Source organism: Numenius arquata, chromosome 11 (assembly GCF_964106895.1).
Source record: "Numenius arquata chromosome 11, bNumArq3.hap1.1, whole genome shotgun sequence".
NCBI classification, from domain to species: Eukaryota; Metazoa; Chordata; class Aves; order Charadriiformes; family Scolopacidae; genus Numenius; species Numenius arquata.
Window position 1 is genome coordinate 9,762,514 of NC_133586.1, and position 144,179 is coordinate 9,906,692.

General features: G+C 41.8%; 3 protein-coding genes across 3 annotated transcripts; 2 read left to right on the forward strand and 1 right to left on the reverse strand.

The window, feature by feature from the left end:
• Nucleotides 1-3,126: 3,126 nt before the first annotated feature.
• CEMIP (cell migration inducing hyaluronidase 1) lies at nucleotides 3,127-55,491 on the forward strand. The gene is made up of 28 exons (XM_074155492.1): nucleotides 3,127-3,202; nucleotides 6,051-6,203; nucleotides 6,889-7,027; nucleotides 7,810-8,046; nucleotides 8,430-8,609; nucleotides 12,664-12,734; nucleotides 13,470-13,565; nucleotides 14,194-14,315; nucleotides 16,495-16,636; nucleotides 17,460-17,651; nucleotides 26,477-26,652; nucleotides 27,204-27,413; nucleotides 32,949-33,154; nucleotides 36,450-36,519; nucleotides 37,388-37,516; nucleotides 38,233-38,318; nucleotides 41,050-41,181; nucleotides 43,191-43,226; nucleotides 43,318-43,473; nucleotides 44,978-45,158; nucleotides 46,880-47,095; nucleotides 48,012-48,223; nucleotides 48,695-48,880; nucleotides 49,565-49,769; nucleotides 50,589-50,675; nucleotides 50,999-51,156; nucleotides 54,224-54,324; nucleotides 55,242-55,491. Exons 1-28 carry the CDS (start codon nucleotides 3,127-3,129, stop codon nucleotides 55,367-55,369), a joined length of 4,083 nt encoding a protein of 1,360 aa, XP_074011593.1. The 3' UTR covers nucleotides 55,370-55,491.
• A 9,389-nt stretch (nucleotides 55,492-64,880) lies between these two features.
• MESD (mesoderm development LRP chaperone) lies at nucleotides 64,881-73,678 on the reverse strand. The gene is made up of 3 exons (XM_074156176.1): nucleotides 73,472-73,678; nucleotides 69,040-69,272; nucleotides 64,881-68,309 (listed from the first exon to the last, which is right to left on the reverse strand). Exons 1-3 carry the CDS (start codon nucleotides 73,634-73,636, stop codon nucleotides 68,045-68,047), a joined length of 663 nt encoding a protein of 220 aa, XP_074012277.1. The 5' UTR covers nucleotides 73,637-73,678; the 3' UTR covers nucleotides 64,881-68,044.
• Nucleotides 73,679-84,561: 10,883 nt separating this feature from the next.
• Nucleotides 84,562-86,420, forward strand: TLNRD1 (talin rod domain containing 1). Its single transcript, XM_074156329.1, has one exon. The coding sequence runs from the start codon at nucleotides 84,562-84,564 to the stop codon at nucleotides 85,627-85,629; it is 1,068 nt and encodes a 355-aa protein (XP_074012430.1). The 3' UTR covers nucleotides 85,630-86,420.
• The last annotated feature ends 57,759 nt before the right edge of the window (nucleotides 86,421-144,179 follow it).

Below are 144,179 nucleotides of genomic sequence, written 5' to 3' on the forward strand. Positions count from 1 at the left end.
GGGGATTCCTGTCCATGCAGTGCGCTTTCTAGTACAGTACCGCTGCTGACACCTGCGGTAGCAGCCAGCTGAGCACTAATGGCTTCCTGCATCTACTTTTAGCATTGTCTGCTGCTATTGTTCACTTTTTGGAAAGATCCAGCAGCTGGGAATCATTTCAGAAAGCCTGCCTTGCCAGATCCACGGATATGAGTCCCCCTTGCTATCGCCAGGCAGCTTTTAATGGCTGGATGAAAAAGCTTTTCTCACCCAAGAGAGGAATCACAGATGGTATTTGAGAAACGTTGGAGATGATAGACTTAGGAAGACACTCGTATGGCCCTTGCGCTCTCAGAGTGCCCAAATCTGCAGGGAGATTTGTTGACATTGCTGGTTACATCAGGGCTGAACTCAGCCAAGTGGCGCCGGTTCAAGTGAGATGTGGTGTATTCCTCTATCCCCACGTGGCTGAGCCCTGAGCTAATGACATGGCTGGCTGGCAGGAGATAACTGCTCCCGAGTCCTCTCCAGCAGGAGACAGTAATGAAAAGAGTCAGTATCTCTTCGTCATCTTATCAGAAAAATCAAACATGTCACTGTTTGTGTCTAATATTTGGGAAAGATGCTTAATTGAGAGCCTTTGAAGGAAAATCCCTGAGATTATCCTCCGAGCAGCATTTTTCCAGCAGTTAGTCAGAGCTGAATCAGAGGAGTCGGATCCTCTTGGCCCTCTCAGCTCTCAGCCTTTCCAGCCCAAGTGCCAGTTAATACTAACACTGCAATGAACTCGGGCTTGCTGCGAGCTGAACCAAACACCCTACCTCAGCCACAAAATAAGCAGGATATTCTTTGGACTGTGGCAGGTCAGACACTACAAAAACATTGGAGCCTGGCACACAGCTGACGCCTCCAAAAATGACCTGACTTTCCAGTGTCTGATTGCTTGTTTTGATCTCTGCTGATGAAGATGGACGTAATCAGGGACGCAGGGGATTATATCCCCGGGGATATAATAGCAGAAGCCATTTTGCACAGCCTGACGGTAAGTACCGTGCAGTTCTTGGCTTTAAAGAAAGCAAAGACTGTGAAATTTCTTGCGTTATTTTCCTCCCAGTTTGCTCCAGGTTACTGTCAGAAATAAGGTCATGAGCAGGAGGGAGCAGAAATACTCCTCTGAGTTTTTAATGGGCCAGAACAAAGACATTTCTTTGCTACCTATGAAGCAACAGGAAAGCAAACGTCTGCTATCACAGTCAAAAACTCAGTCTCTTCTTGTTACTTCTTTGAACTCTTGTATCATCTGACTGTATTTTATGACCAGTACCTTACCAGTTGGAATCCGGCTTTATCCAACACTAACATACAGCTGTGTCCACACTATCAGAACCGCTGTTTATCTGTAATGACCATCCTGAGGTATTACCACTTGTTTAGTTTTTCCTCTACCGTTAAAGCAGAATCTAGTGATGGGGTTTGCAGATTAGACTGTGGAATAATCGCTAATAAATCTTGACGTTTTAATGGTGACTGCTGCACTTTGGGCATACCTTTAATAATGTTCATTTACAAGAGCCCTGGCCAATCAAATGTTGATGGTTGATGTTGTTAAAATGTCAGGCACGTGCAGCCTGGTTCTGGCACAAATTCCATGGCGACGGTATTGCTCTCTGATAATGTATAACATTCGAAGTTATAGCATTACTAAGTGCATTCCTCTCTTCTGCTGTTCTGTAACAGCATTTCAGCACCTGATAGACTGTACCCAGCCCTGAGTCTATGCTGTTTCCAGAGCTCACGGCTGTCAAATACACTATACCAAAACAAGCAAACATTTTCCTGCTGGAATGTTTCCTGACAAATCTGGTTCTAATGCTATTTTTAATACAATCATTGGATTACATGAGGTTTGAACAGATCATTGCATCTTGAGCTATATCACCTTTATGAACAGTACAGATATGTGTTTTGCATACATACACTGTTAAATTTGCTCCAGACTAAAATCCTGGTTTCTTGCATATCTTTTTCTCATGTTTTTTGTTTGGTTTATATTAACAAGTGACATGAAAAATAAAATGTGGGTTTTGTCCTAAAGAAATTGGGGCACACTGGAGATTTTTCAGTTGCTTTTTTTTTTGGCGTCTAACTAAGCAGTGCGATGCATACGTTTACCCTATTTCATCATTGTGATATGACATGACAGCTACAAATAAATTTCTTCGATATTCCTCAGATACTGGCTTACATAATAAAACCTAATGGCTCCAAGGACTACATGTGAATTTTAAACAGTGCCTTATGAATACAGAGTATTGACACCTATCGAAGTGGGTGTCCCTACCTCAGTGTGAATATGCGTGTCAATAAATGGTCACAAGCACCAGGCAGAGCTACAGAATCAATCACTGCAGAGAATCACATTAATTCTAACTTTGACTTTCATGACACTGCTTGTTTGTTTTTCCTGGGGGTTGGCTACTGAGGAAACGAAAACAACCTTAGGTAGACTGGTTTCAAAAGCAGCTTTTGGTTTTGCAAGAAAATTCTGGGCTGGCACATTAAATAGACAATGTTTTCTTGGATCTGAAATCTAAGAAACTGCGTGCTTCAGATTGGAAGTGTGAGTACGGTTTATCTTGGGGGTGCACAAAACACCATTGCTGGAAATGTGTGGGTAGTACGAGGAGAGAGAGGTGCCATTGAAAGGTTACTTCATGAAAATTTGTCACTCTGCAAACGCCTTCTCTGTTGTGTTTCATTACTTTTTTGCACATGTGAACATTCAGCTCTAGAGAGTCTTGACACTGGATGTGTTTATACTGCATTCCTAAGGCGTTTTTGGTTACATCTGGTGGTTGCTTTCTAAGTGTCTATTTGGATTCCCAAGTGGGTTTATCCTAAACCAAACAAAGGGTGAGGAGCTACCCTTGGTCTCTTGCTCTGTTCGGGTTGGTGTCAAAGCAGCGTGAAGGTATTCTCAGCCATGGAGCTGAATGGGAGTGGATGTGGGTTGCCATAAAGCTGGATATAACCTTTTTTGTGCAGTGAGTGGTTTTTGCACGAACTGGAAAAAAAGAAAAAAAAATGACATCTGCTTGATATTCTTTCTTCACAGGTGTCCATCTAGAGAATTAAAAATCCTGAAGAATGGCTCTACCTACCTCCAAGTATCTAGCTGAAAACTTCATTTTCCTTCTGTTTGTAATCTCTTCTGTAAGCACAGGTAAGTTTTCCTGCCATGGAGAAAAGGGTACTGTTTGTAACACTATTTTTAAATAAAGACATTGCTGCTTTAGACTGAGCAGCTTTTCACTCTTCTTCATATAAGAAGAGTCAAGGACAGAGTGCAAAAACTCAGGAGAAAAGCAGTTTTCTGGTGTGCCAATACTCCCGATCGAGGGCAGCCAGAGAGGCAAAGGCTGAAATTTCTGAGCAGGTGAAAGCACCCTCAGGAATCCCTCAGACTCTGCCGCTCGTTCTTAAACCCAGATCCAACAAACTGCCACAGAGAAATAACAAAGGAAACCTCAGGTCCTCATAGCTGTGGCTGCAGGAGGTGAAGTCGAGCATTTTGTTGCATTGCCCAAGCCCAGATGTGGAGAGCAACAAGCTCTGGGGTGGGACATCCCTGGCCTTTGGGTTTTGTCTTTTCCAAGCAGCCCTTTTCCTAAGCAGTTAGGGAAAGAGGAAAAGGAAAGCTGGATATACATATTCTAAATAGAGCTAATTTGAGGGCTTGTATTTCTTTAAAGCAAGGAGACCATATGTCTTGTCACAAATGCTGCAGCTGCATGAAGCAACCTTTCATTGCTGTGCTCAGGCCCTTTTGGTCAAGAAGCAAAACATTCAGTTAATTCCTTGTGCTGGGTATAAGTTGCACATTTTAAGAAATGACAATGAGAGTAATAATCCAAGCTGGCAAGGTAGCTGGACCAGCTGGCAGAAGATGCTCAGTCCTTCAGTGTCCTTGGCGCAGCGGATGCGGGTGCTGTACATGGCTCCTGCTCTCTGGTACGAATTGGTTAATGAAATTGGGAATTTGGGTCCGTTGTTCTGGTCTGTGTTGGCTTTTGCTGATTGTCATCCCAATCATCAGTGTAAATTCCTCTTGATTTCCCCTTAGGCTTCACGGTCTACCTCTCTGTTATGAAATAATGAATTTTGGGGGCACAAGTCGTCTTTTGGGACCGCAGGAAGGCCTTTTGGACACTAGCATAGCCAAGTAAATAGAAAAATGAACAAGCTTGTATCCTGTCCACTTAATCTAGTTGATAAATTATACCTCTACATTTGAATCGATTCTTTTTGGTTTTATTTAGCTTCTCATTATGAGCAAATTTTTCTATTATCCTTATTCCTATGGGAATAACAGCTCATTTTTTTAAATTTGTTGCCAGTGTGTATTACAGTGTGTATTACAGCGTATATATTTGAACATCTATTTAAAATGCAAGTCCTATTTCCTGCCTGAAACATTGATCTTTTCCAAATCTTATTAATTCTGTGTGTCTTCTGGTAGGAACCCAGAAACTCCTTCTTATTTTCCTCAATTACTGTAAATCAGAAAAGGTGCCTCTGACCTAACTGATATACTTTCAGTTTCCAGCTGGCGCAAGCGGTATCAAAATCAGGTCCTGGATGTTTATCGGTATTTGACTTGCTACCTGGCAGATTATTGGTCCTGTCTGATTTGATCACTTCTCATGTATGGAAAAGTTTGCAGAGAGCCAAGGCCTATGTTGCCCACACGAAATGTCCCTTGCTTACCCTGACTAGCTGGTATTTAATGTGTCTCTGGAGATATTAAGGCAGTGGCTGGTCCAATTCTGTTGTTTTCTTAAGACATGAAACTGGTAGAGGAATCTGAGAGACAACTGAATGGTTTTGTGTCTGTTGTGGAATTGCAGACATCCCTCAAGTTTCACAGTGGCAGCACACAACAGCTCGCTGTCAGCTACACCAGCACCGGGACATGTTTCTTTGCATGGATTCACATCATTGTTCTTTCCATTAACTGAATGCATTAGTATCAAAACCCACCCAGCTTTACTATAGTAAGTGCCAGAGACACAACCCTGCTGAAGTCAAGGTGTTTATCCCATGTCTATTATCATTGATTTGTGGATCCTGCGGTTTTCTAATGCTGTTTTTGTTTTAGAGGATACAAATTGGAGAGCTGCTGAGAACTCCCAACCCTTTCTGATGGCAAAGGGGTCATTGTTCAAACTCCCACTGACCTCAGCTTCCTAGGATTAGAAAGGTTCTACCCTCAGAAAGTATGCATCACACATGGGAGTCTCACACTCGCAGTTCTGTTGATTAGAGTAAGATGTGAGGCTCACATATCGAGTGAGATTATATCAGGGAAATATTTTATCTTAAGTAAATACTTACAACATGAGACTCTTGGGTTTGGTATGAGAGCCGTTTAGACTAACACGTCATGGCAGTCTGAAATCAAATTTGTGTGTGGAGACTGGTGATGTGTGAAGCCAAAGCGAACGAATCCTTATTGCTTCTGCCTGAAAAACCTCACAAACCCAGACTCTCTCTCGTGAGATTCCTATTGCTCTTTGTACTGGGTGGACTGGCAATTCCTTGGTGCTTGGTGTCTTCATATTAATTTGAGCATTTTTACTTTTCATTTCCATTGAAAACACAGTATGCAAACATATTTTAAGATCTTTACATTAAACCAAGCTTTTCAAACCTCACAGGTATTGTGGGGGAATTTTTGAAGGTAGTAATTTTATCCTTTCACCAACACCTTCCCTGGGCTTGTGAATGGCTTTGTATGGTATGAGCAGAGCTGAATGTCGCTGCAGGAACAGCTCAGTTACAGCCTCTTCTCGGTCATTTTCTGGAAACTGCATCCCTTGCTAGGATCCTTTGCATCAGGTAGTGGGTTTTTCCATGCTCCCAGAAAAGAGAAAACCATACATCTTAAGCTGTTGTTTGTTTTCTTTTGGTCATGACCCACTGAGAATGATACTGTAAAGATGCCCAGATATGGAGCTTTCTGTCTTGCACTGAACAAACAGTAATTGCCTTCACTCTCCGTCTCTACCCAGCAGAAGCAGCTGTGACGTGTCCTGATAAAGATCCTGAGCTAGAAATCTGGAACCCAGGTCACAACGAAGAAAACCATGTTGAAATCAGTAATGGCAAGAAGCTCCTTCTCTCTTCTTCTGCGACTGTTCACTCCATCCACATCACTGACGGAGGTAAAACCTGCTGGTGGCAAGGCTGGCTGAAGCGTGCTTTCCCCTGTGGCTATTTAAATCACTCTGTCTCACAGTGGGAGAGCTTCCTGCTTCTTGCTGAGAACTGGGTGGCTACTGAATAAACCCAGCTTTAAGTCAGTGCAAGGGTGGGTGGTAGCTGAGACGCTATCAGTCCCTCAGCCATTATAATCAACCTATTTGCAGTCCTTTCTGGAGAATTTACAAAAGTACCTCAGTAGACTCATTAGTTCTACTTCTATGATTTCCTTCAAAAACATTTTTTTACTAAATCGTTGTCCCGATAACATCATACTGCAATTGTTGTGTTCCCGGGGTCTCGGGACAGGGCAGATACATATAAGCCTCTTTGTCTCTAAGGACAGAGTCATAGTGTTGCTGGCGACTGTTAGCATGAATAGCTTTTATTCATCTTAACTCTGAATTTCTGTCTCAGTTTTGAATGAGTCCTCTTTCCCGCAAATCTTAATTGCATTTTTCAAGAATTGGACTGAATGAAAAACATGCAATATCTTCAGGATTCGTATTGAGAGCTGTTTTGGGGACGATGGGAAGATTTTTTTCAAAAATTGAGATGAGAGCCCAGCACTGGGTTTTGCACAATGGTATCACAACTTCTGATGAGCTGCTGTGTGTTAAAGCAAATGTCATAACTTTTTCTACTTAGGAAAACTGGTCATTAAAGACGATGTGCAGCCTATCATTTTGCGCACTAGACACATACTCATTGAAAATGATGGAGAGTTACATATCGGCAGTGAGATGTGCCCTTACCAAAGCAACATGGTTATCATCTTGTATGGGCGGTACGTATGCATGATAAAATATTATCTTAGAACTTTCTAGGACCTTTCTTTCACAACAGGGAACAAAGTGTTCCTTAAAATTACATTTTCGCAGATATATTTATCATCAGTGCTCCCTGGAAAGTTCAGTAGCTTCTTAAACAATTTAGGTGTCCTGTAAAAAATCGATGCAATTTTGGTTCTGGTTTCAAATACTACTGGGAGATGAACATTGGGATATTTGGGCATGCCAGAAAATCAACAAGCACCTTGCAACCACTCCAAATGATTTTCCAGAATAGGCTTAAAGCCTAAAGAGTTATTTTATTCTGAAAATTCTCCCTAACCATCCTTTCTTTCCGCATGAAAGTGATGGGCCAGAGGATAATACATGTATGTCTCGTAGATTGCTGCAGGATCTCTTCGATTTTCAAGGATGCCCAACTCATATTTAACAACCACTAGATCTCCTAGCTCCTGGCTAGGGTCCTAGCCTCCTCCAGAATTTGAAAACACGAACACATTCAGTCTGGGCTTCTGGCCTCTTCTGGCCTGGATATAATGAATATAACATATATAACCTGAGTTCCAGACTGCTGCTGGTTTTCAGCAGTTGCTAGTATTATTTAAAATAATTTGTTTTCTGTACAACGTGAGCAGTTGCTGATTCTTGGAGTAGTTGGAAGAAATATATTGCAAATCATGACACTTCTCTCCTTGGGCCATAGCAGAACAACGGGAGATACTCCTTGGCTGTCAGATACAAACCCAAAACTGGTTCCTTTCCTCTCTTCCTACTGCAGAGCGGATGACGGCAGCCAGCCGAATCCCTACTTTGGGCGGAAGTATCTAGGAGTAAGTAAGGGTGGCACTCTTGAGATCCACGGAAAGAAAAAGCTGTCCTGGACTTTCTTAAACAAAACTCTTCATCCTGGTGGCATGGAAGAAGGTGGATACTACTTTGAAAGGAGCTGGGGCCATCGGGGTGTCATTGTCCATGTTATTGACCCAAAGACGGGGGCAGTTGTCCACTCAGATCGGTGAGTGACCTTTCAACTGTCTAGAGGGGAGGATCTTTGGGAACAGGCTGGGGACAGCACCTCAGCAAGCTCAGAAACACGCATTTCAGCATCTTGTTCAAATGGGTGTTATTGCATGTATATACAATTCTTTCTAGAACAGTGTAATCTCCAAAACTAGAGTGCGTAGTGCTACTACCTTGCTATTCTGTCAACTAGAATTTAGTCAATTCAGCTTAACAGAAACCCCTAATATACCCTGTTACACAAGTGCTTTTGCAATGGTATAATAACATTACTGTAAACAATACAAAATAGTTATTTCTTTAAAGTATTTACTTTTCAGAACATAAAGCTGCAATGTTCACCGAAGTAAATGTTTTTGGGTGGTTTTATCTCTTTAGGTTTGATACCTACAGAGCAAAAGAGGAAAGCATTCGTCTTGCCCAGTATTTGGGCAGAGTTGTGAATGGCATGATCCTGTCGGTTGCAGTGAACGATGAAGGATCTAGAAATTTGGACGACTCGGCCAGGAAAGCAATGACCAAACTGGGCAGCAAGCATTTCCTCCACCTTGGGTTTAGGTATGTGCCAGTCCTGCCAGTTCTCCCAGCACAGAGGCTTTATTATGCTCCTGAGATGTCCAAATAATTCCACTCTTTCAAAGGCACAAAGTTCTTTCACATGGAAAAAAAAGAAAAAAAAAAAAAAAAAAGGGAAACCTCAATGTGAAGTCTTAGCAGTTAATTAGATAGTTTAAGATGCATTCAAAGTCTATATTGGGTATTTTTATTAGCAGATTGAGGAATAGCATATGATTCACATTAAAAAAGATGTTTTTCCAAGATATTGTTCCCACAAGTAACTTATTCCAATTTATTTTCAAGCCATCCCCCAAAGATTTAAGAAACATTTCTACATACACACAGTGAATTGTATGGGCTGAACATTAAGGAGGGTAGAATAATAGCCATGTAATCCTGACAAAATAGGTATAGACATAAATGCAACATATTCTTCAGCTTGTCCAATACATATCTGGGGACGCGTACAGCACAGAAATCTAGCATGCAGTAATTTATGCTGTGGACTGTAAATAATTCTGTGGCCAATACAGTGTCTATTTTGGCACACACACTGTTGAGAATATTTGCTATTTACCCAACTGTAGCCATTATATTTTTTGTGTTTATCTGAATTTATGTAGGCTTTTTTCTTTTAAGAGGCACTAAGAGGGTCACTGCAGAACATGAAAAAAAAATCTGCCTTTGCAGGGAGAAGTGATTCAATACCACAGTCTGTGGGAAGAGACAAGTGTCAGCTGGGCACATGCAGATGGAGTAAGATTTGGGGTGGTTGATGACGAGGTTGTGTCAAACATTACAGGGAATCTTGTGCGTCAGATAATGCATTTCTAAGAATCAGCCAAAGCTGCAGAAATAGTCTCCAAAACCAGGCTACGTCCATCAGTGCAATGCTTGCTCTCAAATACCCACAACCTATATTAAAGCCCAGTAGCCTGCTGGGTATTTTCTCAAAGACTGAAATTAGGGAAACAGAGAAAGATTTTTTTTGAACATTATACTTTTTTTTTTTCCAATTGTGCAACAGGAAGAAATTGATGGGTTTCGCATATGTTTATAAAAGTAAATTGCACTTGACGTTTTTAGGCTGCTGTGGTGTTTTAATGCTACTTTCTCACTTCTTTGCCATAAATGCTTATAATGGAAATACCATAGAAGTTCATCCATGGAAGTGTGATTTTCAACATTGCTATTGTTTGCAGTCAAAAAGCTAATCCTTGCCATGCTGTTATCTGAAATACCACAATATTTCCTTCTATAAATAACACGGGCGTTGTGGGTACCATAATGTGGTAGGAGTTGGTAAATATTGTCTCCCACCTGCATACTGGTATGTAGAAAAATACCTGTGTTTTGGTGCATTACTCAAAATATTGCATTTTTAGGAGTGTTCTCAGCATTTAAGTTCATCAACTTTCAAAAAAAAACATTGTCTGGATGGCAGCTGGATCCAAATTTTCAAAGGCAGTTAGATGGAAAATGGAAGACGGGTGACTTTGTCAGATGCGTCCAAGCTTTTCTCCTTACACAAATTGAACTTCCACTTCACTTTAGTGTAGCAAGATTTAGACATACTGGTTTATGTTTCAGACACATCTGTAACTACAAATAAGGATGTATATACCTGACAGGTGTTTTTCAGAAATTTTTGGAAGATCTTAAAAAAAAAAAGTTCAGCATGAGAAAATTACACACACACGCACATACTTTAACACATATGGCAAAGGGAGGCTCTGAAAGAGCAGAGTGGATGGATTTTTCTTTTTAGCATGCCCATGTACACGCTCTCACCACTCCCTGCCTGGCACCCAGGGTTTTTTGACAAGTCCTGTGGAATACTGGCTGTCAGATCTTCTCAGCTCTCTGCTGGTGGCTGGGGCTGATCATGGCATCACCAAGACAATCACGGAGTAAGCCCCAAGCAGTAATTTGGCTTAGGAATTTTCTATTTCCCATTTTGTGGGGTGCCACTTGAGTCAGGCTACTCAGCCATAGACTGGGTTGTTTTCTCACTGGGGTGTGGTGGGGGTTTTATGGACAAATTCCTGTCTATCTCTAGTTGCTCCATATTCAGCCAGATTGTAAAGTTGTGCAACTCTCCCTTGCTGGCAGAAGAGCCAATGATCAATGCTGATTTAACCAAAAATATTTCTGTCCTCCTGGCATCTCTTTCTGTTGCCTATTTGCTGAGTCCAGAACATTAGGAATGAAAGGAAAATCTTGTATTCCTCCTCTATTGTCCTTTTGAAAAGTGAGTTTTCTCTTTTAAGCATGAGCTTGCCTCCTCCCCCTGCCCCCTTTACTAATAAATTAAAAGAAAGCCTTTCAGCGCTTGACGACACAGTTGTTCTCTTTGGAATCCCACCCAAATATCACTGGTTTGGCTCTAGATTTGCTGGTCCTTTCATTTCAAATAGCCCAAACAGATTGCATGTGTCCTTATGTGTCAGGGTTGAATGACTTTAAAATTATTTTTAGTGATAAAATAACTGGGAGAAACAAGTATTTTAACATATGAAATCGGGCCAAACCTTGAATTGCAGAACTAGCTAGCTTCTTATTATTTAGAATATTTTCCAGATTATTTTGGGGCCATCATGTTTTTTGTCATTTGTTTCAAATTTGATGACCAAAGTAATAATGCTAATAAAATAAAAAAAAAAAAGTACCTTGCCTGCTGAGTGATAACGTGTCCTTCCTGCCCCCATCTCCCTTCTCCCCCTGGATGGAGATCACAGCTCGGCAGTGCCTTTGGCAGTTGGCGCACAGGCAAGTTTTCCAGTAGGAGCATCTGGCTCGCTGGCAGGCTCCCGAGGCAGTTGTGTTGGCAGCTCCTGCTGAGTCTGTCCTGTGCTGGGGCTGGGACACGCTGCGGGGACAGCCTCCCCTTGAGGAGCCATGTCCGGTGCGTGCATGGGGCCTCGGCACGGCATGGGGTGCATTGGTGCTCCCCAGAGCCTGCTACCGCCAACCCCAAAGACCAGGGCTGCGAATCCCAGCAAAGCCCAGCTCACACCAGTGGCAATTTGGGTGTGTTTTAATGGCTATCTGTCAATGTCTGTACATGTTTTCTTCTGAAGTCCCAGAGAAGTTTATAACTTCGTTTATACCATCAGATGGTAAATGTAAGGTGACCTGCAAGACTCAAGGGTGAATCTTGATGCAATTGAAATCCCTGAGTATTTATACCTATAGAGACATGATTTAATCTGTGGGACTGTTTCCTAAATTCAGGGTAAGGGTGACAGTATCCCTACAACCCTAAAAGCATATTTGTTATTCTGTTAGTCATTAAGAGCAGATATGCCTGAACTTCTTTTTCGAAGATAAAACTCCCTCCTGACCCCCACTAATTGGGTTCACCTCCAAGGCTGGGAGGCTCTTTAGTCTCCATCTCCATTGCTTACTCATCCATGTTGTCATTCTCCAGTGTTGCTGATAGCTATTGAACCTACCCATCCAATAACCGTCAGGCGATAATGAACTTACTTCTGACATAGGGTCAGATTTGAACAGACAGTTCAGACTCATAAAATTTTATCCCCGTTCAATGTTCAAAACAAGGAAACTAGATATCCAGGGACTATCTAGGTAATTTTTACTGCCCTTTGCCAACCAGTCTGTCTATTGGAAATCCTCACGGGTCATTCCAAAGACAATTGTGATATACAAGGTTTCAGCAGGAGCTAAATGTACTTAAGCAGAAGTGGCCTCTTTTCATATTCTGAAAAGAAAGATTTTCAGGCTCCCCAAGGAATTGCCAATGTCCCTTGGATCTGTCACACACAGCCTCTTTAAACACTCATTTAAAAGAGAAACACACTCTTTATAGGAGTGTATTAAGCAGGGATTTGTCTTCGAACTTCCTTCTCTTTTGATATATTTACTGAAGAAATATAGTGTTAAGATATTTTTAAAATGAACTAAGCTGCCTATCACATTAATCAGACTGTTTTGAATATGATGCCCCTGAGAAATGTAAGAACATTGTGCTATAAAAAATATGCACTTCATACACGACATAACTTGATCATTTCTCATTTTCATTTTTTAGGCACCCATGGAGTTTTATTACCATTAAAGGAAATCCCTCCTCTTCTGTTGAAGACCATATTGAATATCAAGGTAATTCATGCAAAAAATGCTGGCTTGACATTATCCCTGGAAGTTATTAGAATTATGGCTGAGATTAATTTGGTCAATGGTGTTTTCACTTGACACTGCATTACATCGAAGCTGTGAGCAAATTGATGGTTGGACATATTTAATTGAATGCTTTCTGTATATATTACTTCCTCCTATTAATGCAGCTGAAGCAGCTGAGTGGCGTATAACCTAGGTTATCCAAACCCTGAGATAAAAGGTGAGATCCTGCACCAGTGTTAATCCATGTAACTCTGCGGAGCTCAGACTCTGCCTCTCTTTGACACAAAGCTATGGAACAAACCTAGTTCACACCAGCTGAAAATTTAATCAGTGTATCCTGTATTGGTAACCTCAAATACTCCTGCAAAACCATATTCTTGCAAGCTGAAGACATTTGAGGCTGTGTCTTTTCATGACATTTTCAAGAGCAGCTAACAACATGGATTCCTACAACATCAAATAAAAATAGCAATATATTACAAATCAATTTTTTTTATCCTCCCTTGATTTTTGAAGATTTTTCCTCCTGCTTACCCAAGCAGTTATAAAAGTGTCTGAAGCCTCATTCCAAGATCAGTAAATTTTTCTGGAAGCTGTGCAGGGTTTATTCTGGATAATGGGGCCAAAATATGCAATACACGTGGACCATAACCTTTTCAATTCTGACTGTTATCGATTGCATTCAGAGATTTTACCAATGTTTGTTTTTTACAGGTCACAAAGGGTCGGCTGTGGCCAAAGTATTCAAGCTATTCAAAGCTGAGAATGGAGAACATTTTAACGTCTCTTCAACTAGTGAGTGGGTTCAAGGTAAGAGGTCTGTGTGTCTTTTAACTCAGCGGTAGACAGTTGAGAAATGGGGTGGATCGTCCTTTTTATTGCAATACTTTTCCATTTGGGAAGAGTGGACTTGCTAGCTGCTGTTTATGCCCCCACTAACCTAAGTGAAGAACATGCACCGATTCTTTCCCCAATTGTCTGCAGGACTCTGAATAGCTGGGATCCTTTTTCCTTTACTGGACTGGATATGAAATTCCATCTCTTATGATCTAAGAGATCACACATAACCTCTTACTTCTTTTGACTGCATAGTCATCATGTCCATGTTTCAGACAACATACAGTAACTGGTTGTAACTTGATCTGAAGACCAGAAAAGGCAGCTAAGGAGGACACAGATCCAAAATCCATACCTATTAATAATGCTCATTCTGCATACTCCAATTATGTTGCTTTTAATAACTCTGCTCTCCCTTGGCTGGTTACACTTCACAGCATCATTAAAGGCGGCTGGCAGACTGGCAGGAAGAGGCAGGAATCAGCTCATCAGTGAAGAAATTTGTGAATGATATCTGAGATCATATTATGCTTCACGCATTTTTGCTGCATTCATTAAGCTTGACTTTCAAATGACTTCTCTTGTTTGCACTTGTCTCCAGATGTAGAATGGACAGAGTGGTTCCAGAAGCCTGATAAAGCAAGATCTAAGGACATGGAGAAGCTTTCTGACTTCAAAGCTGCTCATCCTGATAAAATCTGTAGGCAACCCGTTGACATCCAGGTAGGCTAGCTTCAGACTGACACTGAACCTCAAAATAATTGTGCTTGTCAGTAATTTTTGTTTCTAAGTAAAAGACACCAATTATTTTACTGCTCCAATACATAATCAACAAGATCTGGTATCTAGTCTTGTATCATTCTGAGACAAAATTTTATAGAATTGAGCTCCTTTCAGTAAATTCTGGCTTCTGGCTGGAAGAGGAGTACAGATGGGATCATGGACAGCACAGATGCTATCATGAAATATGGGGTTCCCTGCTGGAAGATTAAAAGGAAAAAACACATGAAAATTTCAATGTTTTTAAATGGTCCTGGAATGGACACTACCTAAAAAATTAATCACAAAAAGTAATGAGATGGTAAAGCTACCAGCTGTAGTGGATTGCAAAAAATACCGGTGAGCTTGCAGCCATTTCCTGGAGTAAATTGTTTTTTCTCTGTGGAAAGAAATATGAATTATGTTTGGGGCTAAACATTATAATTATGCCATCAGGCCAGCATGCTGAGAAATCATATAGCTTTTCTGAGACTGCAAAAGCCTCCTTAAGGACAAGAGAAAAAAAAAAAAAAAAAGCAAAAAACCAAGGTTTATTTTTGCAAATGTTCACCATGTACTTTATATGTCTGCCTGGTAAAACAACTACAGCAGAAACATTGCCTAGCAAAAGGCAATAAAGTACTTCATATCTGTGGGAGGCTGAACCTAAGGTTCCCGAGTGCTCTGAACCAGTGCAGTTGTCCTTATTCACAAGAATGTGGTTATTGAAGTAAACGGGAATGCTGACAGTATGAGTGAAAGTTTCCAGGGCTAGATGTTATAAAGAATCTCCTCTTGAACAGAAAGGAAAAAACTGCCCTATAATTTTCTGCCAGGCCTTAGCAAATCCACATTCATTTCTGCTTCCATATACATATATTAGAAGTGACAACTTAGTTCAAAACAGGGGTCAGATGTTTGTTATGATACAGCCCCTTCTAGCATGCATATTAAAAGAGAAACAAGAAAGATATTCTGTTCGAGGAACAAACCTTTTTTCCTCTTCTGTTAAATGACAGTTACTTTTTTTTCCGTGTATAATAAAAGCAAGACAGCATTTTTCAGTTTATCCTGCAGATTTTAGGGCAAATCCTCAGGTAGTGTAATCTGGTGTTGCTCATTGCTTTCATAAAGTTACACTGATTTATAGCAGCTGGCCTGCTCCAGCTATGCTACCGACAAGAAAATTGAAGATATGATGATAATAACAGAAGCACAGCACAGCCAGAGGCACATTCCTTCAGCTGACGGTGCTAATCCTATATATGGCAGCGGGGTGTATGCATTAATAACGAAGGCCTGCATGAGTGAGAGAATCAGGATCAGACCCTTCATTGAAAGCTGGATTATCTCCTGGTGCTTTGTTAAAATGCGCGTGATATTTGGATTGCTCAGTGCAATGCATCACATTTTCGTGAAAGAGAATTGCAAGCTATAGAGCCAGACTGTGAAATTTAACATGAGCCTGAGGGGTGACATTGCCCCAGCAGGAACACAGGAGAGGCTACATATCACACTGCTTCTTGGTATGATACAGCCTTTTTCCTCAAGGCAGCTCTACAGGCTGGTACTTGTATGTGAGAAAAGCTACCTCTTTTTGTTCCTTTTGGAGCAACGGGTACTGGAGCGGCTTTGTTTTTTTCTTAGAGAGACACTGATCCATGCAAAGAAGAAATAAGACCCCCACCTCTTTCTTCTGCAAGGCCCAGACATAGCCTAGCCACGAGCAATGGCATGAGTGCAGTGAAGAGGCTTGAAACCATGGGTTCATTTGGGTACAAGCATCTGTGTTCAGTGTTTTTATCTGCCCTCAAACCAACTGCGGGAGAAAATCTAGGGCACCAAGGCAGATGACAGTGAAGCTCAGAATACTCCTCCCAAAAAAGCATGTGGTCTTAATATAGATACAGGAGAAATGCATGCACCTAGCAATAATCTGTGCAGCTTGCGGATAAAATAGCTGTGTCTGAGCACCAGCTGGAGTGCTGGCTGGATAGTACACATAACAGTCTCCCTCTTTCGTTATACAACTGTTGTGCAGCTCCCAAAAGAAAGCAAAAGCCTTTTCTGATGGCATCGATGTTTTGGTGAAATCTCTTCACCTAAAGGTCTCACCTGTTTCATATTTCTGTTCTCATTCCAGGCAATGACGCTTGATGGAGCTAATTTAACAACGGAGGTTTTCTACAAGAGTGGCCACGATTACAGGTTCCTGTGCCACGGCAAGGACCAGACGGGCGAGGGCTGTCAGAACTACAGAGTACGGTTCCTGTGTGGCAGATCTGGTATGTGCCCCATGCTTGAAATCCAGACCAGGGAAAAGCAGAAATACTGTCTACCAATGACTGGCTCTTGTTCGGTGTAAGAACAACTTGAGTAATTCCCCAAGCTAAAACCTCGGCTGGGCTATTGACACAAACACAGATAAAACTGCTGAAGATTTATCTCCGGAAAAATTCCTGAGCGCTAACAGAGGGAACAGGGTGGTGGCTCAAAAACCCAGTAAGGCTATGGCAAATACTTGGCAAGTCCCTTCCTGCAAATATCTTGTCTTTTGCTAAAGCGTTTTGGGATGAGGTAGGATTAGTCAATCAGAGTGTGCAAAGACAAGAGGTTTTCAAAGTAATACTTTTAGTTATTAATTCCAACACCACTGTTCCTAACCTGGTCATTAGGCAGGTCATTAGGATTCCTTGGCGCTCGGCTGGCGGGAAAAGGAGGGTGGAAGATGGGTGTTTTGCTGGAAAAAACAGTCATTACGTTAAAGACCACTTGGCTGCTGTAAATAACAGTGCCCAGCGCCCACAAGTGCTGCTGCTAAGTGGGTGTGGTGAAAATGAGCCACTAAGAGCTACATTTAAATTTAGTTGTGGGGTAGTGGAAAATCCACCTGCCTGCAACTGAAGGAAAACACTTTCTTGTTTGCTTGCGTTCCAAGCCAAAGCCAGTAAAAAGCACGTTTGGAAGAGTTAACTATTTTTGTTGCATGAGGAAATCATCATTTTGGGTGGTGTTCCAGGCAAAAAAAAAAAAAAAAAAGAAAAAATAGGGCAAGCATTTTCTGATAAGATTAACTGAATTCTCCACCCTTCCATTTTGGCTTTTCAGTGAAACCAAAGCTTACGGTAACCATTGACACCAATGTGAACAGCACGGTCCTGAATCTGGTAGATGACGTGAGCTCATGGCAACCCGGAGACAGGCTGGTGGTTGCAAGCACTGACTACTCCATGTACCAGGCGGAGGAGTTCCAAGTACTGCCCTGCAAAGCCTGCAGACCCACCCAGGTCAAGGTAGCAGGTAAGAGGCTTCATCTTGTCCTGCTGGTGTTGCAGTACCCAAATTCCGTCTTTTGCACTGAGGTAACTCCATTAAGAACTGCAAAGATTTGAAAAATGCCTGAATTTGATGGCTAGTTTTTAGATGCTTTTGGGAAACGTGCCTTTGATGTTTGAAAGCCATCTAACTTGAATCTGGTTCCTTTCTGTGTTCCCTTTTCATAGCTGACTCCATTTTTTGTCCCCAATCACACTATTGAATGGATGTGTTTATTTAAGAGAAACAAATACAGGTCATGTGTTTGAAATGCCGAATTTTACATGATTTTATTTGAAAATGTATCACTTCCTAGAAAGCAGGAGATGAGCACGGCTGATCTGAAGAGTGAGTTAGGGCAGGAGCAGACCATGAGAGATTGTAAGGCTATGAAGTAATGTGCAGCTGGCTATCTTCCTAAGAAAGTTATATTTAACAAGAACTGTGATCTTACGTTTTAGAAATACTGTTTTGTACTACCGAAGCTACTGTTTCTCTGTTACTGTGTCTCTAGACAGCATTGCTTAGAGGTGATGTATTAACCAAACATTCCTGGCGTCAGTGTGGCCAGCGGTTTGTCCTGAGCCCCAGCTCTGGGGGAGATGGAGTTGGTAGGGTCCTGCCTGGGTTAGTCTGAGCAGCTTTGCGGGGACACAGCATTTTTCTCTTGAAGGTGACTAGCTTAAATCCAGAACAAATTGCTTTTGATGAAAGGAGACTGCAGACTAATGATTGTAAAGTGGCCTTCACATACTAAGTCCAATTAAGTAGTATAACCATGATGAAGCACATACTGTTACCGATATGAGCATAAAAGTGAAATCCAGGATGGGAGATTTGTATCTCCACTTGAGACTGTGAAGTGGTCTTTTCCTTCTAGAACTAGATTTTGGCACAATGATAAACAGAGCATGGAAATACCACATGAAGTGCCTCATCTGTGAATAGATCAAGAACTTTTAATTGCTATAATTTACAAAAGCAAAACTTATTTTACAATATAAAGTCTGTAACAGCTGAGGCTGTATTTCAAAGGCAGCATCTGCCTGGTGGCAAATCATGCACTTTAGGTTACCTTTTGCTTATGCAGTGGCAATTGCTCTAGGCAGAGGTTTTGTCTGCATTTACAGTAAGATCTTTTTGAGAAACCATGAGGGCTCTTGGAACATCCAATGCACTGGGGATTTTGCTCAGTTCTGTGAAATGAACTACTTCACCATTATCTCTGATGCAACATCTTCTGGAAGGTACGAATGTACTTCCTTTGGCAACTGCCTCCCCACAAATCTCTAGCCATTCATTGTTGGATGGCCTGAAAGAGATGTTCATCAAGCCAAGAAAAATGTTATTCACAGTTTGAATGTATCATAGACTTATGACTTAAAATGACTAGTACTTTCAAAGAAGACACATGTCCAAGTTGAATATTTTTCTTGAGCAACTTTTGAGCTTTTGGAAAAACTGCACCAGACTAGAGTGATACAAGTCACATCATGAAGACGATCTTGGAAGATTGTCAGTATAAATAGAGATGACATAGGAATATTTCTCTTAGGCTGCCCATAATCTAATGGATCTGTGAAATTCATGTAATTACATTTATCTTCTACAACAATGGCAACTAAGTTAGTTTAAGGAAATGAATAAAGGGTTAAAACCAACAAAAAAGTTCATGTGAATTTCAAGTAAAGAAGCAGTGGAAACACTTGTTAAAGTAATTGTGCTCTTGGTCTCCGATTACTCTCTAGGAGAATTAGGACATTCCTTTTATTACCACAAATGACATGAACACCAGGGCCAAAGTCTGCCCTTACTTATATCCAGGCAACTCCATTGACGTCAATGGGATTTCACTGATTATATAAATCAAGGCAAAATCTGGTCCAGTAATAAAAATCACATCCAACTTTCTTGTAACAACAGCACATTCACACTAGAAAATAAAATAATCTGCCTGATTCTAAATTCAGTCTAGATGAAATAAAACCCAGGCAAGGCTGAGATCTCCCCTGTCTTTAGGAGCAGGAGGTCCCTGAGCTGCTCTGTGCCCAGGCATGGTGTAACTTCATCCATTGCCCTGTGCCATGACATGCAATTAGGCAGAATAAGGAGCACTAATGAGCCAGGGGGTGGGTTATCTCCATGCCTCCTCCCCTCTGTGATCCCTGCAGCCTGCACAGCTCTGCCGGGGCTCCCTCTGCCCTGCCAGGTGAGTGGCAGTACCACGGTGGTGGGTTCTGAGGTGTGTTCATCACTGGAGGAGGCAAACACCACCACGCTGAGCTCTTGGCTCAGGCTGAAACCTATCTGCATGAATGTGCATGTATGAACCTCCCATGATCAAGCACTGACTTTGATGAAACTTGTTGGGATTCAATTAATTACCCCACTGTTAAATAGGGCTTTATTTGTACCAGTGGCTCAGACATTGTGGCAAGCAGTGGGCTGGCCTCCAGCCTTGGCACAGGTGAGCAGCCCCTGCCCAGCCTGCACTCATGCGGCTCCATTCGCTTCTCATTTGTGTGCAGAAAGCATTTGTGGTAAATGTCTGCCTGCCTTTCCCTGTGTGAGATATAGTCAAGATTGCTTTGCTCCTGAAAAAAACCGACTTCCACGCAGATGCGTCTATATACAGCATCTCGGAGGGATGTCAGTTGTAGTAAGTGGAATGGCCTAATTTTCCTAAGAGGTTTAGTTTAGCAGCTGAAAACTCCAAAAGTCTGCCCTTTGAAAGACAAATGATAAAACCATTTCTACCCATGAGGGTTTATTTCCCTTTTTATCATTATTTTTTCCTTTCCTTTCCTTTTTTTTTTTTTTTAAACAAAACCTAAATGTCATGTCTGAACTACTTAAGAGTCTCTTTGTTTAAAAAAAAGCAGAAAACCTCCGCTTTGTGGACAGACAATTTGGTGGGGCAGCCACTTGGCATACCAAGGTTTAATTATAATTGATGCTCTCATCGTTTAATAATATTTTAATAGACATGGTTTAGTGCATTGTGCCAAATAAGTCAAACTCATTAGTTAGCTCATGTCCTATTTATATTTGATACTTCCTGCTGAAAACTCTTACTTGCTTTACTTGCTAGAAATGGATTGACTAGAGGCTGGTCTTTTCAAAACAGCTTAAGAGAGTTAATACTAAATTCCCATCAGGTTTTAGTAAGATTTAGATGTCTGACTGTGGACTTCTGCAAATCTCAGTGCAGAAAGTGAGGGAGGGCTCCCAGGTACTCATCTCGTGCACTCCTTTATTGGAGTAATTACACTAATGTCAAAACTTCTGCTCCCATGAGTAAGCGCCGTTTGCATGAGGACCCAGCTCTGCAGGTCCTGCTCCCCATCAAACGGTCGCTCATTTAAATGGAACTTTTTTCTCCACTCGCCTCCTTTGTTTAACTTTTTTTCACTTGCCATTTTTGTGCCTAGATTATTTTCTCTGTGGGAACAGATTAAAATTGTTTGATCTTCCAACTTCACAAGGCCTGGGGAGGGACGACTGTACAGGGCAGAGGGAGGGAGGAGGAAGGAAGGAAGGAAGGGTTGTGTTGTTATGATAGAACCGGATAGTAGGAAAGATCAAGTATTTTGTCTAGTTTCCCTGGGAAACAAGTCTTATCTGCATCTTGGTTGCTCTGTATGAAGTTACTACCAATGCTGATAAGTTTCACCATGGAACAAAAATGATGAAATGCTCTTTTGTGCTCCTATATGCTCTTGATACAGTATGAAAAAACTATCTGTGCCTGGCATAATTACTCCAATTATCCCAATTATACTGGTGCATCTATGATTACAAGTACACATATCTTAAATCCTGCTTGTTGGATTGTGAATACTATAGAGATACGGAATTTACTGAGATCTTGTTCATGCAGAGAACTTTGAATTTAAAATGTAAGTACTTGGTTGTCTAACAACTTCACAGCCTGTGTCAGCATTCATCTTGTGCTGTAAGGATGGGAGAAGTTACTCCACTATCAAAATTCAGATACTCTTAGAGATTTAGGAGGTTCTATTCAGAAGTTGGCATCATTTTGGCTGGAATGTGCCAGAAGCTCTTTTTTTAAGGCAACCCCATTGCTTGAGGGCTGGGCAGGAAACGTCATGAAATAGCCCTTTCAAACAATCTTTCAGAGTTCACTCTTCTACCTTTGGGCACTCCCTAGAAGCAGAGTTGAAAGAAACATAATTTCACACAGCGGTTTGGAAGGGTTGAGTTTGAGTCTGATTTTAAAAAGGATTTGATCTGCTTGTCCACCAGACCTGCCTAATCTTCCCATCCCAGCTGCAAGAACTTATATTTCAGGATAAGGAGAGGAAGAACTGGAAGGTCAGCGGGGGAAAACCTAGCTTTTACAGAAGTATGTCAGTAGATTGCCGAGTAGCTGCTGCAGAAAGAGGGCATGAGGTGGGACAGGAGTGGGTTTAGGAAAGAGTGTGACACTGTCATTGGGATAAAACACTAACAGACCTTGCAGCGACCTCTCAGTGCTCAGTTAAAGCCAGCATGAGCAGATGCACTGCCCTTAGTTCACATCAGTCCTGCTGTTGCACCTATCGGCAGTAGTAAGATCCACTCATTTCAGCCTTGAAACCAAATAGCTACAGAGGCTTTGATCCAACACAGCATTTCAGCATAGACCATAATATCCGCATGAACTCAAGGCCCTTCACACTCCTACAACCGATGGTGTATTTCCAACCTTTGTGGGACACTGTGCAGGATCTTGAAGGAGAAAAGGGATGAAGGGTATAATAGGATGTTACCCAGCAGGAAACTGGAACTCCGTATAGAGTTGCATCATTTCTGCTTTATGTCTGGAAACTTAATTTTCCATGTAAAAGTTGTGAATTCGAGGAGTATTTGATCATTAAGGCACCAGGTTGTACTGCATGACTCAAGAAGCTGGTCAGCTCACCCAAACCATGCTGCATTGCATTACAGGCTTGTGGCTTAGGGATGCAATAGCAAACCTCATCAAGATAATTCAGAATAATGAGGATTTGACAGGATGCCTGTGTGAACATTTGTTGGTTATTAAATATAAGCAATAGGGGCATTACCACCAGTGATGACAAATGTTGGGCAAAAATGCTAAATCTGACAGAGGGCTGGGCTGGCATCTACAATGAGTTGCAGTGATTTTAAAGATGCCCTGAAGGATTCACTGTCACTGGATTACATGATTTGAACAGACAAGTTTGTGTTTAACATTTCTTTAAAAACTCTTGGTTGGGAAAGACCATGAGAGAGAAGGTCTTAGCCTTAGAGAGCTCAAAGGAGAACAAAAGACTCTTTAGAGGAAAAACAAAAATAATCCAGAAGCATCTTAGCTCCACTTTATCTTCACCAAACCCAGAACTTCAAGTACCCGTTTCACTTCTGAAAGGGAGATTTAGCAGTTTGTGTCATTTAGAGCCAAGGCATTTATGAATGCATGAGTGTACGTGAGAGGGTTTTCAGAGACATCTGTGTAACTTGCCAGAGCTGAGCACCCTTCCACATCTGTAGCAGCTGAAATAGTTTTAAAATTCCACCCTTCCTACGTTTGATAAGGCCTGCAATGCCGGTTTCATAGCTAGGTTCAAGTACAGCAGGTTTTCCTGGAGCTTTGTAGAGTTTGGAGAGACTCTGCTTTAAATTGCTATGTTGACATAAGTGTGCCCTTGATTAGTGGATCACCAATGTTTATCTTAATGCATATTTTCTTTTAATAATTACCTTGTCCTTACCAAAAACTGGTGACTTAATAGTCACTGTCTTGAGTAAGCATGGAAATGTGTTCATATTTTGCTGAATCAAGACTTCTACCAGGCAAGCCCACGCATTAAAGAAGTTGTTCCCTGTGAATTTACATTTTGCTAACTGGAGGCACCAGTATGACAAATAGAGTGGCAAACCCAGGGTGTTTTTCCCAGTCCGTCACACAGGCCTGTTGTGGGAAGACGTAATACGTGTCATTGCAAGGCTTTGTTTGGTTGAGATTATAACACGGCACAAGCCTGGCTTTCTGGCGAGGCAACATCTGTCCATGAGGGATGCAGCAAAGGAGGAGATGGTGAATCAGTGACCCCTGGGTTTGTTAGTGGTTGGGCAATCACAGGCATTGGCTTTGATGCTAAAGCAGCAGACACATTCCTCCCACGTTCAAAGCACAGCATTGCCTTTTTAGTATCAAACCACTTCAGGGCCAGTTTGCAAACCCTTGGCTTGGGTTTGCCCATGGTCAGTGCCCAGGGTCTCAGATATTGTGGCTGCTCCCTGGGAAGGCTCCACGTGCTGGCTGTGAGCAGCAGCCTAACTTCAGCTCCCATCCCCATGTGAGCTCCCTGAACTTGCCACAAAGCAGCCTCTTTTGTTATTTTTTTTTCTTGCCCATCACTAAATATGCCCCAGTGGCTCCCTTCAAAATGCCACATGTCTATCGTTATTCTCCCAGCCCTGTGGGAAATGCCCAGTGCTGGGGTGCTGGTTTCCAGTGGCATTTACAGCACCTGAGGGCTCCCGTGCCAGGGTTTGTCTCCTGTCAGCATGGCCCCATTGCCATGGGGAGCTTGAATTTCTGTCTGTCTTGAGGAGAGGTTTGGTTTTCAAAACTCTGTTAAAGGAGTTATTATTCAAAATCCACTTTTACATTAGAAGGGAATTGCTTTCCATCTCTCCTTTTATCTCCAAACAAGTCAAGTCAGCAAAAGCACAAAGTGAAAAACATGCACCCAAGAAGTTATATTTAGAAACTGGTTAGTCCGATTTAACATTCCTGTCAGTGCTTACACTATTTTGCATGTCTGGACTGGTGTTAAATTAAATTAAATACATGCAAGCATGACATTTATTATTCTAGAGCTCAGCGCATGAATAACAAAACTGCCTATCTAATTTCACTACTACAAATCCTGGAGATGTGGCTTGAAATAGGATGTTCTTATGATTATCTGAACTTCTTCCTGCATTTCAGTAAATCAAGGAAAGGTCAGCTCTGGGGGAAACTGAAAAATAACAGCTTAAAAACAGTTTCATAATGAGAGGCTGTGTTGCTTAGCAGACTCGCTCAAGAGTCCAGCACAGAGTATCCTTGTATGGAGGATGCTCACTGCAGCAGCTTTTTTAATGTATGTGAATAAGGGAAGCGAAGCTGCTTCTTGGATGGACTGGGTCTGGTTTTGGCCACACACCTGATGAGGCTCGCTGGCTTCAGAGCAACAACCCAGGAAAGCCCAAGGTCTTTCTAGGGAGGCAATTGCAAATGTGGGTGAGGTGCAAACCCCTGACCCCTTGCAGCCCATCGTTTCTGGGGCTGAGCATGGAGCTCAGAGGAGCCTCATCTTCCCACCACAGCCCCAGGTAAAAGCATCCGCCTGTCCTGCCATCACCACTCCTCTCGTTAACAGTGTTTTTTCATGTGATCACATTATTTTCAACACAGAGGTGCCAAGACAGAGGGCAGATGTAGCGGAATGAACACAGCAGTCTTGGAGCAAGGTGGGGCACTCACCCTTCCCAAATCCTGGTATCTCCATCAAACTGCACTGCTCCCAGCGCCAGGAGAGAGAGGGAGTGAATGGTGTTTGCTTGTCTTTGTTATAAAAAGTCAAAGCATCGTGGTTTGGTTAAAAACAAGACTGTTTCAATGTTCAAAATCCTCCCCTCTACTTGGCGCCTCTGCTTAAGCATGAAGTGCTTCACAGCGATAGCCAGGCTTCAGGCTTGCCATTTGTTTCTAATTACTGCTTTGAACGATTCCACTGAAATTAAATACATGCAAGTGTAGCATTCCTTAAAGTTCAGTGTTTACTTAAAGAGTTTATTACTTATTTTTACTGGAATAATACAGAACGTAGTCAGTAAGATGAACCTTTTCCCAACTGCATTCTCCGCAGAAAGCCGCGGAAGGAAGGAGGGAGTATGAATATGTTTGAATGACATTATAGCAAAGAGATTATTTTGCTTTCTAGACATCCGCACTGCCTGGACTTCACCCCTTTCTGGTCAGGCCAGGGAAGGCTTTCTGTGCTTTTAACCCCTCCATGGAGCCAGGTGTGTCAGTGGAGCAGGTTCTGAGCAACCTGGCTTGGCAAAAGGAGATGTGGAATGGGGTGGATGGAAGATCCCATCAACTCCGACTGCACCAGGGCAGAGGGAAGCCTTGAGAGCAAGTTGGAGGTGTGCGGGCGGATCTAAAATTGAGAGGTTTGGGAGGGCAGGCAGCAGGAGGTTTTGCAGCCCACAAGCTGGATGAGGGGTTGCAATTGTCCCAAGCCACAATTTCCACAAGGATTTCTGCCCAGTCCTCTCTTGCTTAGATTAACTGCTGTGGCGTTAGCAGGATCAGACTGATGCTCGCCTGTGAGCAGTGCTGTAGGATCTGAGCAGCTCCTGGTGTCTCACTATAGGAAGTGCTGTGCTAACCTTGGGGATTTAGATGCCTCAGTAGCTACATCATCATTTTTCTTTGTATTGGATGTTCATACACAGCTGATTGTTATCCAAAGTAAAAAGTTCTTGAGTGATCTCAGTCCCTTGTCAAGGTAGGAAATGTGTTTTGTTTAGCAGACTGTCGGTTTAACTCCCTGGCTAGATGACACAACCTAAAGACCAAAAATCCCTCTTCCTCTGTTGCAAATATCTCAGCAAGACCTTGGGTGGCACCTGTGCTCCAGCCTTCCCTCCTTTGAGGAGTCGGCCAACAGTTTTTGCTGACTCAGTTGCTCCTTTCATTATCAAGCCGACTCCACCAGAGGAAGCACAAGGGGAAACCAGCAGCGTTGGCAGAGTAACCCTGAAACTGGATCTTGTTCTTTTAGGGAAAGCAACATACCTCCACATTGGCGAAGTCGTTGATGGCGTTGACATGCGGGCAGAAGTGGGGCTGCTGAGCCGCAACATCGTGGTGATGGGCGAGATGGAGGGGCAGTGCTATGAGTACAGCAGCAAGTTATGCTCCTTCTTTGATTTCGACACCTTTGGGGGACACATCAAGGTAAGGCTGGAGCCTTCTTCTTTCGCCCAGCCACACCTTCACATACCAAGGAAGCCAGGAAAGGAAAAATCCCTCATGTCAGCTGCTGAGCAAACAGCCTCTCCCCACAGTGCAGCAGATCCACCTCACTGCTGCTGCCTGTCCCTTGGCTTTAAAGTGCACCTCACACCCCTGGTGACCAGGGGCTTGCTCAGCCAGGCAGACTGGTGCTTAGCCCATCAGAGATACAGTCTCCACATCCCAATCCCAGTTTTCCCCAGATTCTGGTGGTGCTCAGTCCAGGAGTTTGATTTGAGCCTAGCTGACCGAAACTCACAGAAAACATTAAATGCAAATGGTTTTCCTTGTAAAACTAAGTCAAACGTAGCCATGGCAGCAGTGGTGGGATCACAGAGCAACTATGGTCCCCTTAGCCACGATGACCCTTTTTTCCTTACCCTGCAGCCAAACCCTCCCTTCCACACAGTAAATCTCTCTAACCCTGTGTTCCCCCTCCTTCTTGCCCTCAACAGTCTTTGATGATTCTTGACTGATGTTCTGTTGTTCTTCAGATTGGTCTTGATTTTAAGGCTACCCATATTGAAGGTCTAGAATTGAAATACATGGGCCAGCAGACAATGGGACATTACCCAATTCACTTCCATATGGCTGGAGATGTGGATGAGAAAGGAGGCTACAACCCTCCAACATACGTGAAGGATGTCTCCATCCACCATACCTTCTCCCGCTGTGTCACAGTCCATGGATCCAATGGTTTACTGGTAAGAAGCCTTAACGTCTACCTTAGAAACCAGTCAAAATATTTCCTCGTAGCATGAATACAGCTTAAATATTGCAGGATGATGTGGTTTTTTGTTAGAGCTAGTCTCTGACTCTTCCCCCCATCCTGATTATGTGGCTACATATTCCAGGCATATTTCAACCTCCATTAAAAAGGAGGCCACTGTGGCACTGTAGGCTCTGTGTGACTCAGAGCAGGCAGAGCTTTTGTCTGTGTGCAGCAACGTCTGCAGACCAGCCCATCCCTAACGAGTAGTTGGATCTATCCGTAGACAGACAGCTTGCTATTTAAAGAGGATAATCAGAAGGTTTAAGTGTGCTTCATCTTTCCCGTCATAAAAGTTTGTGTTTGTGATGCTGTTCACAACATTAAGCACTCACAGATCATTTGTCAGAGTTGCTCTCCAAAACAAGATATTCTTTAGGATAAATTTATAAAATTACCCGTGCTTATGAGACAAGTTGCAGCACACCAGAGATGGCAAGAACACGGTCAGATTCTTCCCAGATGTAGCGGTGCCGCCTTCTTTTGGGTAAGGATGCAGTGGGAAAACAACGCTACCTTAGTGAACATCCTGGAGACTGGCACCCACCTCTGATGGGTTCCCATATTCAGGAAATGCGCAGAAATCTATCCCAAAAGCAGAGCTGCTAAAGGTGTGAAATAAACATCAGGTTAGACAACTTTTCCAGTTGTCTGTATCAGTTCAAATACGAAGTCTTAAAATGGCAAGATTTCTGTGAGCAAAGGACTCTCACCCATCCGGTGAGATCGCAGTGTATTCCAAAACAAAGAAAGAAGTGTATCAGAGCCCTGAAGAGGAGCATTTGTATAGTCAAGAGCCCTGCTACCATATATAACAGAATTTTAAGAGAGGACAGAGGCAGTTGTAACCTGAATGGTCACTGTGCATTAGAAATTCATACCACTGTTTCAAAGTTGCTGTACCATCTCATAGTAGGAGCCTGGAAGAATCTCTTTTCATTGAACTTATTTGGGGAATAGCATTTGCTTTCAACACCTCGCTAAGATATGATTTTTGCCCTTTACTTGCTGATGAATTCTTCCTCCTTTACTGACTCTAGTGCACGGAGGGCTTCATTGTACAGTCTTCCTTTTGGCAAGGACTGCAGGCTACAACCTCTAAAACCAGCAACATTGGAAGGGGAATTCACAGGCATAATTAAAATGCACAGAAGTTGAAGAGAGGACATTGAAATTGCAGCTCCAGAAGCACAGCAGCTTTTATCTGCTATTTATGAATCTGAGGTTTTGGTTCTGATGTCTGTCCTTCTAAGTTTATAACACGATCCTAAAAACCTACCAAGTGAACATGGCTTCTGAAGAAAAAAGACACTCTACTATATAAATTATATAAGGCATTCAGGGTCATATGGCATCTTCCCAATTCAAAGTCTCCAGTACAGGGGCTCAGTATACGATTAATGTGCAGAGCAGAAGGGCAGCGTTGCAGGATTCATTTGTCACACCACCATGGGCTGTTACCAGTGGCACCATAAACACATTCTCTGGCTGCACAGAGGTTACACAGCTGTTGATGAGCTGCAGACCAGCTAAAGCCCTGCTTCTGGATTTAATGTGAGATCTTCATTCCCTATTGATTAATCCTTGCCAAACCAAATACCCACAGCCTGGCGTTTCTTATCGGTCAGATGGATGGGTTCATATAGAACATTTGGAAATAGTTCTGTCCCTTGTGCTTTCTCCAAGTGACGACTGTGCCGTAGGGGATCTATGGCATAGGGGTCCATGTGCTCAGGCTTTTCCAGCCAAGATGGCATGCTGAAATCTAGACAGGCTGATGTAGCTGATGAAAGCAGCCTGATTCTCTTGCTGTTACTCAACAGCCACAAATCCCTAAATGACCGTGTTTTGCCTCCATGACAAGGCACCCAAGAGAAATCTTAGAATTTAGGATTTATAATTTGAAATGTTAGTCAAGAATTTAATCCTCGTTGATTAGAGCTTATCAAAATGTATGAATACTAAACTCTACTCATAATACTTCACCTGATTTTTATTTTAACTGTATAATTATTACTGACAGCTGAAAAGAAAGCCCCAGTGAAATAAAGCAATCTGACCAAGTTTGTTCAGTTGCATCACAGAAGATGTGCTCCAAAGGTTGCATCACTTAAATGTTGTTTCATTGCTCTGTGATAGACATCTGCAGTCAGCAGCTCCATGCCTTGATTCATCAGGTGATCCCACCACAATCTCCTCATCTGCTTTCTGACTCTATTTTCCTACCTTTCCTCTTCCTTATGTCCCAGATATATTCCCAGACACCCACATGGGTCTCTGATGATTACAATAGTTGTTCTATACATTTCCTAGTTGCCTATTATCTTCTTACTTGGGCAACATTGCCTGTTTCTACATGCATGGATACCATTTGTGCAAACAGCAATGAGCTCCGTCTTTCCGCAAGTAACACGCATTCCCTCTGAGATCAGGTAGATCCAAAGCATACTTTACTGAGGCAAAATTTGCCTTGATGATGGGCACAAGCCACACTTTGGAAATAGCCATACAAAAAATCTAGCTGGGCTATTAAACCTCAGCATGGCACAACACTTAATGATGTCCTTAACATTAATCCATTAGAGGGGCTTCTTGCATGACTGTGGTTGAGTACCTGTGCAAATGCTTCAACAAATGGGAGAGGGGCATTAGTTATTTTTAACTGTCATTAAAGCAGGGTGGTAATTTACATACAGGCTTCCCTGCTTGCTTTGCTGTCACTTTTCTCATGTCACTTCAGAAATACTCATAATGAAAACACTAGGAGAAAAAAGTGTCCAGTTTTTCCTGATGACAGAAATGTTTTTCTGTGGGTCTGTACAGTGTGCTAAAAGTCACTATCTCAACATTATCTCACTTCTATTGATGGGCTATTCTGCACTTGTCTGCAAATTCATCTTCACTGGAAGGCACAGAGGGTCCTTCTGGAAACAAATCTGTAGGAATTATTTTCTCACCATAATTATAGTTTGAAAATGCAATAATTACCCAATGTTTTCTTTAATATACTGGCCATAAAACCACCTAGTTGCGCCACTGCAATCCCAGGGATGAAACTTTGCTCTGATTCCCACTCTCTCCACTGTATCCCAGGGTGCAAGCTAAAATAGAGACAGCCATTGGGGAGGGAAATTAAATGGAGGTCAATAAACAGTCTGGCAGAATTCAGGGGAGAGCTGTACTTCATGGAATAAGAGGTTGGTATCTAACTGCTTCAGTGGTATCTGCTTTCAGTAATCCAGCTATAATACACAGCAGTTATTGTACCATGAAGGGCATTATCTGGCCATATATTACTCATGGTTAAAGCAAGATTATGGACTATCAGGAAGGTTTTAATCAAATAAAAAATTAAATCCATTGGAAAAAATATTTTGGAACAAGCATCTCAGTTGCTATCCAAGCATTTCAGTACTGGGCTAGTGCATGAGAACACACACAGGAAACTAAGTCAGAGCTGACCAAGAGATGAGATATGGGGAAAGTAATTAATCAAACGGAGGATGACAAATACATTAGGGACCAGGTCCCTGGCTGATAACTCCATGTTGTTCTGTGGGCTTGCAAGGATGAGTTAGGAGAACAACGGGCATTTGCTGGCTCTGAGCCCCTCTGCCAGTGCACACTCCTCTCTCTGCTTCACTCCTCTCTCGCCATACTGGGAGATGCCTTCCCCTGCAATGTTACTCCTCATGCACAGCGGTGGGCTTTGCCTCAGCTATGATCTGCTCACTACAAGTTTTCATATCTCAGTCTTGGTGCAGTGCTGTGCTGGCTGGAAAGAGAAATGGTCATACAAAGTGGCTAACATTTCTCTAAGGAAACCTTCTCTGTCATCTAAATGTCACAGCACCATTACTTATGTGTCTTTCCAATATTACCATGTGTAATACATTTTGGTGGCAGTTTCTGTGCAATTCTCACATCTCTCTGATTAAGACTTCCTCTACATGTTGGAAAACTTCTGAAGCTAGGTCACTCTCCTGAAATGTTCTCCCATCCTGTAAACTTTTGCAGTCACAAGGCTGGGACAGCTCATGCTTCTAAGGAGTACGTACATAGTTTTACACCTAAATAAAGAAGCCTCGACCTTGCAAAAGCTTTCAACTAATTAGATGGGGGAAGTTAGCAGTAAACTTTGGTGTGGTAGTTTAAAGGAATGCACCAATTTTCAGGTCATTTTAGCCGTGTTTAATTTACTGTGATGACTCGTGTTCGGAGATTTGAGTATTTACACTGGAACATGGATGATACATAATGGATGTGTGTGCAGATGTAAGCTTGTAATAGACTTGGCAAGCAAAGTGTTCTTTCTTATATGAAAACATATTTGTAATCATTTCAACACTAGTCCTGGGTTTTTTTTTTAAAATTGGTTCCTCTTGCCTTGAGAATGACACATGAAGATGACAGAGGAGTCTCAGGCCTGTTTACAAAAGTAATTCAGGTGCTTGAGTACACAGATCTCTCAAAGACACCGTAAAGAGTAGGTCTTCTATCCAGTTTAATATTGTCTTTTGCCCATTGGCAATTACTGTTTCATCAGAAGCATTTGTAGGAACACATCGGTGTCAGGCTAAGCTTTGGCAGAAAGGTTTCCCAAGTCCAAGGTGGTTGATAGGTGATGGCTGATGGGAAAAGCAAGGAGAGCGCTCAGGAGACCCAGCACTTCACCTGGACAGTGGAGACCTGAAATTAATTTTCCATATCCCAGACATATCCACTAACAACTGATTTGCTGGACATGGTGTGCCTGAGGGCTGTTGTTTCCCAGCCAGTCCTAGCCTTAGGCTTCAAATTCATGTATCTGCTCCTGAAATTGTTTTCTCAGAGCTTTCAGTGGGGTGATGGGTATTGTTCTGTCCAACACAACAGTGTCCCAATGTTAACAACATTCAAACCAAAACCAGAACAGCCCTGATTAACACCAGCTGATTTGTCTCAGGGTCAAGTAAAGCTTCTGTCAACAACTTGGAAAAAAGGATCAGGTCAAACCTAAAACAAGCCAGCCTGTCTGGAAAACAACTTGCCGCCTCTCTGATAGCCTGAAAAAATATTTTTTCAGCTCAGCTGCATTTTTCAGATGCATTTTATGTAGCTGCTCATTTAACTCCACGTGAAGATGAATGAGCCCAGATGTGATTTGAACATCTAACATCCTCCATTCATCCCCCACCCCGTGTATTTTCCAACCTCATGCTAAGACAGTCTCTGATTTCACAGGCAGGCAAAAGAATGGAATGAGCATTTCCTAGGTGATGACAAAGTCTAATTAAATTTAAGTGTTGGAGTTATTGCTTAGACTATAAGCTCTTAAGAGCAGAGAGTGATCTTGCTTTTGTTTTTGCTTATATACCCTGAGTTCAAAAGGGTACTGAGCTTCCTACGTGACATTGCTGTAAAGTTTCTTCTTATTATGCAGTGGCTGAAGCATGAAACCTGAACACTGACCTTTGTTTTCTACATGCAGGTGAAGGATGTTGTGGGTTATGATGCCCTGGGCCATTGCTTCTTTACGGAGGATGGACCAGAAGAGCGCAACACATTTGATCACTGCCTTGGACTGCTTGTTAAGCCTAGCACTCTGCTCCCCTCCGACCGAGACAGCAGGATGTGCAAGCTGATCACGGAGGGTGCTTACCCAGGGTACATCCCTAAACCCAGGCAGGACTGTAGGTGAGTGGGAGCCTTCCTTTTCTTCTTTCTTTTCTTTGTAGGACTTAGCCATAGAAGATAGAATTACATGTACATGATTATGTAGTCCTCTGCAGAAGTCTGGGTTGCATACCCCAAAGGTTGGGAAAGCAGTCTCCTTGGGATCTTTTATACTTGTCCTATTCCGATGCCTGCACACGTAGAGTGTAATTTTCATTTTTAGCATAAAGTCAGTTGAGATGGTTGTTACCTCAGATATTGAAAAATCTCTCTTTCAAAGTACATAGTGATGCCTTCTGCCTTATGGAGTCTTGATCCCAATGGCTCAGCAAAAAGTTGCTGAGTTCAGAATGGGCTGGGTCCTGACATCCATGCTCATGTAAAATGGTAGCTAATTTTGAAAATACTCCCATTAATTCAGAAGTCATTATTTGCAAAGAATGGATACTGTTTAATGGTACGGCATTGGCGTTATGCACTCGTTTGTCAGTCTGCCCGAATTATGGAGTGAAACCAAAGTGATATAATAAATGCAGTTTAGTTCAGAATTGGAACTTGCCGATAAAAGACCAAAGACTGTAGACACCCATTGGATCTCTAATAGTCTGTCTATACATGAAAATGTTTCCATGAGAACTTCTCCAAATTTCTATTTGCCACAAAGACTGTATTAAACATGAAAAACGCTGAATGCCTTTCATCTCCCTTTTCTCAAGATCCTTTTGTCTAAGTGTCCTTGCAGATCTGCCAGCTGAGGTTTAGATGAGGATTATAGAAGCAGAAGGGATTTTTACAAGTTCTTTTTTGCATTTCTGTTGCCTTGTAGGAAAAAATTCAGGTGAAGTATAGAAGAAACACAACCAGCTTGGCCACGCAATTAAGCATTAGAATTTTTTTTTAGAGGAATTCATGGGTTCTTCATTAGCAGTAATTTTTAAGCACAGGTTAGAGAAATGCCGCTCACAAATACTGTGGTTTTAGTTGACTCTGTCATAAGGCAGGGCATGGACTCACTGAACTCCTGAAGGCCATTCTAGCCCTTCTTTCCATGAATTTCTAGCTCTTTTGCTGCCCCAAAATCAAGGTGGAGAATGTAGGAATATGATTTCATTTCTAATTACTGGCTGTTCAGGGAAACTACTCATTTTTATGCATATCAGGCAGCTAAATATCTTTCTTTTTCTTCCCCTATCCCCCCAGCTCTTCTTGAGAGGGTACTAAATTTTTAAAGTAAAACCTGTGTGCTTAGCGGCTAGGCAAGCAGATCCCCAGCTGTAGTCCAGGGAGCATAGCAAGTGGTTTGGAGCAGATCTGTGGAACCACATTGTTTTCAGAGTGTTTTTCATTAAAAGCTGGAAGTCAAGCTTGCCTTTAAGAGTTTAAAATTGATGGTGGATCATCTTGAGGACAAGACCCCTGTGCAACAGAATGGGAGGTCTTCCACAGTGAAGATTTGTCCTAAGACCATGGAGCGTTGGTGCTGCATTGAAGTTTCTGGTAGACAGGAACACTTCTGCCCATGGTTCATATTTTTCTCCATGATTTTATTCTGCTGTAGTTGGAGAGGAGGAAGGAATCTACAGTAAAAAAAAAGCTACATTTCTGACCCACAAAAAGTCAATGAGGAAGTCTCTGGAGCCAGACTTCCATCCTGAAAATAAGACAGTTAGAAGCTGATTGATGCCTAGCAGCTAAAAATCTTCAGGGGTTTTCTTTTATTTGGAAATACTCTCAATCTGCTGAGGCTGTATCAGTATCACCCATTCTGTCCTCAGAACAAACTGGGGTTTTGTCCAAAGAAACATATTTTTAGCTTTTTAGTTTGGCAAGGGAAAGAGTTGAATTCATACAAGGCTCTTTTTCACATCTGTGTTTGTTTATAAATTACACTTAATGTACCCATTCATAAAATAAGAGTTAATCAGCCATTGTCCTAATTTTCCACTGATAATCCATTTAATAGTCAGAGGGACATATTTTGTGTCATTTTGAAGATTGTTATATGAAAAACCACTAGGAACGGTAGGCGGAGGTCTAATGAACAGGTCCTACTGTACTTTCATCTGCCATGTCTTCTTTTATAAAAGAATTCAAGCTCTGATGAGAAAAATAGCTTTGTTTTTCACCGGGCTCACCCAGCCTGCAAGTGCTTGAGCACGCTAACATTACCCCTGGAGCTGGGGCCAAGGCCCCCAGCACAGGGACGAGGGACGAGCACCAGCTGCGGCTCCGTCGGCTTGGAAGAGGCAGGCAGGCAGGCAGACTCCGCCAGAAATTAGGACAATAGGATTGTGCCAAATGACACAGTAACCTGCCCAAGCCACGTGGCTCTGAGGAACGGGATCGGGCTGAGAGGCAGGTCACTGTGGAAATACAATGTCCTTGCCCTTGCCCGCGCAGCAGGAGGTAGTCTATAAATAATCTCAAATTGTTTCTTTCTAGGCTAGTCCTATGCCTAAAATAGAAAAATTTTGGTGTGTTTTCATGATAAAGTCACACAAATAGAACTTCATCTTAGGCTAGCAAAATCAGTTGGCCTAAAGCCCCCGTGAAGTCCTTCATAGCAAGATTAAAACAGACATAAGGGTTCCGTAGGTTCATCCTCTGCAGGAGGGTGGATCTCACCCAGCAAATTTAGGGAGCCCGTCTGCTGATTGTAAGCGCTGGATGTTTTCCTCCCAAAGTTCATGTGCCTGTTGGTTAATGAATGCTGTATGTCACAGGAAGGACAGTGATGGATTGGTCTTTCCTCCTTGATGGGAATCTTTCAATTAAGAGTCTTTTATGTGCATTAGACAGATGGAGTCCTTTTGTCCCAAAATAAATGCATAGGAGGGTGGGAGCAAATAAAGTTAATGAATCACAGCAGCTCTTAGAAAAGGCAGGTACCAGGGTACACTTGGAAAGCCCTTAAGAGGCAATTCCTTGGGTCCCTTGATTAAACGAGTCTCTAATGAACCTGAGGGCTTATTTGGGGGCAAAGTTCTTTTCTGTGACTTGTGCAACAACATATTTACCTTATCATAAAACATGACTGACATCTGACAGCTTCATAGCAGGCTTGGAATTGCGGTCGAAATTCCTCATTTAATACTTGGGGTTTTAAAAGATAAGGGCATGCTCTCTGTCAAACTGCAGAGGACACGTGGTATGAGAAGAGAAAGGAAAAAAAAACACGCATTCCCTTTGCCCCCTAGGCAGGACCCCTTATCTGGGGAGTTATCAGCCCTGCCTGTTCTGGGGGGAGTTGATGGGTGACTCTGGTGTGTGCTTGAAGTGTCATTTTCATGTTATTCTTTGTTTTCCTGACCTGCAGCGCTGTGTCCACCTTCTGGATAGCCAACCCCCACAACAACCTTATAAACTGTGCAGCTGCGGGATCTGAAGTGAGTGCAGAAGTTTCTTATTTGGTAACAACTCAGACCGGTTACAGCCCTGCAAGGCTGAGGCTCTTGCTGGAATAAAACCTGCTTCTGTTACTCAGGCATTTTTCGAAACTGCTAGATCGAGACATACATTAATATGGCTAGTGCCGCCAATAAAATATAATGCTTTTCCTTTTGCTCCACACTCTTGTCACTTGCTGTTTCTAGAGCTGGATGGCTTTAACAAAAATTCCCAGCCTTTGCACAGTGTGCAGCCTGAATTAATTAAATAAATGTGACTGTGGAGTCCCAGTGAAGTCTTTGGCACTGGTTCTGTTGATTGCAGTACAGTAACGGTGCTCTGAAATTTCAATCAGCACTGATGCTAATTCCACAGGAATTCTTGGTCACATCAGGAGCTTTTATTTTCCTACTGAGACAAATAAACAAGAAAATCAAGCCTTAAACAAAGAGATGTGGTCTTCCCAAAGCTTCCAAATCGCAGTACCTAGATTCGGGCTCCTAGGTACATTTTTAGGCATCTAAATAAAAACGATCTGATTTTTAAGACCTGCGCATGCAGTGATAGGAGGACATCAGTGTATGTGTGTGTGTGTGATGGAATTCTAAAGTCTCACTTACTGCTTCAATCTAGATGTCAGACCTTAACTTAAGGCACCTTGAAGATGCTAGTTTGGGAGCGTGAGTGTGAACGTCTGTGTGTGTTAAACTCTTTGCTGCATATAGTTATACAGGTCAACGCTGCTAGCTGTGATTTGTCCTGAAATCTTCTGGCTTACATCTTGTGGCTTTTCTGATAAATTCTTGGGCTAATGTAGACCAGCAAAGAAGTTCAAGCAAAGGCTCAGTTGTCCATTCTTTTTCTCAGGAAACAGGCTTTTGGTTTGTTCTGCACCACGTGCCGACGGGGCCCTCAGCGGGCATGTATTCCCCTGGCTACTCCGAGCACATGCCGATGGGGAAATTCTCCAACAACCGCGCGCATTCCAACTACCGGGTGAGTCTGCACGCAACGGGAACGCTGCCCTCGGAAAAAACACCGTCTTCTCGCTCCAGCTCTTTGGGTCTGCAAGCTATTAACGCCTGTGCTTTCTGTTTCACTCGGAGTTGCTGCAAGCTTGTTTGTGTCTGCAGATAAAGCAGCTTGTGTGCTGGCGTGGGAGCTCTCCGAGTCAGCCAGCACCCGCTACACTTGGCTCTTGGGCATTCGCAGAGGCTCTTCCCTCTGCTCAGCCTGCTTCTCTGCTTCTGCACTCCTAAAATAGTGCCTCCAGGAGCATCTATTGGCAGCTTGGCTAATTATAGAGCTCAACTGCCAATGTTAGCAATTAACTGAGCAGCTTCTAGAGGGATAAATACAGGCCACTGTGTCTAATCGCCTTCTCTTTACTTATTTACCCTTAGCATGCCATGTGGTAGGGCTGTGTGTTACTGTCACTGAGGGCTTTAGGCTGCAGCAGGGTGTTTGTGTGTATGGGGACACATGCAGTTACAAGAGTTTCTTGTAGTTTCTGGAAATTTGCAGCAATTTGGGGGGTATATGCAAGTTCAGATAGTCCTGGCAGCCCTCTGTTTCACAAACTACTAAAAGAAGCAGTTGTTAGGATCACGCAACTGACTTGGGTTTAGAACAACTGGAGGCAGAGCCTGGAGATGGAAAGACCTGTAGATTATATAAATATACTATAATATTGCATTTCTCTTTTCTTTTAGGCTGGAATGATCATTGATAACGGCGTCAAAACCACTCCAGCCTCAGCCAAGGACAAAAGGCCTATCCTAACACTGATTTCTGGGAGGTAAAGTGTTTTGCACAGTTTGGTTTGGAAAAGACTTCTCTATAGCACTGACTGAAAGCTCTGAAATTGCCCCCAAGGAAGCTGACAAGAATCATTGCTATCCCTTTGGGGTGGCTGTTATTGAGGAAAGGTCTTCACTTAGATTTACAACTTTCTAACTTCATCTTCTCTATTCCCCTTCCTAAGGGATGCCCAGCACCCACACCCTTCTGCTGTTGATTCATTCACTTAGGACCTGCTTGAACAGGGAGACCTTATGCGATGGATTTCACACTTTGATTTCAAATTTCTGACTAGTTCTAAATCTGACACTGCAATAACAATTAACAATTAAATACACAGAGTGACCCTTCATCCCTGCTGCAGCGCACCACCTCCGTGTGGCATAATGGAGTCATTTAGAAATACTGGAAACCTCTCCAGACAGCGCATCATATCGACAGACCTACCATGAGCTGGTGGCTTCTGAGAATCCCCACTCTTTCCCCAAAGCTGACCCCACTGAGGAGGCTGATATAAGCAGAGGGCTTCTTGGGCACCCAAGTGTAATAGCGTAAAGACCGCATGTGTACCCTTTTATCTCATTAGAGGTTGAGTCTAACAAGGCCAGGCTGGATGGGGCTTTGAGCAACCTGCTCTAGTGAGAGGTGTCCCTGCCCATGGCAGGGGGGTTGGAACTAGATGATCTTTAAGGTCCTTTCCAACTCTAGCCATTCTATGATTCTATGATTCTATGAGTCTGGCTGTTAACTTAGTTACCAACCCCAGGGAGAGAAAAGAACTTAAATATTCCTAAGGTTCATAGTTTCCTTTCTTGACAGACCAGCTGCCTCCAGTTGCACCCAACCTGCGTTCCCCCGTGACTGGTTTTCTTGATGGAAGAAACCATGTAGGGAGGAGGAACCTGCTGAAAACCTTTGCTCAGCAGGGAAAAATGACCATTTTTTTTTTTTCTCCTTTCCATCTCTGGGGTGTGGGTTACCAAGATGGCTGTAGTCACACACTGGGCCAACACTGCACGGGTGAGATCGGCTCCTCCCCAGGAGAACCCAGCCAGCAGCTCGGCTATTGGTTATCTGTGATCCACATCACCCCAGTGCCCTGCTAGCAGCTGATGCTAAAAGATGTTAAGAAGTGAATATTATTTACATTATTTATTCAATGATAAAAGTAACTGCTAAAAAATAATTTATTAAAACCAGCCTGCTCTGCAAGTACTTCCATATTCTCTTGGGAGCCTGATGCTGCCATATAGCAGCATATGGAAAACCATATATCTGAACACGTGTCTTGGGAAATTGCCTGCTGCCACAGGCACAGTAAGTGATTACAAAAGGCAATTTGTCCCTTGCCATACAAGGGCAGGAATGACCCCTGGAAGCCAAGCAGTTCATAATGCAGTCATGTTTATGCTTGGGGATTACCCACCAGCGCAGGCTGCGGCTCAGATTATTTATACCGTTTTCCACTTTTCGTGTGTCAAGACTGAATAAATGATTAGGGCTGGGCTGGCTGGGGCAAACTTTGAGGTAGGCTGGGCAGTTACAGAGTTGGAGAGATTATTCTGCATCCTGTTACAGCATTAAGTATCTCTGCCAAATTCTGTACTCTGTAGTGTTTCTTTAGTTACACACGGATGTGAATGAAACTGGAATCTATCTCAAAATATCTGTATTTAAGAATGTCTGGGGAATTCACAAGGGCTGATACTAAATCTCTCTCTGAAAGCAAATGCACAGTGATGAAGCTGCCAAAGCAATATTCATTTACTGGAACCCTATCAGTCTGATGCTCAGTTTTAGGTTGATATGATGGCTTATTAAGCAAAGCAAAGCGCTATTGAATATCTGTTAGCGATTTGACAGCTTGGCCTTGCTACCCATTGTTGAGGCATGAATTTTAATCTCTGTACCATCCGTTGCTGGCACTGAGTTGGGTACTCATCTGTCAGCTTTTCTAAGCTGCGTAGTATGATGGAAGATGCTCCTTCAGTAGCAAAAGGGAGAGCTGTGCCTCAGGACCGGGTAAATGACAGCCGAGCTCAGCACCACCCTGGCGAGCCAGAGCCTTGCTTGGATCCTGTGGCAATAGCGGTGGCTGACAGGCAGCAGCTGAGGGCACACATTGCTGCAGATCCCACTTGTGTCTGCTTTTTCCCTGCATCGGGTCAGTATTTCATCATACTTGAGAACTTCAGAGTTAATAAAACTTGTACATGTGTCCTGGGTAGTGCAGAGTGGGAATAGTAAAGGCCATACTCTCAGCCCCTCTCCAAGATGTTTTCATTCCTTTCCACAGCAAGGAAAAATTGGCAGTGGTACTCATTGCCACAGTATAGCCAAGGTTAGGAGATAAGAATGCTCAAAAGGGAAAACAAAAGGATATTTATCTAAATAACAGGAATATGCTAAAGGATAACAGTAAGGGATTAAAAAATATCTCAGACTTTTGGGAGCAATAATAAACTTTCCGTGCTTTCAGCAGTGTATCAGCAATACAATAATGGAAAGGTGAAAGGAAACTTGGAGTGGGTCTTTACAACTGCCTCGCCTGGACCGTCCTTCCCTTGGCAGTTGGGTCTGGCCATCACTGCTTGACGAGACACGCTACTTGGACGGGCTGTTGTCCCAAAGCTGTTCCCAAGTTAGGAGAAACCAGATGTTTAGCAGGGCTGTGCACCGAGCAAGGCTACCTTCCTTCCCCAACCTTTCTTCTCTCCTTCTGGTTGCAGATACAGCCCACACAAAGATGCCGATCCTTTGAAGCCCAGGGAACCTGCAATAATTGAGCGCTTTATTGCCTACAAGAATCAGGATCACGGGGCCTGGCTGCGGGGTGGAGATGTGTGGCTGGACAACTGCCAGTGAGTTTTGCCTTATTTCAACTCTCAGAGTTCAGCCTGGTGTTTATGGCGAGCATAGCTGTGGTTCAGACTATTTATATTGCTTTGCACCTTCTGTATGGCCAAGATTGAAATAAAGATGAAACGTTAAGTAAACACAGGCATTATTTTACGCAAACAAAACCTGCTTTGTCTGAACTGAAGATCCCTCCGATTGTCTCTCTGTGTGATGCTAACGAGCGTTCAAAAATGGTCACATACACAGAGACATAGATGCAGATGCAAAAAATTAAAAATAAAAACTAAATTTTTTTTACATGAAAAACAAGGTGCTTTGAAAAGAAAGCAGCAAAATCCACCACCTTCCCTGACTAAGCCTGGTCACAGATCGGTTTTATGTGGTTCACTGTTATGCTGAATAAGCGAGTACCGACAAAGCAGACATAAAACTATGCATCATACCAGCAAGGGAGAGAGACTGGACAAGTGTGTGTTGTGCTCTTTGAAGGCTGTTTCCTGCACTGGTCAGAACAGATATTTGCTTTACACTTGAAAACAGATGATCTTCTACAGTTTCTTTTGCTGAGCCAGGCTCTTGATACCAACCTCAATGAAGAAAGAGGAAAAACAGCAAAAAGCTACTTTACGAGACATATTGTGATAACTCCAATAGGAATAGCTGTCACACCGTTATCTGGTGTCCAATTCCTGACCAGAGCTGCCTTACCTTTGAGTGACCCAAACGTCTTAAAGCTCCTGGTGGTATAAGCGTCTGTAGTGACAAGTCAGGTTGGCAAGAGTGAGACTGTAGAACAACGGTCAGAAATGTAATATTAAGTAATATGATTTGTACTTCTTATGAACTTATGAACCAGAAGTATCTAGTGCACTTCATGGCCCGCAAGAGTTGTCTTCGCAGATCACATTCACGTCATTGAGACGTTTATATTGCTTATGGAGCATATGCAGCGTATGGAGGTTGCTGGAAGACCGAGTACTTATATCTGTTTCCAGCAGCCAACCTATGAGCGTATGTGAATTCGAGGAAGCAGTCATCAAACTGTAATCGTCTTTATAGCCACAGTAATTTCCTTTTCTATTGCTATAGAAAGACTTATGTATTACATTAACAAAACAAATGTTAATGTGGCATGCAGTATGTAAACTGCAGAGTGCGTTCATGGGGCTGGAGAAAGGCAAGGGGAGGCGATAGCGTGTAAAGGGCTGCCACCTACAGACACAAACAGGACAAAGCCGGGTTTCGTTCTGCTGCGGTCCCTCCACTCCGGCTTTTGCTGAGATCAGTGGCAGACGTGTTTAAGAGTGACACCGACGTGGAGATACCATCAAGACTTACTCATGCTATCATATTAATTGTAGTCTTCCTATAAGCAGGAGTCATGGACCGACAGTTGTGATTATTTATCTCATCTAAAAGCTTTGGAATTTCAGCAAAATGGAAAGACATTTTAATCTTTTTTTTTTTTTTTTTAATTTTTAATAAGGAAGATCTCATCTCTATCTTTCTGTTGATGAAAGAGAAGCCAGGCTTCCCTGTTTTAATAACAGTTCCTCTTGTAAAGTTATTTCATGGAAGCAGTATGTGATACATGAACATGGAGGAGCACAGAGGTGCACATTAAGGCAAAGCACTATTAAATAATAAAAGCTAGTTAGAGATAAGCTTGATCTTTCTACCTAACAGTGAAAAGAGCATGGTCATTAGACACAGGGAAAAAAGCTTTATCAGACAAGTAAACTATGCCCAATGATCACACTGGCTTAACCTCAGCTCGGAGCAATCAGGTGCATGTCTGCTGCTTCATATGATCTGCATATACTGCAAGATGTGCCAAAAAATCTTCCAAAACTAGACAGGGAACAAACCCGGACAAGGCTGAGCCTCCCCATGGGCACTGTTCAGTAATTAAGCCCTGCTGCCCTCCACCTCATTGGTTTGGTTACTTTAGTTGAACGACATGAGAAAGAAACCCCAAACCTCTTCTGAAGCATCCCCCTTCTCTTTGCAGGTTTGCTGACAATGGCATTGGCCTGACCTTGGCGAGGTAAGTGTGGGGCAGGCTGTGCTGCAGCCTGGGGCACAGCTGGTGGGGGTAGCTGTGAGCAGCCCCTTCACCTCCAGCCCTTCCTTCCCAGTGGCGGGACTTTCCCTCATGATGACGGCTCAAAGCAAGAAATCAAGAACAGCCTGTTTGTTGGCGAGAGTGGAAACCTGGGCACCGAGACGATGGACAACGAGATCTGGGGACCTGGAGGCCTGGATCACAGAGGAAGGACCCTGCCCATCGGCCCGTAAGTTCGGCTCAGCACATCAAAGCACTCTCTGTTCCCACTCTCGGTGCAATCTCCAGCCCAGTGTGGTTTCTTCAACGCTGTTCAGTTTAATAACCATTACACAGAAAGGATTTGGTTTCACGTCTCCCAATCCCAAAGTCCTCACTGTGCAGCTAGCTGCTGCTGGCAGGTACATACTTGCAGGCTGCCAAGACAGCATCAAACTCCTCTTTCCTTCCCCTCCCCTTTGCAAACAGAGTTGAGAAGGCAGCACAAGGACTGTGTGCTACCTGGGCACTTCTCTGTACGTGGTTGAGCAATGTAGCAGTCTCTGTCCAGATCAGCTGCCAGGAAAACTCATAGAAGCCCTTTCCTGGGCTTGGGCTGGCCCAGATGTGGTCATAGATGTCCTCAGAGCTGCTGTTACTATTGCTGCTGTGCTACAGGAATTTGATGCCTTTGTTAAATAGTTTTGAAATGGCCAGTAAACTTCATGTGTGGCCTCTTCCTAGACCTTAGTCCTACGGATTGATTTGCAAGGGCAATAATATTTTGTTGTTATTCCTAAAAACATAGTTATCCTAACAGTAGCTCTACAGTGAACAAAAAGATCAGCTGATTTTTTCCTGCCATATTATGCACCTCAACTTTGCTTGTCATTAGCAATATAGGAGGCTTATTATTAACTATAGTAATACTGAAAAGCCAGTCTGCTATGACTCTCTAATATCCTTTAAGTATATACTTGTGGGCACATCTCATCTTGGGTGTTGGGTGCAGAAGCTCAGAGGGACAGAAAAAATGCACATTTCATATGAAGAAGGAGGGATCAAATTTATTTATCATAAGTGAAATTTGAACTATCTTATCTTAGCCTCTTAAAGAGTTTAAGTATCTCGTTCACTTAATCAGTGTTAAAAATGGTGTCTTCTTTACCTTGCAGATGATACCAGGAAAGGCTGATAATAAAGGTTCATTAGTCTGCCCCATCACCTCTTTTCAGCCCTTTAGATTCTAAGACCTTTCCTTGTTTTCAAATCCATTTTTTATTGCAGTTGCGTTGCACTGTTTATTTCCAAGTTCCTTTGAAAGATGTGGTGGGACTTCTTTTAGCCCTGCCATTACTCGGCCCAAGGAATCTGCACAGTTCTGATGAGTTTCAGGTTTTGCTGCTGCAGAACTCGTTTCTGATGGCAAACATGGATTTATTCAGTTTTAGCTCAATGCTTTGGCATTGCTGTAAGTTCCTTCCCTTGAGGAGCACAGACGAAATAAAGATGATCTGTTCAGACACGAAAGAACTTGAGCTGAACTTGCAAGGATAAGAGGACTTCACAGACCTAAAAAGGAGGGAAATCCCTTCTCTTCCAAAACATGAGCTCAGGAGTCATCTTAAGGGCTGTGAAAAATGGAAGCAGCTGAGAAACAAGTGCTGCGGGACTATACATGTCTAGAATACATTCTCATCCTCATGCTAATGTGTCATGACCAAGTCTCTCTGTTTCCTCCAAATGTGTTTTAGGGATTTTCCCATTCGAGGGATTCAGTTCTACGATGGACCGATCAACGTCCAGAACTGCACCTTCCGCAAATTCGCTGCCCTGGACGGCCGGCACACGAGTGCCCTGGCCTTCCGGCTCAACAACGCCTGGCAGAGCTGCCCCAACAACAATGTCACCGACATTCATTTTGAAGACGTTCCTGTGAGTTATTCTTCTCAGAAAGGCCTTTTCCAGTTGGCTGGGAAATGGGGTTGTGGGTAAAAAAGGTGTAGCAGCTTTTAGAAGAAAACACGAGATCTTCAGGAGGTTGCCCAGTGTCTTTGCCAGAAGTTTAACAAGGAGGGTAGCAGCTAAGAAAGGGAAAATTGGATGAGAGAAATAACAAGAAAGTCTAATTCTCTGACAGGTTTGCAGCAAACCAGAAGCAGGCACCAGTTTCAAAAAAATAGTGACATTCAAGTGGAAATCATTTCCACTTCCGTGTGTCTCAGAAACCGTTGAAATAGGGAGAAGTATCTGGCCCCTTATTTTCAACAGTAGTATAATATTAAAGAAACAACAGAGGGAAGTCTGTTGTGGAAGGTCTAACTTACCTAGAAGCAGAAAATACTGATTTTGGGAAACAGCCAGTGAAACTGAGCCGATGCAGGGTAATTCTGCAGCCCTGCACACCAGGGTAATTCCATGGGCTCCAGTTCTGCAGACATAAATGAGAGCAGAGCCCAGCCAAAAAGGGTCTGCCAAGCTTTGAATTACAGTATGAACTTCTGGGTGCTGGTCTGAACCTGTCCTGGGGTCTGTGCTTTTGAGTTATTTTTGTATTTGCTTGCACACATATGTGCTAACTGGTTTGCTGAGGTTCACCTCTAGCAGCTGTTCAATCCAACTGCCAAACATTACAAACAAATAAATAAATAAAGTGGTTGGGAATGAAATGGTTTGAGTTGCTTAACTTTCAAAAAATTAGCAGACTTGCTTGCATGTCAGGAAAAATGCTGACTAGCAATCCTTGTGCCAAATGGGATGAGAAAGGCAAAATTCCCCTAAGAGTGTTAGTCGGTCACTCTCTCGTATTGCACCAGGCAGGCTGGTGACATGACATTTATTTATTCTGGATAAAAATATCAGTCTGAAGTTGCCCGAGCAGTCATTTCCCAGGGGAGGTCCCTGATTGTTCCCAGCACCAGCGTGACTTTATGTGGCTTTGGAACCTTAAAAATATATTAGCAGACAACGAGTGAGGTGGCTCTAGTGAAATTGCCCCGTCTCCTGAACCTTCCTCCAGAATTTTAAAACAGACCTTCTCACAGCTGAGGCTGAAATTCTGGTTGTTTTAGCCTTTCCCCCATGGTCAGCAGGGAAATCTGTGTCTGCTCTGTCTGACAAATCAAACACACCTTTTCAGTGTGTGACCCAGCCCTACCCTGACTTCAGGCTTAACAAAGAGGGAGTGTGCAGGCAGAGACAATCCTGATATGGCTGTACCGAGTGGCAGTGATGTTCCTGCCAGCTAACAAGACCGGCTCAGTTGAAAATTATTTTGGTGCTTTCATCTTTGGATGGTCAGTTTCAGAAGCTCATAGCTTTATTGCCACATAACTGTTATCTCAGAGGACCTGCAACCCCAGAATCATCTGGAGTCATGGGGCCTCAGAGCCATTGAACATCAAGCCTACCATGTCTCAAGCTGAGCAGCCAAAATCTGTGCCCATGTAAAGAATGGTGCTGTTGATGCATACACAGATTTCTTCATGCACAAACTGACCCACAAACCCGAACTATTTATTGTCCAAGCTACTTTCCAATGCCAAATAAAGTCAGAAAATGGGTCCTTTGAGCCACTCTAGTGACTGTAGCCACTCCGTACTCTGAGTGATTAATTCCTTTCTGGACATGTAAATGTATTTCACTGTTTTGTTTAGATTACCTCAAGGGTCTTTTTTGGAGAACCTGGACCCTGGTTCAATGATCTGGATATGGACGGCGATAAGACATCGGTTTTTCATGATGTAGATGGTTCTGTGTCAGAATATCCAGGCTCATACCTGATAAAAGAAGATAACTGGTTAATCAAGCACCCTGACTGCATCGATGTGCCTGACTGGAGAGGTTCCGTCTGCAGCGGACACTTTGCACAGGTAGAGCTGCTAATCTTGCGGTATCATTATCGCTTTATTTTATTTTAAATTTCTTGGCACTGTAAAGCTTGACCTTTAGAAATGGACTTTCTTCAGAGTGCTCAGGGTTTATTTATCTGCGTGTCTGCGCAGGTGGTTTTGAACATGAGGATACTGTGGTACATTTTCAGATACTTTGGCCTTGACTGTTAACAGCTCTAACAACTTCTGCCTGAAGTCCCCTAAGAGTTCCACGAGCATTAACAGATTAATATTCATAAATCTATGGGCTGTCGGCTAGGTATTTTTCCTTGATTTATGGAAGGAAGTGTTGCCCACAGTGTTATGGGAAATGTGCTGAGGAGTCAAAATTAGACTTCAGCTCTCATGATCTTTCATCCTGTTGTGTAACCACCAGACCATTCTTCCTACCACACGAGCTCAGAGTGTTGCCACCTTCAGAGAGCCCTCACTTTCCTCTGATGAGTATCGCCTGTTTTTGTTTTAGGTGTTGCAACTGTTGTTTTTCTCCGTGTAGTGCTACTAAAGCCAATTTGTAACCACTGAGCTGGTTTTCCTGCTTCTGAAATCTAGACAGAAGGGTCCTTGTTCAGGAGGAGTCAGATGTCTGAGGTAGATACTGTCCCACTGCTGAGGGTTGCCACTAACACTGTGAAATACCCTCATTCAGGCCTCTTTGAAGCCTTGACTGACACATAGTCTTGAACTCAACCAATAAGGAAATGATCCGTCTTTTTTTCTGAGAACAGTTTACTTTGTTGAAAAGGAAGCCTAAGAAATTGAACATAAGTGTACGGCGAACAGGTCACTGCTGGTATCACAGGCCTGGCACCAGTTCACGTCTATTGAGTAGCTGTGCCTTTAATGTTTTTTACTGTCGTTCATTAAACCCTTGGTGATCTTTTTTTTTATCTAGATGTACATCCAAGCCTACAAGCCAGCCAACCTGAAAATGAAAATAATAAAAAATGACTACCACAATCACCCACTCTACTTGGAAGGGGCGTTAAGCAAGAGCACTCATTACCAGCAGTATCAGCCAGTCATAACTCTGAGGAAAGGCTACACCATCCATTGGGACAAGACAGCCCCTGAAGAGCTGGCCATATGGCTCATCAACTTCAACAAGTGAGTGATCCGACCAAATTCCAACATTCCAGCCCAATAACAGCCCTGCACATTTTTAATGGATGAGGTCATCAACTTATGAGCTCTTCCAGAATGAACATGTTTGTTCCAGGAAGTCCATTGAGTTCACCGTCTTTCCATTTGACCTCTGAGATTCCTGTTTCCTCTCCTGGGAAGCCCTGCAAGATAACGTGGTTCATTTTTAGAAGCCTAGAGCTAATTCATTCCTGGTGCATGGAAGTCACAGGTGTAGAAGTCAGGAGCAGATCTGACCCACATTGCTTGACTAACCCATGGTTGTTATGTCTAATTTACGTTGCATTTATTCATCCCACACCATTAAAATTTTAACTGGCCAGGAAAAAATTAAGTTACATTTCAGAGTGAATTATTTAGTTTGGCTTCTAGCATGCCCAGGAAAATAATAGTCATGTGTTGACTTGTTATAATGTGGGTCTTTGCTATTTTTAGGAACGACTGGATCCAAGTAGGATTTTGCTATCCTAAAGGGACAACATTTTCCATTCTCTCAGACATCCACAATCGTCTCTTGAAGAAAACGTACAAAACTGGAACCTTCTATAGAACCTCTCAGATGGAGAAACTGGAGCACAGATATCCTAGCAAAGGATACTACTACTGGGATGAGGACACTGGGTAAGGAAACTGGTCTTGCCTATTTGGACACTGTTTTGAGAAAGCTGCTGGAATCATGAGGCGTTTGGCTAATGCCATTAGCAGGGATCACAACAAAACCAGAAAGTCGTTCTGGGAGTGTGACCAGCGTTTAATTTTCCTGGGACTCCCACAGCTACCAGTCGTTCACAGCCTCTGCTGCTCTGCCAGTTACTCTGGGAAATGCTTTGCCAAGTGAATATAAACTAGAAAAAAAGAAAAAAGCAAAGTGCAGACCATGAAACTGAACTGGAGACACACCCAACCCTTTTTGTTTTGAACAGCAACCACTTGTAAACACCATGACAGGGACGCACGGGAACTAAGCATATAAAGCCTGTTATCTTCTTTTAAAGAATTAAAATAATGGGAGAGAAAGAGAGACACAAATGTATCATTATAAAATAGAGCTCAAAGGGAGTTCAGATGTCATCTAATTTCTCTGTCTTAAGTTCCTTGACCTCCCCAAACCATTTCTGAGATGTGTGTCCCCTTTTATTTGCATGTGGTACGTTGAGCACTCTAAAAGGCAGACATCGGCACTGAGGGTTTGCAACGCACATAATTGCAAAGCATTAGGAAGGAGTACACCAAAACTGGGAGTTAGTCATTTTTTGCACAGAAGTCTCAAGGATGCTGTTCATTCTTCTCCTCCCCTCCCTGCAGGCTGCTGTTTCTGAAACTCAAAGCTCAAAATGAGAAGGAGAAATTTGCTTTCTGCTCTGTGAAAGGCTGTGAACGAATAAGGATCAAAGCTGTGATCCCCAAGATGGCTGGTGTCAGTGACTGTGAAGCCATGGCCTATCCCAAATACATTGAGACTCCAATAGTAGAGGTGCCAATGCCCAAGAAGCTTTCTAGTGCACAACTGGTAAAGTAGTTTTCTTATCACAGAATTATTGCCGGTGTAAATCTGTAGTTCTGGCACATACTGTGCCCATAGACATAGAAAGACTTTGTACCAGGTTCAGTATATCCTGCGCCTGATTTTCTGGAACAGTTCAGGTATGGAAAACGTTATGAAACAGATTCTTGCACGTGTAGAGAGCACAGGTCCTGGAAGGACAGAGCCACCCAGGACTTGATTTGAAGTTGGATACTTAGTCTTTTGGGGCTCGGTTGTGAAGTTCTGTGTTTCAAATCACAGGGTGAAAAGTGATGAGCTGGGAGACAGGTTGGCCCAGGGAGTGAGATTCTGGAGAGACAGAAGGTTTCTTGCCTGGCCTCCAGCTCCTGCAGACTATAAGAACAGCAGTGTCAGAGAAGGGACTGCATAGCTGAGTGTCTCATTCATATGAAGGGTCTCATACAACACTGTCTCCTATATCCAATTCAGTGTGGTTATGGGGGAGGAAGGGGGGTATTTATCTGTTTTTTGGGGTTTTTCACTCATCACCCTTGAAACAGGAATGCACAGCAAAGCCTCAGAGAATTGTGTGTCAACTCTGCAAAGTGAGAGTCACTTATGCTCTGCCGTTTGGTGGAATAATTTAAATGCTGACAGGATGAGCAGAGAGGTTACCATTGTGCCCCGGTCTCATTAGCAATGTAACTTGGCAAGTCAGTACTTATTATGTAGCTTTCTTGTTGATTGAATTTCAAGGTTTAAAATGCTTTCTGGAAATGCAGCATTCAGGTAATGGACATCCTCACTACAAAAACTTTTTTTTTTTTTTTTTTTTGGAAACAGAAGACTAAGGACCACCTACTAGAAGTGAAAATAGAAACTTATAAGAAACAGTACTTCCACCTAAAGGATGACTTTGCATACATTGAGGTGAGCAGGTCCTCTCAGTCAACTTTATGGGGCAAAATTCTAGGACACTTGATTCCTTTTTGTGGAAAACTTGCTTCTGAAGTTACCGTAGATAGTTAGATTCAGGTCACTTTTGCTTTGCATTTTGTTAAAAAAAAAAAAAAAAAAAAAAGCTGTAACTTTCCCATATTAGCAAAAATGCAGGACATCTTGACCTCAGAGATCTGGAATTCTGCCCTTCGATAGAAAGAGCAGTCTTGTGATTTAATGCTACCAGTGCTTACAGGTGGTTGGTTGCAGTTGTGTAACTGTGATAGATAAAGAATGTTTTTCCCCCCACGCAGGTTGACAGTGTCAGGTTCTTCCTCACTGATGAGGGCATCCAGCTGGTTGTGATTGATGGACATCATGGAAAAGTTGTTGATCGAGTAACATTCAAAAACTCAATTCTACAAGGAATCCCAGCACAGATAGAAAATTATGTCCACAACATCAAAGATCAGTGAGTAAATAATCTGGTGTTACTAAAGTGCAATGTATAAGAACGTTGTACAACACTCATCTTTTTCCTGGTTTTTGTCACCCAACATGGGCCAGACGGACCCGGCTAACAGTGTGCTTTTGTACCCCCCAACTCCCATAGACTCCAAACGTGAGCGGGATGTGCAGGCAGCAGGAGGACGTAGACTGTGATTTAGGAACTGATGGAGCCTCAGATAAACTGCAGAGCTACATTTGGTTAATAAACTGCAGATCTACATTTACGTCGTGGGTTACAGACAAACTGCAGACTTAAATTCACAAATAAACTCTCAGCATTTATTGGTCCAGATGTGCCCAGTTTACATTTTTCTATTGCCTGCATACTCTCTCAAATAGCAGAAAATTCCACTAATAAAATACGTTCCTCTCTGCACATGTTCCCTGCCCAGGCCTAAGGACTGGTTGCTTTTATTTTTTAAGTATGGGCAGCCAGAAAAGCAGAGTTTTGCAAGCGGGTGGTAAGTAGCCAACACGTGTTCCTGTATCCTGGAGGGCACTGGGTTCATCTGCTGGAGTAGGACTGGGAACAGCATCAGAAACCCTTTAACCAAAGGGGTTGTTCTCATATTAGTTTGTGGAGTGCTATTGGGAAATGAATATATTTCATTGTTATTAAGTCTGTTTTGATTTGAAATCTGGTATGTAACATTGCATGCAAATACGATTGCTTTGTTGATGAATCATTCAAAATAACTGTGGGCAGATCAACAGGATATTGTTCTGGCATTTGTTCTAGAGACTTGGGGGAAGTGTCAGCAGGTGCCATGCAAGTTCATACAGATGTATTTCTGCTGTCTTAAATAGTTCTGAAGGTTGCAAAATATACATCAAGTAGTTACTGCAGAGAAGCATGGTAGTTGCTCACTTTTCTTTCATAAAATAAAATAAAGTAAGAGAACTTTTCAGACACGCCCCCATCCTCCTTTGAAAAAAATCCAATTTCAATCTTGGCTAAATCCGGCTCCTGGATTCTTTCTTACCTTAGAGGATTGAATCGTAATTAGACTTGTAGGTGTACTTAAGTCTTTCTGAGCCTCATTGTCTTCTTTGGATTAGTATTGGGACCGGATTAGAATTAGCATTAAGACTGGAAGTTGACCGAACATGGTCAGCACCTTGGCAGGTCTTGCTCAGATGTGCCTTGGCAAGGATTGAACCCCCAAATTATTGTCTTTCATTCACCAAAAGTTTTCCCAGCCCATCCCTTGCAAGTTTTTCCAATCTGATAAGGCAAGAGCTTCAGTTACAGTCATGAGACATCTTTCGTCCATTTACTGGATGAAAGTGTTGTTCAGAGTCAGGTGACACCATGCAGATGGTGGGACTGCACAGCCAGCAGCTTCTTGTCCCTTCTCCCGAAGCGATGCAGAGCACGGACTGTACAGAGAGATGGTGCTAAGGGAGGGGAAGAGGCCCCCCTCAGCCTCCCCCAGCCTCTCGTGAAGGGACTGCTAGGACAACGTTTAGGTTTGTGGATTTGGGGATACAAGAAGAGGTGTTCCTAGCAAGGGCAAACCTCTTTGTTCATTTCAGCAACTCTCTGCAGGCCAAATTCCTTTTTCTTTTAATAAATCCAGTTTTCTGATGAGTTTCCCAGGGATAAGAAAACAAAACATCTGGTGAATTTATTTTAAACTTCCATAGCAGATAAGGCCTAATAGAAAGTAATGATTTTAGTGAACTGAAGGAAGAAAAAAGAGGTGATTCAGCATTTCCAGAGTACTCAAACCCAGCCTGCCAGCTCAATCCACTCTCGTAAGCACCCGAGAGTTTTAACACCTCAGGTTTATTCTAGGAAAAGTCCTGATGACTCTTCAACTCTTTTGTTTCTCTTGTTCCTCTGCCACCACCCGTTGCTATTTTCCCCTGAACAGTTCCAGTTCCAGCTGAGGTGTTAAGATGTGGGCGCTGCACTCAGTAGCTCAGGGCTGGAGCTCTGCAGGAGCTGTTGCCTAATTAATTTTGGCGACTTGTGTCCACCGTGCTGCAGGGAAGCCAGCCCAGCAAGGCTCTCATTCTGCAAGACAGCAAATGCCCTTCGAGTCAGGGAAGTTTCATTCATGGAAACCCTGCAAGGTGGAATGAAATAATTTCATCTGTTTGCTCAATTACTCTGTGATGCAGCTTTAATTAGGAGCTGAACAAGAGTGATATCCCAGCCCCACTGAGCTTAATAACAAGACTTCCCCTGAACTCACTGGAGCAGAGCTTGTCTTCCATATGCTTTGAGATAACCATTGGAGGTGTTTGTGCATCTGTGAGGAAGTAAGGAGGTTAACGTGCTTCTCTATCGACAATTTTCACTATAAGATTATCCCCTCATGTTTAATTTGGGTTTTTATTCTAGTCTTTTAGACTTAAGCTGAGGCAGTTACCAACTTTTACCCAAGCATTTACGGATTTGTATAAGCTTAATGCATTTACCTAATCTCTTTTGTTTATCAATTGCCATTTGTGGAAGACCCTGAGAATTTTGAGATGAAATACAGTACATGCAAGTAAGGTGGTAATAATAATAATTATTATTATTAATAATAACAATAATAACAGCAACAGTAATACACTTTTTAAAGTGTAAAATGCAGTGTTTAAGTGCACAATGAAAATGAAAAGCATCAGGCCAGCAAAGATCTCAAGGAAGTGAATTGCTTCAGGCTTTGTCCTGCTAATGATGTAAGAACAGTAAATTATTTGAGACTTGCTCAGAGCATCCCAGGGAGAGCATGTTTCATTCTGAGAAAAGCAGGATGGAACTGCTGGTTGGAAACATTTAAATCATTCTAGAAAACAGTGTTTAAAAAAAAAAAAAGTGACTTGTCAGTTTCCTAGTGGGTTTTACATGACTGGAAAAGTGAATATATGACTAAGCTGTTGGAAAGCATTGACAAAAGCCATTAAAGCAGAAAGCACTGTAGTTCATGGGTGTCTTTGAGTCACACGGGCGGGAGTTACCACTGCTCAAGACAGACAAGTGAGGAACATGTTCTGAGTCTTCATCTGTTTATAAACGGCTTTGTTTCCTTCAGCTCCATAGTACTGATGACATCTAAAGGAAGACTCATTTCAAGAGGACCATGGACTAAAGTTCTGGAGAAACTCGGAGCAGAAGAGGGTTTTAGGTTAAAAGGTAACCACTTTTTAAAAATGCAATTCAAAGCCCCTTTGATCTATTTTCCTCCCATGGCTGCAGTAAAGGGACCTTTTTTCCTTCTTCTAAACTTTGCCTTGCTTGTTTCTATCAGCATGTGCTCAGATGTCCTGGGACCGGTCGTTAATTTATTCAGTGAGGTTGTATCCACTGCAGCTTTGGATAACAGCACTCGGTTTAATACTGTAGATGGAAAAAGTGTTCTGGCAGTTGTTCTTAGAAGTAAAGAATTCGGGGGGCTTGGTTTTCCAGATTCATTTTAAATAAAAAGACAACCTAGCAGTAGGAATATTGGAATTTTTTTCCCACTAAATGCCCCCAAACAGGATTTTTTACTTGTCTGAACTTATTTTTATCTGGTTTTCTCTTGAAACAAAATTCCAACTTGATGGCACAAAGCATATCAATTTCAAAGCATCACCTATTACACTAGAATATTGCTCCATTGTGCACCTTGCTCTGATCAGCTCTGTGAGCTTTTGGCACACTTTCCTCTTTTCTGAGTGTGTTACACTCGCTAATGTAGGTCTTGTCTGTTGGCCTGTCCCTCGTCATCCCCCCACCTTCCCCAAGCAGGAAAGGGATTTGAGTATAAGCACCATGCAAATAATGATAGCTTCAACAGATAGCTCAAGCTGCCTGCTAGGAAGGGTTGTTCCTTCTCTCTGTCTCCTCTGCTGTGTATCACACGTTGTTAATTAATGGAAGCATACAACACATAAATAAAATTTTAATTTAGCTTTGTTAGGAAAGTATTTCTTTAATACCTGAAGAATGGATAATTGGCAAAGTTTGTGTGCAGACGTGTGCTCTTGTCCACCTGCATCCATCCAGCCATTGGGTGTTTTTCTGGTGCGGCCCCGACACACTCCTAATATATTTGCTCTGATTTGCAGAAAAAATGGCTTTTGTCGGCTTCAAAGGCAGCTTCCGCCCTGTCTGGGTGAAGCTGGTCACTAATGAGGACTCAGCTAAAATCTATCAAGCACTGCCAATTCCTGTGGTGAAGAAAATGAAATTATGAGGACACACTGCTCTGCCTTCTGGCTGCCAGCGCTGCCCCCATGGGACGGACTACTGACTGCTCGCCGCAGGCACCTTGCCAGCCTGCTCCAGAGGTGTAGTGTTTTGTTGTTGTTGTTGTTCAAAAAAAGAAATCTTACTGTAAGTAGCTAGAGTGGCCACATGTGCCAGAAAAGCCTTCCTCTGTGATCAGCGTCATGTTCTGTGATCACCAGCTCCTCGCCGGCTGACTTGCTCACTGATGCCGTGTTGACTCTCGTGTTACTAAGCAAGGGTTGACCTCTTTTACAAGGTGCTGGTTTTACCAGCACCGCTGTAACAGACTAACTTATGTGCTGCCTCTCGAAGAGGGAGTTCTGGGTCTGAAGGCCATCGAGGATTACTGTTTTTACCAGCCCTCTAAGTTGTCCAAACGCTTTTTTTTCCCCCATGGTGTAACTAGCTGCTCACGTGGAATGCCAATTCAAAGGCTGATTGAAAATCTAAGATAGAAAGAGTATATTTGAGTGAATTCCCAGATGCTGGGAAACGTAACTGGACAACAAGAATTTATCCTAAAGCTTTTATGATATTTGATCAAGCTGTTTGGGATCTGTGTTGTACATGTTAACCCACGGCACGTAGTTGGGGAGCAGATGAGAGAAGGAGAAGATAAAAGATGCCAGCGGAGACTGATAAACCACATCTTTCTGCTTGCTCAGAAAACTGCATTTCTCCTATGGGTGAAGGTTTTTTAATAGTGGTTCCTCAAATAGGAAGTTTTCCTTCAACAAACAGCTGTAGTCTAGAAGGAAAGCAATGTCAATTAGCACATATATTTTTCTCAGCCTTTCCCGCACAAGTCCCTCTGTAGAATAATGTTCAGGATCAGTCTGGAGGGTTCATGGTAGACAGTCAAGTAAAGCATCTCCTCTTCGAGGCTTTCATTTTTTAACTGGGAATACTGGGACTTACCTTATTCAGCCTCAAATAAGGTGAGCGGCCCTTGCCTTTCCAGGGAGGTCAGAGGGAGCTGGATCTGAGTGCTCCGCTGAGTGTTGCTTTCTGATCCTGTCTTAAGGGCATGAGCATCTTGGTCCTCCTGGAAGAGTTACACAAGATCTGCATGGAAGGGGACAGAGGTCTTACCAAGTAGCTGAAGAATTAGAGTGGGAATCCCCATACCCTAGCTGGATGTCGTGTACCTCCTTTCCTCCTTCTTCAAAGCGGTGTCTGGGTAATAAAGGCAGAATCAGGACTCCTGTAGGGTCATCTCTCGAAGCTGGGAAATGAAACATTATCTTGTAAAACGTTGTAAGCACTTCCAGTATTCAGTGATATTTCTGTCTGTTGCTCAAAAATGCCGTGAAGGTGTCCCCAGAGCCTGTGGCTATTCGAAGAAATCTAAGAGGGGATAAAAGACAAGATGAAGAGCTTTTCAAAGCAGTGTCAGTTTTGCCAACAATATCTGGGTTTGTTTCCCCACTTTGTCTCTGCCTGCCCCCATTGCTACAGAAATCATTCTAGTTGCTGATGGTTATTTCATTTTGCTCTTATTAGAGCTCATGTAATTAAGTTGTCTTTTTTCCACAGTATCCAAAATGCTGTCTTGCAGCTAGAATGAAAGAGCAAAAATTTTGTGTGCCATTCCAAAGGCTGAGCAGATGTTGCACTCTATAAACCGGGTTTAAATCAATTGCTCTGAAAATCAAAGCAACCATGAGCAAAATTAAGGTAGTTCTGCAGGTTACATTCCCCTCAAGCCTCTCCTGGGTTTTGAAACTGGAAATGTTCTTTTCAGTCTTACTATATAGTTGTTTTGAACATGCTGAATGTCATGTGTATCGTATTTAAAGGAAAAAAAAAAAAGGAAAAAAAAAAGGAAAAAAAAAGGAAAAAAAAAGAAGAGCCAAGCTTTGCCTCCCTTGCTTCTCAACAAGAGTCTGTTAATGAATGCTCTTTCAGCATTTGTGCTGTTTCCAAAATGAATGGGCAACACTTGTAAAAGGCAGGTAAAGTGGGATTTTTTTCCCCGATGTCTTATGATGGTTTGGGGATTTCACAAACTATCCCTTGAAAAAGTCGGTCTCACTTGTGGTTCAACCAAACATTGTTTATCTGACGTTCTCTGATAGCCAAAACAGAGCCAGATGCCTGAAGTTGAGCAAATAGACTGAAAAAAGGTCCCTTTGAGTCTGGGTTTTCTGAAGCTCTTCACTGTCCTGAGGCAGTTCTGTTGATACCATTGCACTGGCGTTAGTGGAACTCACTTGCTTCCAAGAGATGGACCAAAGCAGGAGTATTTCTTTCATGAGCACTTCACAAATGGTGGGCCGGAGAGCTGGGATCAGAATGTGCCTGATTTGGGATTTGGCTTTGGCAAGGCAGGGGTTGCCCTCTGTGGCACGCTGCTGCTCTGGGCCACCAGTCATTTCCCTTCTCCTGCCCTCGGTGAGCCTGTGAATGCCCAGGAGGATCATGCCAGATGGGTCTATCCCCTAGACAGGTTTGTTCAGCTTCTGTGAGCATGCTGCCTTTGTGCTAAAGTGTGGCTTCCGATTTTACAATTTTGGGAATTCTCAGGGTGAAATCACAAGACTTGGCTCTAGGAAAACCTTCTGCTGTTTGTTGGGTTTTGTTGTTTTTTGTTATTTTTTCCTGAAAAAAATCTTATTAAGAGAAGAAAACTTTTAAGTGGCTCGTTCTCTCGTGCAAAGCTTGTCACATGGGGCCTGTTTTGGAGCTGGGGTGGGTCTCACGCTGTGAACAGGGAGTCGGGGATCCCTGCAGCCTCCCCGCCTGGGGGATACCAGATCATGGCAGGGGTGTGATGGGGCAGCCGCTCCTCTGAAATGTGAAGGGCTCCCATCCACCTTTTCGGGACGGAGCCAACGTGTTGTTGCTCCGGAGACAGAAGGAAGCCTGGGACCATCGCCAGTTGGCAATAGTTTTGTGCCATATGATTCCTTTTTTAATCTTTGACTGTTCTAGGAGTTACACGCGCACATTTTGACCAGTGAATTACCTGACTGCTTGTCCGTTGTACATCCTTTCAACAGTCCCCGCATAAGCTGCAGTTACCCTCTTTGTAAGGTTTATTACTGCAAATGTTTCCATGTTTGCCTACGCAGTTGCCATTGGTAGAGTGGGGGTTTTTTTGATTGCATTTTGTTTGTCTGTCTGTCTGTTTGTTTGGATGTTTGGGTTTTTTGCCTCGGTTCAAATGCTTGTTTTACCTGTCGCCGAAATAGCTGGTCCTTTTTCGGAGTTAGATGTTTGTACATTTTCTTATAGACTTTCCAATGAAAAAAGATATATTTTCTATTAATTTATTACAATGGCACTAAGACAACTAAATTGCAGACATATGAAGCATTTTTACTGGAGATTAGCATTGTCCAAGTTGTTAAGGAGGTCGGCAATATGTCTTTTCTGATAATCTGCTTTGCACTTGAAAGCTCTCTATGTCCGCAGACCGTGGTAGTGCATTGACTGTCTGGTTTATGATGACAAGAGCTCTTGGGACGTTGGTTCCAACAGATTGTGGCTTACAACTGAAATAACACGTAGTTGTTTGGAGTACACAATGTTTATCAAAATAAATATTCAATGCAAATTTCTTATTTTATTTTTGTCTCTTGTCTCTTCAGTCTATCTCTGTAGCGATGAGCGGCTGGAATAGCTGCTGTTTTACCCAACTTGGTTTGTTCAGGCTGTTGCAACCAGAGTGTCTCAGCTTCTCCGCATTATTGATTTTATGATGGCGTCAAAGGGAGATGTGAAAAGGATTCCCCCCCCACCTCACTACACCCCCCCCTCTACCATGGCCCACAGGCAGAGGTTGCCACCGCACTGGTGTTGCTGGTGTGTGCGTGTGTGTGCTCACATATATGTATGTATTTGTATCTATAAAAGGGATGTGTCTATACATGGATATTTATGTTTGTGTGTTTGTAAGGGGTGGGTGTGTCTATGGGGGGGTGTATTTGTGTGTGTGTGGGAGATATATATATGTATTTGTCTGTATAAGGGGGTGGGTGTGAATGAACGTGTGTGTGTGTAGGTATCTATTATATACAGCCACTAGAACTAACCTAACAACAAACTATACCTAACCATACACAACCCATTGCATTAGCTCTAAAATTACCACGTAATTTTTATTTTTATATGTATATATATATTTAACTACAGACCGGATACATTCTATCCTTGAATATATGAAATACACTGCACATTAAACATATCATCTTCTGTGTGAAAATATGCTTAATTAGTTAAGCTTGTTAAAAAGCATAAAAATTATACAAATATGAAATATTTCTATATTATAATATAATATAGTGTAGTATAATACCATATTCAATATAGTATAACACCAACACAATACCGTATATCAAATATCCCGCCCCCCGCCGCTCCCCGCCCCAGAGCGCCCGTGGCCCGTCCGCGCCCGCCCCCTGGTGGCCGCAGGTGGCGCCGCACCCGCTCCCCCCGCGACGCCGCCGCGTGTGGGGCGCAGGTTGTCCCCGCGGGTGGCAGGAGCGGCGGCTCCGCTGCAGGGTGTCCTCCCCAGGACACAGAGGCCCGGGCGGGAAGGGTGGGTTTGTCCCCGGGCGTCCGTGAAGCAGGGAAAGGGCGGGGGGGGGGGGGGTGGTCACACAGCACCGAGTCCCTCTGTCCCCTGCCAGCAGCCAAAGAGACGATCACAAAGGAAACCTCGGGTGACACGGGTGTCAAGGACAAAGTGGCCAAGTGGCCGGACTAGGGAAAGGGGGCGTGGGTGGCCTTGAAGCGTTCCACCAGCCAGCAAAGCTTCAGCCCTGTTTAATGCTGCTTTTTATAAAGCAAACACTTGGCAAAACTTAGTTGAACGGTGTGATTTACCACGTTCTCCGGCAAAAGTTTAGAAGTTTGTCTTGCGCTTCCAGCTGCAGGTTCTGCCTTTGAAACAGAAGTGCAGCAAGAGCATTCAGGGAGGAGTTTTGGTGTTGGTTTGGTGTGTTTCAGATGCTGCTTTGGACAATGGAAAAAGAGGATATGGGTTGAATCACAAACCAAGAAAAACCCAAAGATTTTGGTTCTTACATAAACTCCTTCTTATCCCAGCGTGACAGCAATGATCCCAGCTGAGTGTCACGCTCACATTAGTCTCCTCTGAGCAGCAAGTAGCTGAGCTGTCACCGGTTCTGCTCACAGCTGAGATGTAGGGATGCTCCCTCCTTTGCTTCACAGAGCCTTGATTCTCCCAAATCTTGAACATCAAGAAACACTCCTTGTCCCCTTCCCCAGATGAAATGCTTTTTACACAAACCTTTCAGATCTTTGGACTGACCAGGCCCTCACCTCCCCCAGATACCGTGATGTGTCCTGGCTTTTTCAGCCCCCAAGGACCATTCCAGTAGAATGTTTTGTCTCAGAGGCTGTTTTGTCACACCACCTTCTTTCTGACCAAAGGATGGGGGCGGGATGTGTAGAAACAACCACTGCAGCTACACCCTTCCTTCCTCTTGCGTGTCCTCTTCACAAAACACACCTTCGGAAGCTCCTCCCTGTGGTGATCCCTTGGCCATGGAGCTGCATCCAGCACGTACACCCACTGTGTAATCTTAAAAACAAAACCTAGGGGAGAGCTCCATCACTTTGCAAATAGAATAATTGGTGATTTCTGAATTGGAGTCTCAGCTGGGGTATCATTTCGGTGGTCAGGAGAAGCACCAGGACACAGATAGGGGCCTGCAATAAGGAAGCAGTGACAGGACTCAACAGGAAATTTTTCTGGGGAAAGCCCCACACAAATAAGCACCTCTTCGCTTTGGCAAAGGATGTAATGTGAGATCACGCTGAAATTCCTAGCACCACCGTAACCTCGTCTCATCTTCTATCATGTTAGTATTGGATGAGTAGTACAGGATAAAGTTTCTTACAGCACACATGCCTCACCTAAACCCTAAGGGTCTGACAGCTGATAGTGGCACCTCAGGAAATTAATGCAGCTGATTCAGCTTTTACTTCTGCTTTCCTGTAGTCCACCTCCAGTATTCAACTTGTACGATGACCTCATTTGGGTATCTCTTGAGCATGGTCTTCCATACTGCAAATCTAAAGTTGATTTTCTCATCCCGGAAAGTGAGACTGTCCTGGTTTATCACGATGGATGGAACTAATAATGTGGCTGAAACATATTTCAGGCCTTACTGGGTTATTTGGGACTTGAGCAACGTGGCTTAAATGGTGATGCTGTGTGGGAACAGGGGTTGGGGAGTGATAAGATGGAAAGTTGCCTTTTCCTGGTTCGGTTACACAGCTCGTTAGAGCACAACAAAATACCTGGCTTCCACATTAAATGAAAGTTAGTTAGTTTTTCAAAATCTTCTGCTCAACTGCTGTCTTAAGTGCCAAAACACATTTCTATGCTTCCATTAGGCTCTCTGGCAACTCCATCCTGTGATAACTGCAATTATCTAAAGTTCACGCAGCTATTAATGTGTTTTACAGCACCAAAAAGACAACAGCTGACTATCAAGGATTGAAAAGTCTCAAGTATGGCTGTGGATAGAGCGGGCAGGATGAATAGTAAAATATTCATACAGAAGTCTTGTGTAATTTAAAGTATGCAATATTCTGGATGCTCAGGAGATTTCATTTTAGATGAGGGGATGAAAACTGACTTTCTCATTTTTTGCAAAAGAAGTTAAATGAAATAAAACTGTACTAAAGATGAGTTAAAAAGACATAACGGATGGCTTGTAGCGATGGGTCTGTGAAATAATAAGCAATGATCACATGAATACACCTATTAAACCTTTATTATATTTATTTGTTTATTGACTTGGCAAGTGCTCAGCCATATTTTTTTTCAATGCACCCTTGCAATACAATTATTTGTGTATAACTCCAACTTTCTCATCACAAAGAAGAATTTACTTAAGTTACAGCAAGACCCAGGCTACGTCATGGTGATGTTCAATAAACAGCTACTTGTCATTGCTAATGGCCTTGCACCTCGCAAGCCAATGCTGGGCCCTTGCTGTTCCCCTCTTTCCAAAGCAGGCAGAGGCCTGCCGACATGTAACACCGCCATCAAAGGAGGCACCTGAACGGATTTAAATATTAATGATTTCATGAGTGCTCAGTGCTCTGGACAGTGGTTTCTGCAGAATTAGCTGGCCTTTCACCAACAGAGAAATCCAGCCAATTGTAGACACTACTGAAAATTATCTTTGAAAGCAGTAGGTGTTATAGGCAGTGAGACAGGCCCACAGTGTTATTGGAAGTACCACTAAATTACAAAAGAACTTGTAAGGCAGGAAAAAAAAAAAAAAGAAAGAAAAGAAAAAGGATTTGTTTATAAACCTCATGGATTAGAGCATTCTGGTCCCTGTTCTGTAAAAAAATCAGAGTCTATTCTGTCCTACTGCAACACGGCAGAGGCACAGGAATTCTGGAATAAGAAAATAAGAAAGAAAAAAGTTTGTGTTTGTCAGAATTATCAAAAAGTGATGCACGCTCTCTCTCCCCATTTTGTTCCACGTTCAGGCCAAGGACGTTGCCAACAGGATTGTTCCTACAGCCTCAGCAGGCACTGAGTCACCAGAACATTGGGAACCCTGGCACAGGTCACCTCCCTGCTGCCATTTCAGAGAGGTCTCTGACAGCATCCTAATGGGATGAATTATAGCCCTTCACAAGACGGGAAGACGCTGCTGTTATCACTGTCCTCTTCTTAACAGAGAGGCTGCAAGACCATGTGCTGCAGGAACATGAATTTGCTGGCCCTTACCAGAAAGAAGGGGAAGAAGCTGAAGCTCCTTTAGCTGTCCCATTTCTCCATCCCAAAATACCAATGTCTGTGTAATAATTAAAAAAAAAAAAAGAAAAAATCCATTTTTAAAAAAAAATCTTTATTACAATTATTACTGTTAATTTAAGTAATGGTTGACACGTGCTTCAGTACTACAGAAATCCGTTGATACAATGCCACTGATAACTGATCCCCAGCTGACACCAGTATGGACAGTGAAAATACTGGTCTGTTAAGTAGCATCACATGGGAAAGAAACCAAGCATTTTCCAGCTGTCTTTGGATAGAGGCTGGTGTGTCCTATAATGCTTGATTGTGTTACATCAACCTTTTAAACACTAATCAGAAACTGCACTGCACAGTCCTCTTCTGCTGGAGATGGATGGTATGTCCCATCCCCACACCACCTGACCTCTACTGGAGGAGAAAAAACACCACCATCAGAAAAAAAACTTCAGAGTGTTTTTCCTTCATAAATCCAAGCAGCTCTAGCCTTCTGGCAGTTTAATATTCCCTGAATCCAATGGTTTTTGTCCCTGTTAAAGCGGCACAGTATTAAAGACAAAAAACAGTGATATGCAAAAATAGTTCATAATATCCCAGAGTAAGAATTATCAAGTAAAAGTGCATCAACAGACCTAGGTCGGATGGCAATCTTAAGAGTGAGAAATGTGAGAGTACCAATGAAAGAGGTATTTGTAAAAACAGGGGGATCCCCATTATCCAGGCCTGGGCTCTTTGAATTTCTAGAAATATCCAATGCAATTAAAAGAAAACCCCACAACCCTCTGGAAAAGGCAAACGCTGCTACTCCTTGAATAGAAAAGGAAATGAACTGCAGATAAAGACTGGAAATAATTTCCAAGCTTTGCTATAAACCCCATGAGAATAGTGGCCAAATATCAGACAAAAGCAGTCTGTTCCGTATCTTAACAAAACGCTATTTTAATTTAGGATTTCCTTTTCACAAGAAAATTGAAAGAGTTGAGAAAGAGCGACAGGAACGTGGAGTCTTTGTGAAGCCAAGGCTGATCCGACCGTTCAGAGAAACGTTTTGACCGCTCAAGTGAAAATCAGAACTCCTGCCACGGTGTGTAACTGTGTCATAGCAGACTCCAAGACGGAATTTAAAAAAAAATACGTGTTCTTCACCTAGGAATAAGGGCAGCAACAAAGCTAAAGACAAACCAAGAGAAGCTGCAAAAGAAATGGGAACCATGAACTTCCCTGCCAGAAAATGATGCACTAGAAGGGAAGAGTGCGCAGCAGAGAGAGACAGGACTGGCAACAGGCGTGGTGTTACAGGACATTTTATAGCCCCACCATGTATAAATCTCAGCAACGTGACAGTGACTGCACCTGCAAGTGTCATCTTTTTTAAATGTTGCCAGTGCGTGCATCTCTAATTAGTAAGATTTAGTAGCTGGTGAGGATGTTATAAATTCCAGTGCCAGCATTTCTTACTTTATTGCACATGGTACTTCTCTCGGGTCCTAGGGGCCCCGGTCCTACTAATTTAAATGTCAACTTTCCTACTTTGGTCAATGAAGTTAAGTCCCCAAAAACAGGGGATGCACTTGCACTCTTCTAGGTAAGCATTTAAATTGGATTTTTTTTTTTTCCACAGTAAACCATCTAAGGCACACAGAATATATTAGAATTATCTTTAAAAAAAACCAACCCAAAACCAAAAAAACCAAAACCAAAACCAACCCCCAAGGTCTTTGTTCCAGTATTTTATTACATTAAAAGTTGATTGTCCATTGGAAATTTTTCACAAAGTGCAACCGCATCTTGTGTAATATAATTGACAAAGTGTTTTATCTGAGAAGGACAGCTGGGTTAAAAATATAATGATGAATTGGAAAACTTCATTATGGCACTAGAACAGAGAAACCACTAAGCTGAGGGGAGAAAGGCAGCAGACATTTAGCTGTCATGAAAGCAAGTGATATTCCACGTATCTCTGTGTAGTACTGAAAAAATAAGGAAATAATAAGAGCCATAATCACCACCCTAGTTGTTGAAATCAGTTTTAAAGGTTGTATCTGAATTGGCTGCGTGTAGAGCCAAAAATGTGTTACTGAAAGTCTGACGAGACTCAAACGCAGAATCTAACATCTGCTGGCATACTTACACCTTAAGTAACTTTTTGAAGATACTTATTTTTTCATATATATATATATAGAGAAGTGATATTGTGTTCAGGCCGCCTAAATTATTATAAAACAACATCTGCTTACGTAGCCCTGCACCAGTACAAGTGCTGGGGTCTCAAAGACTTATTAGTTGTAAAAGGGAACACAAGTTGTTTTGGAGTAGTCACGAACTGCGACACTAGAGAAAGACCAGCTAGTGAAGAAGTCCCTGCCAGACTGACACATCCTACTCACTGCCATATTTTATTTGTTGAGTGTAAAGCGTGAAAAGGGGAGAATAATTATGGAAGACAAAAGATACTTGAAGGCAGTGTTTTGAATTTTGTATCAAAAAGCAACCCTCAAGTCATTACTCCTATTAAAAACCTAAAAACAAAAACCCCAAACTCAAACACTTTAAAATGCAAATAAGCCACGTGGCACAAAACATGCCCGCATTTGGCACAGGCAACTTAATGACTCAAAGCAACCAAACAACCCCAGTCAATGGGCAGGCTGAAATTCAACAAAGCTGCCCGCTCCCTGCTCCCCCTGGGAAAAGACCCAGCCGACTGTAAATGTTGATTTATGAACGTCTAAAGCAACTACCTATTCTCAAAAGCTGGGCTACAGCTATAGTGTAATTCTTCTTGGCTAATTTGCTTTTGTATCATTGTGTATACTGTGTTGCATTGCCTCATTATTTAGCTCAGGAAGAACCCAATTTGATCAAAAAATAAATCGTGTTTGTTTCATAACATTAGGAAAACTACAGAAACTGCAGATTATTATCAGAAACATGCAGAAATGAACTGTTATCTCCATACCATAGATTTAAGTTGTAGAAAGAAAAACCTCGTTAATATTTCATAGTTATAGCTTCATCTGGCCTCTGTTCATCTCTTGAGACGAGAAGCAATATTCTTTAAAAAAAAGGGAGGTGCAAACCCAAAACACTTGACAAAATGATAAATTAGTTACCAACGAGAAATGGACTGCACGTCTCTCCTCAATGCAATGGGATATCCAAACACCTACACAGACTCCTTTCAACTCCGCTACACATTTGGATTAATAGTAGAATGCAAAAGTAATACAGTTAAACCTGAAGAAATACATGATTTTCATCTTTCCATTCAGACAAACAGGCAAAGGCCTGTTTGATGAAGTGTGGCAGGAAAGGTTTCTTTAATCCTGAATTCATACAAATATAATTAAATAAAAATAATCACCTGGAACCTTCATCAACATCATTTAGTCCTTACGTACAGAAACTACAGACGAGTCAGTCTAACTAATGTGTAATTGTTTACAAGATTTTACTACTCAGTGAAACAGCGAGCACAGTGACATCTTTTATTTCAGAACAAGCACTCAGTAAGTCCGTTTCCCACTTTGGCTACTGAAGTATTCAACAAGATCAACCATTATGGTTCAATGAGGACCTTTTATCCAAAACACTTGGATTTTAGCACCTTAAATAAAGAGTCAGAGTAACATCTTTGTAGTATCGAATGAAGACAGTTAATACTGTGCTCATCCTCTAGAAAATGATGTGGACCACACGTAGTAGGTGCATTTAGTCCTTAACAGAGAGTAAGGCAGAAGGGAAACAATTCTAAGCAATGCATTTGACTGAATACAATCTAAATAATAACAAAACCTTCCCAATTATACAAAGTCTTTCAAGGAGAAATCAAATTTACTCCCATATATCAAACTTCATAGTATTTAAATCAAATGTTCATTGACAATCAACCATGTCAGTCAGGAACCTGTACCCGAGATATAATCTGGTTATTAAACATCGTTAAGTGATGTGTCTGACTCAAAGTTTAACTCTGTACTGCAACCAGTACTTTTTTCAAAGATTTAAACAATCTCTTAAACCAGTAAAACAAATTAATTTCAGAGTTAAAGCTATTTCTCCTAGCTCACTGTCTAGATAAAGGGGCATACATAACATTTGCTTCCACAGGCAGTATTCTTTGGCAGCAGTAGCAACCTGAATGGCATGAACCTGACTTTTCCTTCCCGCCTCGCTGCTCGTGTGGGTACTGCAATTCCACGAACACCCCTCCAGCCCTTCTGATGGGTGCAGAGTCTCCCTTCTGCACTGATTTGGAGCACGTTAGTCAAATACCTGCTTAGCTTCTACACTTTGTGGATTTCTGGAGACATACCGAATAGGTTTTGTTTATTTTAAAGTAACAGGCAGTCTAACCAGATGTGTCCTAAACCCTGTCATTTCAGGCATCTTTGGCCACTGTAACACTATTTTAGGCAGTTTTGCGAACTGAGTCTAGCAAACTGGCTTCCAAGAGAATCTTTTAGCACTGTACTCTGCTGCCTAACAGCAGCTGTCAATCAATGACCAACTTGCATACCCGAAATGGACATGGCTACTACAGATGAACATTGGCGGATTCTGAGACCGTATTTCTTCTTTTTCATTTAAATTAAGTTTGTGATGTTAGACACACAGATTTGTATGTTAATTTTAAACAACAACAAAAGCATAAAAAATTACAAACTAAAGTAGTCAATCACTGGTATTAAACATTACCTTTCCTGTAACTAAACAAATGGACAATATTAATAAGTAAACTGGTGAATTTCAACATCGAAGTCTTTTAACCTCAGTAATCTCTGCTTCCTTCCCCCCTGCCCCTCCCAATAAAGCCAGGAATTGCGTGGAAATTTAGTTTCCCTTCAAGGAACAGCAGAGCAGCATTCAGTCTGGTTAACGCGTCCGTCATAGATCCTCTCTCTGTTTGGTTGCTCGGTTGTCCTCTTTGACGCTATTAGATTTCTTGTCTCCATCTTTTTTCTTCTTTGCTTTTTCAGGTTTTGTTTTGTTTTTCACTTTCTCACTTTCTTCTGCTCCTTTGCCGGGATAAACCTGACCTTCCAGAGTAACATCCGCACACCTCTCTTGGTTTATCAGAAAGTCTTTGATCTCCCAGGCGTAACCGCCGTCACGTAGCATAAAGATGGCACGATTTGAGCCCACAATAAACCTAGAGGAAAGATACAAGTTAGCTCCGCACCTTCAAGCCCTACAACATTTTGCCCAATTCAGAGCACCTCCACAATTGAGGGATACATTTAAGAGCAAGAAGTTGGTCTTCTTGTTGTTGCCTGGGGATGGGGACGAGAGAACAATTTCCTAGCCCAAGTAATAATAAATGTATTAAGTTTACAAACAAACAAGGAGGAGTAAGAACACAAAGAAAACTTAAGGACTAATTCGGCACTATGTGAAAGCCACTAATGAGCATTAAATTTGCTTTATACACTTGCTGCAATCCTTCCCAGCTTCAATCCAAGAGCACAACATTCCTCTGTTTCAAAATAATCCTCTCACTCTGACAGAAAAATCACATTTTTTAGACAAAGGAACAAAAAGCCTTTTGTGGTGAGAAGTCTTCCAAGTGTGATGTTTTCCATCAAGCACAGAAAGGCAAACTACTACAGCTAGAACTGGTAAACAGACGAAACATCACGAGATAAAAAGAAACTAGGCTGCATGTACATCGTGGGCTGTGTTAAAGAGAGTTTTGCACCACACCAGAATTGTTGTAGCATGACTTAAAATAAATTGGTATAGACAGATACAGAAACAAAGGAATAGTGATGGACGATGGAGGTGGGGAAGGGCACAGGATGAACAATTGAAAAGATTTTCAGGAAGAAAGAAACAAGGGTTCTATAAAAGCAAGAACTTTATCCTTGCCTACAAGAACTTACCTTTGCACGTCATAGTTCGCATTAAAGAGACTGCCCTGCCACAAGCTAGTTATTTCTTCCGTCTCCTTTTCTGTGGGATTTCCTGACACTGTGACAAACATCATCAGAGTCTTCCCCTTTTTCGTCAGCTTCAGGATACTTTCAGGCTTGCCTGGATCAATTTTTGAGAAATCTATTGGTGCCGGAGGCCTCTTGTGTTCGGGAAGATCCCCCTCTTCGATGTCATCATCTTTCTGTTTTGAAAAGGAAAAGGAGGCTTTAAACTCAACTGTTCCACAAAGCTGTTCTTGTTTGAAAATTCCCATTGTTTAGAGAATAACTCTGCTTTGATAAAGGGAAAGTATTTTTTAGTTTAATGATGAGATTCTCAAATCAAAAGAAATAGTGAGTTTTGTTTCAGGATGCTTCACCAACAATGCTCTTTCCATTTATAACCCTCCCCTCAAAATGATGCACATTTTCGTACTGACAGGCAGAATCTCATTTTACCACGTACTGAGATATACTTCAGCCTCAAGGCTGAATTCAATACAACTCCACCCAACTACTGCACAAAATAATGCTTTTTTCCACAGTTTCACAGAAATTCATTAAGTATACAAGATGAACTGAGAAAGTTGCATTAAAAAGCCTCATACACATAAATAAGTCAGTCATTCATCTGCATATTGCCTTCAGAGGTCAAAACTCACTACTAGGAATCATAAAATCATTTGAGAATTTATTTTTTCTTACTTTGTGTCTTTAAACAAATAAAAACACAAGAATTCAGAATGTGAATGTTCATGACACATGAAAACTCAATAAAGGTTTCATGACTTTTCTAATGCACAGATGCAGCTCACAGTCTGACAACATAATCACCATGAGTAAATCACTTATAAAAAAAAAAAAAAAGAAAAAACTCTTGATGCCTCTGCTAAGGTTGACAGGCATTTAAATATTTGGAAAGGCAGAATTCAAACTGCTGCCCCTTAAAACAGCTCGTGACAGAGAGGAACGAATATAGTGACAACTGACATTGAGAAAGAATTTGATTTATTAAACAGTATTTGTATCATAGAATTAAAAAGTAAAAAATAAATTTAGAAAAAAAGGACAGAAAACCCCAGAAATCTTATACTGGCATCCAACCAAGCATTAGTAAATCAGCAGGAATTAAGGCAGATATTTTAGGTGTTGTTTTGTCTTCAAGCATTTAGTGACAATATGCATCACTCCATTAGGAGCAGGAACTGTAGCAGTATCTAAAGACATTCCCTTCAGAAGCCTGAAAGGTCAGGAGCTGAGCTTGATTTTTACATCTAAGTATGAATTACCTTCTCATCATCTCCGTACATGTATCTATACAAACACAATATCATCCTCTTACAACATCCCACAACTGAGAGCAACCCATACCCGTTAAAGGTTAAGGTTTCATACAAGTGACTTATGTTCGTTTCCCACCTTAATTACATAGTTTGCTGTCTTTCTGACAAGAGTTTAAAATTTAGTTACCACAGAATAAAAGTTGTAGAAGCCTTAGATTTTATCCTTTCTTTCCTTACTAATTACATATCTGTTTCAATTTTGCAAGCCTGAAGCATGCTCTCAAGTAGCTCACACACCTTTGAAAATTCCACATTAAGTGAACTGGGAGCAAAGGAGAGCCCCAGGAAAGTCCCTCTGCCATCACCAAGTGGGAACAAAACTTACCTTAGAGGAAGCTGGAAAATGCTCACATTGGTAAAGTACAGTGAAAGTACAAAATCTTACATGATTGAATGAAAAACATTCTTCAGAAGTAAAAGCAAATCAATCCTAATTTTAGACCAGTTTGGCTAGTGCAAAACCAGCCTATTTCACAGTTTTGAAAATGAAAGGCAGAAACAAATGTTTCCAAATACTCCTTAGACAATACAGAAATTGATTTTGGATTTAGTGACAACACAGCCTAAAATATATTACCAATTTTTCCCTTAACTATTCAACTAAATGTTCATAAAGCTGTATTGTTACAGTTTTAATAGAAATATTATAAGAAACAGTCAAAAGCTCCCCCTACACGACACTTCTTTTCTTGATTCTGTACAAACTATCATGCAGGTTTGTATTTATAAAGCTATCTACAAAGTAAAAGACTGGAAGAAAAGTGCAAGCTTTGCTTTGAAACGTCCAGCATTCACTCATTTAAACAGTAACAGGCAGCTGCAGAGGGAAAGCATTACATAGAGAAGGAATATATAGTTATTAGTGTGTCTTTCTCTTCCCCTCAGCTCCCATTCTCGTTCATTTTTCATCAATGCCCTGGATTTTTACTTTTAAAAATACTAGCAACACATCACCTAATTCCTTAGCCTATTCAATAGTCTTAGCTCAGAGGCAAGCCTGAGAAACACTGAGCTTATAACAATAAGGAACTATTTAAAGAATATGACATTTCAGTAACAGAAAGACCTTCGGACCAGATTCTCAGTTCTGTTTCTGGCTCCTCTGGACTCAAGGTTGCTGGAGAGTCCCTCTCCATGAGGGAAATCCCTAGGTGGCTTCCTTCGAGCCACATACTGCAACTGAGCTGCTGAAGCAACCTCTATCTCTTTTCCCCGTTCCTCATGCTCATTTTCAACCAATCACTCTCCCAGTTCACCGGGCAGTGGTGCGCAGGGTGGCACCAGCACAGCGCAAGGGGCAGGACAAGAGCCTGACCAGAAAAGTGTCTGCTCCTTCTGGGAAGGCTGCTGGAGCCAAAGCGTCGCCAGGCTTGTAACTCACCCCAAGGATGCTACAGCCACCATCCTCCAACGCTTTTAGAGTAATTGCCACAGAAATGAAAAAAATATCAGGAGTCATCTCACTCAATAGAAAGTAATAACATGATTCTGTACAGATCTGTGCCCTGTGGCCCTCACTCCTGAGCATAATTCCCTCTCTTATCCAAATTCATAATGGCCCCTTTGTTTCTCATCCCACCCCATCAAGTCCACTCATGCCCTTTCTCCTCTGTCCTCCAGCCACCACCCCCTCAAGTCTTTCATGTTCCTTATATGTGCCCTGACTACCAATAGGCAAAATGCCATAGAGCTGACCATCCCGAAGACCAAACAACTGTTAATTGTTGAGCCCCTGCTTTAGTAACTTTTTTCTTCTAGGGCTCTGGCTGTACAGATGGCTGCACGCCGCTCCATCTCCTCAGCGGCAGCGCCAGCCCCAACAGCCAACTCCCCAGCTGCTCGGCCACATCTGCACACAACATGGCGACAAGCATTTGTGCAGCACATGGAGAACTGGATCAGAGACCGGCTCCAGATAAAGAGGAAAAAACCCAAACAGCTTCCTGACCCTGCTTGCCACATGGATGGAGCAGAACACACAGCCAAAGGGTCACGACAGCCAGGCAATTAATTCACAAACTCAGAGACGCTCATCTTTAAGATTTTTCCTTCAATGCCAAATTTGGTTGAAGTTAGCCAATATGATCAATCAAGCCTTGATTTTTTAGCAGCTGGGACTATCTGGTCCTCAGCCCACAGCACTAACAGAAAGGTGAACTTTTTACGTATTTGAAGTTTTAACTCAATTTTCTAAGAATCTTTCTTCCTAAGGGGAAAGACACCGTAAGTCTATGGGATGAACAAGTCAACAACCTGCCAAGAAAGCCCAAGAAGCATGTCCAAGGCACACATCCTTACTTCTCAGTGAAGTTACTTTATCTATATTACACATACAAAACCTGCTTCTCCAGCTGTATCTGGAGTTACAGGAGACAGAAGCTTTCACTCTATTATTTCCCCCAAGCTTTTCTGCAAAACGTTCTGGGGAACAGCCTCATGGGAAAGAATAAAAGACACTGATGAGTGCTCTGGCATTTGCCAGATGACTGAAGACAAAAATAGTGAAAAGAACTGAACAGTGGCATGACAAGCACACGGAGAAGAGAGTGATGGGGAGCTGTCAAAGAAAGTTACAGCAGTGGGGTGATGGGAATGAAGGGGGACAAGAAAGCTGGAATTAGAAGAAGTCGTTACCATGAGAAGCAGAAAGGAAGGAAACACCAAACCAAAAAACCAATCGCTTATCTACTGTGTAAAAGCGAAATGATTATTTCTCCAGCTATCCCGGTATCCTTTGGTTACAAAACGTATATCCCTCGATACCCCGAAACAGCACAGGTTTCAGTCAAACCAGGCTGCTGGCATGCACCGACCGCCTGTGTGTGGGGCTCAGGCAGGCTGTGGGGGCCGGGGCCGTCCCCCAGGAGCCCCTTCCGTGCCCGCTCCCCCCGACTTTGTAACCTCCCCGCACACGGGCCGGCACCGGCCACCCTAAGGCCACCAGGCCCCAGGGGTTGTCGGGGGGAGGACGGCCGGGCCGCGGCCGCCAAACCTCCCGCCTTCCCCCGGCGGAGCGGCCTCCCCTCTGCCGGCCGCGGGTCCCCGGCCCCTCCCCGCACCTCCCACTGCTCCAGCAGCCGAGCCATGTCCGCATCGTTGTAGTCCCGAATGTCCTTCTTCTTAGCCGGCCCCGCCCGCCGCTTCCCCTCCGGCTCGCCGGCCGCGGCTGCCGCGCACAGCCACAGCGCCAGGCCCAGCAAGGCCCAGCCCGCGGCCGCCGCCATCTTCTCCCGGACCTCGCCGCCGCGGGAAGGCGGCCCCGGCTGCCTTAAGGGGCGGGGGCAGCGGCGGATGGGCCCGGGGGGAGGAGGAGGAGGAGCTGGAAGGGGTGAAGGGGCAGCGGCAGAGGCGGCGGGAACGGGCTGGGCGTTACTGCGGCCGGGGGCTACCGACCGCCTTCCTGGCCTGGGCTGAGGTGGGGTTGTGCCGTTCCCCGAGCACCGGGAGCGAGTCGAGGTGTGGACACCCTCCTCCTCCTCTTCTTCCTCCTCCTCCTCGCTGTCCCCTCATAAGGGGCCGTTTGAGGAGGCTCCCGGCCGGGGCCGCGCTGGGCGTAGCCCCTGGAGGTCTTGGCCCAGGATGTCCAATAAAAGATCGGCGTTGTGGTGGTTTTTTTTTTTTTTTTTTGGTTTGTTTTGTTTTTTAAAAAGTATGATGGACCAGCTCCTGGAATACAAGTTATGCGATTTCTTTTGGTTGCCCTTTTTTTTTTAAAGCAGGATGATGAGCGTCTGTGATAGGAACTGGGCTCGCTGCACCCAGTCTGCTGATTTTAACTGGTATCTCAGCAATACTAGGTTTTTAGAAGGTGGCTTTCAAAAATAAAGCGGTGGTGTTACTAAAATACAACTCCAGAATGTCTGAACACCACACAGAAAATTAAGAAATAGGGCTTTTTCTGTGTATAGACTACTTTTCCGTTATCCAAAACAAGGCAAATCACGCAGATTGATGTCTGCAGAGCCTTATTTCACTCTTCATTTTTTCCTCGTGGAAGGTGTTTTAGTTGTAAATAGCATTGTCTTCTCTTTTGCCTTTTAGACTTGGGCTCCAAGAAGTTTAAACTTGGGATGTGAAGGAGATGTCACAGTGAGTGCCGCTGGTAGACATTAGTGGTGGCTGGGCTGATGAGTGACCGGGGGCTTCTCCCTTCACATGGAAGCACTGAATGGAGAGCAGTCACAGAGCAGAGAACTCATTCCATGGAGCAAACAGTTCAACCCCAATTCTGTTGTTGTGTACAGTCCTCTGATCAACCAGGAGCCCACAGCACGCAAATACAGAAGAAAAGCAGTCTGTAGGCAGGAGCGGGGGTTGAGGAGGCTTTCCGAAGCCAGGACTACTGAGATGATAAAGACACTGAAGGGCTACGTAGCTTGCGAGCCAACCGGGGAGACAGGCCACATGAAGCAGCAGCTTGCCAAGTGCACGCGTAGCATGAGAAACAGCAGAGGAGGATGTGGGATCCAAGATTTCGGCACCCTGATAAACAACCGGCCTGGTCTGTAACCTCCATTCTGAGGGTTGTATCGCTTTATGACAAGTCAGCCAGGCCGCCAGCGCGCCCGGGGAACAGGAAGCTGTTAGACCATAGCTATCAATGGGGCTTGTTAAATGTACAGCAACTGCAACGGGGGTTTAGGCAAGTACCTTCCACAAAGCTGTCCAATAAGTCACTAATGAGCACATTTGCTCAGTGATTTCTCATTAAATATAATGAACATCAGGTATACTGTATCAGATTGCCCTGATTAATGAGGTTTTACTAAAATATGTTTCTGGTAACTTTTGTTATTACTGGATCATGCGTACATTCACTGGGAAAAAAAAAAAAGGCTAAAGATTCAATTTTGGAATGCTTGACTTACAGCATAAAATATTTTCACTGAATTTCTACTGGGAAATACTTTCTTCAATTCTGTTTTCTCTTATTAGAACAAACCAAGCCAACTTTGGCTTTCTTTAGTAGCTGCAACATTCAGATGTGGATCTCAAAAGTAATCTGATTCCCTTTGGGAAGTGAACAAGTCATTCAGTATATCCAGCACCGCACCAAACACCACCATGCATTTCCTTGTCACGCATATAAAAGCTTTAATTTGAAAGGGAGATATTTTTCACGCTTGGCTCTGACCTTGCAACTCTCTCTGTTCGGGCAGAATTCCGTATCCAGGAGGAACTTGTTCAGAGTGTGCTCGTTGTGGAGTGAGCTGCAGGAGAAACGCCGATTCAGCCTCTGCCCGGACTCTGCTGCTCTTCTTGCCCGTTGCAAGAGACAAAAGCAGCGCAGCCAGGAATACATATCACTGACGGGAGCAAATTAAATTGCATTTTCTTTTTATTGAAGCCCGCTGTGTTTTGTTCAGATTATCTATAGAATCAGACCAACATGCTTTTTATAGCTTAAACACCTTCATATTCCTTAACAGTTCTTATAGGCCTAGCAGTTAACACTGTTACGGTTATAATTCAGAACGTACCCCATAATAGATGGCTACTTTCACTATAGATTGCAAAAGTAAGGTGTTTGAGGCTTTATCTCGTAGCTTAAAGTCCCATGTAGTCATGCCAGGGAATGTCTCAAGCTGTGGCTGTCATTTTTACTTCTGCAACACACAAATTTTGTTAGCAGCATTTTCAATTACAAAGTTATACCTTATCAGAAAGGCAGACCTACCTTCCCCTGTTGATGTAAACTGTTTCCATTATTGAGTAGGGCTGGATCAAGCTGTAACAGGAGACGCTTCAGGATGTTCTAAATTTCTGTTAATGACGTTTGGGAGTCTATTTTATTTAATATAACCTTCATTTTTGGAACTGTATTTGTGCAAAATACCCTTTCCATACCATTATTCCTTAGAAGTTAGGGGAAGAACGTGCGTATTCTTTAGCTTCCAAAAGCTGTCTCAAGTCTTTGCTGGTGGTGGGGTTTTTGTGTGCAGTTTTCCATTTTAAAGCGGATTCTCATTCATCACATTTTACTTTTCTTTGCAAATACAGTACAGTAGGGTCTTAAACCTTGTCTTGACACGCCTTGGAAAGAACAAAGAACTTGACTTCATGAAGGAAGGGGCAGCACCTTCTTGGAAGGGCATATAGACAATTAAGAGATTAACAGGATCAGAAGATCAGCCCTAAGCATGCAGAAGGGGGAATGAAGATGCGAGGGCTACCTGCTATCAACACAGCTGCTGATAGCAGGTAGCTCCAGCCGTTCCAGCTGTGTCTGTAAGAATTAATTCATTTTAAGAACTCTACTAATACAAGAAGATGTTTAATAGTGGCTTGGGTGAATGAGGTGGTGTGAAAGGCAGCCTTTTAGTGATTACTTTGAATATCTGAAATGACTGAGGTCTGGTGTACGGCAGTGCTCTTTATACAGCCTGACAGTCATGAGAACTGCTTTTGCACCTACCAGCTTAGTAAAGGACCAGGACAATATGTTAAATATTACAGAAGTCTTGCTGAGTGACAGATCCCAGAAAACTTGAAGCAAGTTTTGAGATGACCCAGCATTCAGAGTATTTTCACTCTGTTTAAAAGCATTATCATACATTTACAGAACGTCGGGACATTCTGAGTGACTTTCAGTAAAGCATTAAAAATTAATGTTTTCACAGGTCAAATTATCCTAAGTACCCTAAATGTTCCCCTGCAGAGACAATCTAATGCATGAGCTCTCACGCAGAGACAGCGCATGGATTACTTCAGACCTCTGAATGCCGTCACATTCAGAGAAAAACTTGAAGAATCAGACCTGAGTGTGTTACCTTTAAAAACAAGAATATTTCTAAATCTCAAAATATGCTTTTTAATACTGTTGCTAGCAGCATGGCAAACAAAATATGCTGTCATCTACAGCATAAACATTTGAATGAATCAGAGTAATTTCAGTCCTCAAATTAATTCCATGCATAAAACGAGCACACTCACTTACCATCTAGCAAGAGAATGCAGATTTTTGCTCCAGAGCTAGTCAGACCTTGAATTCCTGGGTCCAATTTGAAAAATTAAGTCTTTAGTTCAAAATTCTCCCAAATTAGGGGTTGATGATTGTGATTTGGACAGGAAATTCCGATCCAGGTACAAACCCTGAAATTCCGATTCTGAAGTCAGTTTTGAGCACAAAATAAAGCTTTACCCTAAACGTATGTTATCCTGTGCACGTGCACTTTAGGAATTAACTCTTACTGACTGACCGGAGGTGTCTGGCACGCAGCACGTGAGCTCTGCAGCGCCACGTATCTGATGAGGTCTGGGGAGGGGGTATGACGCCCGGCCGTCTAGTCAGCTGCAATAAAGCTATACGCTGTAATCCTTACATTCAGAAACACCACAGAACGTTCCTGTTAATACTCACCTTACTGCAAAATTTACTACAGATCTGTGCTGGTTAAAACTGTGTACTGGTTCCACAATTTAAAAGTTACCCCATTAAGAAAGAATTACATTAAATCAATGTCAGAGAAGGTTTACACAGTTCCCACAGGAATTCCATTTATAGTCTAATTTCCACGATCTAAGTGAAATTAATTTTGTAGTCCCAATTTAAGTTTAGGTTTGCAGGTCAGTTTTGGCACCTACATCTAATGTAAGTAATACATTACACGAACTTCTGATGAATTAAAGGTGCTAGACTTGAGCTAGTAATGATCAACAGCTCTCCTCACGGAACACACAGGCACAATGAGAAAAGGGTAAGATCAGAGACTCCTGTGAAAACATCTATTAAAGTTTTCTCATGATATATATTTTAAAAAAAAAAAAAAAAAAAAAGGGGAAGAGGGAGAACCCAAACCCTTCTGAGGAGTGTTACAGCTGCAGGACAGAAGACACTACCAAAAGTGCAATTCAGGAAGGGTGGGCCCTTGCACATTTTGTTCAAAATACTGTGTTCCCCTTTGATCTCAAGAAAACCCCAAACCCCAACAACAGACTGAAGAGCCTGAAGGGAGGGTCTTGGATTCCTGTTTATGCTGGACCATTCTCATCAACAGCATTTACCACTCCTCCATGAAGTGCTTCTGAGTTCCAGGCCAACTGTCCTACAACCCTGCACCTGGACCCCCTCGCCCACTCCGGGGAGGGAGAATGGTCACCAGGAGCCATGTCCCACCTAATGCTCTCCTCGGCACCAGCCTCCTAAAGCGGGGGGGTGGGTGGGGTGGGTGGGATGGACAGCCATCTGTGTAGGTGGTAGATAAGAACATGAAGCAGAAAGGCATTATTGGCTGTGTCGACATAAAATACAGCACAGCCTTCCTTTCTGTACAGAGGAGTTTTGTAGCTGCATTTTCCTTTTCATAAAAATGTCTTTTTTCCATGTCGATGTGTTAAATATCCATGGTAACAGCAGGGGACAACCAATCGATTATTTATGGTAAGTGGTGAAAATAACAGCACAATAAATCGTGAATAAAAGGACAACAAAATAAAAACCACTTTTGCTGTATTATGTTTCAAATGAGCAACAGGAACTAACCAGTATTTTAGACATAACTGAGATACTTACATTACTGGTATCTATGTAATAAATCTCTTCTTACCTTTGATACAGTGTTTGTGACTATGCCATATTTAAACAAACAAACAAAAACCCTAAAAAAACCCACACAGGTTAAAACACCAAGGTTAAGCCTGTCTGTGAAGGCCCACCTATTATTATAAAAGTCACTTATTTATAAACAAAATAATTTTCAAAGAAGAAAAACCAAAAGTTGTGACTGTGCTTGTGTTTTGCTGTCGCAAGTGACGAGTTAGTTAACTCCTTCTCCAGATCTCCAGCCGTCTTTTTTCGCTCCGCGCAGACCAGCTCTTGGGTTGCATCCCCAGTGTATTGACCACGATTACCTCCGCAGACCCAGGACAGACCCAGACCTCGCAGTTTCAGTCTCTGATGAAGTCAATGACTCCGAGCACTGACCGCAAAACACTTACTTAGCACCAAACCGTTTAAGACAAAATAGAGTTTACAAACAATAAACCAGTCAACACACTCGCCTTTTCCTTCTGTGTGACTTAACCATCCTCTGCTGCAGAGGGGAAGGCCCAGCGTCTTCCAGCCTCTTCTGCAAAGAAGCTTAAATTACTTCTTCTGTGGGTCTCTGCCAGCTTTATCCTCCTCTGTTTTTTAGTTCTCAGCCTGACAAACCAGCTGCATCCCTTGGAATTGGAGCTATCATCTTGCAATTACCACCTCGTGGGTTTGGTCACATAGAGCTGACACAGGGGAACCACTGAATTGCCTTTTATTCCTTCATCAGCCAGCTCCCTATTAAGTTAGATCAATACATCTATACAGGAAAGTAATATAAAGCGCATAACCCACTGTATAGTAACTTCCTCTCACCAACCTGGCCACATACAGCGTTCAGAAAATTATCACAACTTGGTATTCTCCAGCTATTGCTCAACACTGCCTACACTGGCAAAAATCGATTCCTCTTTCACAAAAAGAAGATTCTAATAAGCAATAAGAGGGCAAAGTCCTGTCAGATGATTTGGGAAAGAAGACTTCAGCCTCCAGTTTCTGTTGTACTAAGCACAATGCAAAATAAAGATCAATGTGACGAAAGAAGAGCTCCTACAAGTAAGCCAATCTTCTGTACACTACTAAGCCACATTAAAAAGCCTTTTAATCCCTTATATCTGACAATGCCTGCTGTTTTGAGCCCCAGAGAGCTATTTCGTTCAGACTCTGCCAGTGGAATCTTTTTAAAGCCAAGCACGGCCACCTGATTTTCACGTCTTCCAAGTCCGTACACCAGTTCACACAGCTGCCCACATCCTGCGTGTCACCTTTGGACTCAGCAGCCATGAAATAAACGGGTATGTGCATGTTCTCCTTGAAAGAGATGTGCAAATGGCTTATGAAGGGAATACCCACCCCAAACATCATGGAGCAAAGCTTCCTCCAGAACCACACAGACACATCTGCTGGACCTTTAAAGCATGTAACTATCTGATCCTCAATTCTACGCAAATTACTGGGCCCAAGAGACTCTGTCTTCAAGGCTGCCTTTGACAGTAAGAGTATGTGTTGATGTTCAAATAATAACCATGGTAAATGGAGTGCTCTTGAACCCAGCCAGGCCAGGTGTACTGGTGAAGCAACACCACAGTCTGTAGGAAGGATCTAACAGGCAGCTGCTCTAAGAAATGCCTCTTTTATGGTGAAAATGACCACTTCAGGTGGTGTTTTCTACATCATTTTTTGTCCAAACAGCAGACCTAAAGGGATGGTCAGGTCACTCTTCACCACACATATCGTATGTAGAAGAGCTGAACGCCCAGGGGTACTACTGGCGGAAAATGACATTTGGCAATGACCACCTCGGAGACAGACTGTCCACAAGTAACACCCACTCCATGACAATAATTATGGGGTTTGCCTCTTGTGGCTGATAAGCAGTGGATCGGTCTTGTGGATGGATTAAAGGAGCTCAAAGAATATTTGCTTTATATTCTAGCAGTTACTAAGAGCTCTGGTGGCCCTGTCAGCTGCTAGGAGCTGCCAGGGGTTACAGCCTAACTGTGTTCCTGGGAGGAAGGCTGGTGGAGGAGCCGCAGCAGGAACTCTCCAAACCAAGGCTCTCTCCGCTTTGTCCTTGGGGAATGGCACAGATCACAGGCGGCATCATGGTGGGCGGCAGCATCTAAAAATGGAAGAGATTATTTAGGTCATTTAACACCTCTTCTAGCCAGGGGTTAGACCTACGTTTTCTAAAATGAGATCTTTCAAACACTAATTAAATGCAGTCAATCCTCATTAAAAATAAACTAGGTTAATATTTATGAGAGGCATTCCTTGTGCTAAATAATATCTCATTGCCTCATTTAAGGACATATCTGGAAATACTTTGAAATACAATTCAGCTGGCTGCTTCTGCCCATTGATTTTTTTGATTTTTATTTTTCAGAGTATTCTGAAATCATTCCTATTTATAGCTTTGAAAATGAGTTGAAATGGCAGTAAGCCAAAATTGTTTAGGCCCGAATCACGACCTTCCTTTAAACTGCTATAATCTGACTCAAGTAAACAGAATTTCCCTCACGCAGAATTTCTGTGGGGAGGGATGGGTGGAGAACTGCACTATTTTCGACGCACCCACAGACCAGTATCTGCCCCTTGCCTCAAGCCTGGCTCCAGGGCAAGGGTCACCTGCCCCCCCCCCCCAAAAGCTGTGAACCCCCCACTTTCACATCCATATTCATCCTGCTCACCTCCCTCTCTACGAGTCAGGGGAGAAGGCCAAGGATTTCCTCTAGCGCATGGATGAGAATATGTCCAAATAAACTTGTGTGAAGCTCTCTAAGTGTATGCAGACCATTGGATGGGCTCTGTTTGTGCCAGATCTGGCCTGTAAGGGAGCAGCCTGGTCCCACTGTCATTTTTTTTAAGGTCACCTGTACCCCTGCAGGAGTACGAACGTAGCAGGACTTAGTTAAGGGAGCTGTGAATTGGGACAAATGTTATTTCTGGTTTTCTCTGGCCTGCTGAATGCATTGTAAATGCCTGGAGTTAAGAGGCTAACTTCAAATGTAAAGTCGGAATGAAAGGAGCAAGAGAATGTTATTATTTAGCTGCAGCAAAATTTGTAACAAATGTAAGATGTGGTTTCAAGATGGACTCTGATTATTCAGGATTACGTTGATGGAGATAGTGCACAACAGGAGAGAATCCGATGTGTAGGCCATCGACACTCTCATCACCATCATTTATCAAACTACATATTCCTTTTGGAGGCATCCCAGGCAGCATCAAACCCATCTTCCTGTAACTTGTTCCAGCCCAATTAGTAATTTTAATTTTATTATTGTTTAATAGCATTTACTCGGATGCCTCAAGTATACTGAGCATAACATCTTACTTTTGACAAGAACCATCTAATAAAGTTCTTGGTGCGCTGCAGAATGGGAACGGGCCAGAGGAGAAGGTCTTCTTTGCAGAGCCTTCCTGCCGGCAGGTTTACACTTTTCCTGCTAAATTCTAACAAATTGGTAACCAGTCCTCAAAAGCAACGACAGAAACATGAGAGAGACACACCAAATTCACTTTCATTAGTTCAAAAAAACGGGTCAGGACCAGCGCTGAGGGAAGGATGTAAATCAAGCTGGGGTGATGCCCCATTCCATAGTTACAGCACCAATTATGGCCAGCAAGAGGTTGGGCTTTTTAACTAAATCAGACCAAAGCCAACCTAACCGCCCCCCCCCACGGGGGATGTGAGGGGCCCCCGCTGTCTTTACCAGGGTGAAGTGTCTCCGACCCGTTACCCCACCGGCTGAGGCAGGGGATGGACTTGCCCCCCCCCGCCCCGGCCCGCCAAGGGCGCAGCTTGCGCGGCCGCGGCCATCCCCGCCGGGCGCTGACAGCGACGGGATCTCACACCGACCGAAACGTCCAACTTACCGGCGGGCTGCCCGGGAGACCCGGCGGCCTGTCAGGCCGGGGCGGAGGGCGGCTTCCCCGTCCCCCCCCCGCCCCGCCCCGCCTCGCCTCGCCTCGGCATCCCCTCCGCCGCGCTCCCGCCCAGCCAGCGGCCGCCCCGGCCCACCCGGGCTGAGCTCATCCGGCTGCCCCCTCCCGCCGCCCTCTCCTCTCCGCTCCCCTCCCCGCCCCGTCATTTATTTATTTACTCCCTCTTTAATCCCCCGCCCGGCGTCGGGAGGGGGGGAGTGGGGGGCCCGGGGCCGGTCGGGCGGTGCCGGCCGCGGCAGGGCGCTGCTGCCCCCTCCGCCCGGGAGGAGCGGGCGGGGAGCGGGGCGGCGGGGGGAGGGCAGGATTTAAACGAAGGGCGGTGACACCGCACAAAAGATTTCGATAGGCTTAAGTGAGGTTACAGCGAAGGCGACGGGGAGGGGGGAGCCTCCCTCAGAGCCGTGCAGCGTCTGGCTGGCAGATCCGCCGCAGCCGCCTCTTCCCAATAGTTTGTCTGAAAGCCTGAGAAAGGGAATTTAAAAGATTTCCTCCCCTCCCTTTTTTTTTTTTTTTTTAATTTTTTTTTTTTTTTTTTTTTTTTTTCCCCGGGAGTTGGCGACTCAGCCAGAAAACATGGCAGGAGGAGCGCAAGGCCGGGCGGGTCGCAGCATCCGCGGCTGTAGCCTGGAGCCACCACCCTTCTGTGCGGGAAGAGCCTAAGTTGGTGCCGGCGGCGGCGGCGGCCACAGCGGGAGGCGGGCGAGCAGGGCCCGGCGGCTCCCAGCCCGCGGGAGCGGGGCATGGACCGCGGCGGCGGGGAGCCAGCGCGCAGCGGCCGCGCGAATGACCGAGGCAGGAAGGAGTGAGGCAGCGGCAGAAGGAAGGGGAACGGATCCCGCCCGCCCCCAGCGCCCGGATCCGGTGGATCTTTTTTTTTTTGTTATTTCTTTTTTTTTTTTTTTTTCCCCTCCCCTCTCTTTCTTTCTTTCTTTTTTTATTTTTTTTTTTTTTTTTTTTTTACCCACCCCCTCCCGCGGTTCTCCCCCTCTTCCCTCCCCGTCCCGGTCCCCCGCGGTGCCCCCTCTCCCCTCCGCGGCCCGGTGCGGGCCACACCCGCGGCGGCGCTTCCTGCGGGGCCGCGGCGGGCGCGCCGGGGGCGGCACATGGTGCGCAGCCGCCGCCCCTCCGGCCCTGGGCGAGCGCCGACCGGAGGAGCCGGGGGGCACGGTAGCGACTTGGAGGGCTGCGCCCCGGCCCCGACTCCCCGCCGGCCGTCCCTGAGGTATTCCGCCCGGTGAAGGGAACTTCGCGCAGGATCCCGCGGCCGGAGGCGGTGGTGGAAGGGAGGGGAGCCAACGTGCGAAAAGGGAAAAAAAAGAAGAAAAAGAAGAAAAAAAAGAAAAAAAGGAAATATACATCTATATATTTTTTAGCTAAACGATGCCGGAACGGGGCCCGGGGGCTCCCGGCGAGCGCCGACCCGCCGCGGCAGCGCCGTAGGAGCGAGGGCTGGCGCCGGAGCGGGGCGGGCGCCCCGGCGGAGCTCGGTCCCCGCAGCAGCGGCAGCCCCGGCGCCCAGAGCCCCTTCTTGCTTCCCGGCGATTAATGGAATGATGTTGCGGAAAAGGCAGAGCGATCCTGCCGGGCTCAGTCGGGACTGCGCGGGCGGCGGTGGCGGCGGCGGTGGCAGCGGGGTAGCGAGCGGCATGCGAGTGCCCCCCCGGCGCTATGGCTAGCGGTGGCTCTGGCAAGTCCAGCAGCGAGGTGTCTGGCGGCGGCATCCCCAGCAGCGGTTCCCTGCAGAGGAAGAAGCTCATCTCTATCTGCGACCACTGCAAGATCAAGATGCAACTGGTGGCCGATCTGCTGCTGCTGTCGAGCGAGACCAGGCCGGTGAACACGGAGAGCCTGTCCGTCTTCGGTGAGTCCTTCGAGAAGTGCAGGGACACGATCATTGCCAGGACCAAAGGACTCTCCATCTTGACCCATGATGTCCAGAGCCAGCTCAACATGGGACGCTTCGGGGAGGTGGGGGAAAGCCTGATGGAGATGGGGGAGCTGGTGGTCTCCCTGACGGAATGCTCTGCCCACGCTGCCTACCTGGCTGCAGTGGAGACTCCGGGGGCCCAGCCTGCCATGCCTGGCTTGGTGGATCGCTACAAGGTGACCCGATGTAGGCATGAGGTGGAGCACGGCTGCGGGGTCTTGAAGACCACCCCTTTGGCAGATATGAGCCCTCAGCTCCTGCTGGAGGTTTCTCAGAACATGTCCAAGAACTTGAAATTCCTGACAGACGCCTGCGTGCTGGCCAGTGAGAAATCCAAGGATAAATTTGCTAAGGAGCAGTTCAAACTCAGTGTCAAATGTATGAGCACCAGCGCCTCTGCCCTCTTGGCGTGTGTCAAGGAGGTCAAGACTTCACCCAGCGAGCTGACCAGGAACCGATGCGTCTTGTTCAGTGGACCTTTGGTGCAGTCTGTCTATGCTCTGGTGGGCTTTGCCACTGAGCCCCAGTTTTTGGGTAAAGCTGCCACCATTAATCCAGAGGGCAAAGCTGTGCAAACTGCCATCCTAGGAGGAGCCATGAGTGTGGTATCTGCTTGTGTGCTCCTGACCCAATGCCTCAGGGATATAGCCCAACACCCCGAAAGTAGCACCAAAATGAGCGATTACAGGGAAAGGTTGAGGAACTCAGCTTGCGCCGTCTCGGATGGTTGCAACCTGTTATCTCAGGCACTAAGAGAACGATCTTCACCCAGGACTTTACCGCCAGTGAACTCCAATTCTGTGAATTAACCCCCACATCTTCTGTTTAGATCCCAGTCATTGCTAAAGGAAAATAATATCCCACCTCCTCTCCCCTTTTTTGTATACCAAAGAATTTGCTTGGATGAGCCCAATCCTTTGATTTCATGTGGTGAAGAAGCAGAACATACTCAAACTATACGTACTAATAAAGGTAGCCAGTTTGGGCTTCTTTTTACTTTAAAGTCAAGCAAGTATCTGCAGATAAATTTTCCTTTATTCAACAAGGTCTTCACACAAATGGTAATAACAACTGTTTGAAAGTGGTGGTTTTTTTATATTTGGGGAGGTGGGGGTATCTTAAAAAAAGGAGAGAAAAAAAAAAAAGCTTTAATCGCGCTGGGTGCGGTTTTTAAAGTTTGTCTTGTCTTGTCTTCCGAAATTTCCCTTCTAAATTTTGCTGTTCAGTTGTGCAGGAAAAAGGTTACCTCAGTTCTCACTCATTTAAAAAAACGAAAAAAAACCCAACAACACATAGATGATGGATGTAGCTACTATTTTGTTTGTTTTTGTTTTGTATGAATTTTTTTTTTTTTTTTTTTTAGTTTGCATCAAGTGTTAGGTTAGAAGTGCATTTGGTGTGTAGGAGTGGAAGGACTGGAGGTTGTGATTATGTTTTCCATGTGTTGATTTCCAAACTGGGGGAAAAGCTACTGTGAGTGTTTAAACAAACAAACAAAAAAAATTACACTATAACAAAAGTGATTTTTAATTTTTTTCCAATGTCAGTTTTTATCTTGCATGTACTGGAGTATTTATTTCATCTATTAAAATGTTATGTTTCTCAGATGTCTTTCTGTGAATCTCTTAATACTTGAAGAGTTGAACAACTAGGCCTGTTTGCATTGTATGTCATTTTCCCCAGGGAATGGGTGGTACAAAAGTAACTGTAGTTTTAGACAGCAGCATACAGGCTGCAGTTCAGTTCTTTTATTTTTATAAATACCGTCCCTCCCGCAATACCACCCCTCCTCCTCAGGACGCCTCCGACAGAGATACTCTGTGGTTGTATTTATGGAAAGCTGGGCAGTGCTGGATGCGTTGGGAGGGCTCCGGCTGCATGCACAGGCTGGCTCTGTCTTTATCAGCACTCTGTCTTATCTTTGGGAAGTTTGTGTATTCAAACTCATGCAGATGTGGACCATCGGTCTTAAATCTGTGACTTGCCATATTAATTTAGTAAGGATTTCTTGAAGAACTTTACCTTGCTGGATAGCCCTGCTTGTTCCGTGTGTCCGGTGAGGAGTGCGGAGGAGTGGGCCCTCTGATTCCTCGGAGGTTTGTGTTGGAGCTCCTCAGTACAGATTTCTGTCAAAGTAGTTCTCGTTTGATGTTGCGGATAGCAGGAAAAGTTAGCTGACTTTTGAGGCCTAGTCCACCTCCAGTTGAATTCCTTGGGAACTGTGAGGGGACCGCAGGGAATACTGCAGTAGTTCCCGTAACTGCAGTGGTGATTTTTTTCAGCCTGGTCTTTGTGGACCTGTGGGATCTGTTGCCTTCTGTATGTTCCATGAAAGGTAAATAGAAGAGCAGGTCTTCTGGCAAGGAAGCTTTGTTTTGTCTGCCCAGCTCCATTGCCTAATGGCATTTATGTTTTTTTTTTTTAATAGGTCTGCAAATTGAGCAATGTCAAAAGCCATTGGAGAATGCACCTTAAAAATGTTGTTACCGTGGTTTAAACCTTTACTGTACCAGTACTGTCCTACTTATTCCTTCGAAGAAGTAAACTGTTTGGTTTTGGAGATAGAACAGTCCTGGAGTAGTGAAAGGTCTTCCTTTTACAGCAGTGTTGTTTCTCTTGCTTGGGATGCTTTTACTTAATTTCGAAGGGGAGTGAAGTGTTACTGGGTAGTGGACAAATACATCCTGCTGAAGGAGATACAAGCTAAGCTTATATATCCGTATCTTCAAGGTTAGAAAAAAATAATTCTTTGGCTTAAGTACAGTGGACCCCAGTATTACGTTTTGTTTATTTTTAAATGAAACTTTTCCAACTCCAGTGAATTGTATGATTAGGACTTTTCTTTGTGAAAAGTAGTCCAAGCTACATCCCTCTGGGGTACGATTTTCTCACTACGTTATCTGGGATGCAGTATAAACCGAGCAGTGTGTGCTGCAGAGGCAGCGATGTCCGTATCTTTGCGGTATAGCATAAAAGTTCTCTCACTATTTTTTCATAAATAAATAAATATATATATATATATACACACACGCTGTTCTAACTGTGACTTAGATGCCCCCAAAGGTATTTCCTCAGGGGCTCTCTCACGTGTGCGTGCATGCACGTTTTCCCATCTGGATGGCAGGAACCAGCTGTAGGACTCCGGAGGGACTTGTAGGAGGCCAAGGCCATCTTCAAGGAGGTCCTTTGCCTCTGTAGTGTTTGTGGTTGTCTGCTCAACTACCCTCTGTGTCTCCCACCCTTGTAGCATGTCTCCGCGGAATCCGAGATACTGTCCCAATCTACCCTTCCTTCTCTTCCGCAGCTGCAGTGAGGGGAAGGAGGAAAAAGGGATTGTGGCAGATGTCATGCTTTCAGGATGTACTATCTTCTGTGGCTGCAGACAGGAGGTGAGGAACGGGCTCCACCCTTCCTTTGCATAGCTCCTGGATGGTGCAGGACTCCGTGTGGGACGTGCGGAGATGGTGCTGAGAGGGCTGCAGGGCAGCGCTGCCGGGGGCGGGCGCAGGTACCGGGGTGACATCCTTGACTCTAGTTCTTTTGACTTGCCATGACCTACATTTGTGAGGCTCCCTCCAGGTACAAACCAGAGGATTCTGAAGGGCAGCTCTGCACCGTGTCTGACCAAAAAAAAAAAAAAAAAGTAATGTCCCACTGCCTCTTTTGATGTTTCTACTTAATAATTTTTGGTGCTGCTGAACTAATTAGATTCTTTTTGATTCATTTATACATTATTGAGGTTACATGGATCACAGTGCAGCCTCCTTATTACCTCTGCATATGAAAGGCAATATATTATTAATGATGATAGCGCTGATTTTTGTTGTGGTAAGATTTTGTTTTAAGTGGTTTAGTGCAATTTTTGTTTTAACAAGGATACTGCAGATTCTTCACCCATTTCTGATTATATTTTGAAGTGAAGTACATGCACACGTATATAAATATGTATTTTTTTTTCCCTTTTTTAATACTGAAGGAAAATGAACTGCTCTAGATCTTTCTTTGCTTTTGAGGTGTGTTTTTGGGGGATTCAGTTTTGTAAAATTAAACATGAAATGTAGCTAGGCCATGATTCTAGTTGACAGGCTGGTTAAAAAAAAGTAATATATATATACACACAAATAGTAAATTCACCAAAGTAGCTTACTGTAACATTTTAAAATAGCGGTAATTTTAACACTTCAAAATGTTCAATCACTTCTTTGCAGAGAACTCACACCAAGGGAGCCATGTGCTCCCTGGCCTCAGCTTGAGAGAGTATCTGTCAAAATCTGTGCTATTCATATAATTTGCACAGTAAAGTTCAAAAAAGAAAAAAGGCTTTTGATGCAAACAAGTACAACTATTTTTATGCACTCTGAGTAAATGATTAACAGGAAAAAGTCTATATATACATATGCACATTGCAGCATTTTCTGAGCTGAAAGAGTGTGGTTCCACTACTGAGAGTGAACATATGTATATTTAAAATGCTGTGGTGCCACATTTATAAGGACTTAATTAATCTTGTGATAATTTATTGGGAATGTATTCCTATAGAATATTAATTATGTTATAAGACATTATTTTAATAAGTATATTCATGTTGTTCATTTACTTTGTACTTTCTGGGACAAAAAATAAATAATGGTCTAGTTTTCAGGGTGCAATTGCAGGCCACATTGAGGTCACTGATTATCACTTGGCATCATACTTTAGGCCCTTGTTGCCCAACCACTTAGACCATTTAGGTCAACAGGTAGAGTCACCATTGCAACATAGGCTTAGTCCAGCATGAGACACGTTTCCTGATCTGGAACCTTGGTGGTTTTGACAAAAGAATACTTAATATTTCAGGCTGCTTCTATCACATATGTCATAGATCTACTCTTATAGTGCATTTAATAAAAGGGTTAACTTATTTCTAAACACATTATGCAATGCACATTTTTAGCTAAAAATAACACTATCCCCACGAAAAGTGAATTAAGCTTATTTTTTAAATGTAAGAATTTTATAACAGGGAAAAAGTTGTCACTTTTATATTGTCTGTGAATTTGATACTACCTTTTGGTTGCTGCTTCATCATAGGAAAGTTCATTATTGATTTAATACAGGAGCTGAATCTTGGAATTTGAGATCGGAGCAATGTGTTTTCTGATTCTAAAAGAAATAGTCTGTAAGACAACCAGTAAACTAGCAGCAAAATGCTATTGAAAAGTAAATACACTATTTAAGGGAAATTACAAATGTAAATCCATGTTATTTTTCAAAACTAAGACAAAAAAAAAAGACCATGGGTCAGATAATTCCCTTCATTTTTTACCACAGGAAATGATCAAAGTAGCAGAAAATCTGCTCTTTTTGGCCAAACTTCTGTCAGAGACAGAAGGGGTCGAGCCAACACATGGTGTATGCAGCCTTGCAGCAAGAGGGGATGTGGCTGATGGGAAAGGAGGTGGAACCAGAGAAAATCTGTAGGGTAATACCTCCTATTAAACCCACAGGAATTTTCCTACCCTAGATAAAACATAGGCTGATCCAATAAAACAAATCTCAAACAACGCAACCTTTCTTCCCGGGCTGTGAGATGCTTGTGAATGAAGATGTGGGGCGAGGAGTGTTTGGGATGCTCTATGTCGAGCAGCTGCATTGCTGTAGGGAATCGAGGGCCTCTAGGGTTGTCCTAAGATACGTAAGAAGTACAGGCAAAGAAGTGTACCTGATAGAACAGTTTGGTGGGAAATGAAGGGGTTGTTTCTTTTTTTTTTTTGTTTTTTGTTTTTTGTTTTTTTTTTTTTAATTTTCTCTTTCTTCCCTATCAGGCTCTTTCTAGACTTTACAAGCAGAAGCAGATGGTAGGGACCAGTACATTTTACTTCTTTGTTCTTGCTTCCTGCGAAAGGTGCCAGATGGGCAATAATAAAGATAGAAATTCTCTTCCTGTAGCCCAGGGGTAGCAAAAATGCAGAGCTTCACGACTGCCCTATCCTCACAGGATCACCAGAATACGGTTTTTTCTTGGGCCCGCTGCTTTCGCTCTCTGATGTTTTGCCAAGAAACTGCCAGAAAATCCCAGTGGCAACTTGACAGGGGCATCAAGACCATTAAAATATTTCACATAGGACACCAAACCACCAAACGGGTTTGGATCAATCACAAACGGGCCAAAAACTGTACCAGCCAGGTATGAAGTGCAAGGCCAGATCCTTCATACGAATAAATAACTTGGAAAATTAAATATTGTGTGCTCCAAGAGGTGTTTATTTACTTGGGAATTATGAATTATCAAAACTTTTTTGTAAGAGTAGTTCAAAGGTATATTTGATTAACATAATTAGCAGTAGTATTCTCAACCATTTTCTTAATGAAGACGGACATCTGTGGACATGAAGGGCCTCCTCCATGACTCTATGAAGTCTGTGTAATTAAATATTTTCCACAAACTATGTTAAAATGTTAGGGGTCATCTTGTGTTGCAAAGCAAGGAATTACATATTGATTTCCATTAATTTGAATCTTTTTCTAGAACTGTTTTTATTGTACTAGAGTACTTTGAACCTAAGGCTTTTTTTGTTGTTGTTTTTTTGTTTTTTTTTAAACCACACAGTGTATGATGCTATATTCCGACAAAGTAAAAAGCAGCATTTCAAGATTAATTCAGAGATTCCTGGGGTCTTTTGGCAGTTTGCCAGACTCTTGTTCCTGTTCTAACTTAACTTAATTTTTTATAATTCCCTTTTATGTTAATAAAGGCTTCTTGTGGCTGTAAAAGTTGAAGTTGTCTTACTCCATAGACAGCCTGGTTCTTATGTAGATACTATTTAGATTATTTAGAAATCCTGCTGGTTGCCAGATGGAGCTCTTTTGGGTTTTATGTTAAATACTTGGAAAGCTAAATAGCTTGATTTTTCTCTCCTCCCTCCCTTCCTCCCCCAACAAAATAAATAAATACTTGAAAAGTGATTACTAACAAGTTGCTTAACTTCAGTTTTAAAATCAAATTAGTTTGAAGTGAAGTGACTGCAGCTATGAGATACCTCAGAGTAGTCGGGTTTTGGCAGGGTTTGACTTACCCACCAAGACTTTAAACCAGCAGTTTTTCTCCAGGTTTCTTTGGGCAGCGGGAACCTGAACTTCGGTCTAAGGATGAAGAGTCCTGAAAAGCGTAGAACGCGGCCCCAGATCCTGCAAGCAGCGTTTCTTACAGGATCTGGATTTCAGATGGAAACCCCAAGACGGTCTTAGACTGCCGTGGCTGCTAGGATTGCTGGAAATAACTGGGATGGTGTGGTTCAGCGGTATGCTGGGCTGCTGCGAGCCGCTTGGTTCGTTTCACCAGCCTTCGGGTGACCCAGAGCCTGCGTGGTAGCTCCTGTGTCTCTCGTCTCCCTACTCCGAACATGTAGGTGAGCCACTGAGGAGGAGAGATTTGACATCAGGTTCTCCATGGCTGGCATGGAGTCTTGAGGTTCTTTGTGAATAGTAACGGGGTGGTTTGAAATGGCTTTTATTCCTTTGGGGTGCTGCGCTCTTCAGCACGGTCGGTCAGTTGGGTTCACAGGGTCTCCGTTAGCACGCAGAGCATCAGCAGCAGAGCCAGGCCAGGTCTGGTTGGCCTCCCTCTGGATTTTGGCAATTGTGAAGCTCCATTTGGTTGAAATTCAGGCAAACTGCTGAGTCTAGGAATTTTTCTCAGAAGAGCAGTGCCTGTTGGGCCCTGTGCTGTTGACGAACTGAGGGACCTTCTGTTTCATACTCTTCCAAGGTGTTCCTCCAGTTCACGCAGAAGGTGCCTGGGGAACACTGGGAGTCAATGTCCCGCTAATCATAATTCTGTTGTCATCAATTGCCAAACGGGCAAGACAGTAATTTTGGCCTCCAGGGTTCTGTTTTTGAAGTACAGAGTAAAAAAATGCCATTTCCTAGCCAATTTTTTCAGTATGTATTGATTCTGTCTGGTTCACATCAAATATAGGAAGTCTCTGGAATTGGCAGGCCTACTGCTCAGGTGTACTTTGGCCCCTGCTTGCTTTCTGAACATGCACACTATGGAAAAAAGTGGGAACAGTCAGGTAGATCTATATGTGCAGTGTGACAAATTATAGGCCCTGTAGCACTTCTGAATTGGAATGTACTTAATGCTCTGGTCTTATTTAAATGCTTCAAATTTAGTTGATGTTTAAAAATTTACTTTCCGTTTAAAAATTTACTATGGAATCAATCTGTTCTGGCAATCTGTTAGATTCACAGTTCTAAAACTTTCACCCCTTTTATCATCTTAAAATAGCCATTAGTCTGAAACTTTTCAATCTCTGGGTCTGGCTTAAAAAAAGGAAAAGGAGATTAAGCCCTGTATTTCAGTTTTAATGTTTTTGAAAGCTTTAAAGCTAATGGGTCAACCTATTTTTAAATTACAGAGCATGGAAAAATAGTGGGTGTATTCTTTTTCATGTTGAAGTGAGCTATTGTTTCTCTGCTCGTAATTAAAAACTCGCTACTTTAGAAACTCAGTTTGGTCCTAGGCATTGCAAGAAAATCTGTGAGCAAAACTTATCTGCATGAAATTTCCTTAATACTGACTTTAGGCATGAACTCACTCAGAACCTGTAATCTCATCTTGTCTTCTGACTGTCATGTTAGAGGAGTTTGTCCCAACAGCCTGGTACCATCTCAATAGGCTGAAGAGCCGTTGTTGAAGTGAATGGTACAAGCTCCAGAGACACATGGGTATTATCTTTGAAACTTCAGAGATACGTGCTGCTGGCTTGGGCAATGCAGGTTGTAGTAACACTCACGAAAAGTTACAGTGAAATATAGGACTGAAAAAAGCTATGAGCAAGAGAGATTTATTTCAAAGTGAGGACGCAATTTATAGTTTTTAAGGGAAAAAAAAATTGGTCAGAACTGTGAGTTATTTAGGGGCTTAACTCCCATTGATTTTCAGTGGGAGCTATATGTCTAGATGCTTTGTGGACCTGGTCATTTGTGATGAAGTTTGATTGCATGTGGTTTTAAAATTAATTCTAGGATGTTGTGGTACTCTTGGTTGTTGTGAAACTCTATAAAGCTAGGAAATTTGCAGTTGAAGTACGAACATGAGCCATAATTCTGTTCCTACCATGGTGACCTTTCCATACGGGTTAAAAGCTCTTGTTATCCTTGCATACGCCCTGGCTGGCCAGCAGCCAGCGGCCCAGCTCTACCTCATTTGTCTCTTCTGGTTGCCAGATGCCAGCATCGTGCATCTTACCTTCACCTCAGAACCACAGATTTCAGCTCCCTCCCTCCACCCTCTGCTCCTGGTACAACACCCAGATGTGGAACAGAGATCCCTTTGTACTCTGTGCATGTTATCCTCATACAGACCATATGCGTAAAGACAGTTCATGCTAATTGAGGTCCAGGTCGCATTAGAAACATACCTGTTCTCTCTGTATGCAAATTCCAGCTACCTCAATGCCACATACATCCTTTCAAAATAGGTCTTGAAGAGTTGCCTGTAATGCATATTCCCTGGAACTGTGTTTCACACACAGTTTGTCAAAGAGCTGTAATGCTATTCAGAAGAAAGCGTAATCTGATTTTAGGTATTTATGAGGTGTTTTTTTAGTTGGGGTGGGGTGGCGAGTGAGCTGGATACCATGAGGTGTAGGTTAGTGACTAGCTTAAAGTTGTAGCAGCTCTAGGTGCTGGTTTCCCAACAGAGTAGCATTTGGGATTTGTGTGGCTTTTTCTGCCCCTGTTAATTAATTATACTGTTCTGCTAACATTGTGTATTGAGTTAATCTGCAACTTTAAGTTCAATAACAGAGAGGTGGCATCTGGGTTTATACTGCTCTGTAAAATCTATTTATTGATGAATTTCCTATAACTTTTCTATATTGGACCCTGAGGCTGCTTTTAAAATTTCTTGTCTTGCCACAGGTTTTTTGTTTGTCAAAATTCCCTTAATTTTCTCTCCAACTGGAAAAAGAAAAACCCCAAACAAAAAACCTACTTGGTGTATTTATCCAATTCCCTGCCTATCTGCCTTTTATGGACAGCTTCAAGGTACACAGTTGAAAATCACTTTCTTTGAAAAATAGTTTTACTCCTAATTTTCAAAGTCATGGTCTGAAACTTGTGAGCATTTTGTTTTGTATGTGATTAAACCCACATCTGCTTATTGGGGTAGAATGGAGGAAAAGGCATGTTTTTCTGTCTTGGTACATAAGATAGCAAAAGGCCAAATGTTCTTCTTTGGTTCACTTACGTGATTGTACTGTAGTACACAAAAATGCCTGGCTGCATCAATATTGCTGTTTTGGACACCGAGTATGCTTTTGATTACAGGCCCAGCACTTCGCAGTCACTTGTATTGGGAAAAAGAAAAAAAAAAAAAAAATCTGTTGAAGGACCCCGTTAGTACATTATAACGTTCTGTATTAAGTTTGGTTTTGTTTAAGACAAGAAAGCATGTGCCAATTCTTTATAAGATCCCACTCATTTGGCAAAGGAATTGTATTAATTACATCTTGTTTTCTGTACTGTGTCATTACAGAAGAGAGAGCACATGCTGCACTTGTAAGGGGATGAAATAATTCACTCACATCTTTGAAGCCTTTGCTGTATTTTTCCCTTTTCCTTTGAAAACAATGGTGGGCTGCAGAAGACTTTCCCTGGGTGATAAATATGCTTTGTGGTGGTGCTCAGAAGCTTGAGTAAAGCAGATTTTTAAAAACTAGTAAATCTATCTGATAGAAACAAAGTACTTTCACAAAGCTTTTTCCCAAAGTATTGTTTTAGCCATAGTTTTACCTGGGTTTGTTGTTACATTCAATTAATATTACTGTTAGACATTTCCTCCCCTATGAGATGATTTTATAAGATGGACTGATTTCACTTACGGAAGATGTGGTTGCTGACTGGTTTTGGATCCTTTTTAAGGCTGTGATCTGTGAGATGTTGCATGTCCTTCCTTGTAAGATCGTGCGTTTCACTGAAGTGATCTGGAGTTCACGTAAATCACTAATGTCCAGGGAAAATCGCTCCTGTCAAGAGAATAAAGCATAAAGAATGTTCAGAGCACATCTACAGGAAAATTCTTCAAGATGGACAACTCTCTTTCAATAACTATGTCCGAACTACCTCAAGAACATTAATTTAAAATTAATGAGTGTATTTAAAAAATTTCAGCTGCCAAAAAATTGATAACCTACATAGTGCGTGAAAGCTTTCCTTCATGTTTTGCTTCTGTTCATAATCTCTCTATCTAAAAATAACAGTTTAAATGTATTTTTATGCCAAAATATTGGGAGAAAACAAAGTGAAAGCCTGTCTTGGTTTTCAGAAGTGGACTGGAAAACAATCAAGATCCCTTTTGCTCATTAGATGCCATGTAACTAAGTTATTCCACTGCTTACTGCACTCTAAAATACCTTTTTACTCTTGATTTGTATTGACATCCTACAGTTTTATTTTAGAAAAGCACTCAGCTTGTTTATGTGCTTCAGTCATATTGACTCTATATAAATTCTTCCTCAGAACTAAATAATCCTGGTTAATGATCGAGTGAAACAATATTAAATTTATTTCTTAGGGGGAAAGCTAGTGCTTTGCATAAGTCAGACTGATGATAATTTCAACCTAGTAATTTTAAAGGCTGTTGCATTTGTAGTAGTGTATTTGAGGACTCTTGCAAGCCTGAAGCATGTTATTTTCAAAGTGTTTAATTTTATTAGCATTCCAGAGAGTACAGAATTATCTCTTCCAGACCAGCTTATTTGGGAATTAAAGCCTTTTAGAATATGCTTAGCGAAAATGGTCCAAGTTAGCTCTAGTTTGCAGGGTGAGTCCTACCTGCAGATACGAAACTGGCACGTACAGATTTAGCATGCGGTGAGGGGGTTGTAATGCGAGTTAAGAACTGCATTACCCGGCATTGAGGTATCTGGGATTTTTCAAAGAAACACAGACTTTTATTTTTGTAAGTGGCCTTTTGAATTTGCTTTTGTGGCTGAAACCCCTAGAAGCTTTTTATGGTGATCTCACCTCTCTTCAGTTCTCAAATGCATCCATTGCTTTTTTGGGGGGGGCGAAGGGAGGGTATTTTCTAAATACACAGCAAGTGCCCTGTGCAAATATGGTAGCAAATGTTGGTAGCAAATCATCTCCTGTTTTCAGTGCGGATATAGTTTATATCATGATTTTCTTCACTGGATAAATTCTTTGTCTCTAGCATCCTACCTGTACTGTTAGTCTTGATGGATGAACTCTGAAAACAATGAACTTTGCCTTGATCTCAATAAATGGTGTAGCCGTAGGGATCCTTTCAGACAGATAAGGATCAGGTGTGGTAGACGCAGGCATGAGGTACACAGATAACCGCACACACACAAAGAGGACTCCTTCCTAAGACTTGACCTTTCTTCCCCCCACGCTTCTCTACAAAATAGTATGTCTCTTGCCTTCAAAGAATAATAAGTACTGTCGGGAAGACAGAGTCTGCTAGAAAGGCAGTTAACCATTAAACAGGGGCCATGGATAGACAGCAGACCTACCAAATTACTACTAAATACTTATTACATACTAAGTACTTATTAAATTGCTAAAATCTGCATCAGAATTAGCAGCTAGATGAGAACTTCTGCTTATAAGCAGGGACCTACATGGAAATATATTCAGTAATAAGGTAAATGCTTGTCATCACCATGCCTTGCCAGCAATTTTGGGCCTCTGCATGTTAGGACTAAGGGAGAATGTGGAAATGGGGTTGGTCAAATAGCGTAGATCAGTTCTCAGGAAAGAAAAAGGCCCTTCCAGAGTTATCTTGAATTAAGCTGATACATAGGGATGCAGCTCTGATAGTTAAGGGATTTGTAGAGCACTCTGAGTCACAGTACCTGTTAAGGGTACTTGGGCCAAATATGCTTAGAGTGAACCTTTCTTCTTCATCAGAATGAAAGCTTTCTTGTTTACCCCTAGGCTGTTATATATCTTCACATTTCCATATGTAGAGGGCTGTGCCTTTTCTAATAAGAGAGATTAAAAATAATGCACCTCTTTCCCGTGAAGTGTGTCCCACCAGTCATCATTTTCTCGTTGCTGTCTTGGTCCCGAGCATGGTGCTATGTAATACTGCTAGTGGTGCTTTACTTTTGTCTTGCTTTTTGCATTGTCACTCACATATTCCTTGGTGTACATCATCAGACTAGGAGCCATTCCTCACCTCTGTTTCTATTTCTCCTCTAATGCGTCCAAAAATCTCTTGTACTGACTTACAAAAACAGCTGGAACTGCAACACCACTCCATTTTAAGCTCTGAATTGTGTTAGCCATTACATTGGTTCCACATGCTGCCTGGGTGGAGACATCAGTTAAAATTCCCAACACGGCCAGTCAGGCCAGGAATTGCAGCTCTGTGTAAGTGGTGGTGACTTTCTAATTCTTGATTACATTATGCTAGAAAAGAGGATTGTTCCCAGAGCAATTTACCAAGAGGGGAAAAATGGAAATACTGTTCAAGGATGACCTTCCACCCCAGTGATCTATTTGGCTGGCGTCTGTTATTGCTCAGCTTCTCCGTCATGGGTTTTGCAGTAGTCTAGTGCTTTGTCATCGCTACTAAGTGGAAAACTCCTGAGCTCACTAAACAGTTTGTGAGGGGTTTGGGTAATAGCAGATAGATTTATGAATGCAACTTCAGAACAAAGTATTCATCAAGGTTACCTGAAATAGACATGGGTCCTATTTGAGCAGACTTTAAATGCATTGATTCTAAAAATTCCTTCAATCTAAAGTGCTACTCCTGAGCCCAAGATCCTGAGATAGACAGGAGAGAGGAAAAAGAAGGGAATTACTTTGCACGGCTCCAGCAGGGGAGCAGGAAAAGTGTTGTTGCGATTGTCTCCAAGAGAGAGGCAGTGCTGTAATCCTGTTTCATTTTCGTACGCAGAACTTGAAAAGATTTTTCCTAGAAATGTGTAATGGGACTGTCAGAAAACAGACCACTCCCCTTCCCAGTAGTTTCCTGCTGAAGTCATTTAAGGCCTCTCACAGCTTTCATCTGTGTAGGCACCGAGAACTCATGGGCCAAGATTTTTTTTTTTTTTTTTTTTTTCAAATGGAATACAAGAAAAAATGAAGTGCTTTAAAAAAAGTCATTAGGAATGAAAGTTGGAAGTTTCTCTGCATGTGAAGCTGGCTCACCACTTAATCAGTTTCTCATTTCCGTTCTGTTGCCGTCAATCCCAGTGAAGTGGATCTAGGTGTTTTTCTTGTTTTAGGTACTGCTAAAAGCATGCATGTGAGCTGCCCAAAGGGGTGGAGAGAAAAGTTGTTCCTTACTTCACTTCTGGGACTGTCTGTTCAGGGCTTTACGCAGGAGGTGACTTGGAAAGGCTTGTGAATTCCATTTACTGTGCACTCAGACCTGATGATCGCAGTAGGCTGAACATATAAAACCTGCTCTGCAGGCAACAGCCCTAGTGCAGTAGCTATTTAAAGAAAAAAAAAAAAAATCCCTTTATGGAGTTGGCAGATAGCCTGCATTCACAAAGATGGGAATTTTTGTTGGTATATATGCCGTGTTTAACACAAATGATCGAGGCAACGTGCTTTAAAAAGAAGCCATTACTACCCTGAATAAATGGGTGCTACTCAGCACGCGTTTTCTGGTTGGACTGAATTCAAGCCTCCCATTCTGAAATGGATAGCTTTTTTGGATTGCATTCACTTGTCTTTCAGACAAATCTGTAGTGTGGATTTGTTCCCTTAGATGAACGATACATATTTCATCCAGTTTCTTTCAAGTTGAACTCTGCCTGGCACAGGAATGATAAATGATTTTTTCTTTCTCCTTCTGCCTAGAAGACCATGTTGTGCTATGAAAGATGAACTTCATTCCCAAGACAGATGAACTGCATTCAGAGGTGGATTTACTGATAGATGTTTGTAATGCAGCAGCAGTGCCATAGGCATCTCATCAGACAGACATACATTGTGGTAGTATTGAGCCCTAGTCACATTCCACGCATGAGCCCTTTTGTAAAGCTTTAATTGGATGCTGTATGTCCCTAAAGCCTAGAGGAGTCTTCTCTATATGGAGTGAATTTTCCTATTTTCTTTTACTATTAGTCTTTGAGGGTAGTGATATATATACAAGTATTTGAGCCCTAGAGCATGAAGAACTTTGTGAAATTAGCTGGCCGTTACATGCGTTTAAGAAAAGAAAATGCTTGTATTTAAGTAGGCTGCCAGCATGCTATGAATACAATCTCCTATACTGATGTGACATTTAGAATGTGTATTTGCATTTGCTAAGAAATTGTGCATACCTGATGTGTAATTGTTTGGAGTTTTCTTGATCCAGTAGATAGGGACACTCAGTGAGATGGGAGTACAGCCTGAAGAACAACTTCATGACTGCTTTGAATTAAACACCTGATCAGGTCCCGGGATCAAATTTGGGACTCATGAGCTAACTGGCATACTCGGAGAAAATTTGAGTTTGCTCCAAGCATCTGACCCTTCTCCTGCAGTGCTAGCAGGCTCTGAGCATTACGTGTCCCTGTCACCTCCCTACATCCCATCTGCCCGTGTGATGAGACCATATGTTTGAGGCTAGACAAACAAGATGTCCTGTGGCCTTTCTGATAGGACCTGGCATGGCCTGATGTGAGGACACCTGGCACTTCTAGACAGTCTGGATTCAGGTTGTCTGCAAGGGCCACCTGGAAAGGAGAAGTTGGCTTGTGTCTCAAAACCTGTTTCTAGGAGTTGCCACCTCAGGTACAATTTAAGCAAACCTCCAGGGCTATAGCTACAGTCCTGTTTGTGCTGAAAACTTACCCAGCCTTTCCTAAGGCTTTAGATCCTGATTTACTTGCTAAGGTATTTTTGTTTGTCTGTCTTCTTACTGGCATTCTTCTTGTTGCTTAACTACAGCGTGGACAAAAGTTCTTGTCATACTGAAAAAAAGTTTTGAACGGAATCCAAAGACTGTGGAGTCGGTGCAGCTGTGTGACGGGGAGGAGCTGGTACACGCTCTCAAAGATTTGAAACTATTAAGCATATATTCAAGGAAACAGCATCTGAAATGCTTTTATTTCTGATGGTAACTAACAATTTTCACCACATACAGCTTTGATTCTTATTATAACTTCTCATATCAAGAGTCCAAGACTAGCTGGCCTGACTTTTGTGAGTTAGCGATGGTAATTAGAGAAGCCTGGTCTATTTTATTGTGATACGTATATACGCTAGTACACGTTGACAATAGGAAGCATATAATGCAGAAGCCATCCTGCCAGAATCTCTGTCTGCTGTTTGGCCACTTGTGTAACGGATGGCACCAGTCACCACAAGTCACCGGTGGTGACCTAATGACCAGTCACCACTAGTCACCACCTAGTCTTAGTGCAGCAGCATTCTTATACAGAATCCCTTCCTGTGTGTGAGCGCCTTTCTAAGACGCAGCAGCACACAGCCGGCTGCGTGTCTGAGGCATGCAATGTACAGAGGTGGTAGAAACCTATACAAGCAGCATAAGCCTTACTTCCTAACAATAAAACAGTTAGAGTTGCTGGCAGAAAGTGATAACAGTGTCAGTGGCTGTTTAGATTAGGGTAGGCTCGGGTGTGTTCAGTGAAGGGATAGTAGTGTTTGTTTAGGTTTTCCCTCCTGGGACTAGTTTAGTATTTCAGGCACGTTTGGGAACTTTTTTTTTCCCCCAGTGGACTAAGATGTGAGCTGGACAGTGTGTATAGATCTGAGAGAATAAGACTTAACAATGCTTCAGAAAAAGCGATTGCATATCCTATAATGCTGGCTTTGTTTCTGGGTGCCTGTATCCACTCTCTCAGTATTTGTCTGCTGACTTTTCTTTCAGCCTAAAATACAGAAGAAGATGCCTGTTTCAGCCTGTTGGGGCTGACAAAATACTAAAGATAGACAAAGCCATAGAGTAAAATGCAGCTGAAACCAGTCCTGTACAGCGAGTCCCTGTGTGTGCTGTTATCAGAGGGAACAGCTGGGATCTGCTACTGACAACACTACTAAACCCACGTTTTTTTCCGTCTGACTGTAGGCTTAGTGTGCATGCCCTGTCCAGCGAAATGGAGAGCTGAGACTTCTCTCCTTTTTATTCACTCTCTGTGGGAAGGTTATTTAGAGCAGAATGGTCTGAGTCACTTTGTCACAAGCCTAGTTCAAAAGGCATAATGCTGTACGTAAAACTGCTCCAAGAAGATGAGGAGCAGCCACAAAGGGACATACTCGTACAAATCACTATTCAGAGATCTTGAAGCATAAAACCACATAGCTCTGAAAAAAAAAAGGCCAGGACCCCAAAAATAATTGGCCAGGGTAATGGAAATTGTTAAAAGAATGAATGGGAGCAGCCACAACCATTGCCAAAATCATTACGGTCATCAAGCTGAAAAATGAGCCTGGCAGTAGCAGTACCTCCAGATGGCCAAACAACAAGACTTATTGGTAATCCATTCATTTGCCTGATTGGAATCTTGTCCACCCACCAGCTCAGGGAGAGACTCCAGAGGAGTCCCAAAGGGGCTCCCAAAATCACAGGCACTGAGCTCCTCTCAGTCTCTGAGGGCTCAACCTCCTCAGCGGTCAAACAACCACCGATGAAGGCACAGGTTCAGTGGAGTCCTGTGTTCAAACATTGCATCGTGATGTTAAAATGGATTATTTTGGAACACTGCAGAACCTGTATTCCATGTGGCCGGGCTGAAATGCTGTGTATGCTGCCAGTATGGCTAAAAGCGTGTCAGCAATTAAGTACCCCAGGAGGTCTCTCTGAAAACTGATGTACAGGCTCGCGTAGCTCGCCTTGCAACAGAACTTTTCCCAGCAGAATACGATTGCTGAAATATGGAAGGGAGGTTTGCTCTACACATGCTAAGTACCCTTATCTCTCAAGTGGCCTGACTAACATAATTAGATTAAACTAAGAGGAATTGGGCCTTACCTTGTCTCTAGCTTGGCTTTTGCCACTCCTTTTTAGACCCAGAGAAAGGACTTTGAGCCCGAAAGCCTCCCTATTCTTTCCAATTATATTAACTGGCCTAATAAAAATTTTACGTGCATGTTCTCTTCCTACAAACTCTGCTTCTCTCTTGCTACACATACAATTATTAGTTCCATCCTGGAATGGTCGACATGTATGTAAATCGGAATAAGGGGATCTGACCTGAACTGTGGAGAAAGAAAGAAAAAAAAAAAAAAGCCAAAGTTGCTGTGCATTAGTGTAAGAGCCCTTGGCCACCTGGCTGAGGAAGAAACCCCCTCCCCAGCAACTCAGCATTAGGGTTGGGAGCCTGAGGTCACTGTCACACAGAGGACATGGGAGCACACAAGGCATAAGTCAATCCGTGGCTATAACTGTAACGGAATTTGCAGCTTTTTGCGACCAGCTCTGCTCCTCAGATCAGCGTTAGGAACAGTGCCTGACTCCTACGGTGTGGAAACAAACCTGATTCTACTTTCCAGGTAGAACTCAAGGAGACTGAAAGGGGTCCTGGAGTTATAATACAAAAATCACTAGTTCACACTAACATAAGCCAATTTCATGGAGGAAATTCAGATTAAGGAGCAGGCGAAGAAAACGCAATAAACATAGAAAAATGAGGTTTCTACTTCTCAACATGCCTTTTTAGGATGAGATTAAGAAGCAGAGTTTAATCTTAAAAAGGCAGAGATGGAAATGAATAGTGAAGATGTTGCTTTGTTAGGGTTTGTTGTTTGTTTTTTTTCACTTTTGTAACAGCTAAAGTTTTTGAGTTCTCTTTCTGAAAGTTGTCATTAATGAAGCACTGTTTTTTAGTAGTTAAAAATCAAATCCAGGTGGTTACCATAATAGTAAGTTATCCTCTCTACAATTCACCAGTCCTCTTAAAGAGACAACTTTCTCCATAAAGCACCTGCTTTATTTTTAGACAAAACTGTGGCTATTTTATGTCTAGCTCATTTTAAAAACTACTAGCAAGGCAGAACCAATAGACACTGACATTACAGCAAAACACACTATTTTTCTCAATTTGTAACCTTTTCTATGATACCAATATTGCAATATCATTTCTTGTTTACACTGACCAGCATCCTGATAACCAAAGGCAAAGACTTGACGTGGTAACAATAAGCACTAGAATAGTCAAAACCGTCCTAGATGTCCTTTTGCAGAACATCGGCACTATAAAGTGAGGTGTGTGTCAGCTTGTGTTAGCAAAGTAAAGGTGCCAGGGACTCCTTCTCGCTTCCTCTCCTTTTTAAGTAAACCTTGAAAAGACAAACAGACCTCCCTTTCAGTATGGGACTGAAATGTAGTACAGAATGATTCACACCAAATAAATAAATGCTTTTCAGTTGCAATCATTCCCTATTGAGTTGAAGTGGTATTATGCTGTTGTAGTCTCTTCAGTTCCAGAAAGCACACACAAATGAAAAGAAGTGATTTGAACACTTTAGGAGGAGGAACTGCAGCTTGCACAGAGCATCCAGCCAAAATTGTACAACGACTGAGCTCAAATCTATGCCAGTTTACAACTTCCACTACAATTAATTTAATTTCTCCACTTCATTCCCGAAAAATTAACCCTGCATGATAGGCCTCAGGCATTTCATTTATCTGCAGCTTCCATAGTATTTGCCACTGAAGAGCTCAAAACACTTGTAACCCCTTCCAGTTTAATCTGGTTGCCACTAGGGCTCCTACACAAGGAAATTGAACTTGTGAATCTGCGACACCCATTCACCTTAAAGGGTATCAATGAACATATGCAACAAAACTTTTGAAATGGTCATTTTGAGCACAAATGCATGCATAGGAATGATTCCCACCTACCGCTGAAACACAACCACCTCTTTGCTGAGCCGCATAACTGATACGACAGCTTGTAGCAACACTAGAATCATCTACTTAGCCTAGAGCAAAAATTGAAACAGTGGGAATGTGCAACATTTGAATCAGCATTTGTTGGGAAAACATTTCTCTTGTGACATAGAAACCTTATTGACTGCAAATATCCATAACTTTGATAGTACTGTACTTACACCTGGTAAATTCAGCAAAAAAGGTCTTCAACACTGGGATTAGGACAGAGATCTTGTTAATAGCTGGAGTGAGTAGGCCACGTGAGAAAGACCATTGTTCCTGCTGATAGTAGCTGTGCACTTCTGGGAAAAATTCTTCTTATAAATACCAGACTACTTCTCTGTGAAAATTTTTCATGTCTACAACAGGAAGCCCCAGCCCTGCAAATATGTATATTCTGATGAGACTGTAGTCAGAGACGATGCAACAGTCATGACACGGATTTGTCACATACAGTTCCTATGTTCTATGTGAATGAATCTCTCTCTTGAGACTCAGCTCTGTAATGAAAACACTTTGCTTGAGGTCTGAATTTGTTCTTTCCTTTCGTTCTTTAATATTCCTGTAGAGGTGAGGTCTGATACTCCTGTTCATGTGGAATAGCACCTAATTTCCCCAAATGTCCTATTGATTTGAACAGGATCATTTGATATTAGACATATCACGCAGACGTTACAGTTAGCATTTCTGTGGTTTGTCTGTGCTGACAAACAATTCTGCCAAGGAGTTTGCTCATTAAAACAAACAAACAAACAAACAAAAATAGCAAATCTAGATGAGACCTGAATGCATTTAAATTAAGTTTTTCAGCATGCTTAAATAACAACAACAACAACAAAAAAGTAGATTATTTTCCTGTGTTATTGTTAATAACACAAAAGTGTATTTCTAACATTATATCAGGTTCAGTTTTTCATTGGGTTTGGGATCTATGGGAATTCTTTCCTTAGTAAAAAGAAACAAACAAAAAAAATCTCTGTTTTCCCAGTGGTGCTCATTACTGATGCAGACTCACTGTCAAATTGCCACTACCCTGCAGAAAGATATACAAATCAAAAGCCTTCATATACTGGAAATGTAACAATTTAGCAAGCAGAATATACAATTCATATAGCTAAGAACAGAGAGTAGGCACCAAAAAATGGAAATATCTTGTCAGTTTGCGGTTTTTTAATATAACTTAAGAAATTTAAGAATATTGTCTTGAAATATTATTCATATATACTGCCAGATTATCTGAATTCAGTTCTACTACCATAGTTGCTTTCTCCTTGGAAAAAAATACATGTTAAACCATTGTAATTATCTAATTATTTTTTCTTTCAATTGGAAAACTGCATAGAATTAATTGCAATTATAAAAGTTCAGATCAAACTGCTTAAAATTTAATTCTGTAAGTAAAAAATACATATGTATAAAATTAGCAATGTTTAAAAGTCTAAACAGATCAGTTTTTGTAGTAGCCAATTGTTCACTAGTAAATATGCTCCATCTTTCTACTAGGAAGCAGCAGATGAATTCTTGCAATTCTCTTTGTAATTCTGATCCAAGTCCTTCTGAAGCCAGTGGAAAGATTTATATTGAAACAGCTTATTAGGACTTCATTTTACATGTGTTTGTCTCACTCAGATGAGTGCTTACTTCATCTTGTTATTGCAGGGCTTCCAATCTCAACTCTACAGTCTGTAAAGAGTTCATTTTTTTCTCGAAACTGAGATCGTATATTAAAGAGAGCACTGCGGGATAGCAACAGACATTTGTTACTGGTCCATGGCAAGATTCCAAATTGTATCAATTCTAAGAATATACTTTCAATAAATTTAGAGATAACAAATCATACTGACCACAAAAAATGTCCTTAGGTGACACCAATAACGAAGGAGAGTCACTTCTGACAGGCAATTCTTGTTCTTGCAGGTGTGCTCTCACAAGGCTGGGAAAGTCTTTATTTTTGGGTGTTTCCATGGTAATGTTGGCAGTCCTAAATGGAAACAAAAATATTTAAAAGGAGATGTTAAAAAAAAAGCGTGATTCAAATGTGACTGAAGTTTGTATTTTTCTAAGAGTAGAAAGCAGAAATGTTGTTGTATATGGTTTTAAAAATTCTATCCAAATTCAATCCAAAGACAAATTGAGGCACATTTTTACAAACTGTTGTGGGTTTGGCATCATTAAAAACACTTTAAGGAAGGCCTTTTAAGAATCAGCAAACATAAAGTGACTTCGTTCATGTTTTGTTTTCTGAAATAGGCAGCCATTTTCTACCACTTGGATTTCCATACAATCAAAATAATCTTTGTAAGGGTGAAAACGGTTGCTGCCAAAAGGACACAAGACAAAAATCCAAGCAGGTTTCATTTCATTCAGAAATAGCTTTCAAACATTTTGAATGCCTAGGATGAAACATACACCACCGTCTTAAAAAGAAGTCTCCAACACTCAAGAGAGATTTCTAAATTTACTTTTTTTTTTTCTCCTGAAAATGAAATCAGGTAAGAAGCTCTGCACCCGCGCTGCAGGACAGAGTTTCAGCGAGTGCTCGCTGCCGTGCCTTGCTGGCCTCCAGCAAAGGCGGGTGCAGGCCCTGCAATGCCACCATCGCTACGCGTTTCAGGAGAAAGGGTCCAAATGGCCTCTGGAGCTATCATTAGGCATGAGGCACTGGCCAGTTTCATAGAGTGCCCTCAAGAGAAGAGCCAAAATGTCTGAGACGATGGTGGGAATGCAAGGGCCGCCCTGGCACCACCTTAGCAAACCCAAGGAGGTGGCACAGATCCCCAGAGACCTCAGGGAAAGAGGCGGGGAAGCCACCACCTTTCTGCTCTGGCAGTAGGCTGGGAAGGTGGCCCGAGGAAGGAAAGTGCCATCTGTGCCTGTCCCTTTGCTTGCTTCTGCTTCGGATGGAGGATGAGCCGTCAGATGGCCCGATGCTGAGGTGGCTTCAGGGACCTGCTGGCAGTGCTATTTATACACCATGGTTGAAAAATAGCACTTGAAAGTGCCTCTGTTACAAGGCCCTGGTTGAAAAAAACCCAATTCCGCATCTGTTAAAACTTCCAAAAATTGCTTTCCTCAGTGCAGAAGCCGGATATATATTTGTTGAATCAGGCTCTTAATTAGGTAGGACACAAAGGGCTTTCTCCCCCTGCTGTACTTCCTGCTCAACAGCAGTGTCCCCCCTGGCTTTCTGCTAACCCTGCTAAAATCTGATGTGGGATTTTTTTTTGTTGTTATTTATTTCCACAAAGATATGGTAGCAATCAGCAACTGATTCCCTTTCTCCCTCCCCCTTCCCCCTTTTAATTTCAATTTTTTTTTTCAAGCCAAATTTCTTCCCGCTTACTTGGGCTGGTCTTTTCATTAAAACAAGTTCTTCAAATGACCCCCAAACATTTGCCCTTCCTGTCCATTCTTGGTTATGCCAAAACTGTTAGTTCACAACAGGAAACCAATAGCTTGTGCTATCAGGAGACATTTCCTTCACAGCACAAAACGTCTGAATAATAATTTCAAGCAAGGCTTCACCCATTTCCTGTGAAAGGAGGGAAGTTTGCCTATCCCAGTCCCTCAGAGCTCTTTGTTTCCATCCCTTCGTGACGTAATGCTTTCTGCAGAGGGAAGATGGATCATTTTCCCTGAACAGCACTAAATTCAATATCCTGTGTAAAGTTTTCATACTGCTCTTCAGCAATGAAACATGTAACGTTTACAAATAATAAAAAGTTATGCTCTGGTTTATACTCGTGGTGTCTCTTTCAAAAAATAAACTGAACTTTTGGTGCCTGGAAAGTAACTATAGTGAAAACATGAAGGCTAACGACAGTCTGGTTTACTAAACACTTTCCTGGCAGGCTGTTTAGCTCTGCAGCCCTAACTGCTGCCTCTCCTCCCAGCAGAGAGCAGAGCCCACCTGGTATCAGCTCTTGCCGAGCACCAGAACGCCCCAGACTGGAATGTCCATTGTGGCACTGCATTTTACAGGAATACTGCAGATAAACTGTCTCAGACAATTAAGCACATGCTTAAATTCATCCCTATATAGCAAAACATTCACTTAAGGGAATATTGAAGAGTGACTGACTTTTTAAAGCGATGCGCTACATCAAAGCCTTAATATAATGGCAATGCTAAATTGTTAGAAAGGGAATCGGCAAGCAGTGCACATGTTCAGTGCTGGAATATTTAGGGATATTTAGGATGCATAATTTTAGGCAAAAATTGTGTTAAGCTATTCTAAAGAATTCTAATTCTATTCTAATAGCTCCATAAAAGAAGTAGGCATAGAAATTGCTATGTATAAGCTATTTCTTTCCACTGAACCCTACTGCAACGTTTCTTAACTTGTTTTTGTTAAAAGATACAACCTGGAATCGGGATATGTGTTTTATCTAATTTTCTACAGTTTTTTTTTTTAACAAGCTTAATAAGGGCTTGTGAATATGTGGTCTTTTTTTTAAAATCACCTGTTGCAGGAAGCAAGAAAGCATAACAGAAGAATTTGTCAAAGAGTTTGAGGACCTTAAAAGTAGCTCTTGTCACAATTGTTGTTATAGTGCAGTCTTAATTACATTATTTGCTGTCACACAAAAAACATAGTAAATCTCTCTCTCCATTATTCTGAAGACAATAAAATTTTTATTACATTTGTGCCCTCTGTGTGTTTGTCCTTTGAAATGTTTGAGCCAACGTGAAACACTACATCTTTTTTTCTAATTCACTGGTTCTAATCAAGAGGCCCAGCAGAGTCAACTTACCGTTTTCTTCCCTCCTGTGACAGGTATCGCATGCATTTCCGAGGTCTGCCTCCTCAGCTGGGATGCCACAGGTAGTAAGCACCTTCCTTCACGCAGATTCTAGTCATGTTTGTGTTAGCTAAATAAACCATTTTAACACCTCTCCACTAGGAGCTGTGTTTAAGAATAGCAGCTTTGTGTTTCAGCATCTCTCGCTTGAAAGGCAGGAATGTGGTTTTCTTGTTGAAGGTCAGCAGGACCTTTGCATTTTGTGTTTTCCAGTCCATTTCCAAAAGTACATCTGTCGGTGCAGAGCATCTCTGCATGAGGCAGATTTCTCCCACCCTTACCACCTTCAGTCCTCACTTTCCCCATCAGTGACTGTAAGATATGAGACAATGATGCTCTCTTTATATTTGTTTCAGAGGAACCGTAAAAATTAATTTTGTTTCACTTCAGTTGGGGCCAAGTAGAGTGTTTCCCCCTCAGTGTCTTTCACAGATCAGAAAACTGTTTCTGAATCAAAAAAAAAAAAAAAATCTGTAAAATACCATTCAGTCATTTTTCTAATTGTTTAGCCTTAAACTGGGCCATCTTGTTGAACACCTGCTTTGACGGTGATACCCCTAGGCTACTGTTGCATCTTGCTTTTCTTTTTTTCCCTTCCCAATTTTGAATGCCCTTTCATCTGGGCATTTGAGTATGACTAAGTTACATTTAATTGTGTAACAAAACCCCAACTGGTTGTTCATTCAATGGTTTGTAAGGCCAAATCCAGAAGCCCTTACTTTGTTCCGGCCATCTGTCTCCAAAGGAGAATAACAGGTGAGCTGGAGGATGTTCCAGTAAAAGCAATGCAAAAAACTGTGTTATTCTATTGGCTATTAGAGAAATACAGATGCCAAGGTATAAACATGCATACTTAATAAAAAAAAAATCAGGCCAATCATCAGAGAAAGCTTCCTGTCTATCCCATGTTTTAATATCACAGAAAGATCTTTTATAGCAGCTGTGGGAACACAATGTCCTTTTCAGCTTGTAAAACTACATTTGCAAAGCACTCTGAAAAGGGCTGTGGGTACTACCACAAACCGGCAAGAAATGACATCTAAGCCCCCTCCTTCCTATTATTAACTTGTGTAATACTGTATATATTTCAGTAAACTTCACTAAAAATCCCACGAGAATGGGAGTTTGGGCAGAGTATTTATATTTTGCTATGGAATAGATCACAGAACTCTGTCCATCTGTCAAAACACGCAAGCAAATCATGCTTAAACCCAATTCTTTAGTTGGTGATCTGAGACTCAGAAAAATTAGGAAACTTGATGAAGGCCATGCAGGAATGAATGAGAGAGAAGAGGCTCATGTAGAATAGTCTGTGAGCCATTACAGAGCCTGCCACTGCACGTACCAGCTTCCGTGACGCATCACACAGTGCTAGTGTGCAGATGGTTCTAGACTTCTCTGTATTATACACATCAAAATTGGCAGAGAAGTCTAGTGTCCTCACTGCAGCAGCAGTGATGGTCGCTGATGTGGCTGGAGGGGAAGGGAGAAAAGGTGGTGCAGAACAATGCTAACAGACTAGGCAGTGCCAGTAGCTGGGGCTGATCAAACATCCCTACTGAACTCACAGAGGCACAAAAGGAGCTAGGAGCTGACATTTTTAACACTGGAATTTTCAGGCAAGTAAAATCATAATTTTAACAGAATAGGGATATAAACATTGTATCATATATAACTCTTGGCGTGAAGTCCTATTAGGCAACAGAGCGTCTTGGAAACTAAATACCTTTATAATCTATGCCCCTTAAATAGGTTAAATCCCTCTAACACCTTTCATGCCAACATTTCTTCTGCAAAGTGATCAGGGTCTCATTGTGTTTGACATATTATTTCCACTATTGAATTGTCTTTTCCTTGTTTTGCTCATTCACAGTGCATACTGGCCAACCTACAAAAATGTAATTTGAACGTTTTAAACCAGACTAATATATTTTGACTGTATCCTTGCTGACACAGAGGACTGTAATGCAGCCAGCTGTTCATTGTTACTATGTTAAATAAAGTAGAACTCCCTTGTGATATTCTATATACTAACAAATGATGTAATGAAATTCTGGTCATGTGAAAATTCTATCATTATACCACCCAGCATCCACATGAGCAGTCAGAGGCCAAGTCACTTGTCTGAAAAGTCCCGTTAACACATCATCCTTACAATTCAGAACTGTAATTGGTTTAACCTGACGTGCTGCTCATTTTTGGTGTCCTGCATTCTCCAATAGTACAAGTACACTTTTCTCTGTATTGGTGAAAAGGTGTTCAAGACAAAGACTGAAGACTTTGCTCTGTTACTGTGATATATATATAGACCTGTACACATGGGATGTAAAGAGCTGATTACAAGAAACATGGTCTACAAGCGACAGGTGGGACTGCTCAGGTAAGGAAAGACAAAGAGGGAGAGAAAGCCATGCGGAGAGAAGGAAGGGGTATCCTCCAAAAGAACTTGGTGAACTCATTTGAACATGTTTCTGTCCTCCTCCCCCATCCCCACCTGTATAGCTGTTGTATTATGTCAGTGATTCAGTTTCTAACACAAGCCCACACACAGTTGTAGGATCACAGCTAAAGAAACAGAAATGCAGAGTGGGAGTGAGACCAAATGCAGGCTGTTTCAGTCTACATCAGCACTGAAACCTGCTTCTCATAGAGCTGTACCTGAAAGCGTGAAAAGAAAAGAAGCAGGGGGATGAACAAAGGAAAAAAGGTGGGTGAGCTTTTTCAACGTGCATGGAAAAAAAGTCTTGTGAATTTTGTACTTCTATTAAATTTGAAACATTAATCTCTTGCCCTTTTTAGAGCCCGTTCAACACATTGTTGGAGAGTGTATGCTGTCTGGAAAGTGGTAAGGTGGAAAGGAGAAAATTCTGGGTTAATAGGGTTCCTGAGGGGAAAAGGACTGAGACCAGCCATTCCCAGTAAATGCTGGGGGTTCCAGGGCAATCCTGTGTGATGCTGGTCTTTTTGGGCTTTCAGAATAGGACCTCTAGAGCAAGAACATGAGCATTGCACCATACCTGACTGCAGGATGTTAGTCTCTTTTACCAGAAACTGAGTTATTGGGAGATCCCCAACTCTTCCACTGCTTGACACCATAGTTCAGCACTGCTAGCAACAGCGGGGGCTCATTTGTCTGGTGGGAAAGGATGTGAGTTTGTCTCCTGTCAAAATAAAAAGCAACAATTAGCAAATAAAAAGCAACAATTAGCTAAGGCGACTGCAGAAACTGAAGTTAGGAGAAATCCTAAGTGTGCATGAGGACAGCAAAGCTTTGCCCTGCACAAGGCAGAACTTTTTGAGAGTTACCCCCATTTGCCTGAACAAGGCAATAGGACTGCGCTGCCCAGAGCGTGGCCGCGCAGACATACCAGCACATGACAATTAGTCTTATGCAAAGCACCACTGAGACAGCTGTAGTGCTTCTGGCTCTGGAGAAAACTTGCTTGTAGCCAGAACGGGTATCTCTACTACGCAATGCAGACATACCCCGAGAGCCACTAGAAACAGGTTAAAGCAGCCCGGATGTATCTCTGAGAGAACAGGGATGATGTTTCTTTCCCTGACTCACAAAAGACAGGCAGAAACAGTAAGTCTGCAAACAGCAGTCCCATGTAAGCTTTGCCTGATTAAGGCTTTCAAACAAGGGATAAACTCTCATCTGAACTTGAGCCTCTAGGTGCTTTATCTGTTCTCTCCTAGAGGATTCACTGCAAAAAATATCAGTGGGTTTTCACTAGCAAGGATGGGGAGGAGGAACACTACCATATGGCATTTCCCAAGTGTGTTCATATCACATGCCTTTTACATGTTTACACTTCTTGGCCATGGTCTGAGCCCAACCTCAGGCTAACCTTGAACCTTGCAAACTAAATACAGTCCTGCTAGTGCAGCTGGAACAGGTGGGAGAGCCAGATAACACAGAAAGAGCTCAATCTACAGTGTCCTATGAAAAGAAAGAAAAAAAATACTCCCCAAAATCTGTGCTGTTAGAGCTGCCCTTCTTGCTACACTGACAACATTTTATTCTGGAAATGGCAGTGACGTATGTTCACCACCACCATGAAGCTGAATGCAAAAATCTTATAGTTTTATTGCCCAAATAGCATACAGGGTACTGAGACATTAAGGACAGAGACAGACTGCTGACTCACACACCCTTGCTTCCAGCTGAGCAACAACCTTGGGGAACTATGGAGCAGAAAAGCCATTATACGGATCTGCTCCTACTCCATAATCTGCCTGGAGAAAATAAATAGATATTCCCTTCCTGTACCCTGGATGGCGTCTGCTGCAAGCAGTGCTAAAGCTGTCCAACTCCCACAGAGCCACGTCTACACTTGAGCTCCCAGGAGAGCTGCTGACCCAATTGTAGCACCTGGGGGAATATTGTGCTAAAATTCCCACGAGCAGATATGACTGTGGGCTGTGATTCAGGATCCGAAACTTCATGAAACAGTTTTATTTCTGCAAGATAATTAGCAGTGTAAATGAATTGGCAAGAACCATTTTATATGAAAGACCAATTCTTAATTCTTAACATGGCCTCTAAGATTGTCTAATCACAAAATACACATTTCTATATAATCTTTATTTTATTTTTAAATTCACTTCATTTTTAAACAAACAGAACTCCTCTCCTCACTCCACCTGGAAGATAGATAATACTTTATGAAGTATTTTGGCAGGAGACACAGATTATTGTATTTATTGGCGACAGCATAATGAATTAAAGTAAAAGGGAAAAAATTAAAGCTATTAGAAAGAGGTCAAATTCCAGCCATTTCTCTAGAGCAAGGTTCAGTTTTCAAGTTATTTTTCAAAAGAGGTTTTACATTTATAAAATCTAATGAGGTTAATTTGAAACTGAATGAGCTAATCATTGGTTTGATACCCTGGATGCTGCAAATGTATTGCTTCCCTTAGTGTGATAATGTTATTTATCATCTTTCTTCTGCTACCCTGTCGAAAGAACCATTTCAATTTCAGACTTCCACATTTGTGAAAGTTTGTGCTGCTCCATTGTTTTAGCACTGGAAAAACCATGTCTGGAAGGATCACAACAGTCTGAGTTGGGAAGGGTGGAAAATAGGATGCTGCCTGCTGAACACTACCTGTTCAGGAGTGCTACGCTTAGTTTCCAGAAAACTGAGCATGAATTCTACCTCATCTAAGTTTTGGGGGTTTTGTTGGTGTTTTATTTTGGGTTGGGTTTGGGGTTTTTTTCCCTTATGGCCTTTCTAGCATCATTTATAGAACAACTCCTAGGAGGTGCTGAGTTTGAATATTTCCAAAATTTGCAGGTTTCACCCTGTAGCTTTGAAGCACGTATAAGTTCTACAAGACAGAGAAAGTGAAATTAATGGCTTGCCTTCCACCTCTAGGCCACTGAGCTGAATCATGCTACCTTGTAAGAGTTGTTCAGTGGCATACTTGAGTGCTGCTCACAGGTTCAATACATTTCTGACTTAGAGATGTTGACATCCAAACTCCCCTCCTGTCTAGCCCTACACAGCAAAGCCCTCTGGCAGACCTTAGAAAGAGTGAGAACTGAGAGGGGCAGCAGCCCTAACACAGATGTTTACCACTCAATTAATTAATTCTATCTTGGTGTTAACCACTTGCACATTCAACACAGAGCAGAAACATACAGGAGGAGGACAACATAGCAGAAAAAAGATTCACACAAAAAAATTAATCAATTTCAATATTGTTAGGAATAAAAAAGGAAAATTTCGATCCAAAACCTGTGTGTTCTGTCCACAACTCAAAACTGATAAAACCACCCTGCAATATTGCTGGTTTCCCTCTTTGCGCTGAAGAACAACACATACGTAGGCATTACCGTGGAGCAAGTCCTGTGAAGACCCAAGGTACACAGTCCTCCACTGATTTCACACTCATTTCACAATGTACATCCCTTATCACAAGGCTTCACAACTACACAATTTCCCCCTTTTGCCGTTCCTGCCTGACACACAGAACCCTGGGACCACTCATGAACTAGCCAACATCCCCTTCCACCCATCTCTTTTCAGAGTCCTGGTGAGATACATGGGCCTACATGAAGGAACTGCTTTACTGTTGGATATTTTACTGTCTGAGCCTCAGTGTTTTGAGCTGCCGCTTCTTAAAGTGTGAGAAAACAGCTAATGTAATACAATGGCTACCTCCACCCTAGAGCCTGTGGTTTTCCAAAACCACAAACTGACTACATGGCAGCCAAGTTCCCTACTTGTTTTTATATATATTTATACATATATGTATATATGTATAAATGTATATGTGTATTATAGTATATGTATCATTTTTAAATGGGTAAAACCAAATCTACTGATTATGACTTATACACAGAAGATGTCGGTGTAGGCTAGTTTGGATGCAGGCTACAGAACTCCAAGAACTTTGTTGAGAGGAAAAATCATCAGAAAAGATCTCTGTTACATGGTTAAACGCAGTTATGAAACTCTGCCTAACCAACGAGTTTTGTACATTGGCTTGAAACTACAGCTGCAAGCCGTACAAAGGAAATGACGACAGGATATAAAGGACTAGGGAATATTCAATATTTACTAAACAAAGATCTTAGTTTGAGCATGTGTCCAGTCATACCATAAGTATTTGACAGAAACAGCTTTCTGTGCTTGGGCAGTTTGGAGAGTCATTGCTGTCATTTTGGAGTCCACATGCAATAAATCACCTTGCATTAATGTACTTGCAATAGCTGAATTTCTCCTTGTCTCTTAAATTATGAATTCAAGCTAGAAAGCAAGCCAAAAGGCATTGGTAAATACTGGAACAAAACCTGAAACCCTGAAAGACCCATGATCATTTTGAGAAGTTCATTTCACACCGTAGTTGTTCAAAGGAACTCTCTTCAGAGGAAGAATTTCCAAGCTCAGACCCGAACTCAAGTTAAAATCACACCAACTTGCTGAAAGGGATTTTACAACTTCAACTGACTTCTGGGGTGACTAGAGAGCAGTTCAGAACATTTTTAATATTACCAGATGAGAGTTGTTCCTTTAGCACAATATGTTATGTCTTCTCCTTGGGAACTGAAGAAAAGGGCTATTGTAAAACGTAATTATTTATGAACTGTGTTATGGTGTTTGCCAGATGACAGTGTGCAAGGGGCCCCATGTCTAAATGGGCTGCACAGAGTTTGGCACTGTAGTGACAGACTGCCACCTTTTAGAAGCCTTTAGTCTGGAGAGCCAACAGAGGCAAAAGGCTGGAGATTATCAGCTCCAGGTTGGAGATGGCCAAAGCGATTAAATTACTGAGCTCAGTTCTCCTGAGGCCCATGGTTGCACCCCTGATGTGCTGTGACTCACAGCTAACTCATGGTTGACTACCAATAGTTTAGATTTCAGTTATTGGAGATTACCCGTCTTCTCTCCCCTTTGCATTAAGTTTCTAGGATCATTTAAGTGGTCACATTTTACAGGCACTCTTGTTCATGGAAATGAATTTTGAGGCTCAGAGACCTAAGCATCTGCAGCCATCTTGGTTCACAAAAGATGATGAAAGACCTAAGAGAAAATCTGTAATTCCATGCCACCCAGATGAGTCAAGCGCAAGCAAGCAGCAGTCCCAGTTCTGATAAGACACATTTCAAAAGACCTTTGATTTGCTAGCTGTAAATTCAGGGGAACTGCGATCGCTTTGGGGTTAGTCCTTGACAAGTATAAGTGCTGTAGTCTAAAAATAAATTATTTGCAAACACCTTCAAAACAGACTCCATTGGAAGGGCGAGCTCCAGTGGTCCCATGTTTATGATGGACTTGCTTCTGCTTTCAGGTTTTCTGTTCTCATTTTATCAGGATCCTCTGTCATCATTGCATTTCCTGAACTTTCCCATCATTGATTTACTTTTCTGTTCAAATGTGTCCCTACTTCTTTTCTCAGGTGCATCAATTTGAATAAAGTGATATGCAAACATTTGCTGGATCAGTGTGGAAAAAGGTTTGCTTGATTCCTAGCTGCTAACATGGGTGCCAGATTGAAAAGAACCACAGAGACAAAAAAAATAGTGGTAAATCAAGCTTTTTGCACCTTTCAAACGTTTTTGAAATGCAACTTTTTCTCCTTTAACCTTCATAGTTCAACTAATATTGAACTCTGAAACAGGTCTCTTCTTGTTCAAGTAAAGCCTGGCCCCTGTCTAAGACAGCAATAGGTTTTATACCCCTGCATCTACCATTCAGTCCAGAACCACTATAAACTTCTCTCAGCCAGCTGCAGATCTTCCTGCCTCCCTTCACTCTATTGGGAGCTGCAGGAAAAAAAAGTTGTAATATTTAGTTTCCCTGCAAGTTTCTTAGTGCTGCTTATCTCTGGAAAGGGGTTTGATCTTTTCCTGCTTTGATTAGAAGATGACACAGATGGTGAGGTAGTGTTACTTGTGCCATTAGCAGCATTGCTAATTTTCTCAAGTTGACAGCCCAGGACCAGGTAAGAATTTATTGTAGGAGGCCATTTTTTTTTTTTTTTCTTTTTTCCCAGCAGTACCTGTGCAAGGTATAGAGAGCAACAGAAATAGCTACAGAGTATCTGGCTAGCAAGCCTTAACCAAGTCATTTACTTCAGGTAAATGTGTGCTTGATGTTGCTGTACAGGGAGCCCAATCATTATTTGGTAGTTAACTCTCTCTTTTATGATCTCATTTTTCCTTGTAACTGTGAGAATGAAAGAGTTTTGCTCAACCCTACCAGCTTTTTCCAAAGTCAGGGGAGACTACATGCAGTATTGAACAACACAATAACATGTCAGGAAAAATAAATTAAATGGCTTTGTGGTGTCAGCTTGTGAGGAATTGAGATGAAATATTTTTTCCATGTGCCGAATGAGCCCAGACAAAAGCTGTCTAGATACCAGGCTCACTACAACCTGCTTGTATCATTTTTGGAGGAACGAACAGTTTGTCTTATGGCAGACACTCAACCATGCACATGCTCTGAAAAATACTCCCTTTTCTCAGAATTAAATTCTTCATAGCTGGGTAAGACAGAGTGGAAACTATTTGGTAGAGTCTTCTGGAATAGCAAAGCACATTGGCTGTGATTACATACAGCGCTGATATTTTTTTCTTAGGTTCTAACTCCTCTTGAATTGGAACTAAATGAATAAACCCCAATAAAAGGAGAATTCAAAAAAATCAAGTGTCTGTTCCAGGTGACCTCATATGTTGGAGAGCAAGTTCTGGGTGATAGTGGGTTACTGGAAGTCTATTCTGGGTGGAAGTATATATGATTTTTTTTCCAGGTTTAGGATGCCTCTAGCTTCAACTAAGTTGATTTCAGGTAAATACATATTATTTAAACCTCAAAGTTTCAGTTCACAGAAACATCAGATTGTTACTTTCTAATTAAAAAACAACAACCCTCAAAAATCACCAAAACAACAACAAAAAACCACAACAAAAAAAAAAAAGCAAACAAAAACTTCATGTTATTCCAGGGAGGATTAGCCATGTGTAAAATGTGCATTTTTCTGTCTCTGACATACCCACATTCCTGTGAATTTCATTTACTATCAAACGACTGTCAAATGGGAGAGATAACATTTTCTGCAAAGAGCAGCCTGTAAGTCTTATTTTAAGCACTGAAAATATCACAGTGTCGGGTTTAAGTACTGCAAATTGAACATGAAGAAGCAGCTTTCAGAATAGGCTTTATGTGAAGAGCCTCACGGTGTCCTTGGTGGGGGGGGAAACAGTGAAAAGGCTGCAACCTCTTTTTTTTAAACATGCAGGCAGCAATTCTTGAGTTTTCATTCACAACTTCTCAAACATGAAGTACATTAATGCCAGCAAAACTGCTTGTTCTGTGGCTGCATTCCAAGTCCTAGCAAGACGCTTTATTCATTGCAGTAGCTGAAAGCACCACCCATTCTCACTGTATCTTTCAGGCCACAATCGCTGGTGTCAGATGTGTTTTTACTAACGAGACTGTGGAACTGGTAAGCAGAGAGCTTTCCCACCCTTCCCTTCTCCCAAGCATCCGACAAGCCACGGATTCAGAGTGGCCACACCCTGCTTGTTATTGTTGAATTCAAATATTAAAGGTGGGTTCTTTTATATTTTCCTTAGCCTTTCACCTTTATTTAAAATAGAGTGCATTCAAGGGACATCTGTGTTACTGGCAACAACATCACATGAAGGAGCTTTCTATAAATAACATCACTATTAAATAAACGGCTGGAGCAAAGCACTAGCACAATGAAGTCAGTATTGTATTATTTATTCTTGGTAGATCTGACTGTCAGTGAAGTATACATTTATCTTCATTTTGAAACAATACGTTTAAGGTGCAAATAAAATTGAAAAGCAAGATTCAGAAGATGTGTTGCCAAAATCGCTAAATTTCCTGGGTGACATTAGCAAAATGTCTAACATCCAAATTCAAAAAGCAACTCCTGAATTTTTGCACTTATTATTTTTAAAGGTCATTTTTGAAGATGTGGTTTCTGTTCTCTTTTATCTCCGTGTTTTTCAGCTGTAAAATAGGGTTAATAACACTTAACTAGTTCACAAAAGTATTATGATGGTTAAAACATTCATGTGAGTAAAGTGCATTAAGTTTCTCTGACTGAATGAGTCACTACAATACAGAAATTATTTCAATTTGAGATATTTGGCATGTGAAGGAGCAAGGTAAATACTAGATCATTTTCTCCTGTTTTCACAACTGAAAAAAATGTGAACTCTATAAAACAGAGGCCAGACTTTCAAAGAGCTACAGAAAACCTATCCAAGTCGACATTCATGGCATAATGTAGACATACCCCAAACCAGTCCTAAATTGGCTTGCTAGGGTTTGGTCAAGGTCTAGTCCAAGCTGTGATTTGCTGTGGAAATTCAGTAAATTACCCTGACAAACTCCTTACTCCATCTCTAAATTATTACTCTTAAATAAGCTAAGTAGGTAAACCTAGCTTGAATGTTTACACTCTGAAGAAATGTCTGCAGTGAAGACAATGTAATTTAAACAAATAAAATGACAAGAATTAGGGAGAAAAACAGGGACCGGAAGAAAGAACATAAAAAGACATAGGAAGTGCTAATAGACATGATTTCACCAAGAGGGCCCAGTAGCAGCAAAGAAATTATGGAAGAGAACCTATAGAATTGATTGGAATAATATATTGTTTTCCTACTCCCAAATAGCCCATGGAATGTAATGAACATGATAAAAGCAAATTTTACCTTTTTTTTTTTTTTTCCATTACATAAGGGAATAAAAGAGCTGCATAAGCCACACCTTAGCCAACGTTAAAAACACAGATTTCCCAAGCATAATGCCTACAGGCTACACTATATTTCTATTTCGTGCTAGAGGTTTAAAACGTATATGACATTTCTTTAAGGGAGAAGTCAATTCATCTGAAAGTGAAAAGCATTTTGTTAAAAGATTTGTATGTATCAATGAACAGACCTTGGAAATACACATATTCAAGTATAGATGCCTGTTTGAAAATTGGACCCACAGTTCCAAGTAAATTATATATTCCAGAAAGAAAGCTATGTGGTTTCTGAAGAACACATGGATACTAAAGGTACCTAAGCCTTATTATGCTTCAAGCTTTTCACAGTAGGCCCAAGATACTGACCAGTTTTCTTACTATTTTCTTTCCAAAACACTCAAATAACATATGTCTCAGAATAAATTTCCATAGAAAACCTAAGAAAGAGGAATCGAGAATTAATAGAGAACAAAACAAGAAATATCTTTTTTGCCACCATATAAATGACTCATCCACACCCTAACTACTATGTGCAGTTCTGGTCTCCTCATCTTAAGAAAGGTATGTTAGAACAGGCAAATATTCTGAAAAAGGTAACAAGGTGGATTAAAGATTTGTAAAATCCTTCATATAAAAAATTACTAGGCAGGCTGGAAATCTTCAGAATAGAGAGAGAGGAGAAGGCTGCAAAATCATTAGTGACATAATGGAGTTAGATAAAGAATGACTGTTTGCTATCTCTTTCAACACAAGAACCAGGCATAAACAAAGAAGATACAAAGAGCCAGGTTCAAAAGTGTAGATTTTCTTCATGCAACGGGCAGCGGTGAAACTGATTTATAAAGGGTATCATGGACGCAAGAAACTTATGTGAGTTTGTGACAAGTGTGGACAAGTACCTAGAAAATAAATCCTTTAGGGTTCCTCTACAGACAAATCACCACAGGTTCAGGAAATCTCCTCAACTGAAAATCGCTGAAACACAGGAGAGTACATGGCAGCAGTATCGTATATTATGAGGCACAAAGTAGGGATCCTGTGCTGCTGGGAGTTCTGCCTACTGCTGAAAATATGCTCCTCCTCATCTCCTGTCAGCTCCCCTGCTCTCTTGGTAAGGACAATCTTTTTTCCCCAGTACCGAATGTATCTAACACTGGCCCACAACCTTGGATGGCAAAACAATTTTATGGCAGCTTTTGATATTGCTGTTTTGCCCATCCAGGAATCATGGCAGATTTGTCTGTAATGCTCCACTTTGGGAGACAGGATGTTGGATTAAATAGACCCATGGGTTGTAGGGCCTTTCTTATTTTCTAAGAAAACTAAATCCTGTGTCACTTTACCTGAAAAAAAGTACAAACAAAAAATGCTGTATTAGCACAAGTGCATTAATTAATAAACTCCAAATCAAGACTTAGGATAATAGTTGTAACAGTCAGTTAATGACTGATATTTGGTACATTTTTCATGTACCTATTGTTGATACATGAAATTAGATCTGTATGGGTCAAGTATATTGCAAAAGAACCTTTTCTTCCGGGCCAATCACTGGGAAAAATGCCGTATGTCATTAAGTGGAAGTGATATTTGTATTACTGATTGACTGTGCTCTTAGGTATCTTTTATTGAGATGCAGCATAAGAATATTGAATGCTGAAAAACAATAAGGTTAGAGGAATACAAACGCCAAGTAAAACAAAACAGAATTAAATGTAAATTTCCACTGTAGAGCTCCCATGTGTTGGTATATGAGCCTTCAGAGAGGAGTAGGCAGGTTAGGTCTAACAGAGACTTGTTTTCTTTGGCCTGTAAACAGCTAATCATTTTTTAACTTGGCTCTTGTTTCAGATATCACATTCTATATGACTGACCTTTTGTTCCCCTCTTTTAAGTCTTTCGAGTTTCTTTAATATACAACAAGGTCTTTTAATTCAATATCAGTTTTTTGCTTAGAGTAAGAAGGCAATCTACTGTGTAGCACATTAAAGGGAAGCCAAATACTTTTGGTGACAACTCAACACCTAAGGTTTCAAATCTACCCTACACTAATGTTGGTTACCCTATCCCGTCTCCCTCAAGCCATATGGATTTTTGATTACAGTGCAACCACAGACTTGCATAATAAATCAGTCACTACAGTAAAACAGCAGTAATGACACATTCAGAAGTGTAACTTGTGGCGTTCAGCCATCATTTAGGGGTCTATGGGGAGCTGCAGTACCCCAGGGACGGAGGGTGGAGCAGACACCATCTCTTCCAGAACAGCCATGCAGGATTGAGGACAGTGAAGCTTGCACTCTCTGTTTTAAATTAAGCTGACTGTCAACTTGTTAACTGGCATCACTGCAAAAACTGATTTAGAGGCACTCAGCAAAATGGCTGTTCAGGTGCAAACTCTCATGATTTACTGCAGGCTGAGAGTACAAGCTCCAGCTGTGATAAGACTCTTGCAAACTCCTCCGAAGTGCTGGACTACGTTGAGAATCTGGTTCTCCTTACCCTTTCCCAGGACTGTGCATTTTTCAGCATGCCAGTCTTCTGAGGGGCTTCATTGGGTTATGTCTCCAGTGCCAGCTATGAAAAGAAGGTGCCAATCAGTTTGCCATTTGAAAAGCAAATTGTAATTACCCTTTGATTCTTTTGGGCCCCCAGTTTGCTGACTCCTGGCACCAGTACAGATTCAGGCTGGAGGCAGGCCACTGTCTTAACAACAGCACTGCTCACTTGGGAGATCATTTGTCCAGACCAACGGTATTATTTTCCAAATTTCATTTCTAATAGCCACTCACTAAACAAAAATTAATACATCCACACAAAAATACCTGATTCATTTGTATAATACCTTCACCACTCCATCCAGGTTCCATATGGTATTCCAATGACTGGTCTGGATTTGTAGGCTACTGCCTAATAGCTTCACACCTACCACACCTATAAAAACCAGTAACATGGCTGAAACTAAGCATCTCATATAAGCAGATTGATTAATTCAGACAAAGCACCGTGGGTGTCTAAAATGCAACCCAAACACCATATTTCGTTTACAGCTATGTGCCTGTTGTAAAGGCAGATGCTGAAATACCTCAGATATGCCAGTTAAATATGCTAACACTACTGGGCTGTTGCATAATAGCTCAAGAGATGCCACAACATTTCTTGAGACACATCATTAAATGGTAAGGTTTGAGTCAATCATATCATGGGAAGGAACAAGAATATGCAGAAAACTTAAAAAAAAAAATCAGCGTTGCAGTTTTAGGAGAAATCAGCTAAGTTACACATTTCATTACTAGAGAACTGTCATGATTTACAAGTGTACAGTAGAAACCAAGATATTTAAAAATTAAAAGAGCAGTTAAAACTTCTCAAACTATATTTAGTGTTAATAAAACTTGCTACAGTTCACAGACCTGTTTCTTCCATCAGTTAAATTCATACTACTTTCAAAGAATGACTCCCTTTTCTAAGTTTTAATAACCCTGGTTTTCTACTAACTGAACTTCCATTGAAACAGAGCAGTCTCTAAAAAGTAGACTGGCACAGATACTTACTTGCATTAAAATTTTCATTTTCCTACTTTGCTTCTTTACACACAGGCTTCTCTTGATTCATTTTTTATTTCACTCTTACTTGGCTCTGTCTACATTTTGATTTTTTTTTTCCTATTTTTTTGCCATCTCTCTGAAACATAATGAAAATATGCTGCATTAAAGCAGACTTGGAAATAGTATAACAGGATTGTTCATCCCAAATATAAACACATTCTTTTTTTTTTACAGTTATCTGACACCTCTTCCTTTCTAAAAACAACCAATTCCTTTAAAAAAAACCAAGGATACACATAGAAATAGAGTACTTAAGAGTGGCTGTCACTGTGGTCCAGGAGTTTTATTTTAAATTGTAATGTCTGAGAACTTCACTGCAGAATTAAATTTCTATGTATACACGTAATGTTCATTTATATATTTGTTTATTTAATCACACACATACGAACACACACATATGTATTAGGAGCTACCTGTTAACTGAATATAGCTGCTGCTATAATCTTGTGCCAACAAAAATTATTGCTAAAAAATTAAGTTGACAAGCTCAGAGTCTTCACACAGGTTTCTTTAACACAAAACACAGATGCTTGTAACAAGCTCTTCAGACCAAGTGCATCCTGATGGTAGGAATAAGATTTTCAATGCACTGTTCAGGAAGTTGACTGCACAACTTGTGTTCATAAATCAAAGTATCAGAAAGAGCATTTTAATAGTATTTTGAATGTTTATAACTTAAAGTAATGAAAACCAGCCTTTGTTGTGGAGCAAGAACAAAATATTACATTCTACATATATTCATATTTCTTGATTAAAGGTAATAAAGTCAGAATAACATTTGACTACTGTCCTTTTACAATGGTCAGAAATTTATGTCAGAATTTAAGTGATGTTACCCCGCCTCTTACAGATCTGATTCCATACAGGAAAGACAGATGTTGCAAAAGGAATCAAGTGATTGCTCTTGACTGGGCAGTCAGCTTGGAATACCAGACAAAAATGCAACAGGAGAACTTTGACTTCAACAGCAGTCTCAGAACATTTTAACTGCAAACACACTTAGCATCAGAAGAAAAGTACACCATGACAACATTACGCTCAGGACAAATGTATTTAAATTACTTACACCAAGTCTGCTTTTGACACTCAGTGTTCTAGTAGACAGCATTTCATTAATCATGTGTATCTAACACCATTGTTGAAGATTCTCAGATGACATCTATCACCAGTGCATAAAGTACATTTACTTCATCGCTCACTACAACTTGGAAAACAGCAGACTGGCTTTGCTGATGTTATACAGCTATTTCTGCAGTCTAACTTTTGGACAAACCTCCAAAATTTCACAGCACTGGATCCCAATATACTTACGATCAAGTACTAGCTCATCTTGGAACAACTGAAAAGTATTCTTTCAAATGAAGGCACACAGAGCTCAGCTACTATTTGTCAGTCTATCAAAAACAAACCAAAAAGAATTCTCTGAAGAATGACAGAACATTAACAATAGTTTGAATATTGAATACCGTCAACCTCTGGTTTTGCTGCATTTTCTGTTTCTACCATAAGAAAAAGCAAAGCCACACTACCATAACTGCAAAGACTGTTTTCTCTCCCCTCTAAATCCAACTCTGGCAGAAGGTGAATGGCATTTTTGGACTGTGTCAGAGGTGAGTAGGGAAGAAGTGAAAATAGCCACCCTGGCTCATTCACTGAACTTGCTATAGGAATGGACAAGAGCCACTTTTTCTTAAACAAGGTGATCCCCTCAAAAAAACCTGGCATCTAGTAGCTAATCTGCAAGCAGCCAAGTTAAACACCTGTATGCCAGACAAAACCAGCTGTCTATGTGTCTCTGCCAACCCATCTGCTCAATATACCTCCTACCAGTGGGCTGAGATCTTTCAGTAAACACACAGTTCAAATACAAGGTTGTGTTTTTTTCCTGTTCTCTAATCTTCCTTAGGACCTCAATTTTCAAAGCACCCATTGATTAACTACAATGATACTGCTACCTTTATTATGACCAGCAGCTGGACATCAGCTTGGTCTTAATTGACTACTGTAGAAATACAAGTAACACACACACACTAAATGATTTACCATTAAACTACTGCCACCTTCATCATGGATAGACACACAAACACTGTGTTGCTCAAACTTTTGCCAAAAGAATTAGAAATTTAGGATAAGATTACATTTTCAAAAAGTTAATCTTTCAAAGGATTCAAGAAGAGACTCTATAAGGGACTTAAGAGAAAACTCTTTTGGCTGTGTCCAGCATTAAGTTAAACAGTACCTCATGGAATGAAAATAAAAGTAGGTTGACTACTATTATAGCATACATATATTTCAGAAGGGATTGTAGAGCTGCTGGACTTCAGGAAGGAAAAGGAAAACATATTGAAGTTGCCTTTCATTTCATTTATAGCACCTCCACAGTTACACATTCAGCTAGTACTAACAATATCAGAAGCTGAATTTGTATCCAGGGAAGAAATGCCACTTCACGCTTCCTTCTCAGAGCAGAGGTTTTCAAATCCATCCTACAAAATGAAATTTTTCCAACTAATACAAGAAATAAGTGTTTTTATTGCTCACATTAGTGTAACAGCAGCTGCAGAGAACTCCCAGCAAAGTCCCACAGAAAAAAACATTGTGAGAAGTCTCCATTATCAGGCATGAAGATGGTCCACCATTTGTTCTAAACACACAATAGTATTTATATTCTCCTCCTTGTGTTAAGGACCCACTTTCTCCTTCGTTCCCAGGTCAGTTTCTCCATCTGTTTTGGGAACTATGCCAACGTTTTTCTCAATGAAGTGGATTCATTTAGAAAGACTATTTATAATAATTTTTCATTTCTTTTATCTCTCATTCTGCTCTTTTCTGTGTTACTATTTTGGAGGAGGAGTAGCGGTTAAATTTGTACCAAAAAGAGCACTGACCAGTTTGTGTCTGAAGAGGGATGACTATGCAGCCACCTTCGAAATGTTCCTAGCAGCTTTGCTCTCTCTTTGCTGGGTGCAGGGAAGCTTCTCTCCACAGTGAACTCTTTGTTCCCTCTTTGTTCAAATAGACTATCTGTCTATTTTCAAACTGGTAAAGCTTAACTAGTGCTACACAGGATGGGCCTGGCCAGGGAAGCTAATACAAACCAGCAGGACACTTTCGGCATTGTGTACATTCCCTTTATATGATGTCACTCTTTCTTGCTGACTGGGGGCAAAATGCATTTACATGATTTACTTTTCTAAAATATACAGGCAAAGTACAGAAACAATTTGAAATTTTTTAATTTCAATGTATTTTCTTGCGCAAAATACATTAGAAAAGGTAAGGTAGAACTACACCCTCACTCCTTTCCCAGCTAGGAAAAGCTGCTGTAAAGTTCGTGGCTATCCATGAATTGCAATTCAAATACAGAACCCTAGCTTTAATTTTAAATAAGCTGATGCCAAAAAGGTTTTGGAAGTGCATCACTGTATTACTTTGTAAGTAGGCACGCATTATTTGGTTTCAGTGTAAGTTCTGTTAAGTAAGATAGTGTTTTTCTTTGGATGAGTCTGGAATAACAAGCATATTATCAGGAATTTATTACAGTCAGCTCTTCTACTGATGTGGATTCACATGTCTTTCAGCATTCCTGATTCAGTTTTTCCAATAAATGGTGGGGTGTGGGGAAGGAACACTCACATTTTTCTGAAGGAAAAATGTATATAATATTTTGAAGTTTCATACATATTATTTCATCATTGCATCTCCTTAGCAGAGAATGGGACGCATGTCCCATGGATGTGCACCATCTTTCAGAACTATTAAGAGAAACTGTATCTCTCCAGTGGGAGAGGAGGAAGGACATTACTATTGCTGGTATAGCTTGTCTTCATAGAACCACTCATGGCAAAGCCAACAATGATTCACTGAGCTCAGCCTTGAGCAGAAAATTATAGATAAGAGATTGGGGATTGAAGTTTTCCTACCCACAGAGCTAGTTTTTCAGGCATTTTTGGGTTTTCTTTGTTTGTTGGGTTTTTTTTGGGGGGAAGGGGTGTCATCATCTTAGAGCTTGGATTCTATGAAAGCTGGTGCCTTATTTTGGGACCAGCTGCACTATTTCTTACTCTGGCTTCTCCTCTTTTCAAGATTGCCCTGCTAAGATTGGTCACCTCAGGTTCTGGAAGAAGTGATGCTGAATGTCTAGTTACAACCAACCACGCTCAGAAAAAGTAGCATCAATTTCATGTTCCACCTGGCACTAAATGCTAATGGTCAGCAACTGCATCACACATCAAAAAGGAAGAACAGCAGCCATTCCAGTGTGAGCTGTGCCCCATTACTAAAACCTGTGCTGACTTTTATATGGATATCTAACCCTGGATACATAATCCTTTCTTTTCTTCCTTTTATTGTTGTTGTTGCTATTTAAAAGTATTTGGGGTTAAAAGCATATGAATGTGCTTTATGGGAAATTGTTTATGTTAGTGGTATAGAACTGCATTACTTGCTTAACTATGGATTGATCCCATTAAACTTCAACTGGCAGAACTCTTAAGAATAAGGCACTTTTGGGAAGTTTTGTTATCTTTAACTACATCCAAACCACAGGTAAAAACCAAATTATTTTCAATTTGGACTCAAAAGTAAAACTATACTCTTGAATTCAAGTCCAGAGATGTGACCAACCTCCTCTCATCCATCATAAAAAATGTGGGATGGTATGGTTCTACGTAGAAAGATACATATCAAGCTTCTTTCTGTTTTTAAGTAACGTTCACCCTACTTGCTACTGACAGAGTGGCAAGAGCTCAAACAGAATATCCACATCAAGGTCAGAGTTCAGCCCTCTCTACTGATTTGTGTGAGGGAATGTGAAGAATTTAATACAGGCTGCAAATTGTTCCATTTCCCTTAATTATTTTCTCTGTGTCAGATACAGTTCTTTGGTGGGTGTTTGTTTCTGCAACCATAGTGATGAGATATATTTGCTGGCTGCAGTCAAAATAATTCCAAACAGTTATCTACTGGCATAATTTTTTATGTAGCAAATCCAGACATTTGCCTGCTTTACACCCAAAGGGTAGTAATTTGGAGACTATACTCCCAAAATAGCTCTGAAATTGTTTTTCTAAATCAGAGCAATAGTTGTTGGTTTGGTTTTTTTTTGCTACATTCCCACAAAAAATCAAGATTGCTTCTCACACCAACAGAGGACTGCATCCATTCAAATTTTTCTTATTACTCCATTTCTGAGAAAAAAAAAACCCAGATGATCTCATTTAAGTCATAAATATAAATATTCTTCAGAGCAACTTCCTTTATAACATGTGTGCAATAAATCACTTTTCCTTCAATGCTGCTCTGCTACTACTCTTTCTGGTGTGAAAAAAATGTCAGTATGTGATTTGACTAACTGTTGACAAAACCAACTCGATTTTAGAACCATATAGGAATCAAACACTCACTGGGAGAGATCACAGTTATCTGGCAGCAGTGTATTTAAAAGCATGTGTGTATACGTGTATAAATACACATTGGCTAGTTGACTTTACTGACCTTGGATGTAAGCAATAATTTTGACAGGTCCATACTGCTCACAGCTTTGCAGAACAGAGTTTAACCCCCTGTGATTTGATTGGGGGCTCTGATTACAATTTTTGTTGGAGCTATGAGGCATAGTGTGACAGTAACCTTTTCAGTGGCTGAAGTCAAAATCCATCAAGGACTGTGAATCAGAGCCCTCAGCAAAGGCTGTTCGCAGCAAAGTAAAAACTGAACTTTATGGCAGTTTGTGCTTTGCTACACCAGACTGCGGCTTCTCAGCACAGGAACACTGTCTGGCTCACCACCCCTCCCACCGGCCCGATAGCATCTAGCAGGAGAACAGGCAGAGAGCTGGAAGCAGGAATCTCTTTAGTCATGCCAGCATGAATTGGCAGAGTTTAGGATTCCAAGCACGTATTCACACGAGCAGGCCTTGTTCTCAGAGCTGGAATAGCCCCATTGATTCAGTGTATCCAAAGCAATTGGATTATGAAACAAAAGTAAATTCTATCCTCATGTTTTCTCTACATCACTTCCTGTTGATACGTGGTGCTTTCGATTCTGTTTTCAAAAAGAGGTGGCCATGGCTGCAATATAACTAGATTTACAGTGTAACAAGCCAGCAAATAGTGCTGGGAAGCCTGTGGATTGCAGAGAGCTGGATATGCTGGTAGGAAAGGTAGGAGGTACTTGATTTGGTGAACCATCAGTAGTTAATGCTGTTTCAAGTCACTGTGGGCAAGTACCCAGCTACTCTGAACTCCAGAACTGTCACAGAGCAAGCAGTTATTTTGCTAACACTTTCTGGCCACCCCCAGGAGCTGCTGTAAGCCACTACTGGAAGTAGCAGAGGACTAAGGTTCAATTATTTTTTTTTCAGATTACAAAATGAGATTGATTGTTGAAAGGAAACTAAGGCATAACCTTGCTCGCAGAAACTGGAATCAGCAAAATACATTTTGCCTCTGGCTCACAGTTTGAATCCAATCTGAGAGATGATTTTAGGGGCTTCAGCCTGTTCCCCGATTGACAGCTTTCCAACATACTCACTTTCCATCATGAAGATCGCATTGTCACAATGACTGTAAGGAACCCTTTGTGCGGGACCAATTTTAACAATCCAGCATTGTAGGAGCAATTTGTTTCCCTTTCATTAATGAAGATGTATAGGACATTAAGTACTAGTCACTGACTTTTCGTCGTTTCTGTCAGAAGAGATTGCATTTGCTGTTCCCAATTTAAGCAGGATGGCTGTCAGAGCAGCTGATGTCCTCCAGGATGGGTGTTGCTAGTGAGTATTATTGTTTAAAAATAAAAATAGTTTCTAAACAAAATGTTGTGGGAGGATAAAAGTTCAGTTAAAGTTGGGCAGTGGCCAGCCTGGGTTTCATGGAGTAATTGCTAATTGTGTAAGCACTGCCCAATGCTCTGTTTACCAAGGATGTTTTGCCCATTTTAGCTGAGGTGGGGCTCATTTCCTTAACAGACACAGAACAGAGCTGCAGTCTGCTCTGTATCCTGCTTGACAGAGCATGCTCAAATCCTTAGGCATTCACAAAAAGTAAAAGTAACTTCCCCCCCTTCCTGCTATATAGTGGGCTCAGATAAAAGGTTCAGGATGTCCCTCACATTCAATACTTACCTTCGCTTATATTTCAGAAACATTCAAGGTCAAGTGCAATTCAGTGCTTGCCCCACTTAATCCTTCCTGTCAGACTCGGTTTAAATGCAGCATTCCCAGTATTCCATTTTGATCACTAGTGCATGCGAGAGCACTGTAAGAAACTGAATGCACAGTCCCTGCCTCCAGTTTGTTCAGTAACTCCTGCTCACAATTAATAACAGTGCAGCAACACATGTGGTTTGCTGATACTAGCAAACCTCAGTCCTGACTGCAGGCAGAAGAAAGCTAAAATGTATTTATTGCAAAAACTCGCTGTGGGTTTCAAGCTCTACAATGGATGTTAGTGCATTCATGTAAGTGATTTACCTCTCATAAGAGCCACCAGCTGGAAAACCGCAGAGTATAAAAACATTGCTTTGTTTGTTAATGAGCTTTTTTCTCCTTCATTATAAAATTAACCCAAGACTGAATCAAATAAAGAAGTCTCTTAAATAACCTAAAACTTAAAGCATGTGGTATCTGATTGGAGGAATAGTGTTAGGATGCACAGAATTATCTGCCAACAATTCAGAAACATCAGCCACAATATTTCTGCAAATCAGTGACAGATCAGCGGATTATAATTATCATTTTACTATGATTATTCTTCTCATGCCACATTACACTGGTCAGTTCTCCTACAGTTGCAGTTAGGGCACCCGCTTCTACTTTGCCATCTTGTAAACACCACATCCTTAGACATTTTTCAGATGTTGTGAGGTATTTACATAGTCCCGTGCTGAATCAGAACACTAGAACTACTATTCTGGAGCCATTATACAGAACTGGGTAGGCACTGGATGGCCCATACGGAACTGTGTAGCTGTATTACACGTATTGGCACTGGAGTTAATTATGTCTGCAACAGCAGTCGTAACTCTGGATTCCTCAGCCTTTGCCAAGTTACATCTAGAACATGGAAAACCTTGTATGACTCTATTTATTTAACAGGAGTACGATCCACATACCTCACCCTTAAAAACAAGGAGAAAAGGACTGAGTACATCAGTCTTCCACTTTTAACAATGACACTGCACTTGAGAAGGCAACAGATACCAAATAAAGCAATTCCTTGCACCCTTGCACCAAATCTGAGTCATAGCCCCAGGGACCTCAAGGCCTCTGAATAGAATTTCCTTCGCCTGTTGTCTTTAGCTTATTAGCACACCCATCTGACTGAAGGAGACTGCTACTACGTACCACCTTCAACACCGAGACAGGGTGGGTCCTGGGGGGAAGGATGTGTGCAATGCCATGGAACAGAAACCGTGTGGCAAAAACTATAAGCAATATTGTTCCCCGGGGGTTTAGACACACTGAACCGCACGCCAGTGCTTGAGAATGCGGGGCACCTGCTGAAAAGAAGGGACAACAAATTGGGAAAAGTTTGTGGAAAGGCAGAAAAAAAAATATCCTGCCTTCCAGGAAAAGTTCCTTTCTGTTGAACTGATGTCCACAGCCTTCAGCATACCCCTGGCAAGTTCCATTTCCAAAAAGTGGCACGCTTTGTGTTCTGGCCAGGCTCACTGCACATACCAATACTACAAGTTTTGTTTCCACACTTTCCTATTCCTGTGTGCCACAATCCCACAATTCTCTACAGCAGTGCTTGGCTGTCAGATTGCGCAAGATTTCACAGACAGTGGAAATTACATGCTTATTATAAAATACTTAAGTCCAGTGCTTCTGGATCCTGTTGGAATTACAAGAATACTCATATTAGCTCCACAGCAAGCTTCTGTGATGCTGCCCCAAATCCACCTGACTTACTGCAAATGTGCTCTGTGTTTGTTATGAACATGTAACGTGAACATGTCTGGAATCTCCAAGCTGCACAGTGTCCCTGTCTAATCTGCTGAACATCCATAAATCCTGGACAAATATAGAAAAGGCTCAAATTCCTCCAGCAAACAAATTTCCAGATGGAAAAAGAAGACATACACTGGGAAACCTGACCTTAATTCAGAGATTTCTTGCAATTCCAGTGCTCTCCCTTGTCAAGAAGGATGTGGGCACACATTCTTCCCTTTTTCTAGGCCAGCCTTCTGATCCTTCCATACAGAAGTCAATGTTTCAAAGGTATCACGTGACACACAGAGCAATGCCATTGAGCTGAAGAAAAGACTTTGCCTCATTATCTTGGCACCTATTTAAAAGGATGTTTACTATAAATAGGGCAAAAAAGAAGCACACTTACCAACCCAAAGCATCCCCCTCATACTCTTCCACTACCTTTTGCTTTCCCTTTAACAAGAGAGTATTTTCCAGTTATCTGAATTAACCTTTCTATTTTTCTCCTCAATAAAAACCCCAAATAAATAAGAGCTGTATCTCATGGTGCAGTTTCACAAGAATCTGAGCAAAACCAAAAAAAAAAAAAGGGGGGAAAGACTCAGTTTCCATTCTTCCTTGTGCCATTCCTCCCTTCTCTGCTGTGGTTCCACCCTTGCCCCTTGCCCTGACCATGACACTAATCAAATATTTGCATGAAACAATTCAGTTTATTAACTCAAGTAAATCCTGCCCTTTTCATGCTGGGTGAACAGGTAGAAGTGGCTCACCGAGGAGTCTGTCAAGGGCTAGACCAGACGCAGAGTAAGCGCTGGGTGTGGGTAGCGGGGAGCAAAGGACCAAGATTACCCTTTGGGCAGTGGTAAACTATTAGATCAGCTCACCTTGCCTCATGGAACCGCAAGCTTAGAGATTTACCTCTAAACTCTTGCAGCCATGTAGATAATCCACTTAACCCAGTGCCTTTACAGGGACTATGGGGAAAGAACATGCTTAGCCAGCAGGATGGGACTGCTGTATGGACACAGAGAACTTACCAGCAATTCAGAACTCCCTTCTCTGCCACTGAAGGAGAACACCATCTTGACAGCATCTCTTCTCCACATCTCAAGACACAGCAGCATTTACATTCCAAACATCAGGGGGGACTGCTCCTTTGGTAGATACCTAAAAGGAGAAGAAAGAGAAAGAAAGAGGGAACCAAATGAGAAACTAAGTGCATCTACTTTTCTTGCTTTCTTTTTCTGTTCATCTCTAATTCACATTTCAGCGTTGTAAGTGGTAGCAATGAAGCAAATTTACTTTAAATAAATTGTGAAAGGATTACTTCAGGGTTTCACTTCTCAATAGCAAGAACAAAACAAAAAATGGCCCTATTTAGTAAAATGGGGCCAGTTTAGAGTAATACATCGCTGAACAGTTATTCTCTGGTTCTTCCACTCCATTCAACTCTCTCCCGAAAACAGGCAATAACTAAAATACACAGAGATGTCCACAGAGAAACTATTGTGATTTCATGATACTGGGAAGTGAATAATAGCTGAAATCATAATTAAAAAACAGGAAATAAATGTTCTCCTGACGTGTGGGTGAATCAGCGCACACCCAAGAACACCATAGCACATAATCTCCAGACTGTACTGGTTCTGTTGGTCTCTTTCATGTTTGTCTCACTCTGTGCCACACACTAGGCATACAAGCCATAGGAATTCCAGTGAACCATTTTCAGATAAAGTCATGTTAATGTGTAGTATATAACATAGAAGCAGGACTGATTTCCAAACAAATGTGCCTTTAAAAAGCGTTCAGGAGTACCACTTCACAGAAAATAGAGTAATTTCTTTTGCATGCTAACAAAATCTCACTTCATATTGTCTAAGGTCTTTGGTTTTTTTTTAACATAGACTCACATTTACCTCAGGAAATCCTTTCAGATGTCAGAAATTCATCTATTTTAGTTAAATAGAAAATAAAACTGTCTCCCAAAACTTTATTGAAGTCAAAATATATGGTAATAGAAGCTTATCTTTCAGATGAATTTAGGGGAAAATTCTGCTTTTGGCCATAGCCATGCAATATATTAGTACAAAGTAAGATTTAGAATATTATGAAATGTTGGAGCAAGTCTTCATGTTTCTAATATCACTTTCGCTACTTGTAGTTTATACAGAATAACAGCAGTTATAGGCCAGTACACATTGTTAACTGCCTTATTCCCAAAGCTTATTTCTAAAATTATGTTGCATAATTAAACAAAACAATACTATAATATAAGAGCATTAGTTTTAATGAAAACCAGTTACGTATTAGTCTTCAGCTTAATTTACTCTTCACAGACCCCAGAAATAAAGGGATTAACTATTGCAAATCCTCCTGGTACTTTACATTTAATCACAAGCAATTTATGATAATTTATTCCACATGTCTGATACCATTGAAAAAATTTGCAAATAAAGCTTGCTGATGCCTCCAAGAAGTAAGCTGTTCATTCTGTTCTAATATTAGCATGTAAGTTAACATGCAACATTCGTTCCATACCCCCAGACCTTGTGAGACATCATTTTATGCACATACAAAACAAACGAGTCTCTCATAGTGATTGGGCTGAGAATATCTGTCACATGAGTACTGAAGGACTATCAAGAACTGCAAAAGAAACTTTGCTGATGTTTCAATCCATTAGTAGAGGAGTATCAGAATTAATTTGCTTCTTTTTTTATAATTGAAGGAGGTCTCAAAGTGAGAAAGTACTTTTAACTATGGCATACATTTTCACTTCTTGATATTGCACACACCCATAGTGCTGGGGTTTTTGGTTTTTTTCCAATTTTTTTCTTTTTAAATCAGCTAGATTTTTGAAAAGCAAGGCTTTCTTTTTAAACCCAAATGCTGTAATAGAGGGGTTGACTTCTGGGGTACTCTCACCCCAGAACCTTGTATGGCCTTGTATGGCAATGAGGGGTTCGCAGCTCTTGCTGAATTTGACGGCAGTGAGATACTTTGGACTCCCTGATTAGCTCTATCTTGACTCTGGATGAGGCCAGGGCACCTGGCTCTCCCTCAATTTACAGTTCAGAATTAACCAGGAAACCTACTATTGGCACACTCAACTTCTAATTTGGGAAAAGAAAATACTGTCTGGCAAGCTTGCAAGGCTGCTGACCCTGGTCTGCTGGAACAACGCAAATCATACTGCTCTGTGCTGCATCCTGAGCTAATCAGTCTCTCCTTAAGCTTGCACAAATCCTTTGAAACTGCTCTGTGTGAAGAGGAAACTTTCTAACAGGTCCATTGCATCTTCTCATCATTCTGTGTCCAGCTTTAGGTGTATAAATGGGACAGAATACGATGTGATTTTTTTCTGAGATTTTTTTTGCTTCCATGTGAAAGCATAACATGGAAGCGGGTGTAGCATTTTTTGGAGCTTTCAGGTTCCATTAAGCAAACTAGCACTCACTAGGAAATAGTGGCATGAAAACGCCTGTCTAGCAGCTGCCTCAATGGCCTCCAGTTCTTATCAGCAGACAAAATACAGTAAAGTGAGTATTTAGACTGCAGAGAGGGGCCAGGTTGGCATTTATATTTAGATATTAATTAAGCTGATAAATTAATGGCTATTTTCAAGGTTGGCTTTTTTTTTCCTCCTTCTAGAAGCACTTGTTCTCTATCTTCCTAACCATAGCCCTTCCCTGAAGGCCGCAAACCTAATTATGAAAGGACTAAAAGAATTGATTAATTTCCCAGTAACACCATGTCTTCAGTCACCGTGTGTACGTCATTAGGTAATGGTTAGGATTCTTAGCTTGCTGTCTTTTTAAACCCATATTCTGGCCCGCAGAGAGCAGCAGCACCAAGCACCAATAGGTGTTCTAGGCACAAAAAGTACTATTGACCTTGAAATACAAATTACTAATTCACTTCCAGTACTTGTTGGAAATTTTTTCAGAAGATATAACACCTTGCTGTATGCAGTGGTAGGATCCAAGCTGGCAAAATTCAAAGAAATCCTGGATTATTAAATGTCTTCAATCATTAAGAAATAAATCAGTTTCTTCTTGAAACCGAGTTAAAATCACAAAACAGGTTTAAAAGGATAGACATAGTTGTGCCACTGGGTAACAAAACTTGAATTCTGAAAAATTAAAAAGATAAATTCCGTTTCCTTTTTCACAAAGATGGCAAACAGAAAAACACAGATAGTCCTAGAGGCCTTCGTTTCTCCACAGTAATTCTCATTAGCATAAATTTATTACAACATGTATGTGAAAAATGAATGTCTAAAAAAGATCCCCCAAGTAAAACTCAGTCACATCAGAGTTTTCAGACCTTTGGCTGACCCATGCATGGCTCAGGTGTGATTCTGGGCAATCTGTTGATTTCCCCATTCCAGGGCTTTCATTTCAGACATTCGGCTTTTTTCACGTTGCTGTCATCTGTCACCCAGAGGGGTTTGGCCAGTTCACTTATTTCTGCAGTAGCCAAACAGAAAAGGCAGAATGTTAATAACAATATATCACTGTCAAGAAATAGTCATGAATGGTGAATTCAAGGCTATACTAGAAAAGAACTGTAAGCAGATTTCAGATTAATAGTTTTAATGAAAACAGATTGCATATTCTAAGTATTTCAATTAGTACCCAGAGACAGAGGGAATTAAGATTTAACAATTAGAACTTCTGCTCACACCACTGCTGTTGTTCTGACACAAACAGATTACACATCCAGATTAATTTTGGGAATAAGATTTAAAATAATAATTAAATTTCTTTAGAAGTAAGAAAGAACCCTAGCCCCTTGAGACCTGGTTGGTATGCCAGAGTGTATGATTCATTTGGCTTCGAAAACCAGAAGCATTGTTACACATCTGATCGGGGAATATTAGAGTTTAATAGATCTGAATGCAGCGGGTAGAAATAGAAGTTTCTGTAGCCAGATTAGGTAGCATTTTATTTAAGTTTTAAAAATAAAATTTCTGCTATTTTTGCAACCAGAGAAAGTTCTCAGACATGTAGATCACTAAAACTGTCCCATATGTTTCAGTAGAATTCCTGCCATGTTTACAAGCAAATATAAAATAAGGAAATCCTTCCCAGATACAAAAGCTCTTACTGCCTATTGTTTTTCCCAGATTTAAGCATCACTTCCTGTTATATACCAGAGTTTTTAACGTTAATCCACTACTGACATGTCATTTTTATGGGCATTTTCAAGAGTTCTAATGATAGCATGTTGATCATTCTAACAATTCTTAGCTCTCACACAGCTCCTGTTTTCTCTGAAATCCAAAATATCAAACAGAATTTACACAAGGACACACACCATTCTGTCTTATGAATGATGATCTTTGAACACATTTCAGGAAAAAGTGTGTGCTATTCTAAACAGCTTTAAAAATAGCTTCTGTGCAGACAGATTGATTTCTGCCTAGTGGTATTTTGTTCTCTTCTGTCTGTTTAAATCAATCAATCACCTTTACACCATACAATGTGAGGGAAAATGGAATGATGAGCAGGGGAATGAGTGATGTGTGTGGGAATCTCGAGCATTATGTCTTTGCAGTGTTGATCTTTTCAGCTGTAATTTAAAAAACACTTAAGTCCAGGATTTTAGGGCAAGTTCGGTATGTCCTTTCCTGAATCTACGGTTGGGTGGGAGACTCAGAAATCTTTCTACTGAGGAGTTCCTGCTAAAGAGCTAATGCATGGCCAGCCTGGTTTGCAGAAACAGATGTAGCTGTTGCTTTTCTACCAGAAAGCACTAAAGCAGAGGTTTGGAGTAATTCTCAGAATAAAAGATAAAACCAGAATTGAATAACTGCCAATTTGTCAATATATGTTATGTCTACATTAGCAAGTAATTTGGGCACAATAGGAATGGATCAGTACACCAAAACAATTTGTTCTCAAGCCTTTATGCTTACACAATCTACTTTTCTAGGGTTTCACTTTGGACTAGATTTAGTCTGGTCCCCAGATGAAATGTCTCCCACATGTATGGTTGTACATCAGCCAAAGGATCAGTCATTGGTACAGACTGCAACGTCCCCATCAGGGTTTGGAGCAAATGAGGTGCAAACCTAGAGTGAAGTTTTTTGATTCAGTTCACATATGCCAAAACTATTCTGCAAACTGATCCACTACACTGGGATTTGCTTCAAAACAATGCTGTCTTCAAACCAAAATGCTAATGTAGATAACTTTCTTCTTAGACCCCTTTGTTATCAAACACTATATCATCACCTAATGGCAGTTTCCAGACATTTGATTTTCATTCAAAAATCTGTATCGGTTGATCTCTTAACATGTCTTCTCCCACAAGGCACTTTCACAGCTGGCATCTCTAATTTCTCCAGTAACCATCTTCCTGGGCAGTAGGAAATCCCAGGAATGCACTTTTTTGCTTGACAGGTCTCTTGTTATAACTTGGCAAGACCTTGCCAGCCCTTGCCAGAGGCTCCCTTAAAGGGTTCCAGGTCAAAGAATGAGCACTTGCTTGTACTTTTCCAATCTAAGCTATAATTCATTTTTTTAAACATAAAAAAGTAAATTGCTGTGCAGCTTTATCAAATCTGTGTCCTTATAATATGATGGAAGATGGAAAGTAAACAATAATTTCTTTAAATTGCTTTATTCACAACTGTCTGTGCTTTCACCTTTCCAAATGGATTAGCAGCTGCTTTAAGTTCATGGCAGTATAAGGTTAGAAGCCAAGTCCTCTTTTAACACAAGCAGAACAGGCAACAACGTTTCTTCCACAACATCATTCCATGAAACTCCAGTCCTGACCTGATAGCATTGTACCTCCCAATCCATTTTCTCCCTCTTCACTGGGATTATCATCAGGAACACAGGAACTGACAGTGTTTGCTGCAGCAGTTCCTCTCCGGGAAGTGGACCGTTCACAGCAACTCATTTTACAGAGCCCACAAATTAACATGATCTCAGCCTGAATTCTGTCTTTGGACCGGACCCAAATCTGAACTAATGACCAGGCAAAGACTACGAAATAATCACAATGAACTGAATGGCACATGGAATTGATATTTGAACCACGCAGTCTGCTGTCAATCCTATAAATCACTTTGGTTTGGCCCCATAATACAACTTGCTGGCCCAGCTATCACTCTTACACCTGAGTCAACTGGGCTTTGTGTAATTACAAGCACTAGCAGGATAATAGGCCTACTGTCTAGCTCATAAATTAGTTAGTCTGCAGCAACTTTATTCCAAAAGCTGGAAGAAAAATACAGAAGGTGCATGTAGGACTGGAACTGGTTGATAGAGGTACAACAAGTGGATGAACTATGCTTCATTCCCCTACATGAAAAAAGCAATGGACAAAATATCTACAGTAATGTACCTGGAGGATTCAACAGAAGATATTTCTCATGCTAAACTTATTTTATTATCACTAAAAGCAGCTGAGAAGGCTAAACAATCCTAAAGTAAATTGATCTGCAAAATGGAGAGGCCTGTTAGTGAATTACTCCAGGGACAGCTCAGCAGCTTACAGAAGTTTTAGTAAAACTTAACAAGATCATGGGTTTTAAAACTCTTAGTTTGTTCAGTGCTCATGCTTATCAAAGGGCCCCTGATACCAGCATTTTCAAACTGACTTAAAAAACAATGAAAAAAAATTATTTCTATTCCCTTGCTTTGCAACTTTGAGACTGTATGATTTTGACATTACAAGTGAAAATTTAAATAGAAAAACAGAAAGGCATAGTACAATTCAGAGTCTGCAAGTCTTCTGGTTTTGTTCTTTCTTTTCTGAGTGCTCAGGTCTACTCAGGTAGGAAATCTCTTTCCACAACAAGAAAAGGCTGAAGATGCTGTACTCATGAGTACAAGAAATCAAAATCTGCATAAAAATTGACTTGACTTAATGTAACAACAATATATGAATTCAGTGTCGGCAGATATAAAGACATAAATGAATGAACTGAAAAGTACACGTAGAAAATGCATGAACTAGCTCAGTTCTGCTTTTTGGAGGCTTGAAACAAATGTTTATTTCACACATTTGCAAGGCTAAAAGCTTTAAAGATATTTATGCTCACTTCTTATTTGGCTAGTGTTCCTTCACTGCTTGTAAGCTCTCCGACTACTTCAATACAGCCTAAGACTCTAGGTGCTTTCAGAAAATAAAATGTCACATTTAAAGCAATACACACAATAAGGAAAACATAACGGGTTGATTATTCATAGCCCCAAGTTCTAAGAATCATTGAATGCAATGAACGAGTTATCACTTCTGAAGGAGAAAAAATTGGAGGGATGCAGGATTAAGAAACAGGCTTACTTTTTTTTTTTATTCTAAAGATGGTGTTTCCACATCAGACTGATCTGAGATATGAAACAAAAACTTCCACATACCTCAGGCCTTTTTCATTACCCACCTTGCCAACCTCAATGAAGCCAAAGCTGGTGCAAACTGAAAGAAGACTGTGCAACTGCACAAGCTTCACTAGCTTACCGAGGGTCTAAAAGACAGAGTGAAAATATTCATAGGCAGAGAAGCTTTATCTACAGGGGACCTCCTACCAGGAACTGCCCTGGTATTAACAATGATGGGAAACATTTTCCCATAATGATCGTTGAACAAAACTACCAGTTATCCATTGGAGACAAAGGCACATTGAATATCTGCATTGCTAGCTACTCAACAGAACTTGTTTTGCACTTGATCATACAACAAAGAATTAAAATCACTGCAGATGGATGCTTCTTTTTTTTTGTGTAGAATTTATTATATGTTCTGTTCTCTTTGTCACAATATTGAAGGGGGGAGGAATTGTTAATATAATTTAACCAGCGTCCTCAGTAAAAATGAGTCTAATTAGGGTGAAATTATATTTTATTCACTGAAAAACCAGGCATCCTTCCTAAATTCCTTTCACTGACTAAGACATGATGACACATTTGGCATTAATTACATAGTGGTGCTATAACCCTTATTTGCAGGACTGACTGCCACTAAAAAAATATTTTCCTACTTGTTCCTTCAGCAAATTTCTAGAAGTTATCAGTGTAACCTGCAGCACAAACACATTTCCAAGAACCAGGGTGCTCTGGAATATCTACTGTTATAAAAAATCACCAAGGCATTATTTGCTCTTGACCACACTGAGAAAAATCATTCTGTCTCACTGCCTCCTCTTCCTTCCTGAAATCCTTGCCATGTTCTCCAGTGTATCCACAAGGTTGCTGGAATTATCATTTGCTTTGCCTGACATTCATCACATTTCATCTTCTCTTTGAATCTCATTTACAGGTTTCAACTTCCCTTTCCAAACTTCCTGTCTTTACCCTTCATGTCCATGCAACTTCTCTGTCACTGCCTCCGGTGACTGCTTTGTCTCTAGACCTTTGTGTTGTGTAGACAGCTGAGGTAAAAAATGCACCTCAGTACTTTTTTCAGAAATTACACAAATTATTATTCAGGATAGTCACCATGTCAAAGCCTGAGGATGAGGACAACACAGGAATATATGAGAATAACATATTGCTGAAAAAAAATGGTAAGACCACTGCAAAATTCCATCTGCTACCAGCAAGCTTATTCTAGTGACAAGCATGAATATGGATAACAGTCTGGGCAACAAAAATTACTATAAAGATGGTGTTTTTTAATTCCAGTGCTTTGAATTGCCTTTTTTTGCTTTTCACACTAATGACTGGTATAAGCATATAAGCACTGTTACCCTAGCTACAACACAAAAAATCTGGACAACTCCAGGTACCACTTAGCCATCCTGTATTGAAATGCTTATCTTAAGTCACTAAGAGATTATGAAGTAAACTGCCCTTAAAATCTCTTTTCTCAGAAGCTGACTTCTCTTTCCAAGCCTGCAAGTAATCCTAACAACGAAAACGGTCAGATATAAGAAGTTAATTTATTATACCTGACCAAAAAAATGTGAAATTTATCAGCCTGTCTCAACAATCATTGTAATAATTGCCAATAAAATCTGCAAAATCCATGTTTTCATGTGCCTATTGGGATAATATGTATTATCCAGTGTACCAAATATCCTGGTTTTGTCTCAGATGTGAGGAAGGCTGAAGCTCCTGCTGGAAGTTTTTCCAGCTGTAAGAGCTGGCCTAATAATGTAAAGACGACAATCTGGAGTTGGTCCTCTGTGCTGCCTGACCTCAGTTTGAAAACATCAAAATGGCTGAATGCTCAGAGAACACTCATCGGAGTTTGGTCCCCAAACTCCTGGAGTTTTCAATACGCACATTTCCTCACTATTTTCCAACTTGTAATTTTTGGGTTATAAAAACTATTTCCCCACACTGAAAGATTACACATCTCACTGGCATGTTATTGTTAGAGGAAGACACAATAAAGGAGGATATGTTATGAAATACATAGGGGAAAAGGTTGGAAATGTAAAGGGAAAAGAACACTAAGCACAGAACTAAAGTGAAGTATTTATTAGCGAGAAAGGAAAACTGAGGGAATGATTAAAATATTATTTACATATTTATATTTCCATAGACAATTAAAAATTTGTTTATGACTGCACGTAAGTATAACAGAGTGATGTGAGGCATTGCTGGAGATTTAGAATTGACTGCTTTTATCACTTGACATATTGAGAAGGCAGAGAATCTCTGGAGAGTCTTCAAACCCTATTGGGACATTATTGTATTCTTGAGCACAGAAATTGAAAGTTCATGATCAATTTATATAAGGTAGCTGCTCACCTTACCTCAATTTCTCTACCTGTAAAGCACAGACACCCTATTTCAATTTCTCTACCTATAAAGAGCAAATAGTTGCTTTCCTAAGCTGTTGAAGTTTCTCTAGCTAATCTTGAGTATGCTTTGAAGTAAGCAGAGCCATGCAACATAAGCAGATTATTATTAGATTTATTTGTCGTTAAAGTGAGAAGGATATCATGGAGTAGTTA

What these genes read in the sequence shown, in the direction of transcription:
- CEMIP (XM_074155492.1), top strand. Translation starts at nt 3,127, where the DNA reads ATGGCTCTACCTACCTCCAAGTATCTAGCTGAAAACTTCATTTTCCTT. An exon ending in ATGGATCCAATGGTTTACTG is followed by an intron (nt 27,414 to 32,948) that starts GTAAGAAGCCTT and finishes TTCTACATGCAG; the next exon opens with GTGAAGGATGTTGTGGGTTA. An exon ending in AAACCCAGGCAGGACTGTAG is followed by an intron (nt 33,155 to 36,449) that starts GTGAGTGGGAGC and finishes CCTGACCTGCAG; the next exon opens with CGCTGTGTCCACCTTCTGGA.
- MESD (XM_074156176.1), bottom strand. Translation starts at nt 73,636, where the DNA reads ATGGCGGCGGCCGCGGGCTGGGCCTTGCTGGGCCTGGCGCTGTGGCTG. An exon ending in GGCTGCTGGAGCAGTGGGAG is followed by an intron (nt 69,273 to 73,471) that starts GTGCGGGGAGGG and finishes TTTTCAAAACAG; the next exon opens with AAAGATGATGACATCGAAGA. An exon ending in GCGAACTATGACGTGCAAAG is followed by an intron (nt 68,310 to 69,039) that starts GTAAGTTCTTGT and finishes TCTTTCCTCTAG; the next exon opens with GTTTATTGTGGGCTCAAATC.
- TLNRD1 (XM_074156329.1), top strand. Translation starts at nt 84,562, where the DNA reads ATGGCTAGCGGTGGCTCTGGCAAGTCCAGCAGCGAGGTGTCTGGCGGC.